Raw genomic sequence first — 144,179 nt, 5'->3', positions numbered from 1 at the left:
CACACTAGACACGAGAGAGAACAAAAGAGAGGATTGAAATAGCCTTTCTTTGACAACAACAACAAGATAAGATAAGCAACGATTTGGATTTTATGCAAAACAAGCTCATTGTTAGCAGGAAGGTAAGTCCACAAAACAGCAATGCAAAAAGGCTGTGGCATTGGAGCTTCCTACTTTCAGCAAATTCCATGGTTTGCTGGTGGTTGGCCAAATCTGTTTTCTCTTTGATTGTTATCGTCCTCTGTCAGTCCCGTTTTACCTCCTCTTCTTCCTTTTGTTGTCTTCCATTCTCCTAATTTCATGGCTGGGCATGTTCCCATGTATAATTCATGAGCAACATACTTGTTTTACACACCACGTACCAACAGCTATGTTGTGCTGCCCTGAAGGGGGTCTCAAATATACGAGCTTTAGACACAGAGCAACCAGCTCTCAGCTCTCCTCGCCAATTACACTCAATTCCTGGAATGGGCCTCTCCCTGACACGAGGTTGGTTGTGATCATAGTGTCCTTCAAAGAGGGGAGACATGAAGTAGCGACAGCACATGCATGTTTTTGTCTGAAAGGGGGGTAATTGGTTGGACTATTCAGTGTTTGGGGCACCGCACCAGACAGATAAAAGCATCTCTGTGAATTCCACGGTGGTGGTCTACTCAGTGAAAGGTTAGAGGTCTCTGCGCAACGCACCGTTACGTAACCATAGAGCTCATTGACCAAGTTAGGTGCTGAATGCAATGCAGCTAACAGCAATTCGCCGAAGAGCGCTTGCACTTCACTGTGCACAAACACAATAAACAACGGCTGCGCCGCACCACAACTCACACACTGTCGCTCACGCACACACTCCACAGCCATCGCAGGTAAATGGGGTAAAATGTAGTGTCGTGCAGTGGGTAATGAGTGCTGATTGTTTGCGACGGGGCTGTAGTAAGGCTGATTTCCCAGCTGAGGAATGGGGGCTTTGTACACATCACAGGACTGTCAGGCAACGCCAGAAAATGGAGCCCACAGCTTCCATGCTCTTCAGAAACAGACAGCGAGAACCACTTTACTGTTTAGCTTTAGACAGCAGAGAGAGTGATGATGTGAGGGTTTTAAATATTTTGTGATGCAATTCAAGCCCATTTGCATGTAATGCGCACTTGGGTGTTATACATTTGAGATGTAGGAGAAAAGCGTGGCTGTTATTAAAGGGCACAGTCAATTACTGACTCGCAGGCAGTATTTATGCTGGAATTTGCATGACACTTGTGTAGACGTACTATATATAGTGTAAAGTCTTCGTTTTTCTAGTATTTTAATGGCACTGTTCTCACCCCAGATGATTAAGTATAGATTTTTCTTCTTCCTAAAGGCTTCAAACCACCTCACACGTGGGTTGCTTCAGACCAATATAGACAACGTCCAGTCTGAAAGGGAAATGGATCAAAGAATTACTGCACTGTAAAGATGATTACTTTGGGTTAAGTTGTATTGTGCCAAACTTCCGTTTACATTTTGTCGGTGTAATAACTCTTTTGATTAGTGACCATATAAAGTTAATGGATTTTGTTTGCAGACACTGCAGTCCACCATGGATTGATATCACTTTTTCATTAGGGGTTTCCTTACTTGATGACACATAGTCAATAATTCATTGATCTTGGTGTCTTTTATTCATAAGTCTTACAGTGTAGAAGGGATCATTAGGTAGACTTTTTGCTAGCTTTGACTACCATTCAATGGAGGCAAATGATTCCCTCTGAATATTTGATGAGTGCAGCAGCATGTTGGAGTTCAGCTATATGTGAACTGATGACCTGCAAGAGGCTGTGGGTTCAACAACACACTTACAGGCTAATCTGTGCAGTAAGTCAACAACAGTAGGACATTATGTCTTTGTTAATTTTATCACTCTCATAAAGAATGGAAACTATGTGGAAACTTTTGACCAACATTTAATGGGACTCAACACCATTGTACTAATGGTTATATGGCACGCCTTTGCAGCAAGAAGACCTGTGTATGGGCTGAGGTTCTCCGGCTTCCTCCCACAGATTAGCTAAATCTGAATCTGATCTGTCCATGTGTACCCCACCTTTTCTCCTATGTCAGCTGGGATTGGCACCCCACACCCCCCGTGACCCTCATGTGGAGGGTAAAGCGGTAGAAGATGGATGGATGGTTATATGGCACATAAACAAATACAAATATACATGTAAGAAGTCATTCTCTATTCTATACAATATAATTTGTTCATGCTGACTCTGAAATAACAACACTATTCAAGTGTGGGTATGCAAACATTGGATTCTAGCCATCTATTGTCAGTCTACTACAAATGAACTGGCACTATGGTAATGTTCAGATTTTGTGGGACACGTTTCTACGTATATTTGTAATCTTTTACATATGAGTAAATATCATTTTTTGGACTTGCAGATTAGTGGAATATACATAGAATATAATACAAAAATGGCACTTTCAAATTGTATTTCACTGCACAATTAATGTTTATAAAGCACATCTCAATCCAAATACATAAGTGGTCCACATGGTCACTGAGCATTAAAAGACATTGTTCCCAGTAATAATAATATTCATTGCAGATAAAAAAATTTTTTTAGCTTTTTTTCCCCGATATAAATTAATCTTTAAGTGACACTGGATCTTGAGTCTAGTATTTTTGTGTAATTCGTTCGAAATACAGCGCTGTACATTTGCTGCTATTGCTGCTGAAACTGTAAACTAATGAACTAATAAAACCGTTATACTTAAATACAGCAATTCAATTCAATTTTATTAGTATAGCATGGATTCATAACATACATTATCTCAAGGCACTTGATAAGGTCAAGGCCTTACAATTCTTATACACAGAAACCCAATAGGAACGCAATAACCTGGCAACAGTGGAGAGAGAGAAAAAACTGTACGATGTGTACAATGTATTTTCCACAGAAACATAACAGGACACCTCCCCATGTTGCTCCTACATATCATATTTCCATCAAAGATCATTGTACTTATATAACATTGTAATTGTATCTATGTGCATTTATGCTCAGCAACAGCAAAAAGAGAAAAGCCTTGAACCAGATAAGGAGAAATAGTTAATATTTTCAGACTGTGTGACAAAAAAGATATTGATGAATGCATGCTATTGTGGAAGAAGAAAAAAAAAAGTCTCAAGAAACATTTGACAAAGGACATACCTATTTAGTTGTGTCACTGTATCTGTGAGGACAAAACATTTCCCTTTGAGGGACAATAAGTATAAAAATGTACTTGAAATTCAGCAGACTGATATGGCTGATGAGCTTATTATTGTGTGTCAGGGGTCTGATAGCTGAACACAAAAATGGGACAGAGTTGATCGAAGGTACACTACAATGACTGCTGGATAGGGTGGAACTATATTATGAGCATATTATGCTCATTATGAAAACAACTAAATTCACAATAATATGTCCGTACAATGGCTGAAGTAATCCTCACCTCAGGTTCCTCCCTTAGCCCGACACAACAACAAACGTACGAGTGGATCTACACATCCGTAAACAAAGTTTTGATGTATCGCTCTTCATTGCATACGATACTTTTCAACATCACATATACACAATTTATCGAGGAAGAGAATGTTCAGGTCAGAGATGAATCGGGGTGGGAACCACAGGGTACCTCAAGGTACAATACACGGTCCACTATAGCAATAATATCACCGTTCATCAATTATTATGATAACTATATTGCAAGACAATCATATAGCGATGCATCACGATATCTGCCGACCTGAAGAAAACACAATGTCAGTGAAAAATTTAAAATGTAGCATTTCTCTGGAGAACAAAGTGCAAAATGTCTATGTAGCCTCTTCTTCAGCCTTCTTCATTGAGCAGCACTGCCACGAGGAGACATCAAGTAGTGACACCTGGCGAGTGAAACTGGTACTGGACTGTTTACTTTAGAGTTCCTTAATTTAATTGATTGATTAAAATATAGACATTTGCCCCGGGAGGACAAGGAAGGACATAGCGATATAGCACAGATCAATATTTTGACCCACCCCAAGAGATAAAGTCGGTATGGTTGCATAATTTCAGGTTATCAAAGGTTTAACTGTTTTTCTCGGAATGCTCAGATTGATCGGCCACAGATAACAGCTGACCGATAATACAGTGATCGGCCAAAGTCTGATCACCTCATCGTGGTAGTTTCTGGCCACAAGATCCCAAAGGAAAACCTCGCTGACTTGCGTGCATCATATGTGATGGTAGCATGCAAGGAGCCTGCTCTCATGTGAAGTAGGATTCTTATAATTTTACAAGAACAAGACAAGTTCTCTGTCCTTGTGACACTTATATGTATAAGCTCTAGTATTCATACACTGTAAGAAACGATTCTGTGGTGATGTAGATTTGAATTAATGTATCAGGTAAAATATATTCAATATAATTGTGTTTTTGGTTTTGAAGCAAATATTTAATTACATTTCAAATAAAAATATTTGGAATAAAATCCACCCATTGTAGTTAAATAAAATATAAGCATTGTGTTTGCTTAATCCCAAAAAAACTGAATATTGAGTGAATTCAAATTAATGTAATCAGGCAAATTTTAATTGAGAAGCACTTCCTGTCAAAGTGTGCATTTTTTGAATGCAGCAGGCTATCATTTAGCCACAAGACATTTGAGGAGCATAGACAGTGAATGTTCATCTACTTCGACATTGCTCAAAGATAAGAACTTATTTTATTATCACCTGGCTTGTAAGAAGAACGCATGAAGGCTATATTACAATATAAAATGAGCTATCACAGAAAAAGAGACTCAGCAGCAACATAAAGTTGGCTTCTGTTGCCAAGGCTTTATGTTAATGTACATCAGTAGGCCTAGTGTGATTTTGTTGCGCTATAATATGAACACTGCATTATACATTTAGGAAGAATTCATGTATTGAAGTCAAACTTATTTTGAAGGATGCGGCTTAGCATTCCGCTATCATGGTTGCTATCTTGCTTCCTACGTCACTTGCGTGTTGATATATCCTCAGTATGTTTTTATAAAATGACGTAAATAAGTACATTGGGTTTAATGTTAAGGTTAGACACATTAACATAAAGAGATATATTGGGAGTTATCGCTGAAAGAGCATCTTATATTTCGGACGGCACTTGACGCACTTCCGTTAGCTTTACTTCCTGTGTGGGGCTCGTTTTCCCGGGCAGCTAACGTAAGTACTCTCTGTTGTTTCGCTGTTGTGTTGCAACTTGCAAATGTGAAGGCAACTTACCTAAACACACGTGAAGTAAGTTTATCAACAGTGTTACGTTTTAGAGCCGCAATTATATTTATTTTCATGCTTAAATCTGTTAATTTTAGTGTGGTAATGTCCGGTCCACAGCACTAAACGTTAGCAGGGGGGAGGAGGGGAGGCCTAACACGGCACAGATTTTTTCAATTTTCAATTTTTCAATTTCAGTCCATGAACGTTTTAGACTGGAAAATATATTATATTAATTATAGATTAAAATCACGTTATGTTGACATTGGTGTTTATATTTGTGTTGGGGAAATTTCATTTCAATAAAATACTTTCAGTTTTCACATGGGTATGATTATCATCTGCAGAAATTTGAAGCTGAAAAGCACTTCTCATATCTAAAACTTTGTGTTTTCCTTAGGTGCAGCCAAATGAGATGGCAGTGTAAAGTCTTTGGATTCAGAGCGACAACAAGGGGTGATCTTCTGCAGCATTACAGACTACAGCACAGCAACTTCTGGCTTGAAAATGAGACTGTTGTTGCAGTTTACATGTTGTGCTATGTTCAGCTTCTACAGAGCTAGAGATTTGCACATTTGAAAGTGCTGCTATGTTTGTAAGTTAGCACTGATTTGGACACTTATCCCACTAATGTCAATGCCATTTCTATTGTGGTTAGTTCTAAATGTGTTTAACTCCATACAAATAGTTTTGGTACATGCACTTCTGGAGAATTTTTCTTTAAGATCATTATTAATCCAATTTAGTAGCTTTGTGAGGTGCGCAAGAATGGAAATACATCATCACTGTGTAAAATGTAATTTATTTTTGTTTTTACAAAAAAGTTTGGAGTCAGTATTCTGTCCTATTCAAATTTCTGGTTTGAAATAGGACAGAATAGGACAGCTGTTAATTGTTAATAAACATGTTATTTGAGTATTTGTTTAGTTCTGTATTTTCTGGGCCATAGACTAGTTATTCCTAAGAAATATTTTTTTTATATTTAATTAATTGGATTGAATACATTCAAATTAATGCACATATAAATGTAGTTGATTATTAATCAATTATATATCATTGATATGTAGAATTAAATACATTTTTATTAGTACAATTTACACATTATCTTTTTTAAATCAACTCAATATGTTTGTTTAGATTTTAATTAATTCTGTACTGTTTTCTATTCAGATCTACTCATATTAAATGGGTAACTATTAAGGGTCTAATTTAATTAAAATTTACTCAATACCAAACATTGTGAAATTTAATTAATAATATTGCTTGTAATCTGTTGCCTCATTTTTATTGAGTAGATATGGTGTATCTTTTCTTACAGTGTACATACACTCACTGTATTCACACGACACCGTTTAGGATATTAATTACTATAGCTGTGTATGAGTGGCTTTATATGCTTAACTCTGTGACCCCAATTTTTTTTTTAACAGCCTATAATTGGAGTCAAAATATACTTGGGGATATTACCGACAAGAATGGCCCTAACCTTTGTCACAAAATGCCTCACAAATATTAGTGATTTGTATTCATTTAGAATAATTCTCCTTTTTTTTGCTGCCTGGCTAAGTACCTTTTTTCTGACCTGAATTGGCTCATTGGTCTCCGACCTTGGCCCATGCCTGTGTCTAATCATCCTTTTGCTATGGATTAGCTACACTCTCCTCATATCTCGCTTTCTCACAATTGATTCTGGTCATTTTATACCTGAACACGGTCATTAATCTGATTATGACTGTGTGTAGGTCCAGTTCATTAGTCTGGCCCAGCTGTAATACAGGCAGATGCCTGCTGGGTCATAAGGATTCATCACAGAGCCACTGAGGCCTGAAGAACACATAACACACAGGACACAGAGATACATGGACAGACAAACACACACACAGACTGCAGGCATATCTTTGAATCATTTTACCAGATTGTGTCAGCGAAAGATAAACAAATAGATATAGTCTGAAAGCGTCTACTTCAAGTTGGATTGGTCTGTGCTCGAGGTAATTCTGTACACACAGGGTAAGGCTGTCACTTTTTCCAAAAATCACGCTCGAACAAATACTCAATGACATGCTACTCCTTCAAAGACATTTGGATATTCACTGACCCTCATCCACATAAACGTGATGACATTATTTATAATTACACTTATTTTTAGTCACGTGAGGTTGTTGTGCTGCCCATCTGTGATGCCTCTTCGGCGGCTTCACTCGGGTGGAGCTAACAGCTGCTAACAGCTGAGTCTGCAGATTGCACATGCCACTTTTCAGACGCTTTGGTGCTGTGACTGTTCGCTCAGGAAGATGGTTTATTTTTGTGTGTCCTCCATTTTCACAGCAAAGCTTCAGGTTAAAAGGTTAACCCTGGATTCAAAATTGATCAAGCACTGAGTCATTACTTCAGACGATGTGATGGGCTTCTAGGCTGCACATTTTTAACACATTTATCCGGGTCAAACTCATCCCCAGCATGTGAATTTCGGATAAAAACGGACTGCCCTTCAGGGCTCTACCATACCCTCTCTAAACTACAGTACGACTTCAATAGTGCTTGTTCTGTTTTGTATTTGCAGTTTTTATAAAGGTTAGATTCAGCTCAATAATCCCCGAATGGGCGTGAAATAGCTGTAAAATATAAAACATTGTGACTTAATGATTTATAGGGTTGATATACTGTCATAGAAGCAGCATGAACAATAAAGTCTGCAGCAGTGGCAGTAACACTAACAACAAATAATGGACAACACAGTTACATACAGAATATTTTCTCATAAAATACATACTGACACAATTTACAAACTAATTTGACCATCTTTAAGGTGGACATTTATGTTTAAAGACAGAATTAATCATGATTGAGAATGTTTTTAGAGGGATCATGCTTACTGTATAGCCTCCCTCCCAGTTCTCAATATTCTGGCATTTTAACTGCTGGAATGAACATCATTCCTTGTTCTCAAAGATTCAATAATTTAAAGATGACAACTAAGAATAACCTACTTAACCTTTTCTCTACATCTGCCAGTACAAAACGACTCGATGCTAGAATATTCCTTCACTGCCTCTTTATCAGCAAATATGTCCATTGAGGTTAAAAGCTCCTTAAACTGGTCGTTCCATCTTCCAACAGTAGCCTGTACAAATATGATTAGTAGTGCAGGACAATGGTGGTAATGTAATTCAGTACATCTGCACATTGCATATTTCATTAAATGAGCTGGACAGTAGAGCTTCACTCTACTCTAATAAATTACATAGGGTTTATGTCACCACTGTCAGATTTTATAATGTCTACAAAGCAAAGTATTTGCCACTGGAAAATATTTTACCATTGATCTCGCTGGCACACATGACAAACATATGACATATATACAATCGCTCTTCTTGATTCCTTTATTAAATAGAGGAATGGGAGGAGGCAGGCAGAATAGCTGTGTAAGTGCAAAAAATAGCAAAATAAGTGTTCACAAATAACGCATAAACCAGATTCCTAAAGACTATTTTATGAATCATAAACCTTTTTTTTCAACGCCAGCGAAATAAATAGTGTGACAAGGGAAAACTAAGTGTGACTGGGCATCAATGTCCATTTCACGCATACAGTACAGCGACCACTAATATATTTATCAAACCATGGTCTTATTTTTCTGTACTGTCATTGTAGTTGACTATATTATACCGGGTTATCTCTATTCAATCTATATACTGTCAACAGAAAGGTTAAGGTTAACAGTTAGCGTGATTTAGATGACAGCCCGTGAGATGGCTGCATGCTGCACCCGTTGACCTCACGAGTGCCATTTCTGATGGAACAGATCAATGATAATGCCCATGAAACTGGCCTAACCTCAATCAAGTAGCAGGCATATATTAAAATAGCATTAGAATCATTTCAATAACAATTGACAATAAAAAAAACAAAAAAACATTGAACCATTAAAGACTAAAAGTCCATAACTACAGTTAGTCATCGATGGTGTTATCATACTGTGCCTAACCCTGGAAGGATGGAAAGGCAAAAGCGGGGATGAAGTGAGATGGGATGGATAGGTCATAGATGTATAGAGAGTGAGAGATGATGAGGAGTGGTGCATGGACGGTTGAATCCAGTGGATATCTAAAGGGTTTTCATTTGTCACAACTGAATCCACACTCAAGATTCTTCAAAGGACATGGGCACTACACTAGTTTTTTTAAGCCTCACATCTCTACATTTTCCACAATTCTCCACAAGTTGTACATTTCGAACACTTGCTATTTTAGTTCCCTGCCTTGTATGCGCCTCAAGAATAACTTCAAAGATTTAACTGTGATTTCTTAGAAAAAGTTCACTTCATCACTTTGTGTCCAAGACGGAGAGAGTCCATAAATTGTGTATACTGGTCAAAGGATGAGCCCATTTTGAATCAATAGAACACTGTATCCTTGCAAGAGCTTTTTCATTTGACATTTTAAAAGGACATGTTTGCTGGGTGGACAATAGAATAGCGGCTATTGTTCCTTTGTGGTGCTCAGATTGTTTATCGACTGGGTCAGCATGCACCCATAGTCTTCTGCGAGTGTCCAGAGTCCTCTGCAGAAAAACGGCAAACTCCTGTTCATCACTGAATCAACATATAAGTTGCATCAGAAAAGGGTCGAGACAAACTCAGACACAGTGCACGCTTAGCCGCTGGCATTAACACAAACATGGCTCACACACACACACATTTATACCTCAAAAAAATAAGGCAATTGGACCTCTGAGGAAGAAAAAACTTTTTTTTAGCCCACATGGTCAACCTGATGCAAGTTTATAGCAAATCACTGTAACAGCCCTGAAAAGAACAATTCATCTCGTTTGTCAACGGTCACAGAAACACAGTTTTCATTCACATTGTTGGTTTAGTTTTTTTATCACAGGCCTGGTTTTAAAGCGGACCTAGACTGGAGGTTCCAATTGACGCTGTTTTTTAGTGTGCATCGCATTACCTTGTTTACGAAGCCCTGAAGTTTAGAAAACAAACAGTTCAGCCACTGCTGAGAACGCTGTGTTTTATAATAATCTCGGGCTCAGCGAGATCTCTGAAAAAAACCGGTCCGGTTACGTAAACAGCGGTTCTCCTGAACAGCAGCATCGTCCTGCTCCGGGCACAAGTCCGGGCACATCCGGTTGCGTACATTGAACCGCAGAAGAAGAATGACGTCCGTTGTGGAGGTGTTTCACGAGCGACAGTGTCTTCCGACTCCGGGTCACAGTCGTAAAAAAGACTGTGGTGGGGAGTCGTGATGAAACTATCTTTAAACATTGTTAAAACAATGTTTTGATAATGAGTAGCAGTGCATCCACCGTTCCAGAGGGGGGAGCTGCGCTTCTGAGAGCGGGTGTGCTGAATATGTCACTTCCGGGTACTGGCCAATCACAAGACAGTTGGGAAGCCTCTTTACGCTGGCTGACCAATCACAACACAGTCTGTCTTCTGGGTGAGAGAGTTAAGTCTGACATATCGTGGCTCAGGAGAGCGTCAGAAAAGAGGATTTCTAATCGGCTCGTTTGCAGCAACTAGGAGGTTTTTGACCATAAAAACAAGTTAATGTATGTAAGTAGACCTCCATAACTAACATATTTGTGCAACAGGACCGCTCTATGTGAGCTTTAAATCTGTGGTGATTTGGCCTGCTAATGATGTACAATAGGACATAGGTCTGAAATATAGCAGAAAACTGCTAGACTTTGACTTCTAGTGAGCTCATTATCACAGGAAGCTATACATGGACGCTGTTAGTTATATGCTGAGGAGATGATTCTAATAGATTCTAAACATGCATGCACTCAGAAATGACATGGTATTTGTAAAACATTGTACATGAATTATTTAAATATACCTCCTACCGTGCCTATTCGTTATGCATCTCTCATGAAATGTTTTCATTTTCCATTTGCATTAGGCAACCTCAAATTAAAAGTTCCCAAGTCTAATCCTAAATATGATTAAAAATCCGCTTGGCTTTGAGTCGCCTTATCACAGTTGCTTCATGTTGAGATACTGCTCGTCGTTACACAAAGTTCCTCTGCCATTTGAAGGTTCTGCTCTGATTTGACGGTTGACATTCAAACGCGGTCCTTTCTAGCTGGTTGCAGCTGATCACCATTATCTTTTTTTTCAGCTAGGTTGAGCAAAAAGGTGCATAGGTTGGGTTCTACAGGCACAGACAGATCTTCGAAACATAATGAGGGTCTGCCAGGGTCTCCATGAGCTTGGTCTCTTTATAGAAAAGTAGAAAAATACCTTTATTCTGCCTGTCATGACTTACATTGTTGTTTGATTATATCAGACAACTTGGTAATTAGAATACCAACGGTTTCGTCTTTTCATCATGTTATCTATTGTTAAATTAAATGAAGCTGCTGTTGCTCCAAGTCAAATTCTTCTGGCTGTTTAATGTAGAAGTAGAAAGAAAAAAAAGGAGACAAAAGGAACTGATACACAGGAAATTAGCATGGGTGTGTTTTAAAGCTTTGATTGTTCTTATATGCACAGGGATTTGAACAGGCAACCTTATTACTTAAAACTACAAGACTTCTTCCACCTTCTAACTCTCTACCTCTGCCCGTATGTCAGTTGTTTTCACACAGTGGAGCAGTTGTAGGTTTCAGTTAAGGTGAAAAATTGTGGATGAGACTTCTACAGCTCTGTTGGAGCCCCGGCACCTCATCACAAACTGGTCTCGCCTGGTTGGGTGAGCGAATCAAATTGTGGACAGCAAAACCAAAATGATTTCAGTTTGCGGCTGCAGACTTGAAAGGTTACCCGTGGTAACATCTTGTTTTTATTCAAAAGTGTCTGCGAATCACTGATTTTTCACACACTGCCTTAACAATAAGCTAATGTACAACTTATTGATCTAAAAACACAACGTTTTATTGCCTCTATTTGTTGTTTTTCATTGTATTGGTCACTGATTTCTGCTTATTTCCCAGTTTATTTGAACATATTAAAGTTGCTCAGTGTGGTGTCAGACTTCTGAACAGCACTGCAAATACAATAAAGTGTGTTTATCATTTTTTCCCACCAATTAGCAGTATGTTTGTGTACTCGACTCCATCCAACAGAACATTGCACATCAAAACAAATGTGTTGCTTTCTTGCACAACACTGTGCTGGAGGACAATAGGTGTGTTCTTAGCTTCCATCAGAGTGTGACTCATGATTTTGTTGTGTTTGGAACTGGGGGTCACACTGACATCGACCAGTTAGCTCTGTAAACTGCAGCTTCCCTCTGTACATGTGACCTTTAGCTAATTGTAAATGAAGTGTTTCAGGTTTTTGGCCTTTGAAGGTCTCTGCGGCTCCGTTTACCACTGAGCCAATAAACAGCAGCTATCCAGTTTAACTAGAATCACGATGGCTTTTCGTTTCTCTGCTTCATGCCCCTCACCTCCTATATCCCTCTATCTTTCTGAAGATGGGATATTATCTCACAAACTCCCTGGGAGATGGAGGGCTGCTAAAAATGAAAAAAAATGAAAAAAAAACAATTAGACAATTAGTAGTGCTGATGGGCCTGTGTGAGGTAATGAAATTGTGTGTCCCATTGTAGCGTGTAATGGAGAGCAGTTTGAAGTTAATTGGGGGGACACAGGACACTGCCGCTGTCTGCAGTTGGGCGCCTGCTTTTATTATTTATTTTAGACAGAAAAAATATTTCTTATCAGACCTAGAAAAGTGACAATTATCTTGCTTTAATGGATAAGATAGCCCGATCAATTGTTATTATAATTAAAGTAATATTCTTTTCATCCATGTCTGGGCCAGATTCATCAGCACAAAATACCTCGCCAATGCCAATACAGACTGTGTGTGTGTGTCAAGCAATCCGTTCTAAATACTATTCCATTACTGGCATTGAATATCAAACTTTATTTTCAATTCAAGATCATACATATCATTGTCAGACACTTTTAGGTGTGGTTCATCTGGTCTGGTAAACCGTCAGAAACTCCACATTCATGGCTCCAACAGTGGTGGTGGTTTGAAGGAGATAGAGTGCCACCTTCTGGTGAAGTTAATGAATGGTGTTCAAGTTCTGCTGCTCTGTGTCTTGAATATGTCTTTGATACAATTTGCATAAAAATACAAATGTGATTTAAGATATTTGTGAAAAACAAACTTGTTTGTGTTGGTGGATAAAAAAAGACAACTTTATGCTTTGATATCATTTAAACCAATAACCAATAAACCGTATTGAGATGATCCTGTGTCAATAACTTCATAAAATATAAACATAGCCTTTAATAAAAGATAAGCTGATAAATATGTGTGTATTGATCTAGACGGAAAGCTCAGAATCAGTTTTATTTGAGAAATGGCTGAACACAGAGACAGACCTGGAGCTTCTGTGGGAATAGTAGAATAATGGTTGCCATGACAGGAAACTATCCAGCTGAAGACAACCTATGTCTGACTGACACATCAGCAAGAGAGTGTGTATCATTTGATCCATTGCCCTCAGTGTTACGAAACCATTTTGGTCTACATGTGTACAAATTAAAAGGTTTTTGCTCTTGAAATTAAATTAAACTATTTATAAAAAAGTCCTAAATCCACTCTCTTGATCAGATCTGGTCCAAGAGATAATGGGCTCCTCACGTTGCATTACTCCTCAAATCTTATCTCCTCAAAGAACTTGTATTTATCATGACGTGTGTTGCTGACCTCTTGGCCAGGCTGCCCTTGTGAAAGAGATCTTGATCTCAATGGGACTTTATCTTGTTAAATAAAGGTTAGATAAATAAATACACTGCATGGAAATGTTTGTAATCTCGCTAAGTGACAGAAAAAACAACGTCCTTGAAGAACATTTTAAAAGCCCCCACATTCAGGAAAACTTTCCTCTCTCCTCGCACGCGGTTGACGAAAGACAATTAATCGCAAGTTGCCTACAGTATTGATCATGTCTCCCTGATAGGCAGAGCAGAACCACGGCACCTGTATTCATTAAACAACCTCTTTAGCAAACATGTGGCGGAAGGAGAAGTCAGGCTCTGTTTGCGAAACAAAGTGTCACAGGCCAAGAAACACCTGCATGATTGCAGAGAAACCCGTCAGCGGACCATGACGGAAAGGAAGGAGGGAGTGACAGCTCACAACCTTGTCTTAGGTAAAAGAAAATTAAAGGAGAAAAAAAACCGAGCGAAGGAAAGCAAAGCCCAAAACGAACAAATATTAAATTGTGTGTGATTGTTGCAATAATAATTGAAATGAGACAGAAGTAATTTATTGCTTCATAAACACTTCTTTCCTGTGGAGGCGTGGGGTAAAATGTTATCAAGCATTTTTTTTGCACTTGCAACTTTACTGTGAAATTAAGAAACGCTTTGGTGAGTTCAAAAGCTTCAATATACATTTTATATGGATGCCGCACAATGAGGCTGGATCTATTGTGGCAGAAATGTGTCATTTTTGGAAGAATCAAAAGTTTGCTCGAACATACTTTTCCTAATTTGTATTCTACGGAGCTTCCGTTGACTGCTTTCTTTCGCCCTTAAGTGGCAAACTCTTTTCTAACTGAAAATAGGTCACTTTATAGCAGACGGACTATAAATGGCAGCTCCCATTAAAAAATGTGCCCATAAATAGTCATGGAATTTAAAATGCAACATTATAGACCCACTTACATAGTTTCATAAGATGTAATGTGTGTTTCAATTAGTTTAATTTACGACTGTTATCGTCAACAAGGTGCATACACACTCACTGCTCTGTGGTACTTTAAAGCCCATACATTATCTACTTTACATTTGCAGGAAGCAGAGGAGAAATCATGCAGAATTTAGAAATGTCCACACACACATTAAAGCTACCAAAAATTTACTATTAATGTCCTTAGACTGCAAAAAAGTGTGCATTAACAGAAAAGATATCAAACCTGAGTCCATTATTTGGCCAACATTCAATGACCTTAACCCTACACTGAATCACCAAACATCAAAAAGAAGAGGGCAGTGTGATCCCAGGGGTCCTCATTTAATTCCCACATCCAAGGAAAGGGAGCAAGCTTACCAATGAGAGCTCGGTAAAAGAAATGCGCACCAATGCTCTGACATGAGGGAGAGCTCATTGTCTGCCGTGTCTTGCTCAGTATTATCTATCAACCATGACCTTGACCTGCTGCTCCAGCTAAGGAAATTGCCAGAGAGCACAAACCAAACAGACACAAACAAACTGGAAAGAAGGTGGATAAGATTTCCGTATGCCATTGGGTGACCTAATCACAGATGAAGGAGCTGCACTGTGGATTGATTTTCTTTTTTAGCAGAGGTGAACTTGTTATTGGACAAAAGGGTCAGCTCAGAGTCGACTTTGAGTCGGGGACCGTTTTTCCAAGACTTGGGGACAATAGGTAAACATTGAGGAGCTCATGAAATGCTTGTTTGTCATTTCATGCCAACTCGCCTGAATATAAGAACTTCCCCCCTGTTTTGTAAGAGAAAATATGTTTTTTTTGTTTGTTTTTTTAAAAACATTAAAATTCAGGGAAAAAAAACCTTTAACTTCAGCTGAAAATACATACAGTTACAAACTCACAGCATATTCAGATATCATAGCAGACTTTTGTATCTGCAGAGCAGGAAAGTGCAGCGTGCACCTTTCCAGATGCAGTTGCCACAGCTGCCTTCAGACGATATAACTTTTGAAAGCAAAGAGCTGAAAAGCTGACGGGGAACTTAAAGATTAACATTTATCGTGAGGAAATTTCCATCATGAAGGCAAAATCACAAATCCACATACAATAACATAGTTCCAGGTTCTGCTTGCTTTCATCTTGATGAAATGTTTTACCTCCTTTTCACTTTGTCTATCCACTTGCACAATCCTGACTTTGAGTCGCACAATGGTAAACCAGATCTCTTCACTCAGAATAAACTGGTGGCCTCTGGTTTTGATGTTCGTGGTAGAAAAAAAAACAGTTGTCATGACATTGCCGAGTTTCGTTGAATGGGCAAAGAGACTCTCTTGATATGTGCCAGTGGAATACAACCAATCATGACTGAAAAGACTCATTTCATTTTCTTTTTTTTTGCCACATCTAGTTGATCTCTTTTACAGGTGAATCTGCCAAAAGGTCACTTAACTTTACAAATGATAATTCACATTTTTCATACTCAAACTCATTTCCTAAAAGCTTCAAAAGACATAAATTCCTTCCTTATATCAACTATGGCAACCTGTGATCCTGTGAAATCTATTTATTGAGCATCCAACTCAAAGATTGTTCATGACAAGGTTTTTTGGGTTTTTTTCTGAGTTACTTGATGATCATTAATATCTGTCATGTGCATCTTGCTTAGGCAATTTCTGTATTAGGTAATGTTCAATGGTACACTGGCTCTATTAAATAGTACACTCTAGGGTACTAAGTCACCCTGTGCTCTTGAGGTTTATGAGGGGGGAAAATACATGGCAACTGCCCCTTTTTTTCCAAAACAAAATTTCTCTGCTTAGCATGGTGTTCTATTTTTACCTTACCGAGAGGAGATCTAAATAGCAAACATAGGCATGTTAACGGTTAGTCATGGATCATGGCATATGCAGTCCCAATGATCCTTGAAAAAGTCAGCAATATATTGCTTTGCACATGGTCTTGGCCATGTGTTGCCTGGGGGGTGAGTTTGATTATTAATGGCCCTTTTATTTGTTGGCCAAAGACATCCAGAATGTATGTGACACGAGGAGCATGATGGATTTATGTGTGTATAATTGAGTAGCACTTTGTAAACTTGCTATGATCTTTGGTTATTTAACTTGATAACTTATCCACTTTATCTCAGAAAAGGTATTACCAAACGATTTACAATTCTTTTGCGGTGATATAATTGCTAAAAATAGAAAGATGTGATAGCAATTCATATTCATCAGCCTATTTGGGTAATGGTACAATTCCCCACTTTACTGGAATGAGGCTGTATTAGGTGTCTGTAGAGAAAAAGGCAATAAGTAACAGGCTATGGAAAACATTAACAAAAAGGAAGCTGAGCATTTTTATTTACATAGTTTAGTATGGCACTGCCTTGAAGCATGAGTGCTTCATTTCATGTTGGAGACTCTCAAAATTCCAGTTTGTACAGATCACAACGACTCACTTTATATGTAACTAACTTCCAGCACCATTTATCACACGACCTAGACCCTGAGATAACACCTCATCTGTTGTGACATCAGGCTTGTTGTCTTCTGAATAAATAGATCATCTTGTAGATGTTACAGTACGTCCCCAAAATCACAAAAATTAAAGCTCAAAACTGGATATATATATACACAGTAGGTACTGGGTAGATTGTGGTCTTTAACAAAGACATTCTTTTAGGTTGGATAGCTTTAAAAAAGCTTAATATTTGCTTTAGGCAAACTGCTCTGTTGACACGTACCAACAGAGCATGGGGAATGTTACAATAGGCAGATTATGCAACACCTCCCCATCGCTCTTATCACTCTTTTTCCACATGCTCTTGCAGCATGCGCAGCTATCTAATGGATGTACGCTGAGACACCTCAACAGACAGTGCACTGTCATTTATGACATTTTACAACAACATTATCAGATCGCGATGAACGTTTCAAGAGTATGGATTACATAAGCCAAAAACTTTACGACTTGCCTTTCCAAAGTGTGATAGATGAAAAGACTCAGCTGTTTGCTAAGGGCTTTCTTACAAATGAAACGATACCGTCGGCCCTTTTATTGCATCTACTCATTGATTTAATATCACAAATACAACAAAGACAATAATACAAGTATTATGAAAGTATGACAAAAGTATAATAAATTAATAAAAGTAAACAAACCGTAGCTAAAGCAGAGGTTAAGCTAAATGCCATTGTATTGTGGCAGTGATAATTAGCACCAAATGTTCACATGCTACATATGTTATACATGTTAATGTAATCTTTGCTTTATTCTAACTTTTTCAATTATATTGAAGTAGGATTTACATCATAGTTGAAAGTCAGGAAAGGATTGTTTTGATCAATGTCCCTCCGTGTACTAATGTAGTAGTACATGGAACTTGACAACACAACTGTTGTCAAGTTAAGAATATTTTTACTTCGCAGAATCACTGAGCCCTTTTTTGCTCTCTTTGTCCTCCAGTTTTCTTGCTCCGCCCACTACTGGAGTTACTTGGTCAGGTGCTGAGGGACTATAAAAGCCTTAAGAGTCCATTATCTTCTTAGAGGGACAACAGAGGACCAACACCTCTGCACTGGGAGATAAAGGGAAATACAGTATACTATGTGCACTGAGAGGCTCCAACAGTCACTGCTCTCCTCTCATTTTTCAGCTCATCAATACCAGAGAATAAGCAACAAGAAATCAGCTGAAAGGCCATCATCATGCTTGGAGGCGTCCACACAGATGTGTTGCTCACAGTGACGTTACTTTTCCTCTCTCACACAGGGATTCAGTGCAGGTGGGTCTTGATATAATTGGATATTTAAATCACATATCTGCTGATAAATCGTATTCATATGAGGCTCATTTTAACTTCATTAAGTGGAAAATTAAAGCAATAATTCAACTAATTCAGGTATAGTACATATTTAGGGCATAATTGTGTTGTAATGTGTTTTTCTTTTCTTCTTTTTAGAGCTGAAAATAATTTGTCATTGGTTCTTTTGCCAGAGTGGAAGCCAAATTCAGGTATTAAGCACATTTACTTGTACACACCATTCAGAATAACATGCAGGAATCTATACTTTGTACTTTTTAACTCATTTGACCCCCTTTGTTGTGCACAGAATATGTTACACAGTGCTTCTACGGTCCACAGAACAATCTGATTTGTGACTGGACACCAAGCCAGCAGAGAAGAGGTACATAGGAAAACATTTATGGCAGTGAATTAACATATATTTAATTAGGTAAATATTGAAAGAATGAAAATAAAAGACAAATTAATTTTGAAGTAATCACAGGTTATTGCTTATTAAATTCAGTAATGATTTCACTGTGACACTGGGATAGATTACTAAACAGTAGTAACCTTCACTGCCCCTGCCCTTTTATTATGGACTGATGATATCAGTTGTGTTTCAGTCAGACTGTGACTATGCCCCAGATAATGTCATTAATTGATCTGAGGCAGGCTAATAATCTTTTATCACCTGATGTTCTCACAAGGCCAATCAATGTAATCCGAACTCAAACAATTGGTTAATCCTCTTCAGTGACTCATTACAATACAACCTCAGGGATAAAACATTCTACATTTGCATCAGATCGGTGACCTTATCCTGCAAGAATTGGTAAATCTACAAGCATCTAGCCAGTTATATTGTCTCATTGTCACTACCATGTTATCTCCAGGTGATGTTACAGTGAACACATTAGAGAGTGGTACACTGGGGCTGGAGGATGAAGCCTGTCTAGAGTTTTGGTACCAGGTCCCATCTGCAGCGGGTGGGTCTGAACTTCGAGTTCTCCTGAAAAGCAGCACTGGTCTGGTAGAAATCTGGACCTCTCCTGCACTACCAACAAATTCATGGACACAAGTGTTTGTCCCCCTGAAGATCACCAAACCAGAGACTCAGGTAGAATTGCACATTGCCAAAATTGTATTGATGACTTCATGATTTAAAATAACCTATATTTAAATGGATAATCTACTTGCATCAGGTTGTGCTCGAAGCCAAGTTTCCAGGGGAACAAATCCCATTTAACCGAATAGGTGTAAGAAGAGGCTTGTGTGGTAAGAATTCTTTAAAACCCTATTTTGCTATAATTAGTGCTCAGTGGATCTATGCCTCCGCTGACCAACGTAAATGCTGATTTTAAAGTAATTTAATTTTCAAGGAGGTCAAAAAACATGTTTTCTGAGAACGCCATGACATTGGCCTTAGGTCACCCAAATCTAAGCAGACAATCCATGAATTCAAAAGAATATTTGTGCTAAATTTTAAAGGATTCGCCAAAGGCCTAACGGCATAATTAATTCACATGTCAACAAAGGGTTGGTGAGGTCACAACCTTGACATTTTAACAACAAACAAAAAAATCAAATGAGACCCTGCAGGAGTCTAAGTCAAATTTAAAGAAAATTTTTAAAGTATTTCCCTTAAGAAAACCAAACAAATCATAGCATATTGAAAACACACAGTACACAATGTTAATGTTTCTGCAACATCGACAACATGCTATCGCAATAACAAATGTTGGACTACATCATTAAAACTGCAAAATGCTATAAGGCACCCTTCTGTAGTTTGATGTAAAACATGGTTTCATTTGAAAGTTTTCACAAGTTCCCAGTTTTTCCTGCAATAATAAAAAATATTATTGGTTTTGGCTTTATGGAAACATGTTCAAATCCATTATTACCTCTGAACACAATTTGTTACAATAACTAATAAATTATTCTGAGCCAGATGGTGCTGTGGTTACAGAGTGACTGTTTACTTGGTGATATGCCTCACAGGAGCCCAGTGTGAATCTAGTACAGAGTTATGGACAGATGAGTCCACCCTCTGCGTCTGTTCAGAGGGCCAACTCTCCTGCTCCCCCTCTCAATGCCCCGAGGGACAAATCTGTGGTCCTCAAAGCAGAGGCTCCACTGGGATGTCCACCACTGGGATGTGCACTATACACAGCCACACAGACTGCAGCACTTTTGATGGCATGCTCTTTCGCTTCATGGCTCCCTGCACCTACACACTGGCCAAGACCTGCTCATCCACTAAGGCCCTGCCGATGTTCACTGTGGAGGTAGTCAATGAGCAGGATGGGAACTCATCTCTGCCAGCTATCCAGCAGGTTAACGTGAACACAGGGAACCTCAGGGTTTCCTTACTGAAAAGGCAGACACAACGGGTGGTGGTGAGTCACTTCTTACCAAACATTTTAAATGGCACAAGGCTGAGCAATTATCGCTTTCAAATTGAAAACCAAACTGCAAGAGTTCTTGGAGCAAGAGCTTAAAACAATGGATGTTATATTCATGTTCTCATCCTTGTATTTGTGTAGTGTTTCCCAAAGACTGTAGGGACATACAGATTTACACATTTTCTCTCTCTATTCTAATTTGGGTGGTCATATACAGGTTTGCCATCTTTTAAAAGTAGGTCCTCGTGTCGAATGTTTAGGAAACATCGCATTAGAGTATAATAGTTAATATTGTCATGCCATCTCAGGTGGTGATGCTCCATCTTGTGTTCCACCTATAACAGAGTAAATACTGAACTAGAGCTCGACTTAAAAGGTTATATCACTAATCTAATCGCAATCGAATCAAAAAATCCATGAAGGCGTACGTGGTCTGAAAGTTCCAAAGATAAAGATTAGTGATATCTCATGTTGAGACTGCAAATTGTACAGACAGAACAGAACATTCAACTGCTCTCGTCCTCCTTCCTCAAGCATGTCAGGTTAACTATGGTGGCCTCCACATACCAGAACAAACAGTATTCTGTTTTTTGTTTGCACAGGAAACTTCAACTTCAACAAAAAAATCCAATATATTTACACACTTATACATTAACACTATAACATTAGTGCAGACACATTTTTTTAATATGAAGCAACTTTTATCTTGTTTGGGAAGCAAATAAATGCAAAGGAAGTAACTTTTATGACTTAGATTTATTTGCTTTTAGTGTTTATTCAGATCAAAAGAAGTGCAATGAGGCTGCGGTAACTTGGTGTCTACATTTAAAACATTAATGGAGCAGCATTTGCACTTTCAGGAGTTCCAGTTTAGTTGGTGTTTCATACAACAAACCGGCCTGCAGCATGCAAAAATTATGAATTCATACAAGCAGAGCAATTCTGTGACACAGAGAACCAGCAGAAAAATCTCTAAGCAGAGCTGCAGCTTCCCTTCATCAGCTGTTTTCAAAACCCCTTCTACTCTCACTAGAAACTACACACAATTAATGCAGTACTTATATAGGCAATCATTTCTGCACATAAGCCCTCTTAAAAGGTACACATCGTACCTCTAATGCAGTCATCTTACTGTCCAAAGCCTCGAGCACTGAATTAACATATGCTAGAAACTGTATGATCGAATTCCTGTATGTTAGAAATCAGTCTTCCCTCTTCAATATATAAAGGACCCCTTTTCATTGTTTTAAATATCTCCTGAGACAGATTCACTGTAATGAGTCAGTAATACACTTTATCAAGCAGGTTATCTATTGACAGCCTGTTCTACTGATAACTGACTTTATCGTAAAGTGCAGAGTTTAATGGCATGGTGTCCTGGAATTTGTAGAGGACTTATCAGTCTGGTCAATCATCAAAGATAGATGTATCTTCAGGCTGATGCTTTTCATGCAAACTCTCAGATATTAGGAGTTTGATTTTGCGTGTGATTTCATAATGGATTCTGAAATATACACTCTTCTTCAGGTTAATGGGTTGTGGAGGAAGCTTCCGCTGAGACTCGGCAATGGCAGGGTCAACATCCAGAGTAACCCCGCTGCTGTTGTACTGGTGACCAGTTTCGGGCTGTCTGTTTCATACGACAATGCTGGAGCCTTACATGTTATCCTACCATCCTCATATTCTGAAGAGGTATGCGGTTTGTGCGGCAACTTTAACCACTTTAAGGAAGATGACCTCCGCAAGCCTGATGGGACAACTGCCCAAAATGCTACAGCTTTGGCTAAGAGCTGGCAGACTGGGCAAAGCACCTCCTCCTGTGAAACTATCCTAGTGCCTCATGAGTGTGACCCGCTGGAGAAGGCCGAGTATACTAGTGAGTTTTCCTGTGGAGGCCTCATCTCGAATACTGGGCCCTTTGCTGCCTGCCAGGCAGTTCTGGAGGCAGAGAGTTACTTCAGGGGCTGTGTGGTCAGTATGTGTTCTGCCCATGGTGACCCAGCAGTGCTATGTGAGATATTACAGGTCTACAGTCATATCTGCAAGGAGGCGGGAGTTACTGTGCCCATATGGAGGAACTCCACATTCTGCCGTAAGTTACCTGATTGCTTTATGATTTAATTTCCCTTCCCCGTGTTATTAAAATAGGTGAAACAGTAGCAAATGACTGCAATAACACGCAGACATTAAGGTCAAGTTCAGTCCTCTTTCCTCTCCTGTGTCCCCTCAGCCCTTCAGTGTGCTGAGAACAGCCATTATAACTCGTGTGCTGATGGCTGTCCTGAGGTGTGCTCCAGTTTGGATTTAACTAGCTCTTGTGGAAACTGTGAGGAAAGATGCGAGTGTGACAATGGCTTCAAACTCAGTGGTGGGAAGTGTGTCCCAGCCAAGGACTGTGGGTGCTGGTATAATGGTAAACAATATGAGGTGAGTGTGATAATGAAAAAAATGTCATACTGTCCTACTGACATAGAGAGTGATATATAGCTTCTTCGTTTTTTTTTTACACTCGTGCTTTTCTCCGCAGAAAGGGTCAACGTTTGTGGAAGGACAGTGCGAGCAGCAGTGCCGCTGTATGGGTAATAATGACCTCACATGCACCTCAATGCAGTGTGCAGACAATGAGGTTTGTAAGGTCAGGGATGGGGTGAAAGACTGCTTCCCCTTCATGCCCACCACCTGCAGTGTGTATGGTGATCCACACTACATCACTTTTGACAAGACGGCTTATGACTTTCAAGGGGGCTGCAGTTACACACTGACTAAAACATGTGGAGGCGAAAGCCCGGTCCAGTTTACTGTAATTGGACACAACATGCATCCTCCCAGTCAGAACTTCACCCTGTCCAAGTTGGAAGCCGCAACTCTGCATATGGAAGACTTTGACTTCACCCTAAACCAAAATGGAGAAGTCTATGTAAGTATGCAAATAATTGTATAAATAATCTCAAGGCTGCAAAGCACAAATGTATTAAATGATGAGCACTTCATGTGAATCATTCTCCAGGTTTTAGTAAACTACATACTAGCCTTCAGTCTATTCAGTATGTGGTCCAGTTACTGGACTGCCGCAGTATTATCTATGGTAATTCATCACTGGCAGTAGCTAATGTCTTATCAGCATGCCCATGTTATTACTGTGCCTCCTGTTTGTCATCTGGGGCTTACAAGAATAGACTGATTTATTGTTCAGCCTGATCAGCAATTTAGAAGTTAACCGTTTGCGCCAACTACCCCAGTAGTTTGCAAAAACAAACACTTATTACTAAAATAACTAATTATGAATAATGAATTTCTCTCTCTAGGTGAATGACCGCCCTGTCCAACTCCCCTATTCCACCAATGAAACATACGGATCAGTATGGATCTTCATGCGTCATTCATATATTATTTTGGAGACATCCTTTGGCCTCAGGATGATGGTTGATAGGCAGAAAAGACTCTTTCTCCAGGTGGATGAAAGCTACAAGTATGAACTGTGTGGACTGTGTGGCACCTTCTCTGGATACCAGGACGATGACTTTGTGACTCCCGAAGGCCAACACGTTACAGAGGCATTTGATTTTGGCGACAGCTGGAGGGTGCAGAACAATGATGAGTGAGTTTAAGACCACATGGTACCTGCACACTTGTGAATATAAATTAAATGAAAGAATCAAGTCCAAAAAAAATTATCAACAGCATTAAAGGAGAGATTCAAAGGTTCAAAACAGACTATGTGGGCGAACCCATTTATTAGCTGAAAACTGCAATGTGCTGTATTGAATTGCATAGCAGGTTGATTCTATCTGCATAACAATAGAGCTGGATCATATCACATAAGTAGTTGTTTCATATATTTTTTTTTAAGATATTGGATCGTTGGCAATGCATTAATTAGTGTATGTCATTGTCACCTACTTTCTGTTATAACTGCAATCATAATTTAAAAAAAAATATACAAATCAACAGATACCCACACAATTCCCAGTCATACTACAAGCAGGTGTCTAATTATTCACACTCTCTCTTCCAGGTGCACAGCCTATCCAAATGACCCAAGGCACTGTGACTATGAGGAAGAGAGTAAGGCTTACAGTGAGTGTAGTACACTACTGGGGGAAGCCTTCCAGCCCTGCCATGAGACCATCCACCCAATCATCTATCTCAGTAGTTGTGTGTATGACTATTGTGCCACAAATGGTGACCAACAAACCTCATGTGAATCCCTGAAGTCCTATGCAGCAGCATGCCAGGTTGCAGGAGTGGAGTTGCCCCCGTGGCAGAAAGACACAGCTTGTGGTGGGTTACTCCAAATGTTAATAACAAAATACTATCTGTGAAAGTGTGTATGGATACTGTGTCTGATTAACTCATTGGTTTGAAAAAAACACACTTCTTGAATAATTATTACCTCTACATGTTTAAGAAATCCTATCAGGCTTTGTTTTTTTTTGCTTTTCAGTGTTGATCACTGCAGCCAAGGTGTGAAGCTTAACATCTTCTTTTCAACAGTTGCTCATGCTAATGCCTTCATTTATTTCTTCAAGTTGAAACTCCACTGATTTCCTCCATCTCGCATGCAGCACACCTTTCTCTTCCCTTTTGTTCCTTCTGCCCATGCTGTCACTGTCTGCAGCAGAACTGTATTTTGCTTTCCGGCACCGGTCTTTAAGGTGTGGTGAGCCACCCAGAAGATCACAGCATCAGTTGTCTCCTGGGTGTTTTTTGAAAGGATTTAAAAGGATAATTTTGTTAATTTGTCAAACATAGTATGTTGATGCCTCCATCCAAGGCCCAAGACAAACTATTGCCTTGAGTGCCAAATATGCAATAACTCAGTCTTCAATTAAGTAAATTTTTTTGTTTGCTGTCTTATTTGTCCTATTTCAGCTTCTCCTCTGACCTCATCAACTGTTCCAATGACTCCAACTTCCACAACACAAGGTCAGACTTGTAAGAGCATTCCGGGTTGAAACTTGTTTGTTACTGGTTTGGAAAATCAAGATTTATTTGTGGATAATATATTTGTATCTAAAATTGTATGTTGTTATTGTAATGTTCACATGGCTAATAAGCACACCCCAATTGTGTTTACATGTTTCGTCATAGTCTGTCCCATTAACTGCCCCATTCAACTGAAATTAGTATGAGACTGATTTGCAAAATATTCTTACAGACCTGACTAAACCAACAACCCCTGCCCCAGGAAACAGCTCAACCACTACAAAACCACCTATAGTCTGTAATTTCGGCTGTACCTTCGACAATGATCTTTGTAGCTGGAATCAGATGGTTACTGATGCATTTGACTGGACATGGCACGGTGGTTCCACACCTACCAAGATGACTGGACCCTCTGCTGACCACACTGGCGGTAATACCCTCTTGACAAGCTAAATGATGAGCGATAGACAACAGTAAAAATGTGTTTTTTGACTACATTACATGTCTTCTCTCCTCTTCACTAGGTGGTCACTACCTGTACATAGAGGCTAGCAGAGTAACACAAGGAGATACAGCACGTCTCATTAGCTCTGAGTGTATAAACACTGGTCCTCAGTGTCTGCAGTTCTGGTACCATATGTATGGCTCAGCAGACACAATGGGCCTCACAGTTTACCAGGTCCAGAACAGAATATCTAATTCCATTTGGTGGAAAAGAAATGATCACGGAAATGATTGGCACCTGGCCCAGGTGGACTTAACTTCAAGTGGAGCTTTCCAGGTGAGGTTTATTAAATGTTGTTTATATATTTATGCTGCTAATATTAAAAACTAATAACGGAAACTCTAGTTAACCATCTGTAACAATAACAATACCGTTTCAGACAGACTTAACTATTGACCTTTGCACTCTTAGATATTTTTTGAAGGAAGGAGAGGTTCCAATGATCAGTCTGATGTGGCCATAGATGATATATCACTTCATTATGGACACTGCAGAGGTGATTGTCTTACTGAGAGTCTACATGTTATAACTGAAAATATCATGAGACTGACTTGCAAAATGTTGTTACAGACCTGACCAAACCAACAACCCATGCCCCAGAGCTTCCTCCATCTGACAGCTCAACCACTACAGCAAGACCAAAACCACCAGCTTCAACGCAGCCCCAACCTCCAACCACTACATCTAGGCCCCAAGCTCCAATCACTACAGTTGGGCCCCAATTTCCAACCCCTACAACTAGGCCACAACCACCAATAGTGTGTAATTTCGGCTGTACCTTCGACAATGATCTTTGTAGCTGGAATCAGATGGTCACTGATGCATTTGACTGGACATGGCACAGTGGTTCCACACCTACCCAGATGACTGGACCCTCTGCTGATCACACTGGCGGTATTACCCTCTTGACAAGCTAAATGATGAGAGATAGACAATGGTTAAAATTTGTTTTTTTACTATATTACATGTCTTCTCTCCTCTTCACTAGGTGGTCACTACCTGTACATAGAGGCCAGCAGAGTAACACATGGAGATACAGCACGTCTCATTAGCTCTGAGTGTATAAACACTGGTCCTCAGTGTCTGCAGTTCTGGTACCATATGTATGGCTCAGCAGACACAATGGGCCTCACTGTTTACCAGGTCCAGAACAGAATATCTAATTCCATTTGGTGGAAAAGAAATGATCAGGGAAATGCTTGGCACCTGGCCCAAGTGGACCTAACTTCAAGTGGAGCTTTCAAGGTAAGGTTTATTGAATTTTGTTTATTTATTAATGCTGAAAATATTAAAAACTTACAACGCAAACTCTAGTTAACCATCTGTAATAATAACAATACTGTTTGAGAGAAACTTAACTATTGACCTTTGTACTCTTAGGTATTTTTTGAAGGAAGGAGAGGTTCCAATGATCAGTCTGATGTGGCCATAGATGATATATCACTTCATCATGGACACTGCAGAGGTGACTGTCTTACTGAGAGTCTACATGTTATAACTGAAAATATTATGAGACTGACTTGCAAAACGTTGTTACAGACCTGACCAAACCAACAACCCATGCCCCAGAGCTTCCTCCATCTGACAGCTCAACCACTACAGCAAGACCAAAACCACCAACTTCAACACATCCCCAACCTCCAACCACTACATCTAGGCCCCAAGCTCCAATCACTACAGTTGGGCCCCAACTTCCAACCCCTACAACTAGGCCACAACCACCAATCGTCTGTAATTTCGGCTGTACCTTCAACAATGATCTTTGTAGCTGGAAGCAGATGGTCACTGATGCATTTGACTGGACATGGCACAGTGGTTCCACACCTACCAAGATGACTGGACCCTCTGCTGACCACACTGGCGGTATTACCCTCTTGACAAGCTAAATGATGAGAGATAGACAATGGTTAAAATTTGTTTTTTACTATATTACATGTCTTCTCTCCTCTTCACTAGGTGGTCACTACCTGTACATAGAGGCCAGCAGAGTAACACATGGAGATACAGCACGTCTCATCAGCTCTGAGTGTATAAACACTGGTCCTCAGTGTCTGCAGTTCTGGTACCATATGTATGGCTCAGCAGACACAATGGGCCTCACTGTTTACCAGGTCCAGAACAGAATATCTAATTCCATTTGGTGGAAAAGAAATGATCAGGGAAATGCTTGGCACCTGGCCCAAGTGGACTTAACTTCAAGTGGAGCTTTCAAGGTGAGGTTTATTGAATTTTGTTTATTTATTAATGCTGAAAATATTAAAAACTTACAACGCAAACTCTAGTAAACCACCTGTAATAATAACAATACTGTTTGAGAGAAACTTAACTATTGACCTTTGTACTCTTAGATATTTTTTGAAGGAAGGAGAGGTTCCAATGATCAGTCTGATGTGGCCATAGATGATATATCACTTCATCATGGACGCTGTGGAGGTGACTTTGTCTTACTGAGAGTCTACATGTTATAACTGAAAATATTATGAGACTGACTTGCAAAATGTTGTTACAGACCTGACCAAACCAACAACCCCGGCCCCAGAGCTTCCTCCAGCAAACAGCTCAACCACTACAGCAAGGCCCCAACCTACAACCACCACACCTAGACCAAACCCACCAACCACAACACCAAGCCTTATTCCATCTGAGTCACAAACAACAAGCATAACACATACTTCAACCACTTCATCTCAGCCCCAACCTCCAACCACAGATAGACCACAACTTCCAATCACTACAGGAAGACCACAACCTCCATCCACTACAGCTAGACCACAACCTCCAATCACCACAGCTAAACCAAACCCACCAACGACAATGCTGCCACAAACATCAACCACAGATCTATCTGAGTCACAAACAACAAGCATCCCACAATCTCCAACTACTACAGCTGGTCCACAACCTCCGACTACTACATTTAGGCCACGACCCACAACCACTACAGCTAAACCAAACCCTCCGACTACAACACCACCACCAACATCACCCACAGTTCCATCTGAGTCACAAACAACAAGCATACCATTACCTTCAACCACTTCATCTAGGCCCCAACCTCCAACCACAGATAGACCACAACCCTCAACTACATCAGCTAGGCCCCAACCTGTAACCACTACAGCTAGACCACAACCTCCAGTCACTACACTTAGACCAAATCCAGCAACCTCAACACAGCCACAAACACCAAGCATGGCTCCATCTGAGTCACAAGCAACAAGCATCACACAATCTCCAACTACTACAGCTGGTCCACAACCTCCAATCACTACTTTTAGACCACGACCCACAACCACTGCAGCTGGAACAAACCCAACAACCACAACACTGCCACCAACATCAACCACAGCTCCATCTGAGACACAAACAACAAGCATTCCACAACCTTCATCCACTATAACTAGGCCCCAACCTGCAACCACAGATAGACCACAACCCACAACCACTACAGTTAGACCACAACCTCCAAGCACGACAGCAAGGCCCCAACCTCCATCCACTACAGCTAGACCACAACCTCCATCCACTACAGCTAGACCACAACCTCCATCCACTACAGCTAGACCACAACCTCCATCCACTACAGTTAGACCACAACCTCCAAGCACGACAGCAAGGCCCCAACCTCCATCCACTACAGCTAGACCACAACCTCCATCCACTACAGCTAGACCACAACCTCCATCCACTACAGCGAGACCACAACCTCCAACCACTACAGCAAGGCCCCTACCCACAACCACTACAGCCAGACCACAACCTCCAACCACGACAGCAAGGCCCCAACCTCCATCCACGACAGCAAGGCCCCAACCTCCATCCACAACAGCAAGGCCCCAACCTCCATCCACTACAGCTAGACCACAACCTCCATCCACTACAGCTAGACCACAACCTCCATCCACTACAGCGAGACCACAACCTCCAACCACTACAGCAAGGCCTCTACCCACAACCACTACAGCTAGACCACAACCTCCAACCACAACAGCAAGACCCCAACCTCCAACCACTACAGTTAGACCACAGCCTCCAACTACTACAGCCAGACCAAGTAAGTTTACATGTCATGACATGGAATATGCCACTTGTAAACTACATAGTATAAATGCCTTGTTTCTATCTCCATCTTTCTAGCACCCTCTTGCCCGGAGAACAGTCATTACACCTTTTGTATCCCGGTCTGCAGTCCATCCTGTTCAAACCTAAATGTGCCCGCACACTGCAATAATAATGATAGCTGTGTATCAGGATGTGTCTGCAATGATGGGTTTGTTCGAAAATTGTGGCGTTGTGTGCCTATTGAGGAGTGTGGCTGTGTGGACAGTGATGGCGACAAACATCAGGTGAATATGTGTTCAGAATAGCTTTTCATTAATACAGTGTTGATTTGGGACTACCAGAGCATTGCATGTGGACAATGAGGTCCAGTCTCAACAATGTCTCTCTCTTTCTTGACAGTTCAATGACATTTGGTACACTGATCACTGCAGACAGAAATGTAAATGTAAAAAAGATGATGGCCAGGGGAAGATCGACTGTGATGATGATGAGGAATGCAATGAAAATGCTGTCTGCCTTCAAAATGACAGGGGCGATTACTACTGCAAGTTTACAGGTGCTGTAAATACCATCATTGTGACATACCTAGACTATATTACACACTCTTCACCAATTAATTTGCTTTACACTTGTTGCTCCACAGACTTCAGCCAGTGTACCATAGAGCCAGACCCTGAGTACAGAACCTTTGATAAAATGAAGCATGACTTCAAGGGCATGCATTCATACGTTCTGGTCCAGACCAACAACTTGCCAAATAACCTTCCAGATGTCTACATTGTAAGCATCAATACACACAGAGAATCTGATGATGACGACAAGGATGATGACAGTAGCAGTGAAGAAGACCACAGACACAGTGACGAAGACCACAGCCACAGTGAAGAAGACCACAGAAACAGTGAAGAAGACCACAGTCGCAGTGAAGAAGACCACAGACACAGTAAAGAAAACCATAGACGCAGTGAAGAAAACCACAGACGCAGTGAAGAAAACCACAGACGCAGTGAAGAAGACCACAGACACAGTGAAGAAGACCACAGACACAGTGAAGAAAATGATGATGATGATAGTGAAGAGAATGAGGGACGTTACAGATTAAAAGAGCTCAAGATTGTCGTTTACAATCACACTGTGGAGTTAAAGAAGGATCGTATGTTGGTTGTAAGTATCAATGTCATTTTAAACAACATAGTGCTGCCACACATCTTTCTCCCGGCAAATTTTAAGCATTATGTCTGGTGGAAATGTGTATATATTGTAGGAATAGTATTGAGCATATTACAGAGGTAGAAAATGTACATGGGCTAAATTATGTTGATATTTTCCTTCATAATTGGACTTTCAATATTATAGTGAAGGAAGATAAACCTAACAGTTCACACAATGAGCAAGTAGCCCTAACCCTACCCTCCCTTTTAACAACCATCTTCCTCGGTCGTTTGGGGTGAGAGGAAAGAGGTGGGGGACAGAAAAAGGGAAGGGAAGAGAAAAGAAGATAGAGAGGTGAGGTAACTAACACATCCTTCTCTCCATCTCCCTTCAGGTGGACGGAAAGAGAACTAAAATGCCCGTATCACCTACAGCTGGTCTAAACATCCGACAGCATTACTCTCAAATCTACCTAGAGACTGACTTTGGCCTCTCAGTGGAGTTTGATGGGCGCAATACAGCAGGTATCAAAAATTCACCTTAATTAATAATTATTTTGGGGGTGGGCTTTTTAATGTGTAAGTGACAATGTATTGTTGATGTTGTTCCAACAGAGATCACTCTACCACACATATATAGACGCAAAGTAGGAGGTCTGTGTGGTAACTTTGATGGTCAGAGGTGGAACGAACAAATGAAGCCAGATGGCACCAAGGCCAAGAACGTCCAAGAGTTTGGAGAGAGTTGGAGAGTGTAAACGGCAGACGGGTGCAATGAAGACATGGCACTTAAACATCCTAAGGTTTATAAACACGTAGAAATATGTATTTTAGATTGTGAAATCTCCATATTGTCTCCATATTGTCATTGTCATTGAATGAGACAGGAAAAGACACAATTCCCTTCCTGCGACAACAAACCTGAGCATCCCAAGATGACTTGACATAAACACCAGTGACACTGATGTCCAATTTTCTTTGCCCCCAGCTTTTTTGGACAAACTATGTCAAAATCAGGTTTTTTTTTTACTGCATTTTTCAAGAAGAATCTGATGTCAAGCCTTCATCTGAATGCTTTTAATTTAAAAAACCCTTATTAGCTTCTTCAAATATCTGCAACCTGTGTCATATCAGATGTTACTGTTTTTGTCACTGTCAAGCATACTATTTATTCAAAAGAGATGGCCTTACACCTATATGCATATACTTTATCTTACAGTTACAACACAGTGTTTAATGAGAATGCATGTGTACACGATGTGGATTGTTTATCATTACCTGAAAGTGTAATAAATGATCATAAAGAAAGATGTTGGTCATCATTTCCTCTCGCATGTCTGTACATTGGTAGGTTATTGTTTAGCCATGTATAAACAATGATAACATTTGTGTCACCTGCTGTCTAGACATTTTACACCTGACGTATCTCCTGACAGTGCAAACCAGTAGAACAGGAGAAACTAAGAAATAAAAATAATAAAACTGAACTTCTGTAACCTGATAATGTCATTTACCACCTTTCTGAAAGACAAAGAGATTATTATTTCAGTCTGTGTGCGTGTGCGTGAGTACGTTCATATATAAATACACCTTGGCTGTACTAAGAAAGTGCAACATCATGGATTACTTTGTATCATGCTTCTTTCTCCTGTTTCAGTTGCTACCAATCAGTGATGGTAAGTCAACTATTTACACAAATGTAGTGATAATACCGTCTAATACTAACATGAAAAATGAAAGACAAACATTTACGGGGATGAGTAATTATGTAGAGTTAAACATATTTTATTATTGTTCGTTGGCATGTTTGTAATTCTTGCTAAATGACGGTGCAACTTAAATAAATGATTCAGATGAGTGGATTCTTCCAGAGAATGACGACGACTACTTTAATGTTCACACAATCCCACTCTCAATTAAAAAATAAACCTCTGCTGAACCTGGTTATTGTCCTTGGGTGCTTAGTTTTATATTGATCTAAATCACTGCTTCGGTTTATTAGAGTTGGTATGTAAACAGCAAACACCTTTCATGTTTTCATATTACATTTTGGTGAGTGTTATTTCTCAGAGTAAATTGTGCCAATGACTGTGTGACTCTCTTGTAAAAAGGCACTAAGAATAATAAAAACTTTGTAAATGAAATGTAACAGCTAACAAACGTTGTTGTTTATAGAAACTGATTGTAAATGGTGTCTCTACATGAGATAATGAAAAAATTAAGTGCATACAAGTTGTGTTGTCTACAAACGGCTGTGTCTTTGTGTCCCTTGTTAACTTTCCGTCACTGTGTAGGGCAATAAGTGTGAATGTTGTTGTTTGAAAATCACCGTCAATGAACCAATGACAGTGCTTCCATTCCAGTTACCTCTTTGGGGCAACAGCTCACAAGAAATGTTGGGGAATTCAGTTAAATTGAATAACGTGTCCACGTTGATATTTCATTCTCCAGCACAAATCGGAGCTCCCACTGCTGCACCAACAGGTAAAATACGCACTTCAAGCTTCCCTGTTCCTACATTGCAACATATTGTAAAAACATTTAACACAAAGACCCCTAAATCTAGAGATTTTTACCAACTTTTACTACCATTTATTTATTTTCTTTAAAAAAAAATCACAATAACAATTTTGTAAAGGATTTATGTGATCTTCAAATAAAGCCTGTATATGCAGCGTCTCTGTCCAACATCTGTGATGTGTGTGTGCTCCAGGTTGTGCAGGTCCACCAGTGCTGTGTTGCCCTAATGAAAACGCAACCTGTTTCAGGGGATGTTTCTGTGATGAGATTTGCATTTCATTCAACGACTGCTGTGAGGACTTCATGTCAACCTGTGTGTGTAAGTATGAGTGGGCTCTAACTTTTTAACGCAAATTTTGGTTATCCATTCAAACTTGGGGGGGAAAGTTCAAACCACCACGTGGTCCAGCTGAAGGCGCTGTGAGTACAGCTTTGCCCTGGATCCACTTTAAATGGCCATCAGAAAAATAAGAACTAATGTGTTGTTTTGCTGTAAAAAAAATGAGGACACAAGCAATCTGAACTGTACTCTGGAGTGGATATAACGACATCAAAGGAACTGAAAATCCGAATGTGATCAGTTGTTCTGGTTGTATAGCATAAATTGCAATACGTCCTACAGCAATTTCCAAATAGCAGGAGGCACAATATGATGCATATCATATTCTACAGACTGAAGAATACACCTTCGTTTCTTATAGATCTGCACAAATATCACAGTCATCATCATTTTTAACGTTATTCAAAAGAATATGAGAACAATTATGTAAAAATAACCATTCCCTCAGATATTGCGAATCATATCGCAATTTCAGTCCAAAAAATCACAATTAGGTTTTTATTAAAAATCATTCAGCCCTAATAGATGGCAAAGTAATGAACCCATTTGTGGAATCACCTGTTAGCTTCAACCAAATGAGGCAGCAGAGGAGGCATCACAGACAGGAAAGCTGCCTGAAAACTGTATCTGGAGAAATAGCTTGTCACGTATGCCGTTTTTTTTTTTAATGAAACTGCGGTGACTTCTATTTTCACACGACACACATACAAACTAGTGACTAGTTACTCGTAAAGCAGTTGTTTTTAGTGTAACTGAATCATTAAAATCAGTTAATCAAAAATAATTGTTCAGTGCTTCCTGCATGACCGGAGCACAGACTCCGATGATGCGGCTCGCAGCCTGTCGCTAAATACACCAGACTCCTGCTAAATGTTGGAGATTAACCCACATTTACGGGATTGTTTGGGTCTTTTTAAAGGTCCAATATTATGCAAAATCAACTTTTTAATCATTTTAATACTTATATTTGGGACTCTGGAGGCCCTACCAGTCGCAAAAGTGTGAAAAAAGATGACTCATGTTTTTGTGGTCCTCCTCCGTCTAAGTACATGAGATAAAACATGCGATGTTGGTGCTAAATTCCTGGAGTTTTTCCTGGAGCTCCGCTTTGTCTGTAAAACACGCGAGAGTGCTGGGGAGGGCAACGGCATACAAAAACCGGAAGTCCGCGAAAAGTTTTATTCTTGGCTCCACAGTGCAGCACAGAGTTCCACACAAACTTCCAGCATCAGAGGATTTATCTGTCCAGTGGATACATGTTATATATGTCTGCAATGTGCCTGCTAGAGCCTGCAAATGATCACTTTTCCAAATGCTAACTGCTGTTAGCTCCCAGTAGCCTCTTGGCTGATGTCATTTCCTGTCCCTTAAATTTAATTTTACAGAGCATTCTGAACAGAGCTGTTTTGTCAGGGTGATTGAACTGCTGTGGTGCTTCATTCTTTTGGTATTTTGACCAAAGCATGTCACAGACATGTTCATTATGACACCAGGGAACTAGGTTAATGGATAAATATGGTATAATATGATACCTGGTAACTGGTAACTTTAATGTCCACAGTGTCATCAACAACAGCACCCACAGCAACAAGCAGCAGCAGAACACCTGCGTTAGTGAATGCGAGCAGCACATCAGCGTCTGGAAAGTCTGCTCCTCCAGAAAACACCCAGATAAGCAACACGACTACACCTACTGCTGCAGATAACAGCTCCACTTTATCAGTCTCTGTAGTGATGGCTTCTGGCACAACAACAAACAGTCATACAGATGGGAACACAACTTCAGCATCAACAGTTTCTGCTGCTTCAGCAACCAGCCACACAATCATTGGTACATCTTTGACCACAGATAACGGCACACTTTCACACTCTGTCCCGACAGCACCCAACATGCAAAGCAGCGATACGACATCTCCATCATGGCGTTTGAGCACGACTTCAGGATCCACAGTCTCTGCTTCTACAGCACATAGGACAACCTCAGTACTGGTGTCCACTAAAGAAACCGATCAAACAAGCAGCAGCACTTCATCAACACCCACTTATGGACTCACGACTTCAGTATCCACAATCTCTACAGCTACCAGTTCGACTCCGGGAGCTAGCAGTGTCACATCTTCACCAGCAGATGGAAGCACATCTGAGGTTTCCCCAACAACCACCATGTCAAATAAAGGTACAGTCAGTCTCAATTTACTAAAGTAATATCTGAATGAAGACACAGTGTTGGATGTCTGTGCTTTATTTCCTTCTTTTTTTTCCAGATTACCAAACATTGACTGTTTATCTAAAGGCTTTTGTTTCCTCATATAATAAGAAAAATAAAAAAATGATTTCAGAGGCTTTGTCTAATGTAAGTAAGCGGAAAAACCATTACATTTCAATCGTACCGTTATAAGTATCATAATCAGCCACAGATGTATTAAACAAACCTTTGTCTCTTTTGGCAGCTCATATCACAGGCTCTTCTCCAGCAGAACTGTACTGACTGCACTGTGGTAATCAAACGCATTAAACGACGCTAACAAAGCATCAACTTTTTGGACAATAAAAGGTTGGACGATGGTCAAAATGTCTCGATTGTTATTGTCCTTGGGTGCTTAGTTTTATTTTTGATCAAAATCACTGGTTTGATTGATTAGAGATGATATGTAAAGAGCAACCACTTTTTATGTTTTCATATTACATTTTGGTAAATGTAAATTGTGCCAATGTCTGTGTCAATGTCAGTGACCATTACTCTCATAAATAGGCACTAAGAATAATAATGAGATGCAACAGTAAAAGGGTTTGACATTGTTGTTTCTGGAAACCGAATGCAAACGGTGTCTCTACATGAGAGAACGACTGCATTGCCCACTTTTTGCTACACCTGAAAATCAACCAATGACAGTTACCTCTTTTGGGCAAAAGCTCACAATAAAATGTTGTTGAATTAATTCAATTTTTCTTAGATTTTTCATTCTTTTGTACAAAAAGCAGCTCCCACTACTCCACTAACAGGTAAAATCGCTTTCCTGTTCCGACAATCCAAGTGCAACAGGTTCTCTAAACATTTCCTTCCTCCATTTACACCTGACGTATCTCCTGACATATCTCCTGACATATCTCCTGACATATCTCCTGACATATCTCCTGACAGTGCAAACCAGTAGAACAGGGGAAAAATAAGAAAGAAAAATAATAAAACTGAACTTCTGTAACCTGATATTTTAATGTCATTTTCCGCCTTTGTGGAAGACAAAGAGATTAGTCTTGTCAAAATAACATTTCTCTCAGTGTGTGTGTCACCTTGGCTGTGCTAAGAAAGTGCAACATCATGGATTACTTTGTATCATGCTTCTTTGTCCTGTTTCAGTTGCTACCAATCAGTGATGGTAAGTCAAATATTTACGCAATTATAACACTGATATAATAATGTCTAATACTATTAAATACAAACATGTACAGGGATGAGTAATTATGTAGAGTTAACTTCAATAAAACTATTTGACATGAACTTATTTCCTCATTGTTCTTTGGCATGTTTGTAATTCTTGCTAAATGACGGTGCAACTTAAATAAATGATTCAGATGAGTGGATTCTTCCAGAGAATGACGACAACTACTTTAATGTTCACACAATCCCACTCACAATTAAAAAATAAACCTCTGCTGAACCTGGTTATTGTCCTTGGGTGCTTAGTTTTATATTGATCTAAATCACTGCTTCGGTTTATTAGAGTTGGTATGTAAACAGCAACCACCTTTCATGTTTTCATATTACATTTTGGTGAGTGTTATTTCTCAGAATAAATTGTGCCAATGACTGTGTGACTATTACTGTCGTAAAAGGCACTAAGAATAATAAAAACTTTGTAAATGAAATGTAACAGCTAACAAACGTTGTTGTTTATAGAAACTGATTGTAAATGGTGTCTCTACATGAGATAATGAAAAATTAAGTGCATACAAGTTGTGTTGTCTGCACAAGGCTGTGTCTTTGTGTCCCTTGTTAATTTTCCATCACTGTGTAGGGCAATAAGTGTGAATGTTGTTCAAACCACCGTTATCACATTTTACAAGAAAGATTAAACAGCATTACCCACTTTTGCTACAGCAGACAATGAACCAATGACAGTGCTTCCATTCCAGTTACCTCTTTAGGGCAAAAGCTCACAAGAAATGTTGGGGAATTCAGTTAAATTGAATAACGTGTCCACGTTGATTTTTCATTCTCCAGCACAAATCGGAGCTCCCACTGCTGCACCAACAGGTAAAATACACACTTCAAGCTTCACTGTTCCTACATTGCAATATATTCTATAAACCTCAACACCACTCACCTCAAATCGCAGTGATAACGACCTGGACCGTAATTATAACTGAAAGTCACAAAACACAAAGACCCCAAAATCTCAAGATTCTTACCAACTTTTACAACTATTTATTTAGTTTATTTTCTTAAAAAAAAAAAAATTTGGTAAAGGACTTATGTGATCTTCAAATAAAGCCTGTATATGCAGTGTTGTGTCTCTGTCCAACATCTGTGATGTGTGTGTGCTCCAGGTTGTGCAGGTCCACCAGTGCTGTGTGGCCCTGATATAAACTCAACCGGTTTCAGGGGATGTTTCTGTGATGAGATTTGCATTTCATTAAACGACTGCTGTGAGGACTACAATTCAACCTGTCTATGTAAGTTTGAGTGGGCTGTACTTTTTAATCCAAATTTTGGTTTTCCATTCAAGTTTGAGGAGGTACTTCAAACTAATTATTACCAGGTGGTCCAGCAGAAGGCCCAGATTCCTCCATTAAATGAGATTTTAGACATTTCCGTGCTAAATGTTGGAGATTAACCCACATTTTCGGGATCGTTAAGTCTTTTTAACTGATCTACAGTTCGGCTTTGTTCGGCTTGATTTTTGTGTCAGACATCTCTTCCTGTGACTGCAATCTGAGGCCGGCGGCTTGAAGACGTCACGTATAGTGTCACTTTATCTCACCAGAGCAAGCACTAAAAAAGGATCAGGTCCTATCACTAATGGTAAAGCAAAAGAACCTTGCTATACCAAGGCGAGTCATGCTAGTGCAAAAGGGGCAATAGTATTCATTTGAACTAAATGTTGGGGACTGAGTTAAGGGTTACGGGGATCACTGCACCCACAACCAGAGCAAGCATGTCAAGTGGCACTACTGCATCAGCAATGGCAACTTTGACGTCCACAGTGTCATCAGGCTAACGGACACACATGCAAACTAGTGACAAAATATTTGTTCAGTGCTTCCTGCATGACCGGAGCACAGACACCGACATAAGAGCTTTTGTCGAGGGAGCATTTGATTTTCTCTACAGAAGGTTTCTGTGGAGTGATGGGCTCGAAACCCAAACTTGGGTATAGTGGATTACAGCCTGTGTTTAAATGTTTAATCATTAGCTTAGCGACCCTTTTTTCTGCTACCTTTGACAGAACTGGCAGGAGGCCGATAATTGGCCATTTCTGATCTTTCCCCTGATCTAAAAATAGGACTGATCATGGCCACCTTCCAAGCTGACAATACAAGTTAAGAATCTGAAGAACAGGTTGAGCACTAGAGAGACTCCTTGTGCCTTTTCATAAAGTTGGTGTCAAGCCCATAGATGTCCTTAGCCTTGGAGTTTTTCAGTGTCCTTATGATGTTTGCCACATCTGTTTCTATTATTTGATCTATTAAAAAAACCTGGTTGTGTATGATTTACACCACACGGGGTGGGTCAATGACGTGACACCTAAATATACTGTCCAACTGCATTTTTTCTTGTTGGAAATATATTCTACAAAATGAAAATATGCCATATATATTTACTTCCTGTCCTCTATGTGTAACCACTTAAATGTTTCAAAAAATCATTGGGCATTTCATTTGTTTTGCTACTGAAAGGGTAAAAATATCATGCGGTGCGACCGTCCGGGCATGCATCCAGTTTTGGATATTTGTTAAAAATTCATCTAAATCTATTCAAATTTATTTTCTGCCCTATCTGGCATAACTTCTAAAGTGTTTTGTAACCTCATGTAGAATTACAATGATCTTGTAGTGATATTTCCCCCTTATATACGCAAGTAAACTTTGTCCGAGTATGTCCATTTTATGAAATATCATGTGGTGCGACCATGAAGAAATCACCATTTTGGAGCTTTAATCTTGAAAGCCACCCAAGACAGGAAGTTATATCACCAACAATTTTGCAGAGGACCCACAGAAGCAGTTAGCAGGTTTGTAACTATCTCTCATCTTTAAAAAAAGCTGCTATTATAATAGCTGGTAGATAGTTTCCTAATCTGGATGTCATGTGGTATGACCTCAAAAAGATGATAAATATTGATTTATTTTAACAAATTCATAATTTGATCATAAATGTCATTGTGACCTATCGCGAGAAAATAGCTGGTTTTGTTTAGGTGTCTAACTCTATGCCTGTAAATTTTGATTGAATATGAAAATATCATGTGGTGCGACCAAATATCATGTGGTGCGACCATTGCAGCTAGCTTTCAATGAGTTGTATACTTATTTTAAAGGAAGTTTTTGTGTTTTAATATCATTTAGATGGTTTATATATAATAAAGGTAGTAAATTGTTATTATTCAAAAGATAAAATTGCACTTTTTCTTAATTTTTTCCTGAATGCTTTATGTTAATCCTTATTGATAATATTGAAAAAAAATAAAGAAAAAGTATTTGGAGCATGTCATTTTTCCATTATGTCCTCATTTCTAAAGTATTTTTTTATTTTTTTTATCTATTTCATCAGATGCTGCTCTCAAGCAAAGAGAACACTTTCAGCAGAGAGAAAGCAAGCAGTTGTCAAGTGTTTTTGAGCTGCAGTTTGTCATCAGTCAGACATCAAAGTCGGACATCAAAGCACAGTTTTGATGACAATGACTCTGTTATAAAAGTTTGTATAACATTGTTTTGATGCTCTTGTATTATCATCAGGACCTGTGTGCTTTATCGGTTTACAACTGTCCAGACTTATACCAAACTGCCTACTACAGCTCGATAAACTTCACGATGGGAAGGGCAACCGGAACTAGTACGGTGAGAACAACTTGAGGGTTTTTATTTCTCACACTTCTTAGCAGGTTGTAAACCGATAAAGCATACATGTTCTCATGAACTCGTACAAGAGTCATTGAAACAAGGTGATACAAACTTCATAACAGATAGTACCATGATGACATCAATAATGTGCTTTGATGTCTGACTGATGACAAACTGTTTCCTGCTGAAAAGTTCTACAGTATGAACAGTTTGATGTCTTCAAGTTTGATGTGTCTGAATTCATCTTGTTCCTTACTGATTAGTGAAATGTTTACATAAATATGCATGAACCCTTTTTAAAAGAATTTCAATGAAAGTTAATGTGTTGTGAATGAAATTTGAAATTAAATAAAATGTTTTAAAAATTTAAATGAATAAAATCTGTTTGTCTGCTTGTCTATTAGATTCCATGCAAATTATTGTCTCGTATTCTATTGATTTTTAAGAGATTTAAGCTGGTTTCATCATTTGGTGCGACCACCCATCATGTGGTGCGACCATGAATAGCAATAACTGTAGCAAAAAAAAAAGCGATGCCTTCTTTTTGTGGCAGAAACTTAATCACTGATTGGGTAAGCTAAAGTTAGTGGCATTTTGTTTACATTTGCATCATTTTTATGCATTTTACAGAAAAAATAAGCATGCAAACTACATACAAAATGGTGAACTTGACTATCGGAATGAGGATTATATCAGTATGTATGACAATTCAACAGAAATCCAAATAATTAGTTTCTAGACACATCATATTACAAAGAACTTATGAAAAAAGGTTAAATATGTTGATTAAATTAATACATTTTTAAGATGATTGACGGTCGCACCACATGACATTTTGGAGGGTAATGACCAATTCATTTACGTAAAAAAACACCAAAATGTTGTAATGTATGATTTTAACATCTATGCATGTACACATGACATTGTAAAGCTTTGACCAATTGCAATAGAAATTAATAATTATCATATTTTTAAATTTACCTATCAAAAAACCTTATACGTCATTGACCCGGGTGTGGTCAGGTGGTGTGAAAAGTTGGGTAATTTCACTGACAGAATTTATAAAGACGACGTTTAATTCTGTAGCTATGGTGTTGGGATCGGTTACCAGTTCAGTTTTAATTCCTGTTTTCTACCAGTCAGTTTATAAATGTTTTGCTAAAAAATGTTCCCGTTCCCTTTAGCCTCCTCAATAGTCTTGATGAAGAAGTTGGCTTTAGCTTGCCTTATTGTCTTTATTACTTTTTTTCTCATTGAAGTAAAATTTTTGTTGGTCTGTCGTGAGGCCTGATTTTAAAGATTGTTTCAGTAGCTTGTCTTTGTCCTTCATGAGTTTTTTGAATTCTTCATTTAGCCAGGGCAGTGTGTCCTCCTTTAGTTTTGATTGGCTCTGCCTTTTAAGAAAAGGCCTCATAGTTTCCTTGATTTTTGAAGTGAATTGGTTACTGTCACTCTCTCGCCAGCAAGTAGTAATGTAATGGTGAGTTGCATGAGCTCAGGACTCTGGTTAGATGGCATTTCAAGTGACCTGGCGGGCGCCTTCGTATATCTATTGAATGGAAGTTTGGATGTACAACAGGTGTCGATTTCTCCAGACGGAGTTGAGAGCATATGTGTTTTCTTTGTGGAATCGATTTTGTACGGACAGCAGAAGCAGTGTCGCACCATATAGTATTACCACTGATGACGATGCGGTGTGAACATAGGCTTAGATTTAGGTTAGACTTAGGTTTAGTTGGCTTAGACAAACAGCACAAACAACACGCAGAATCTGCCAGACTACATGCGTATGAGCCCGTCAATATGTGTGACGACATCATGCATAGTGTCGACTCAGCTCACCAGAGCACTAAAAAAGTATCAGGTCCTATGACTAATGGAAAAGCAAAAGAACCGTGCTGTACCGAGGCGAGTCATGCTAGTGGAAAAGGGGAAATAGTATTAATTTGAACTAAATGTTGGGGACTGAGTTAAGGGTTTAAGCATCTTCCATCTTTACCACAGCTCCGATCACTGCACCCACAACCGGAGCAAGCACATCAAGTGGCACTACTGCATCAGCAATGGCAACTTTGATGTCCACAGTGTCATCAACAACAGCACCCACAGCAACAAGCAGCAGCAGAGCACCTGCGCTGGTGAATGCGAGCAGCACATCAGCGTCTGGAAAGTCTGCTCCTCCAGAAAACACCCAGATAAGCAACACGACTACACCTACTCCTGCAGATAACAGCTCCACTTTATCAGTCTCTGTCGTGATGGCTTCTGGCACAACAACAAACAGTCATACAGATGGGAACACAACTTCAGCATCAACAGTTTCTGCTGCTTCAGCAACCAGCCACACAATCATTGGTACATCTTTGACCACAGATAAAGGCACACTTTCACACTCTGTCCCGACAGCACCCAACATGCAAAGCAGCAAAACGACATCTCCATCAGCGCATTTGAGCACGACTTCAGGATCCACGGTCTCTGCTTCTACAGCACATAGGACAACCTCAGTACTGGTGTCCACTAAAGAAACCAGTCAAACAAGCAGCAGCACTTCATCAACACCCACATATGGACTCACGACTTCAGTATCCACGATCTCTACAGCTACAGGTTGGTCATGAAGTTGTCATGATGAGTCTAAAATTGATACTAGATATTTGTTTAACTGTTTTCATCAGGTTCTGACACAGTAATGATCCTCATTTCATGACTAACCTTCTCTGAGATGCAGAACAGGCTAACAGTCTTTATCTATTACAAAATGTGAAACACTTTTACAAAGCTTGAGACAAATCTACATGAAAACTAATTAACAAAAGTTGAAGAAAAGTTTAACGCAGTAACCCTATAAGACCCAAATATAGAAAAACCTAAAAAAAAAAGATTTTATTACAATTATTACTTGTCCTCTGAAAAGCAAAGGCGAACCTTACACTTGGTGTACCCTTTATTTCAGTGTCTGCAGCGTCCTCTCCCTGTCTTCACTGGGTAATGTGCAACTTGGTCCTTGCGTACATCCAATGGCAGGTGTGCACATCTCTTGGATGGTCTCTTCTGAGCCTTCAGGGGGCTTCCTGATGTCACTGTGTGTGTTGCTGGGCTCTCTTTGGCTGAAGATGAAATCCAGACCAGAAAAATCAGTGTTGGGACTCATGCAATCTTTTTTCGGCCGGCGACACCTGTCACACGGTGCATGATGTGTTTGTTTGTTTTTGGATCGATGTCCACGTAATGATCAGCTGGACAGTCCATGGGTGGTTGGTTTTCTTTGTCCACTTGTTGACAGATATCTTCATCTGAGTCTTCATCACTCTCATCAGTGTCATTGAGTTCCATCTCAACTCTCACTCTCTCCAGTTTGGATGATATCAATCACATCCTGCACACTGTATCACGGCTCTCTCCTTGCTGGTGGCATTCTGAAAATAAAATAGTGATGAATTAACATGTATAAATATGCTTTTTATATTGTAGTACATAAACTGAAGGAAAAGATGGACCAAGTTCTCTGGGTAGAATAGACAATACTGTCAGCTGATTGTAAGTCACTTTGGACAAAAGCATCTGCTAAATGACCTCTTAGCCTATGGTCTCTACTTATCATACTAAAAGAAAAACGTGCAAACCCCCACTTACATCCACACCCCACATTCAGGAACATTTACACCTTTCCTGGAACTGAAATGTCTGTTGATGTCCTCTTTGTGGACAAAGACATGGAATTTTAGCTCAGTCTGATCAAATTAAATACATTTTTTAAGAGATACAAACTTTTAAATCAGTCAAATTTGACCAGAACACAACACAAGGGTATAATGTATGTAATGTATACTGTTCACGTATAAAGAAAATCCTCTGTTTCAGACAGTGATGTTGTGGAGGGAATACAACCTTTCCCCACTGTAACAAGTCTGCTATTTTGACCCAGTGTTTTAATATTGCAACAAATATGTAACAAGCTCTAAACGAAATTTGATGAATCTATTCCACAATAACTAAATATGTACATGCTCTACACATTGTTATAACAACCAAAAAAAATATAAAAGACATTTTACTTACTTGAATCTGATGAATCCAGTCCAGTGAATCAAAGAGATTTTGTTCGGAGGAAACCTTGAGAGGTTGTGTGCGTTCATGGCCATAAAGTGGGACTTATAAACAAATGTAACATCCACTAATATTGTTAGACTGAACAATAGAACCCAATGACTATGTAATTGTGGTTGAAAAAAAAACAGATAAAATATAACCGATTGTTTTTTGGGATGGCTAAAGGTAACGTAACAGTGGGTCTTTCAGGGTTAAACAGACTTGTTCTCACAGTAGGAAGAACACTGTCAGACACCAGTTCGACTCTGAGAGCTAGTAGTGTCACATCTTCACCAGCAGATGGAAGCACATCTGACGTTTCCCCAACAACCAGCATGTCAAATAAAGGTACAGTCAGTCTCAATTTACTAAGGTAATATCTGAAATAAGACACAGTGTTGGATGTCTATGCTTTATTTCCTTCTTTTATTCCAGATTGCCAAACATTGACTGTTTATCTAAAGGCTTTTGTTTCCTCATATAATAAGAAAAATAAAAAAATGATTTCAGAGGCTTTGTCTAATGTAAGTAAGCTGAAAAACCTTTACATTTCAATCGTACTGTTATAAGTATCATAATAAGCCACAGATGCATTAAACCAACCTTTGTCTCTTTTGACAGCTCATATCACAGGCTCTTCTCCAGCAGAACTGTACTGACTGCACTGTGGTAATCAAACGCATTAAACGACGCTAACAAAGCAACTTTTTGGACAATAAAAGGTCGGATGATGGTCAACAGATTTCAAAATGTCTCGAATGTTATTGTCCTTGGGTGCTTAGTTTTATTTTTGATCTGGTTGATTAATGATGATATGTAAAGAGCAACCACCTTCCATGTTTTCATATTACATTTTAGTAAATGTATCAGATGCAACAGTAAAAGGGTTTGACATTTCTAGAAATTGAATGCAAACGGCGTCTCTACATGAGAGAATGACTGCATTACCCACTTTTTGCTACACCAGACAATCAACCAATGACAGTGCATCCATTCAAGTGACCCCTTTTGTGCAAAAGCTCACAATAAAATGTTGGTGAATGGATTCAAACTTAACAACGTGTCGACTTTTCATTCTCTTGCACAAACCGCAGCTCCCACTACTGCACAAACAGGTTTCAAACTTCCCTGTTCCGACATTCCAAGTGCAACAAGTTCTCCAAACATTTCCACCAATGGCTTCAAATCACACAGATAACTACAAACCCTAACCCTGGACTGTGATTATACTAGACAGACACAAAATTCCTTACAGCTAGACCCTTAAATCTAGAGATTCTTAACAACCAACCCTACAAAGACCAACTACATCCAGAACCTTTTCCTAGAGAAAAAGTGGTAAGTGTTTCAACAGCAAAGCACATAATATATCAAATTCATAGGAGACATTTGTTCATGCACAAAAATATAGCACCTGTACATATGTGGTAACATAACAATTATTTATACAACCTTTTAACCTACATAATTAAAGACATTATTAACGTCCATATTGAAAGATTTTCCTTGCATGCATCAAGAACATGACTTGCAGTGTTATCTATGTGATAAGGAGAGACATTAATAATAATCCAGAGTTGATGAGTCATTTTGCACCAAAAATGAGGAAGAATTGATTCTCACGTGCATGCTTCAGCAGACCCTGTGCACAGATTCTGTTCGAGCATTAACAAATGAATGAGCAGCAAACACACATTAAATGATTCAGAGGCCTGTCTCTGTGCAGATAGCAGCGATTAAACAACAGCTTCATCACACTTTGCAAAGTATCTATTGGCTACACTTCAACAACAGCTTCAGGGTCCCCAAAAAAGTGAAAATAAATGAATATAATTATAGAAATGTGACAAAAAAAGTTTGATCCACCTTGTTCAGTAGTTGTTGTTGAGGCCTGTTCCCTTGTGTCTTTCATGGAGGTGAAGTGGTGATTATTCACGTCATTTTGCATTAATGTTCCACTGCCGCTCGACGTCGGACAACTTCATGTAAAACAAACAAACAAACAAACAAACAAACAAACAAACTTTCCCTCCGCATCTGAACTGTTAATTACAAGCTCAAGTGCATCAAACTACAGCTTCACATAACATGTTCACACTGCGCGTGCAGTTAATGTTTCCATTGTTCCGTATTCGACTAAAAGTTTACGTTATATCGCGTTTTTTTTCGTTACTGCACTTTCGTTTGTTTCAGCGCGCTCTTACTCTGACTCCACCACTGCGTGCAATACCGTGTACGGCCATCTTTTCCACGAGGGCGCTGTTTCACCTCAGCATAAATTCTTTATTGGTGTCATTCTTTGGCAACAAAATAATGTAACGTGAATCAGTGAAAACCAAAATCACCAACCAACCCACTGAGTTCTGGATTAAAATGACACAGTAAACCGTTAGAAAAATTGCTTTCCTGCAATTATTTTGAGCAGTACTAACAAATACTCACATTTGTTACTACACAACAACAAAAACGTAAACATACAAAGACGAACGTGTAGTTATTGTTATGTGACAAAACAGAGTAACTATCCAAAAATAACAGTACAACTTTATCAATAAAGTGGCTTTAATTTGCGAGCGTTAGGATCAATTTCAAAACAAAGTCCTGGAGTAACGGCAGGAAGAACACAATGGGGGTCGATGATCCAAGTTCACAAACTTCAATAACGTGTGTGTCCACTATTAGCCTCACGCAGAGCGATACACCGGTGACATCACCAGGTTGTCGATCGTGGAATGATGCACATTCAGTTGTGTTGCCACAGCTGTAACGCTCAACCCTGCACTCAGCATGCCAACGGCACGCTCCCTCATGATTTGTGACATCTGTGGCATATTGACAAGTGACACAAGTCCACATTTTGGTGTTCCCTTTTATTGACCAGACCATAAGGAGTGTCTATGTACTGGTCACGCATGTTGACCACCACTCTGCCATGCTCCATGACTCTCGTGAGTTGAAATACTCAATCTGAGATTGTAGTCAATAGGAGTGGCCAAGTGACACTAGACTACTGAGTTTGAGCAAAACAAATCATTCCATAAACAAATGCATCAAGAATCTGAGCGTCATGACATTCTATTTTTGTTAACCATTTCAAATTTGTGCGTTTATTTTTGTTGAGTATACATAAATATAATCAAAGGTCAGTTGCATTCAAGCTATTGTCACATGCATTCATACTAAGCTGATTAAGCATATCAGCTGCACACTATTTAGGGACATTCCAGCACTGCACACAGGAAGCGATTTGTTTGGATGTTGACGTATGGATGAAAACATGAAAAAGGTTCAGAAGCTGGAATAAATACACCGTTATACAAAACAATTATCTTTCAGTCAGGTCTGAGTTTTCAGATGAAGGAAAAATAATTACAATATTTTTGATCAGGAAGACCAAACAAAGGCGACATCAACAACAAAAATGTCTCGAAATAGCACACTACAGTTTAATAATAATTAGAAATCTGTGATAATGCTCAACAACACTTCTGACAAGTTCCCGGTTCTTGTTGGACTTTTACCCAAATATTTACCAGCAGATGGCAGCATTCTCACAATCTCTGAATAAGGGCCTTATTCTATTATTCACCATCAGCACAGACAGTCAGGGAGGGACACATTCTAATGCAGTCCACAGTTTACATACATGTTCTGTTGCACACATGATCTAATGCATGATTTTTTCTTATTTATTTTTTTTATTTAAAGAAACTACTTTTTAAGGTCAGTAAGTCAGGGCTGGACCACAAACTCTTTTGGAGGCAGTCTCTGTTTAATCTGTCAGAATGTGCACCAGAAATCACCAGTCAGACACATATGGAGCCCATAAATGAATTAAATAATAAAAATAAATGTGCAAATGTCAAGATAACATAATATAAATGGATAAATGAAAACAAAAATCAACCACAGGGGCCCCCACAAAGATGGACAATAGGGAAACATACAACTACAAACAAGTTCCACATGTTTGTCAGGTGAAACAATGCATGTATCCTCTTCAAGTTATTGCATCACTATGAATGAATCCATCGTGTGGTGTGCATGCATCTCTTTCACTTTTGCAGAGCCACAGGTGCTGCACCCATGAAGATCAGACGCATCAAATCCAACCAAGAGACTCTGCCAATGAAAGCATCGTCTAAAGCTGCTTCCAGCTGTGCGGCGAGAACAGACTGTTGTTGTTGTTGTTTTATATAAGAATTCTTGATCTCACAAGCAGAAGATGAATCAAATCAATAGACATGGGTTATGAAAAATGTCTCTAGCACTAGGAAAATAATACCACATGGAAAATCCTTCTGGAACTCTCATTTTACAGACATTACAGCGGGATCAAGGCCTGTGGCTCTTTTCTCTCAGATTCAGCATCACAAACAAACACTGGAGGAATAAACATGAAAATGAAATGTAACATAACAATGCGAGTTGTCCATATTGTATTTCACTGGAAAGATTTACATGCTTGTTTTTATCATCACATTTTCTCCCTTATTGATCAGAGAAGTTAAAACATGTACTGAGAAAGGGCTTTCATTTCTTTTTTTTTTGTGAGTGATTTAGGACATGTTTGTAGATCCAAAACATGAATGGGGTGTTGTTAGGAAGGCTCTACACGTGGTGACCCCGGCACTTCAAGGGAGGAGGATGCGACAAAAATTTAATTAAGAGAGAAGAAGAGGAAACAGGTCCACATGGCCTGAGGGACCGGTATAACCTCCAGGAGCGGATAGTTCAAATTAGACCAGCACTGTCAGTCCAGACCCACCTTTGACCCCGGAAGATTTCATTGCGGAAAAACATTTTGGCGCAAAGAAATGTTAAGGTTTTTGGGTTGGGTTTTTTTAGCACTATAATTATTATAACCTTTTAAATATGTGTGGGTGATAATCTGCGCTTTACCTGTCCTGCTGCCTGTGCGCTGTGATCCCAGAGTCTCTCCGTGCGCGCAAACCTAACTTCTTCAGCGCGGAGCGGAGGTGCAAATCAGAAGCGTGTGTGCTCTGTTTAAACCCCATCTCTACCACGATCCCACTGCGCAATTGAAGTTAATTCTACAGAGTGAGTCCCGGGTTCACGTTTCGCCACAGCTTTGTAAACTTAGATCGTATGGGGTCACCGGGAGGTTGAAGCGTCCCCGCTGCCTGGTGCGCCAAACGTCTCCGAAGATCAGTTACAATGTAATGGCAAAGGAATGTCGCCATTGCATGGACGTTTGGCTCTAATTAGAGCCAATTTTAGAGAGAGGAATATCTTTGTTTTATTCAGAAGCATTGTGGTGTTTTTGTCTTCTTCTCCACGTTTTGTAGAGCCACATCCTCTTGGCTACTGTTCAGAGTGATGCAACATCATGTTAAATTATTGTATCGGCTAAAATTACACTATGACCCAGTGTTTCCAAAACATTTCATATGGGGATCCGCTTTTTAAAGATGACAATCCATCACAACCCATTCCACAACAACAACAAAAATTCTGTGTGTAGTTTCTTTTGGTAAACCATCAAGATTTATGTTTGATAAATGAATCACTACATCATTTTATAATCAAACATATAGACACACAACTTAAGTTAAAGACGTCAAATAATAATGACAATAATCATTTTATATAAAATCCTGCAATCCATCATGACCCAATCTCTTGCTCCCAAACAATTCATTTATTTATAATTCAAAGTCTAATTTAAATACATGCTACATCAATGCAGTACATTGATCTGCATTCATAATCTTAAGTTATTCAGTATGTTAGCAGAATTAATAGAATGGAAAATCCAGTATCAGGTCAATATCTCTCTTTTTCTCTCTCACATACACACTCACACAGTGTGCTTGTGGTCTCCACCATCAGTCTGTTGAGGTATCCCTCCCCTGGTTCCCTGTGGTGTGTGCATGTCGAAGACCTCGGTGTTATTGATCCTGATTGGGCCTCACAGGAGGAGATTCCGGCCTGCCATTGACCCACACTTCTCCATGTTTCCACCCGTCTCTCAGATCATCAGAGGCAGCTGCCTCTTCTGGCCGGCCTGCTCGCGTGAGATTTCTGATTGTCAGATGGAATTGAGGCAGATTGGGGGTGGGGGGGGGGGGAATGAACATGCTACAGGTTTTTTTTTTTGCAAAATCAGTAACAGGTCTTGCCTGAGTAGGCTGCACTGACGTTTTTCTGGCTTAGTGACTGTCAAAACATCATGCTCTCCCCTCTCTCTCCAGAAAGCGTGTGGCTCACATGCAGCTCTCCTCTTCAAAGTAAAACCCCTCTGCCATGTGGCCTGTGTTGAATTGTTGTTTAGATGACTGCCCAGTCATCATGGACTCCTCGTAGGGGTCCTTTTTCTCCTCGTCGCCGCTTATGAAACATTTGAAAAGAGTCATAGCAAGGAAGGAGTAGAAGACCATCACAAACAGGATGTAGAAGTAAGCGTTGTCATAATAAGTCTACCTGGAGCTGGAGGTGGTAGATGCTGGACTGCCGCTGGACACGGTGCTCAGTGTGCCGCTGGAAACAGTCGCGTTGGTCTCGTGCCCATTGATATCAGCGCCTGTGTCCTCCAGAATCTGCTGGCATCTGGAAAGTAGAGAAAGCAGGAGGGTCCTGTTCATGTTTTTCATATTAAAAATGTTGAAGAAGTTAAGAAGCGCTTGGCAGAAGTAGATAGAAAAAGGACCAGGGCTACTGAGAAAGGATCACAGACGGAAAGTGTGAGAGGCAAGCACTCAACCACTTTAGGAAAGGCACGCTGTGAGTCATCCACCCACTCTTGAAGAGACTTGATAAGGTTGTAATTCCACGATAAAGCGCATTGCTTTTAAGCCACGAGGGCTGCAGCCAAACAAATCATAAAAGCACAACTATTTGAAAATAATTTGTACAAAGATGTTTAGAATTTTGATATCACGAGACATTCTGGCTCAAAATATTCTCTAAACCTCCCCTTTTTAGCTGTTTTTCTGATGTGAAACTTCTCTCCCCCCCTTTCCTGTCCTCTTTGTGCTTCTTCCTTCACTTTCAATTCAACGGCTTGAAAGATGCAGAGACGCTTGGATTATTGTCAGCTCCGGTCAAGTAGTCTACTCATTTCAAAGAGTGGTGAGGTCAGAGGTTAAGTTGTCTCCAGTGTGTTGCTGCTTGACTGACACTCCGCTCTTTGGCTTTTCACTGATTGTGCCTTACAAGTTGAGCAGTTGTTAAAAAGAAATGTTTGTTGAGAGCAGAGAAAATAGTGAAATGTGATCTGGCTTTGATATCATTGATATTATCACATTGGACACAGAAACTGAGCATAATGACATGCAAACAAATGCATTCACACCCACTTGTGTGCATTTTCTCTTGTGCATACGTGACAGAATGACATGGACAGCTGTATACCTGATCCCTAAACCTCCAGGAGGAATGATGGAAAAAAAAAATATATCCAGTGTTGATATATGTAACCTTTGGAGGAGTCTGCCCAACTGGGTGAACAGTGTTTTTGTTTCTGCTTGGCAGCGAGAGCCAAAAACCCTTTGAACCCTGTATGATCATGTCAGTGACCGATGTCCCAGTGTGTCTCTAAGCTGCTGTGGTTGTATAATTTACAGCAGCTCTGCTTTAGTCATTATGGGGTGTGAAGGAGCCCCCAGGGAGCAGGAATTTGTCCAAAAGCAGGGTTTGTAAAAGGGGGATATATTTATGATTTAGTGTTTCAGGAGGGAGCACGAGGTGTACAGCTCACGGGGAGTGTAGGTGTATGAGCACTAAGAAAGAAAGAAAGAAAGAAAGAAACAAAGAAAGAAAGAAAGAAAGAAAGAAAAAGAAAGAAAGAAATTAAAGTATGCCTTAAATGTAATTGTTAATTACTGTAGTTGTGTCTTTTTTCTAAGTTATGTTATTGGCCTCAAATGTGCCAAATTTAAAGCTGCAGTACGTAACTCTTGCTGATTGTAGTTGGATGTTATTATTCTGCCTGTGCTCTTTGTGAAGATAAACTATTTAATATCGTTAGCCTAATAGCATAATTGCCCATGTTGTTTTTTTGGTAATTGTGATATCTGCCTAACTTTACCAATGTGATTGCTAAAAAATTAGTTTTTTTTCTCGTTTACCGAAAATGTTCAAATAGGACTTAGGCAACTATGCTATTAGGCTAACGCTATGAATTGTATATAAACTCTGTCAAGCAACAAGACTTAAATCAGACTTGACTGAGGGTATATTTGTGTGTATACAGCAGCAGCACAGGGGTGGACTGGGACAAGAAGCATTTATCCCATTCAGCAACTGACTGTTTGTTTGTTTGTTTGTCTGTTTGTTTGATTGTTTGTTTGTTTTCAAGCAGTAGAATTTCTGACATTTTCAGACATTCATGGGCTCATCTTTGTGTTTTCAGGCCAATCCACTTGACTGTGCCTCTGTCTGTCTCGACATCAAACAAATCACTTCCTGTGTGCAGTGCAGGGTTATAGCCAGGCAACACAAGATATATACACTGAGATATTATACTGGCTTTTAAACACATTGTTTGTATATAAATATTAACCATGTGGAGCATGAAGTGTAGCTGCAGCCCTGTTACCCCATAAATGACGCCTTCTCACGGTCACACACGTCTTCATTTTTATATACTTTATTATAAATAGTAAATAGTGCTGTACTGTACACAAAACGTATTACAACAAACTGATTTTGATGCAGTTGTAAATGAAAATTATACAGAAAAAAAAAAAAACACGAGTAATGAACATTGTGTAAGACTTACCGATGCACTTATACATAACACTGAAACACTAAATAAATAAGAAATGGAACTAATGTTTACAAGTTCCTGATAAAAACTAATTTAACACATGCCAAAAAAAAAAAAAAAAAAAAATACTGTCAAACTGAATAATGTATTCACTGGCAGAGATTTTTTTTTTTTTGGCTCGATGACAACACAACGATGCATTTGCTGTTATTCAGCACTTGATGATTTCCCCTGATTGAGCATGCAACCCAGAATTTTACAACATAAAAAAAGAGCGAGCATGTTACTAAGGATATGATCTGGGACATGTGTTCTGTGTTCATTTATATGAGGTATGAATGTATTGCACTTTCTTTGGGTTGCAGTAATTTCACTGTATGACTCCACGCCGCCTCAATCCAGGCCCTCCTCTTCCCGGTGTGGTCGCACTTCTTTTTTCTTTTTTTTATATATATATCCAATGACATTTACAGGAATCACATTGACGTACAGTTAATATCATTAATCTAAGACATTGTGGTGAAGAAATCCTCAGAAGAACATTGTGGCTGAGCGCAGCACATTTTCACCGTCCATCTTTTTTGATAACATCAGCCATAAGAATCCACTCCGTATCAGGTTTGGCTCCAGAAGCCAGGGGGCGCTTACAAAGTCCGCCTCAACTTGCATCTCTGCCACTTATTACAATAACCAAACGCAGAATCTTGAATGTATTTACTTCCCTCTCCCCACCCCTCTTCTTTTCCTCTTTCAGCACGGACAATGAACCTTGCTTGCTACTTGGAGCATGACGTGACGCATAAGCAAAGCGAGTGCCAGGTAACAGGAGATGTTGCGCCTTTGGTCATAATTATTCCAGTCCACCCCCTCCATCGCCGTCACTTAACGTCCATCTCAATTGATTTCCTTCCTTGCTGAAGGAGAACACTGAGACTTTACCCACCCAACCTCTCTCTCTCTCTCTCTCTCTCTCTCTCTCTCTCTCTCTCTCTCTCTCGCTGTCCTCAGGGCTGGGACTGTTTGGCAAAGGCAGTGAGTGGGGGTGTTCTCTGGAGATGAATGTCAGACTGGCCCGGAGAAGCCTCCTGCTCAGGCCATGTTGGGGGCTTCATATAATGAAAGGCACCTGAGGAGGACAAGGGAAGACAGACAGAGGGTTAAAGAGATTTATTTTTCCTTTTTGTTTAGTTCCAACTGTGCCGTAGACGGAGAGAGGCAGTGAGAGCAAGTGAGGATAAAAAATGTCTCTCCAGGTTAAATTATTAAACTGAAGAAATAAAAACAACAACGTGGAGCTTTAGGAATGGACATGCGTGGACATTCTTTGAACTTTATGTGGTTGGCAAAAACTAGCCTGAGTCTATAGAGCTTTAAAATATGAAATTCTTTAAACTGGCAGAGCATAAACTCAGTCTCCTTGTATGAACTGGTCTGGATTTTTGACATTTCTCACTGTCACGGCTTCTTTTATTATTTCTGTGCAGAGTGTCCAGGCCAATGCATGCATGCAGTAGTAATTGGACCCCCCAGTAACATTATTTGGGTGTGTTAGTCCAACTTTTAACAATTTGATTTAGTACAATTGCAGTCGGAGTAGCGTGTTTACATGTATTTTGAAAGTCCAGTTTTACTCGGACTAACACAATGATTTGTGTGGTTTTTTTTTTCTAACGTCATGTAAATGTACCGAGAATCTCTATTCAGCTCTGCTCCACTGATTAATAACATCACTAAATCTGACCTCCAGTGGGACACATGGTTCTAATCCTGGTCTGCCAAGGGCCATAATCCCCCCCTGTTAAAAAAAAAGCCCCTTACCCTCCCTTTATACATACACCTACATGTCTGCGCTCGCATATACACATACACACATGCACACGTTTCACCAAACCCACAAAAGATCTACACGGGTCTCTCCCAGGACCAGCTAAATTAATGACATCAAGATGTTGCCACTGATGGGCCAGTCAGCATGTGGCGGTGTACCTCACATCAGACCCAACGACACACACCGCTCTGACCAACATGCCCCCTCCCTCCTGTCAAACATGCTTTGGGAAGTGGCTCCTTTCATTAAGGGAGCTATCTTTATTACACGGGGTCATTACATGGCTAAGTGAGGTACACTAAGGATTTGATGGGCAAGCTCATCACACGGGGTCATGAAAGGACAGGGAGTGGAACCGCGTGTGTTGGGAAATGACCTGGATCTGCCTCTGCAGTGGGCCATGTGGACAGTGCAGTGATGGTAATGTAAACTGAGGTAACCTGGCCACTAGCACACTTTCACTTATATGTAATTTCATCACATCGCTGTGTGATTTGAGAAGCTCGCTCATCAGAGGGGGTCTGTGCAATTAACGTGGGTTGAAAATCCAAGTGTCCAACAAGGGCAGAGGTTATAGAAGGACAACCGCACAATCAATTACATATCATTTCCAAACGTACCTTGCTCTGACTGTACTGCCCATACTGGTAGGATGGATGGTGGTCCACAGCGTAGGCGGGGGAGGTATAGGAAGGTGGGCAGTAAGACTGGGTGCTGGGAAGGGTGGGCATACTGGTCAGGCCTGGTAGAGTCTCCAGTCGTTGGGAACCATGACAGCTGGCAGCCATGCCTCCGTTAGGCTCCAGGCCTCCGGTCAGTGGAGAGAGAGTGAAGTCACTCTGGGATTGATGTGGAACTCCACCTGGGTTCAACAGGCCCATGACCTGGGGGGGGGGAGGAATGGAGGATAAAAAGATGATTAGAATGGAACAAAATATGTATCTATATCTATAATGTTCCTGTTTTTTCCATAACATAAAATAAAGTAAAAAAATAAATAAAGTAAGTCAAGCTTTTCCACCACTTTGAGGTGAGCTTAAGTATTCTTGTTCATTGTAATCAATACTTTATCACTGGCTTCCCTCACATGTGGTTTCTCTTCTCTCTGCCTGACTGAGTGGAGAGCTGACATAAGCTAAGAAGATCAAACCTTCAGCCTACCAGTGGTTTTTGTTAGTCATTGTGTCAGAAAATGAACGGAGTCTTGACTTTTGTGAGATTGCGTTTGAAGAAAATAAAAACATTTGTGTGTGTGCCTTGACTGAAAGCACTGATCTCCTCAGACAAAATACACTTCTCGAAAAAATCTCGCTTTCTCTTCATTTCTGTTGTTGCCCCCAAATCACTGTATCCTTTGCGAGGCCCAGGTAAAGAGGGCACGGGGTCACACTTCTCTCATGTATGGATGTGTGTGTGTTTAGCAGTGTGTCTGGGTGTGTAGTAAGCATTTTTCGCTCTGATGTCAAGGTTGTAGGAGTATCAGTGACACACTGTGAACAGCTGCACATAGGTTTTGCGTGACAAGCGAAGTCATGAAAATGTCTAAAAAACTGAAGATGGAGAGAGCGACGGCGTAACACTAAATACCAAATCCAGTCGACCAAAAACAACAGCCAAAAAATTTAACTGAAAATGAATAAACAATGCTAACTGGCAGCATTTGTGCACAACTTCAGGTGTCTTTATTATGTGTGTCACATGGATCTGACCTCACACTAAATCATTATTTCTACTGCAGAGAATGCCTCCTGAACACAGTCACAATTCTAAAACAATAACATAACTATTATCTTTTTATTATTTCGTAGAGCAGATCAATAAATCCACACAAGACATTAAACTGTTAAATCATTGCCGTAAAGCCCTATATTCTATCGAGATCAAATGTTTATATCTATGCACTTTGTGTCTACAACCAAAACAGCAGCAGTTTCCCAATGGTGTGTCTGTTTTGAGGTTGTTCCGGGGATTAGGTCTCAGGGGGGTGCAAATCTCGGCCGCTCGCTTCCTCAGTGAGAAAGGATTGCTTTGGTATGCACCAGATCAGCAGTGAGACGCCCGAGTCACTCGGCACCGCGGGGAAACCGCAGGTCTGACTGCTGTTTAAAAAACAATGCTCACTGCTCAGACGAGAATATCAACTATCTAAAGGTGAATCTTGTCCGTATAAAACCTCAGTGGTGCTCTAACGTGACCATATCTGAAACCCCTGAATGGATAGAGATGAGTAGATTAGGTACAAGGAGCTTGTTTGACAAATTTGGATAACTCGATAATTCTGGGGACTGTTTTCCTACAAAATATACAACACATATATATATAACGTAGCTATTTGACCAAACTGAACCTGTAAAGTTTTCTAGGGGCCAAAAAAAAGGTCTTTATGTTTTAACGATCGACATCACAGCATTTAATCAGTTCTCATTTCTTTCCCCTTAATTAACTGAATATCAGGAAATTAATTCTATCCTTGAGAAAACTGTATTGCAATATACATTCAAACAGCGGCAATGAATATGTGAATTAAAAGAAATTAGCCAACAAAGTGAGTCATTTACATAAATTACACAGTTTGTTATGAGAGCAGAGACTACTTCATTCCAATCAATTAAGACACTGGAACGTTCTGTGATTGCAATTCCAGACGGTGAAAACATTCCAGGCACGCCGACCCTATGCAAGATGAGATGTCCGTTCTGTATGGAGCTGCCCATTAAAGTTAATGCTGAAACCATCCACGAGGCCACAGCACCTCTGGCCTCTTTATTGGAGTTTAAGTCACTCAGTGACCCCGTGGGTATGTGAACCCACGGCAATGTACTCTGTTACAGGACGGCAGCCGCGAGCAGGTTTGTTGTGCTGCTGCAAAGAAAGTGACTGGAGTGTAAATAATGACGAAGCCTAGTTGGCTAAAGTTCTCCTCACTCTCCTCCAGCTCCCTGAATGTATTTGTCCAATGAAATAAAAATAAATCCCAAACAATAATGTCAAAAGAGTAGACATGGTGAGAGGAAATGATTCGTCGGTAACCACAGCACCGATATCAAAAGTAGTCAATTATACCTTTAGCACCACCTTCCTCACTCACAGTGAGCCACAACAAAGCTTTCCTCTTTATTTCAACATACATACATCCTCAGGCATACACATACTAACAAACCTGCCTCAGGCAGGTTTTTATCTGTGCCTAACAGGAGTCTGAGATTCTCTCTCATGGGAATTAGTACCCAGCATGCATTGCATGTGGGCTGGTCACCCTTTGTGGCGGTTAAAAGCTTGTTATACGCCTGTTAGTTCATCTTCTGGGCCGGTAGGGAGCCACTGATGGACACTGATGACTGTGTAATCGACCATAATTGTCTTTTCAGTTTTGATTTGTGTCATCATTCAACATCCACACATCCATCCTCGGGTTCGGTCCCCCCTGCGACGTCGGAGACTGACGTTTGCCACATTTCGAATTCATCAAATAGCCCATCAGAATAAACAAAAATGAAAAGCGACCGTGTTTTTCAGCCTAACAAGATTTCATCAATGTCACCGCAATGTCACCTCCTCGGTCACAAAGAGGAGTCTGTTTGTGTGTTAGGTCCCCATATGGTAAACGGGCATCAATAACTAAACACCTCCTGTTTCCTGGCATGTGCGTTTTGTGTGCATATGTATATGTAGATGTAGACAGCGCAGAATTATAAAAATATGTATCGACATACCTGTGGTGAGAGGCTGTTGCCGATGGCGGGGTTTACAGTGTTGCTGTGTCCTGTCTGGGCCACAAAACTGTCCGAGTATCCTGAGAAACCGTGACGCCCGGAAGACAGGCAATACGCCGAGCTTGCATCCTGAGATCCTGCCGACGAGCTGAGCCCACTCTGGTGCATGGAGGTGGGCGGCAGCGGCTGTGGTCGGTGGACTGTACTGGGTTGCTCAGATGCTGCGGAGATTCAAATATTTGACATTGAATGAAGCACTTGACAAGGAAACAAAAAAAGCACATGGTTTTATACTCAAATAAATACATTTGTGTAAGTGTTGTTGAACCAACCTTGAGCTATAGAAGTAGGAGGGTAGGGGCTGTCGGACAGCTGATAGGGCTGCAGGCCTGACATGGCTGATGGGGGGAAACCACTGGGGATGAGGTGGTTAAAAGCCATGAGCTGATTGGCACCAGCTTGTTTCCTCCATCGGGCTCTTCTGTTGCTAAACCACACCTGTTAAGAGAGTTTATTTGTTTAATGCCACTGCTAAAAGTAGGAGAACAACATGGTCGTCTTTGTTTGTGATTGTGCTTGGGCCATATACATGTTATGGATGTGTGTTTTGGGTGGGTGGGTGGTTGGGTGAGGCCTCACTGTCCTCTTCTAAGGAGGCAAACTGATAGAGATCTTAACATCTGGAGCAGGCAGTTAAACCACAGACATTACATCTTTGTGAGAAACCACGAGTCACTAGGTTCAGATAATGCCAGAGGGCAGTTACAGCTGTTAAAGCCCATATTAGCGCATTATCTAAATGCGACATCTATTTTAAGATCTCTGCACAGCCCTTTTTTGCGGAGTCTGACAAAAATAAGAAGCCGCGGTTCATACACAGTGGATGCAGTGTATGTGCTGCTCTGTCTGTGAGTGCAGGGGCATAGGGGACGGGTGAAGGACACGTCTTATGGTTGTAAGAAATGCATGGTAACGTCCTCAGGCAATTTAACGCCCACATGACTCAAATCTGTGACAGATCGACACATTGCTCTGCTGGGGTTTGAGGTTGCAGACTGCGTATGTGTGTGAGTGTTTCTAACCTGAACTCGAGCCTCTGTCAATTTGGCCCGCTGAGCCAGCTCCTCCCGTGTGTAGATGTCAGGATAGTGTGTTCGTTCAAAGGCCCGCTCCAGCTCTTCCAGCTGCTCTGCAGTGAAGGTGGTCCGGCTACGGCGCTGCTTTCTCTTCAGGGGTAGTCCTGGCTCTGAGTCCACGTCGGAGCCCTCATCTGAGTGACTGGCTGAGATTGCAGAGGAAAGACAGAGTGTTACAATAACATTCAGAAGAGCATAACGGAGAAAGAATGAAACATGGATGTAAAAAGTGCCTCCATAGCCCGACCCGAGATAATAGATTATGCTGAGATCAACACATGGTGCAGAGCCACTTCAGACTGTGTCCTCCTGTTTCCCTAAACTCTTCAGTAGTTCCCGAGGAGAACAAAAGCCAGAAGCTGCTTGAACATGGATTAAAGAGGACCAGGTCCCTTCGGGGCGTCAATTTCCCTGGGACACAGAGTCTCCCTCAGTCTTAGTCATGCTGTGCACTATGCCAGTAGAGTCCCATAGAGAAGAGTAGGCAGCCTTTTGCAGGTGCTTCTTAATCTGTTTGTTCAGTTGAGGGTAGAAGAGAGTGACTGGGTGACTGAGAGACAGCTATTGAGATCTAATTCAGCAGAAGAAGGAAGTCAATGAAGGCGTGAGACTAGAAACAGAGGACCATTGCTGCATTTCAGGATGGAGGTGACCCATCTATTAAATAATGATTAGGGTCCAAAAACTAGCGTGACAGCCTGCTTTTGTCCACCACGGCATGTCTGCAATCCCCCCATCTCGGCATACTCGGTCACAAACAAGCATCTGCTACGTCTGGGCTGCAGGCTTTCACTCAATAAAAGTAGTCTATGACAATGTGTCAAACACAGATGGATACAAGAAACAGAGAGAGAAAGAGTTGCAGAGACTACGCAGCAAACACCTTTGCTGAGGGAGTGGAAATGAGAGTCAAGGTGTAAGCAACACAAAAGGCTTCAGCCAAGGACAGAAGCACGTCTGTCTCCACAGACTGCTCATTCGACTTCTCCCCTGCAGATTTAAAGATTTAATTAAAAAGTGCCAAGTCAGTCATGGAGGGGGGTACAGGGGATCTCCCCTTGCCTCTGGAGCCAAGCAGGAAATGTTTGTGTTGGTTGCCAGTGTGTGTTTGACCAGGCATTACACACAGATTTGGTCTCTGGGAATGTTTCTGCGCTGGAGACTGAAGATTATGACGCTGAGAAGACCTCTTTATTACAGATGGGGTAAGTAAGAGCACAGCTAAAAACTAAACAAAACAAAACAGGTGACAGGCAAAAGCTGCCCCAACCCTGGAAGAATCTAACTCTTTTATCACTTTTATTATTGTACTGTTTGTAATGCAGTGTGCTCCAGAAATTTGATTTACTTATTTCTAACACATTCTGAGCAGAACAAATCACAATTGGGAGAAACAGCCTGGTAAATGGTGGGGTAGTGAAGGACCAGAGACAGGAAGACACAGACAAAGACAACGATGGCACAGAAATAAAAAGATTCCTGATGGAGGGAAGGAGAGCTCATAAAACTCCTCAGAGGAGAAAGCTCCCTACTGGCACTGTAACTCATGTTAACTGCAGGGTGGGGGTGGATCTCTACTTCTTTGCCCCCTTTATTTCTGTCTTTCTCTCTCTCTCTCTCTCTCTGTCTTTCTCTCTATCGCCCTGTTTATTATTAGTAACTACAGAGAAAACACTCTGTCACAGACTTCGCCTTAATGGCAAATGACAGTGTTGCTTTTGTCATCTTCTGGCTTGCGTTTTCTCTTTTGCACTCTCGCTCTCTCTCTCGCTCCCTCTCTCCCTCTCCCTCTCCCTCTCTTTGTTTTTCTTCCTTTTAGAAATGATATGGCCAAGCCTTTGTATCTTAGCAGGGAAAAGCCTGTGGCAGGGCCAGGACTCTATTGGACGAATTACCACGCTCCATCTGTAGGAGCCATCAGTGACGCCCGGGCCCGCATTCACGGGCCTGTCACCTGCCCAGCAGGGGAGAGGGGGGGACTTGTGGGTAGGATGGGGGCTGAGGGCCAGGAGATGAGTGGGGGAATGAAGGGTGGGAGGGAAAACGGGGGCACAAAGGGGTCCGGAGAAGGGCTACTGGGGGCTGTGGAGGGGCACAGCAGGGGAGCACCCCTTCATCCCCTCCCTCCATGGCCTGAGGGGCACCAAGTTGGGGGGATGGGTAGAGTTGACATGAAGAGGAGATGGGAGGCTGAAGGCACCTGAAGAAGATGATGGGGAAGGGGTGTGGAGTGCCAAGCGCAGCAGAATGGGGCGCTGGTCACTCTTAAAAGTGGGACCTGTCGCTTCCAGCTCATCCATTCACTTTTCTTCTCTCGCTCTTTCTTTGCTCATCAGTCGCTGCATCCACGTCTTTGACGTTTCTCAAAATGAGGCCTGTGTGCATGTGGATCAGGTTTTAATGCACGCTGATGCAAAAGCAGACTTGTTCCCACACATTACCCGCAACAAACGACAGAAGAGGATACTTAACAAAGGGAGGCCTTGACCTCCTTACTTAAACACCCAAATCAAATTTTACGCTGCAGCTAAAGCACTAGGGAGCTGAAGCTCCTGCATAGCCACTCACAGTTTGGCTGCAGCTCTGACATAAATCTTACTAAAGAGATAGATTATTATCCTTCAAGTGAAAATTGCAGCTGCTCTGGAATTATCCATACAGCGGAAGTTTGCAAACAAGCAAGATATAGGGTAGTAAATTAAATACAAGGTAGTAAAATAGATAGTATGGAATTTAATAGTAATAGTGTGTTTATATGCCTGTACACAAACAACACAGACATTCAGGAAGGAGCAGAAAGCACCACGGACCCCACACTCAAGGCAAACAGAACAATTCATTGATCAAGAGAGAGGAAACCGACAAGCAGGGAAGATAAACTCCAGAGGGTCACAGATGTGAACCTTGGGAACGTCCAGTTACATTAGCTTCACGTACAAAAAAAAATCAAGTGAGGATTCTAAACTGGGAGAGGTCGACTACTCTTGTTTACCACACTGGCTAGGACTTGCCTTGATAAGCATTCAGCCCCCTCCCACCTATTCCTGAAATGTTAATATGAAGAGACATGCACATGCACACACACATGCATGTATATTAACACACAAATTGTTTTTTAAAAAAAAGAAAGCGGTGGAAAAAGTGACAGTGTTATATTAAAATCGAAATACTGTACAATCAGAGTTGATTTTAACGCAATGGAAGGAGGCAGGAAATGGGTTGATGATTAAAAATAAAAAACAGAAGGGATCAGGACGCCACGGTGAGATGGAGAAAGAGAAGCGGAGCATATGGGGCAGTTTATAGTCTTGTCTTGGTAGGGGCTGGCTGGCCCTTCCTCCAGAGGCTGTTAATAGAGAAGGTAATTGAGCTGGTGACATGTGTTTGCAACACAAAACAAAGGGCAGAAGAGACAAATGAACTAGTTATTTGCCCAGGGAAGTAGATCTGGCCCTTTCAGGCCACAGAGCACAGAGCGAGTGGGCCACTGAATAATATAGTGGCATGCCACATAGAGCCAGAGCGAGCAGATGCACCAGAGGAAAAGAATAGTTAACTGACAGCTTATGGGCTCAGCTGGGGTTAACAGTTGAGGGGAAAAATGGGAGTGAGTGGGCTGCTCACTTGACTTGCTAAAAAGCCCCCAGGAACCTGCAGCTGCCTAGGAAAGGATTGGGGGGGTGCAGATATAGAGTGAACGAACGAGATGATGATGTGATGGACAGAAGAAAATGGCATGAAAGAGCACAGGAGGCTGGTACTTAACGGACAAAGAACGAGCCGCCGATATGACGCTGAAAGATGTATCTCTGTCTAATATTGCTGAAGTGACAAAAAGCCACAAATGGCCCTACGCGGCTATTATGTGTACCCAGTGTGGGGCAGTTATTATTTAGTTCCACTGTGGTGCAGTTAGGTGACAGTTTCACGGTGGCATTTCCACCCTTAGGGCAGGGACAAAGCGACTGCACCGAGCCCACGCAGGGCTGCAGCAACAGGCTGGGCAGCCACACGTTCCAGTCAAATGAAGACTAACCAGCAAAGATCCACCAAGTCCTGTTAGCAACCAAACCACTACTCCCTTATTCAGAATAGTGAAGTCAAAAACGCCGCAAAATGGAAGTTCACGTCGAGTAGACCCCCGTTTCTTTTGTGTGACATCCCATAATTAAAAAGCGTGTCAGTACCCGGTGTGTTTTTTTTCAAACATTATTATAACCTCCTTTTCCTGGGGCCTGATAGTTTTAACAGTGAAGTGACCCTGGGTTAGCCCCTGACCTTTTCACAGCTACTGCACAGCAGCGCTGCAGTGAAAAAAGGCATCACCACTGACCCTGGAACAAAAACTTCACAGACACTCAGCAGAGAGAGAGAAACCACCGTCACATTCCATGCAGTTTTCTTACCCTACAAAAACTCAGAAAATGTTCAATATTATTTTTGGTATTGTGAGCTTTGCATAACTAGTATTACAGTGGGAATACAAATGTTTGCACAGATTTATACAAATCTGTATCACTGAACAAAACATCCTTATTCATCCTGAATTTCTGCTCTTTTTTTGGTGGATTTTTTTTTTTTTTTTTTTGTACCAGAGAGCAAAAAAGACATTAATCAAAACAGCAAAAGAGTTGCACTGGCATGTCCATAATGTGCAATGTGCTGGATGAAACAACTCCACAAAAACTGAGGCTAAACAAAGTTAAGTGATTGACAACGCTGTCTGGCTTTACTCAATTAACTATCCCATTGTGCTTCTCTTTGCAGAGTCCTCTTGCCCCCGACCCTTTTCTCCTCACACCCCTTTATCCTCCCCATCACAGAGTTTTGCTTGGCTAATACTTCCAAGGAAATAGAGAGCTCTTTTTCTGCCGGGGCTCCTCTCCTTGACCTTCCATTGCTCACTGCTTCTCTTTCAGTCACTTCACAGTGTCTTTGGGGTTAGTGGGGAGAATGTGGAGAGTACATCAGCGCCAAAGGGGCCGGCTCAGGGCAAGACCCTAGCCCATTACTTCAAAGTTGGCCTGCATTCATTAATTGTCCTTTGAATTAATATTGGAGGATCACAATGTGGGTGCCAACAGAGAAAGAGGCTTTAATGAAGCATAGAGTCTGTATTCAGTTGCAGATCAGCCAGTGTGGGTTTTTTTTTTCTTTATCTTTTTTTTATATAAACAGTGAGAATCGTGCCAACAGAAAATGTCCTATCTATCTATCTATCTATCTATCTATCTATCTATCTATCTATCTATCTATCTATCTATCTATCTATCTATCTATGAAAAGAGTGCTGGCTGTATACTGGGCTAAACTCATAAACATTATTTACACATGAAAAAAACAAACAGATATAGATAACAATATACAGTAAATATTCCCAATATCCAGTCCTGAGAGGAAAATGGAGATGTAGCTGAAGTAAACATTCCTTTGAGTTCTGTCTCTCCTTTCAATAGTGGAGTAAATCTTTACGTTATTCACCGTGGAAAAGCAGGGATCCCTGACTAGAAAAACAGCGTGTATGTATCTCTGAGTTTACAGCTGTGGTTACACTGCCATGCTGCTAGGTTACTTATTCTCCCTGTGTGTGTGTGTGTGTGTGTGTGAGAGAGAGTGAGTGAGAGATATCCATTTATATAAATATATATATTCATGTGTGTCTCACGAGAGTAGAAGTTATGAAACCTCTAAATTGGATTAAATGGCTCAGATGTGGCAGCTGCGTGTGGAAATCCGCAACCCAACGTTCATCACTTTATCCTATCAAATACACATTTCATTTTTTTTCTCCACCGCTTTACAAAAGTCTACATGCAAATATGATCGCTCTGCCGTCCTTATATACGACGCTAAATACTCTGTACTACTAAATCCGTGCCAAAGTCGCAGGGAGCCACTAACCCAGTTTATTTACACAAACAAAGTCCTACTCAGCTCCTTCGACAAAAGCAGCTAAATCTTTCATGTTTTGTCAGCACTTGATTCCTCCTGTCCTTCTGGCTATTCGCCTGCCTCCGGACAATAGGGGAAGGAGAATGGCAGCAGATTGTTGGAATGCACCTCAATGAAACCAATTATTACATGTTGACTGCGTTCACCATGGCAGATTTGAAAGAACTGGGCTCATTCAATTTGGCACCGCGGGACTCCCTTTAAAGAAAAGTTATCCCTTTGACTGTTTGTATTTCTGAGCTTTCTTTTTCCTCTTCTGCTTCTTTCTCCCCTTCATCACCCCACTGCCATAAATTGATCCTGTGAGAGTGGCTACTCCTCTTTTATGACTTTGGCCACTTTAATTAGTTAAATGAGGCTAAAGTGCTAACAGCAATAAATAGATTTAGGGATGTTGTTTATTAATTCAGTCCCAGTGAGAACTAGGTATTGGCACCACTGGGTTATTCCGAATTTCTGGTTAAAAGAAATGACATTTATGAGGAAAATGTGATAAATGACATGAACAATTCTTTCAAGCATTGCTCAAGCATGTGTGTTGTTGAGAGTCTCTTAACTCAGTCCATACAAGTCGATGTAACAACTTCGAATCAGATCCATCCCAGCAGCAAACATCCTTTTCCCACAATATTCCAGCTACTTGCTAATGCCATGCAGACCTGAGGCTGCCCAGTTTACTTTATCCCACAAACCTTAGCAGTCCCTTTCCCAGACAAATAAATCTAAATGAGTCAGCTTTGATCTTAGCACTTAAGGAAAGCCAACAATAGTGGTAGAGGAGAAAGGGGCAGAGAGCAACAGGCCTCTCTCTGACACAACAATAGCCTCTGCAAACACCTACTTAATCAATATTTGGCCAGAAGACACTCTCCCAGTCCCCAAACCAGCCTTTTCACATTCTAATGAGGTGCTATAAAAGAGAAAAACAACAACAACTTCCACAAAGAGACACAAGAATGAAATAGTGATGTTCTGTATATCATTGAGGGAAAGTGTCCCAGAGCCTTTTATATGCAGGGGGTCACCTATTTTATGTAAAGCAGCTTGTTATTTGTTTTTGTTGCAAATAAATAAATAAATACAGATAAATAAATAAAATGTGTTTGTTTTTAAAAATTGATTTTAGCAACAGGTATAAAATTAAATGAATGAAATTCACAAAAATCATTACTTTCTACATATAAAGGTATAATTAAAAGAATTAACTAGCAAATTATTTATCCAAATGTATTCATCTTGAGTATTGATCAATCAGATTACTTCTAATTTTCTTTGTCCTTTACTTGTTTATGTGTATGGCGCAGAGAAGATGTTTGGGAGTATATTGGGAGTGGGTGAGGAGAGGGAGAGGGAAGTGCCCACAGACTGCATGAATGTGTGCGCCCTAGGCGGAAAGGAAAGGGGCGGACTTTTGACTGAGATGAAAGTGGAGAGAAATAAAAGGTTTGGATTTAATCTAGTGGAGAGAAGGGTTTCCCTGCGCCCACTGGCTGAACGCGTCATGCTCACTGCTCAGAGACTGTGTCTAAAATGCTCCGTGCGCAAAAGCTCTGGCACCGTTCGATTTGCTACACGAGGCCTGATGTGAATGGAACACATTTCAGACAACAACAACAAAACAAAAAAAATCCCCAAACACATTGAGAAATAAATGTGTTAACTTAATGTTTATATGTTTAACGTTATCATCTCTGTAAAGATGGACAGCCTCAAATCCAACCAAAGACAAAACAATGAATACAAATCTGCGCGTTATTACGCGATGGTGCCAAACGAAAAAGAAAATTTTCTAGAAGTATTTTAATTAATAATTACCTATGGACCGTTTTGTGTCTCCAACAGCAACATTTCCCTTTGAGGAAAACACTCCTCTTCGCTCCACAGTAGATCTTAACTCAACAGGTGTTTGCCTGCAGTCGGAGCAGTTCCCCCCATTTTTCTGTCTGAATAATAAACTGTAAACAGTGTGCAAAGCTGATTGGCACTTTTTGAGCTTTCTATAAACCAGGTCGCTTTTGGCCTATTGGTGTCCCTGAATAATTCATCGCTCATTGCGGGTTCATAATGTCTTTTCTCAGCCTTTTGTCAGTGCACTTCTCTCTCCCTTTCTTTTCCTATTTTGAAAGGTCTTGGCGTCTTTTTTATTATAAACACAACTCAGCCGCTCACTGGAGCTTGGCTTTTGTGCGCGTCAAACTGAGGTGCGAGTTTTCAATGGACTCTCCCCGCTTTGTCCAGGGCGAAGTTCATCCCCAAGTGTCCGATTGAGTGTAAAGAGTGCAAAAAAAGTTTATCAAGCTTGAAAGTTAGACAAATGTTTGATTGTCGACTTGTTAAATCTCCAAAAACCTCAATTATGTGCAGTTTAACCAAAACTCCACGACAGATTACATGTTGTACCATTATTTCATGGCTCGTTTTTTTTAGTAACGAAAATTGTCATAATTGTAATAATTATTGCCACAACTACCAAGGACAAGTCTTCACACCTGCAGCCTTTGGCTGATAAAACAAAACCATCTCGGAAATAAAACAAAGCACCAACCCCAAGCAGTTTGAGCATTCTCTGCAAAGACACACAGTAAAATGATAAATGATGGACTTACATCTGTCTCCCAGGATGCCGTCGATGCTGTGTTTAGTCCGTGGTTCGTTTTCCTCCATCTCCCTCTTCACCAGTTCTTCATCCTCATCGTCACCAACTCCGCCGAACTTGGAGCGCATGATGCGACTGATTGCGCTCACTGAAGGAAAACAATAAAAAAAATGTTATATTTTTGCCATTTTTATATGTTCTAATATATTTTATTTATTTCTTTTTTTAGATCTTCCCAGTGACCACTCTTCCCCAAAGCCGTCTCTAACCTGAGGGAATGTTGTTCCTGTCGCAGATGCCATCTTTCAGCAGTTTGTCCCTGATTTCCCAGCTGAACATGCCCGGGTTTTCTGTCTTGTACTCTTCGATTCTCTTGTCCACCTCTGGGGTAGCGGTTTGCTATAATGACAGGGGAATAAAAAAATATGTTTAAAATACTTTTGATTTAACGATTTTGATCATTTTCGAACAAAATAATCCACAAAAACATTTCTTATTTGCCGTTTTCGGGATTTAAAAATGCAGCACCATGACTCAAATGTGTACAAAAGGCCATAAAGTAATACTTGTATTAATTTTGCATTTTACATTTTATAAGGCACAATTTAATAATGACTTCATAGCCAAACATGTTAAATTAAATGAAGGCTTAATGAGGTTGTGTGTTGCCAGATAAACAAAAAATCAGAAGATAAATAACTGTACTATTATTATTATTGTTATTATATTACATATAACTACTGTTTTCTTCGTGTTTTAATATTTAAAAATGCAGGCTGTATTCCTCTCACCTTTGGCTTGCTGCCTCCGATGGCCCCCGGCCTGATGGAGCCTGTCTCCTGGTACCGGCAGAGGATTTTGGACACGCAGCCGTGGGACACTCGCAGCTGACGCGAGATGACGCACGGTCTGATTCCGTGGTGGGCCATCTCCACGATTTTGTGTCGGATGTGGTTGGGTAGAGGTCTGCCGTTTATGAAGACACCACCGAGCTGGTTGACCCGACCCTGTCCTAACGGAGTGGAGACTGCGCACAAGTGCACGGTGTTCAGTTAGTAGAGCATTACATGAGTGTTTATTATTAATATTAATAATCTGTTTAAAACGCATGGACAGGTGACGCACGTGAAAAATTGTGTTTTCTGTGTCATATGTCGATGTGATGTGAAGTTATTTAAACTGCGTTTAAATTTAAATTTAAATACACATTTCAACTTTTGTCATTGTTAATTTTCCCAGTAGAAATTATGCACTTGATAATACTTGCAAAGTAAAAACTAACATAAAAAATAAAAGACTGGTGCATTAAACATTTTAAAAAACAAACACCAATATTTAACTTCATACACATTTAAATTGTCTTAAAAAATAAGAGGGATAATCTGTCAAAATATTAACTTTAAACGTTCTCGTCTTTAGAATTGCATTAAAACACGGGTTTAAATTAGTGGTTGATAGTAATTCTGCGCCTGGGAAAGCTTTGCTCAACTTTTCTTAAAGTTTTATTAACTTTATTTCCTGAAAGTGTGCGCTCGCAGCAACCGGTGGTGACGGCGTCTTCTTACCTTCCAGAGAGTATCCACCCCGCGGGTAATTCTGGTGAGGACTCGGTCTCATCATTCTCGGTAAACCTCCCGCGAGCGCTGTCATGACTCTAGAATTCGAGTCTGTGCGGCTCCGCGTTGCTCTTAATCCCGACTAAATGGCTGTCGTTGGTTGCCGTGTTTCGCCTTCTTTAACCGACTTGGCGATGCAGCCAACAGGTTGCTCCGACGCCTGGAGAAAGCGTGAGGAGTCCGTGTGGAGGAGCAGCTTGGCTGGGGTCCAGAGAAGAGCTGGATGGATGTGAGAGCAGGTGAGAGATGAAATAAGGGGAGGGGGGTTAAAAAAAAAAGAAGCAGGTCGCTGAAAGTCCTGCGAGGATGGGAGAGGATGGTTTGAGAGGATGGATGCCAGTCAAATATTTTATCTGTGGACGCTGTCCCCTCTGATTGGTCAACGACCCGGACGTTGTGAGGCTGGAGGAGCTTTGTGATTGGACGACACGAGCTCCCTTTATGTTTGGATTGACCTCAGGAGGTCAGCCTTTAATAATAACAATTACATGAATACCTGGGGGGATAAAGATTTAATTCTTATTGTATAAGGGTTAGGGTTAGTATGTATGTAAGAGGCCTGTTTATGGGCTTTATGTGTTTGTGAATGATATGTAAACAGAAAAGTGCAGGTTGATTTTAAAGGAATATTATATGTTTATTTGACATTTTGTTAAAGGTTGCATTTAGGCAGGGCACACACACACACACACACACACACACACACACACACAGATAGTCTTCTCAGGACACTTCACTGACTACCATTAATTTGGACAATTACCACTAACCTTAACAGTAATAATTTAATGCTTAACCATAACCTTAACATAACTTGGTCTACACGAGGACTAATTGTCCTGACTGGTCACTGGTGTTTATGCCAGAAAAGGTCTTAAATTAAAGTACACACACACACACACACACACACACACACACACACACACACACACACACAGTTATAAAGTTATATATATATAAAGTTGCAAACACCAAATTGCTTTTACCCTACGTTATTATTATTTTTACCATTATCATCATCATCATCATCATCATTATTATTATTATTGGCACATTTTCGCATCGAAATAATGGGAAAACTGTTGTGTATACAATCGGGTGCTTGCCTCGCGCTCAATTTTGTGCAGTATTCTCCAACATAATCCACATTATTCAGAGAAAAAGACATCAACAGGATTATTCTATAATTATTATTGTAGAATTATTATGACTATTCTTATGATTGATATTATTATTATTACCACTACAGCCGTTAATCAGCATATATCCATTACATGTGTTATTGCACACACTGTTTGTGTGTATTGAAATACACACAAACAATCGAGACAAAAGTCTCGATTGTTGTAAAAAAAAAAAAAAGTTTTTTTTAAGGAAGCGTGGATACAGGAATGACATCTAAAATACGGTATAATGTTTTTTATATTTATTATCAATTATCGAGTGAGAATTCACCATTAATGACTTATATAAGAAATAAACTTCCGAGGGAGTTTTTTCTTTCTTTCTCACAGACAATGGGGGAATTCTCAGCGTTAAGATGAGCATCTATTTTCCTCCGCACGCACACGCACACACACACACACACACACACACACACACACACACACACACGGAGGTTTGTTGCGTGCATGTCGCAGTTGCATGAATGCAGCAATAGGTGCTGCTGAGACGCGTGGTCGAGCCACACGGCAGTGTAACACATCCGTGCAAATGGTCGATTATCGACACAGAACCACATGAGGGATAATCTGACTTTTCTGAAGCTTGTGGAGTTTTGATAATTATGATAATTAGGCGTGTTTAATAGACCGCTACATGTTTTTTGTCCCCTTTTCCCCCCGTGGGGAATAAGACTATACACTGGCTGATTCAGTTTTAGAGGCCTCTTCAACCTGCATTCCACAAACGACTGGTTGGTCGTGACCTCTATAGGAGATGCATCACCAGAAGATGACCTCCTGGCAGATAATTACTATAGATTTGTCAGTGTTTGTTGCTTTGTTGTTGGAAGAATTATGGTCCCAACATTTGCCATGCAGGAAAATCAAAATGTGAATAAGCAAAGCCAGGTGTTTTTTGTGGGGGGGTTACTGATGTGACAGACTGGACATCAAGAAACATGTCATTTTTGTTTTACTGTAACGCATCCTATGACTACAAAGATTTTTTTTTAGTCCATTTTGTTATTGTATCCTTCAGCATCTGAATCAATGGTCACAGGACATGTGGAAACATTATAAGTCAATAAAAAGGAGGGTTTGTGTGTGTTGGGGGGGGGGGGGGTGTTATCACACTGAAGTTTGGCTATCATGACCAGGATATTGTATCTAGCATGTCTAATCAATTAGCACAGAGAGGTAAGCTGAGTCAGAAATGTGGTGTAGCAGTGTTCAAAATACACTAAAAATAAGGAACAAAATGGCTCCTAGAAGAACGAGCATGCTGCAAGCGGCGGGCATTTACACACAAAGAGTAAAGCCGGGGGGGCTTTTGAGGCATACGTCTGAAACCATAACTTAAAAATACACAAAAAGAAAAACAATAATTTGCCCTTGCCAAAACTGAATATAAGGTTATATAACCCAGAAAGACTTTTGTCGGTTGTGGCCTCACAGAAGAAATAAGGTCCTACATGACATCAGACTACAGTAACTAACAGTATTTATTGTTAATGCAGCAACAACATACAGGATCTAATATAGATAGACATTTTGAGGTAATCAAATGTAGTAGTATACCAGCACAGCATGGGTAAACTGTTGAAATAACAAGTTTAAAACTTCAAACATAACTTGCTGTAACAGTAGAGTCCTCTACTGTGACATAATGATTGATACCTTAAGTTTACATTATTCATTAGGTTTATTGTGGGTAAAATAACTGTTGGCTGTAAAACAGCACGTGCTTAGTCTTCTGACAATCATGCCACTGCTGTGAGAGAATTTTTGAATAATGTGCCCTAATAGCAGTTTTTTTAATGCAGTCCCCCTCAGAGGGCTAATCAGAGTCGAGCGTGATTACTGCCAAGCTTTTCTGTGCATTGCTGTAAACACAGATTTGGAAACAATGGACTATTCTCTCTATTTTATAATACCCAGACAGTTTGTAAAGTAACGCTGGGGCCTTCACTGAAATTATTTCTGAAAGTTCCAATGTGTAAAAGTTGGCAGAAGCTTAAGCTAAAATAAATATAAAGTGGTCTACAATCACCTGATTTATTTATTTATTTATTTATGTTTTGCAGGAGCCAGGTCAGCTCTACAGTGATGTTGGACAAAAAATAAACATCTATTGAATTTTGCTGAATCTCAATGGAAGAGAGAAAGGTGGGGATATTCAGCTGCATCATGCAGCATCACTGATAAATGTTGCTAAAGTGTACTCACTGTACCTGTAATGCAACAGGTTTTATATTATTTGGTGAGAATAGTGTAAGGTGCACTGTGTCCTATTGTAACAAAGCTAAATGAAAATCCCTGGAAAGGTAAAATAAAAAAAAGTCACCAGGAACACTCAAATATATATATATATATATAACCTGAATTAACCTACAGCAGCACAGTCTTGACAATTAGGACTTTTGCATTACAAAGACTATAGAGTTGACATTGTTTGGTGTAGAAGTTTACAGATTAGAAGAATGGGCAAGAAGTAAGATAGGCATCTGAGCAGCGTATCTTTAGAAGAAGGAAATCCACTCTGATAAGTAGCCTTGGGATGTTACCGCTACAAGGTGCCTCCAAAAGATGCACTGTTTATCTAATGTGTTTGATCTTATCAGACACATGTGACCCACAACATTTCAGTGGGGAATTCAGACCGATTGCAGTTATCATCACAAAGGCCCATGGGATGCATCCAGGTGTGAGAGAAAAAAGAAAAAGACAAACGAAACATTTGTTATCTACACAGCCTCTGGGCATGCAGGACTAGTGTACCTTTAGCCGCTACTTTTACCTTTTAGCAGTTTAGTAAATGAGGCCTGAAAATGTGAATTAATAGGGTTTATGGTCCCATGATGAACATACCCCGTTACCACCAGTGAGATCCTTATCCATCTTACACTACACTACACCTTTATCTAAGACAAAGACAAGACTGAGCCATTTTACCTGGTGTTGTGACTCCATGAAAAGGATTTCCTTCTTCTCCCAAAAAGTGAATGCCTTTAATAAAAAGATGATGATGCATGTTCAGATAACTCAGACATGGTGCAATAAAAACGATCCATTAGAGACATTAAAAACAAAATGCTTTAAAAATCTGCACATTTGCAGTGTTCGCTAATGGGATCTAAGAAAAAAAAAGACAATTTTGTGTGCAAAAAAGAAAACCATATAAGACAGGGAAAAAAAGCATGAAATATTCATTGAAGATTTATATGAAATTACCTTGGAAATTAAAGCATGTATTGTATGCGTGTTGCTTATTGTATATAAAGTACTGCACCTTTATACACTCACACATCAGCCACTTCATTAGGGCAACCCAAAAAAGTGGCAGAATCCAGTGAGGTCTTCTGGTGCTGTACAACATCTGCTTCAAAGTGAAGTGTTGTGGATTCAGAGATGACCTTCTGCACGCCTTGGCTGTAATTAGAAGTTATTAAAATTACTGTTGGCTTTCTTTATATTGAGCATTTCTAATCGTTCTCCTGAACCCTGGCATCAACAAGGCATTTCACTAGATGACCACTCATGCTAGTTGGTTCATGGTTACATGTTAAAATCCTAGTATTCAATCCTAAACAAGGTCATGTGGCACCAACAATTTAATCACCTTTATTCCCGATTGTGATGCCCAATTTGAATTTAAGCAGTTTGTCTTGACCTTGTCAACATACCTGCCTGCTGCCATGTGATTGCCATTACATAGATAGACAGACATTTGTGTAAAACAAGCTGTTAAGCAGGTGTACCTAATAAAGTGGCCAGTGAGTGTATGCAGGTTTGGTATCACAGATCTCCATGTATCCTCTATGGACAGGAGATAAAAGACAGTAATAATATTAACATTTAATAGTCTGTATTGCAGACATTCAGTCTTATTATGTCATTAGACATATAAATGACATATGTGTTAGCCGTTAACAACTATCTCTGTATATAGCTCTGTTTTGCATTTATGCTAGTGCTTCAGTGGAAAAACAGTAAGAAATATACATTTGATTTTAAATCTAATTTTACAATTGTTTAACTCAATTTGTTTGGCATATTTGTTTTACTTTGCTTTGCTATTTTGAAGGTGCATTAGTGAGTTTCCCCAAAAAAAGTGCATGGAAAATGTTTCCTCAAACTTTTGAATCGAGCATCAGCTTTTACAATGGTCTTATATTCAGTTGCAGACATCCACAAATAATAACTTCCAGTTTTCTACACTTTGCTTCTGAAACTAAACTGTAAATCAAAGTGGAATTATGGGTAGTCATAATTTAGCTGCAGATATCCAGGATGGCATCATGAATATCGAGGATATCTGTCACGACAACTCCCATTTAACGTCTGAAATGCTCTAGGAAGAGTTGCTGATCTTGTAGAGATTATATCTACTATAAATGGCACACATTGCTCTCTGGAGGATGACGTCACATTATCTGAAGGTGTAACGCGGATCGCGCTGGTCGGAGCTGTCCACTGCCTGTGGTGCTGAAACTCTGAAACGCACTAAAACATGTTGCGCGCTCTGTCGCTCTCTGGCGTCGCTGCGGGCGCTAAATCCGAATTATACGGTTAAATGGGCCTATTAAATCGACCGTGTACACATGACTCACACTTGTGACAAATCAACCAGGTGACAGACACCAAATTGGGAAATCAATTTGTACATCGACTGCAGTTTTTTTTTTTTTTTGCGAGAAAATGGGGTTTAGTTCTGGTAACATGATCGTGATGTTCACCACGGGTTCTGCCTCGCGTTGGTTGCAAAGCACAACGGAGACGGGACAGCCACACACTGATGCACCAAGAGGGAATGCAGTGATTTTTTTTCTCACTTTTCATACTTTAAAACCTTTTACTATCACGATCCTGTAAGTGTAGTGTGTTTAGATGGAGGAAGTCGACCGAGGGCATCAGGACCGATTCGTTTCCCAGTGAGGAGGAGGAATAAGAGTGCAAAATGTGTTTCAACTCCTTTGACTTGGACCAGCACATTCCCTAAAATGCTGAGCTGCTCCTTCAACACCTCCTGCGAGCAGTGTCTCGACGCTCTGCGATCACGGGAGGGTCGAGCCTGGAGGATCGGTTTTCCCTCGTGTGTCGCCACCGAGCTCTAGTAACCCAAACCGGGTTTAAAACCTCCTGAGTTCCTGGGCTTCGTCTTTGTTCATAGCATCAATAACATCACCTCAGTTGGTTCTGTCTTATTCTCACTTAACGTGTCTGTTGAGGTATGGATCTGAAACTGAAGTGAACAGACTGTAAAGTTATCTTGATGATGCGCATGAACATAGCTGGGCAGATAATTAAAAAAAGAGACATGTGTTTATTTGTTTACAATGTGTTTGTTATCCTTAAGGATGTATTTTGTCAGGATGAGTCACAGGTGGAAAGAGTAGCCTATACTAAAATATACTACTCAAGTAAAAGTTAATATGACATTTACTTAAGTATATGTATAATTACCAGGAAAAACATCGACCCAAGTAAAAGTAAAAAGTATAGTAATAGGTTTTATTGACCACTTCACACATGCTATTAAACCTGAGTGACACTAAGTTGACACTAATAGACTATGTAGTTCTTACTTGACACCAAGATAAAATATAGGCTGCCTAAAATGAATATACAACACACGGCACTAAATATTATTTCGCACTTTCAGTCAAAGAGGAGGCTATTTCTCCTACACTCTCACTGCAATAGTCAGTCATAGCTGGTCAAATAATTTTCGTTTTTCTCAATGGTTTTCTATGGATGAATTAAACTTAAACAGACAGGGCAGGAAATGCAACTGAAATGAGCTAACTTTGTTTCATATAGCAACTTTTGAGCCTGTCACACATTGAAGTTTGTAAATCCCAGTCTTTGCTTGGAAGATTTTCCACTAATGACATGAAGTTACAAAACGCTACATGGGCTTACTCTTACAATATAAAAGCAATATATAAAAAATAAACTTAAAGGGCCACTTTACCCAACTATACATATTTTTAAAGTAATTTCTAGAGATAAATGAATATGTTATTTGATCATCAGACAGTGGATCTGAGACATGTCTCATTCCCACAACAACAGAGGAAGTTGGGATTGAAAAAAATTAATAAAACAAACAAGAAATTGTTGTCAAAGTGACTGCCTTCAAAGAAATTAAAAGCCACACTGTTCTTCACTCTGTTTCTGTCAATTAGTAAGTTTAAGGAGTAAAATATCTAAAAAAAAACTAAAAAAAACAGGTCAAATTTAAACCAACTCTGTAATAGAATGTGAATTAAACAAACACAGCAGAATTGTAATTGTTTTACATTTTTTGGGGTTAAACAATGACAATTGCTGCTACTGTGTCAGGGTTCTGCTCAGTAACATCTGCTGTCATGATGATTTACAGGGAGTAGAATAAGAGAGCATTATTGCTGCTTCTCACACGATGAAAAGAGAAAAAAAATAGATTTGAAAAAGTATTAGTTAAATTTAGTATAGTTTAAGTTTATTAGTATAGTATTAGTCGTTTTACCCAAGATGATGTCTTGGCCATAGTTGTAGACTAACTAAAATTAATCTCTAAAACATGTTATACATATACAGTACATGTAAACTATACAATATTAATGCCAGTAATGCTAAATCCCATATGTTTGAGTTTCTTAGAGGCTGCACTTGTAACTCTAATGTTCTTTATTTTAACATATTTGACCAAAATGCACTTTATTATTATATGAGTATGTATGCTAAGAAAAATGGCCTAAAAATCATTCAGGGTACTTTAGCATCATGAAAGCAGTCACTATTTGAAATAATAAGAGTATGATTCCTCTACAAACGTCCAAGTTATACTCAAAGTATGAATGATACTGCAGTGGAAGCAGGTGTGTATGTCTGTGTCTGATGTGTCAGGCTCTTGATACAGTACATAAATGATTTATTGGCATCTCTGTGTGCCACCACCAGCTCTAAATCATGGCCTATTGTGCTCGTGACAGAACCTTTTTATCCCATAACCACCTTTGTGCTATTACACTGACTCCCCGCGGTGGAGCAGGTCAGCAGGGGATGCCAGGCTGACGACCCTGAGGGGACGTGAGTCTTCACAAGTGGAGAGAAATAACTTTAGGGTAGGGGGCCAAAATAAGTAGTGTTTTATAGGAGTGAGACAATGGAAGTGCAGATGACCTCCTAGGGGTCTTAAACCATCTGATGGGCTTAAGTTTGTTTTACCAACTCATATAAAATGTAAAAAAGGTACAAAGCCGAGTGGTGTTTGGTTACAGTGGTGTGTGGGATAGAATGCTTATTTTATTCAGTCCTGCAAATACACATTCACACTAACGCTATACTTTAACAAGTGGATGGGCTGCATTTGCGTTGTCTTTTTTCTGTGTTGTGAACAGCATAACTCAAAAAGCAGAAGATGGATTTCAATAAAATGTTCTTGGAATGTAGGTTATTTATTTATTTATTTCATGTTTATGTAAAAGGGGCAGTATACAATACACATAGAAATATTCTTGAGTTACTTTAAATCTGTAGGGGTCTTATTTTCAAGAGAGACCTGTCAATGACAACACAGAATCACAGAATAACGGAACTGTGAAAATGTGCCAAGTGAATAGTGAAATTAAAATACTAGGAGCAGGAGCAAGTTCCCAAAGATGCCCTCTCCAGTCAAAAATATTTTAAAATCAGCTAAGGGAGTCAAACTAGACAGCTTGAGACTCTGCTGAAGCGTGTTCTAGGTTGAGGTGGCAGAGTAGGAAATGCCTTTTTGCCAGGCAAAGGGGACAGTTAAAGTGATGAAGTAAGCTATGACTGCACTGAATATGTAACATGCTAAAGACAACACAATACAAAAGCCTACAAAATACAACAATTCATGCATAGGTCATTAAAGTGCAGAGTCAGCAAATGCAGAGTATTGTGGCCCAGGAAAGAAATGACACTGAACCACCTTGTGAGATGTATTTTTGATGCTGTAGGAAAAACTGAGGGGCCTTGATATAGGTAAGTGCTGTCTGAGTTTTTCCTCAAGTTATTAAGTTTTTTTTTTGATGAACCAAGTATGACTCACGAATATATCTCTATATTTGCTTGAGGCGTTTGTCAAATCCTAAAAAACACAGCAGGCCTTTTCTGCACCTACTGTTGTTTTAAGAGGCGACACTGGTCTTGGGAGTTAAACTCCATCTCTTTCAGGTCTGTCAAAGGGATTCCTTCATTCGTCATCCAGTTGGTGAGTAATGCCACTTAAATGCCACCGTGACAAAAGCTTTGGGAAAAAAGGAGGGGTGGCAGGCTTCTACTGGGAGCCATAGGCAACACTGTGTCTGGGGCAGAGGGCTTCATTTCACACTGACTGCAGGGCTTAAAGTTAGGATTACTTTGAAATCTGCATCCACTACATCAAACTGTCCCCACTATGTCCCACCCGCCCTACTCCCACCTCCCATCGCTCCCCCAAAAAAAGCTGTTGCCACAGAGCAGGAGATGAGTTCAGAGCAGATCCTCTTTGATGACAGAGAAGGATCCTTTTGTTCCCTAATCCCATACATCCCCTTCCCCCTTCTGCCCTGCTAGTCCAATTGGATGTCAAGAGGCTACATAATCAGCTGGAAGCTCAAAAGTTATTAGTTTACCTGTTTTAGTTTAAAAGACAACCACTGTGCCCTGAATAACAGTTCTTGAGAAAACTGTTTTATAAATGTGGCTTCTTGTTAGAGCAGCTAGATCTTACAATCAATGACGTAGGAAGCTTAATATCTCAGATGACACATCAGTGGTCGTCATAGGTGGATCCCAAGGGGAGAGCCATTGGCCATGGTAAACACCCAGAAACAGGGACTTCCAGGATACATTTCGTCTTTTCCTGTGTCTTGCCTTTAAGTGTGTGCAAAGTGTGTCTTTGTGTCATTATCAGATTGGACACACGTATTTCACAGGGGAGATGAAAGTGTTCCTTTTGCTCATAACATCTGCCCTCTGATGGTCCGAGTCCCATCAAGATGACCTCAAAGACATGGCCAGAGGACAGCGATTATCACCACGCCATACGTGCTCTGGCTCATCATGTGATGACATGCTTATGTGTATGTGTGTGCGCCAAAGCGTGGAGGGGAAAAGGCATTGATTTGTGTGTGTGTGTGTGTGTGTGTGTGTGTGTGTGTGTGTGTGTGTGTGTGTGTGTGTGTGTGTGTGTGTGTGTGTGTGTGTGTGTGTGTGTGTGTGTGTGTGTGTGTGTGTGTGTATGTGTGTGTTTTGACATAATGTGGCTGGACGGACATATGGACTAACAAGCATGCACACACTCCAGAGACCAGTGAAGAGAGGGATCAGTGTCCAGGGTCAAAGTGCCAAACACTGCTTACCTATCCATTTCCCTTTCATCGTGTAGCTCACATACACACATTATCAAATAGTGCAGAGCAATAACTTCATGAAAGAAGTGCACACTGACTCCCTCTGGTGTAAGAATTGGAGAATGCATCAAAAGAAAAGGTGAACAACAGAGAAACAAAACATGTTTTGTGACCAGTGTCTTGCACGTTTGTAACCGTTTTCACATCAAAGCCATCTCACAGATGAGAGGCACTAAAAAGAAATAAAGCCAAAATGGTTTCTTATCACAACCCAAATCATCAGTATCAGTAATGTATTGGTGGCATTAGCCACTTCTGTGTTGACAACAAACCAAATGCTAATGGGATCATTAGTCACTTCACATTTCCACCACTTCACATTTCCAGCCACTGCTTACTGTCATGGGACCAGGCTGTATTGATTTTCAACAGTAGCACCATGACTAATCAGCACATTGTTGCAAAAGACTCTGCGAGGCATGGTGCCTGTCAGATGATTGTCATGATATTGAACTGTTTTCTGCAAGTGTTTATATATGATTTTTTTTTATGAATTCCTGTGATGACGTGAAGAGGGTCAACTGGAGGGGGAAAGAAAAGGCCAGAAACAAACATGATAAACGCAGGAAAGACACAGTTCAAAAACCTCATGACCAAGTCTAAAAATAGTAGTGAGACAGTTGTAAATGACACCAGAAAAACAACAAAAAAGGCTGTATCTTCCTTTATCCCGTGAATCATTTAACCCGTTTAAAAATATCTATATAACTGTAAAAAAAAAAAAAAAAACTTAATGTCAATACATCCTACTATCTGAATGAGCAATGTCTTGTATAAAGTCAGGATTATATTGGACTGGATTGTGAGTTACATTATAATAGTTGATTATTATTAAATATCTTCACACCAAGGGTGACAGAGAAACATACACAATGTCATATGCTCCACTCTTAGAAATAAGGGTTTTCCAAAACAGTCCTTGTACAAGGGCTGAGGTTCTACCTGGAACTATTTGCTTCTGAAAAACCCTTTCCCGCAGAGACTTTTTCAAGGGTTCTTGGTAACAATAATGCTTCCAGTAAGAACCATTTTGACCCAGAGAACCCTTTAAAACCCCTTTCCTGAATAAAGGGTTTTAAAGGGGTTCTTGGTGGAACCCTCCAAAAGGGTTTCAGGTGGAACCTTTATAAAAAGGTTCTACCTGGAGCAAAAAAGGGTTCGAAGTCCAGGAACCTTATATTGCTCTCCTTAGCACTTTTATTTCTAAGAGTGTATAAGTGAAGCAGCTAAACAGGAAACAGATTGTATTTATCACATGTGTGTTTCTTCTTGCGATATGTCACAATGTATTTTATCATAAATGCCTATAGAAAGTTCAAAGAGTGTGTTACATTAAGACAAATCTTGTACATAAGAGATTAAATTACAGCCTGATTTCTGTGGTCTATTGTTCTGGGATTTTAAAGCTGCAGGGTGTAACTTTTAAATATAAACAAATACATTCAAATCATTGTCAAATGAGTTCACTCATGCTGATATCACAGCTCGACACAACTCGCTCTCTGTTCCTCAGAAGAAGCACACATGGCCAGTAAAGCTGCACCACTTTACTTTTGGATTATGGCTGGAAAATACACTTCCCAATTGTATTTTAATCAAAGTCAATCATGATTTTGTCTTCTCTATTTTTCTAATACTGAAAATGCATACTTTGCCAACAGAACACAAAGCAAATGAAGAACTCCCTAAACAACTGCCTTATGTCTGGAAAAACCCATAGTCATGAATGCCATAGGCCACATTCAGGAGCCAGGTATTTTGGTATTTTGTTTACATTTCCATCTTCAAATAAAGACCTTTGAATTTCTTTTAAAGACTTTTAAGTCTTTTGTCACACGGGAGATGCTCTTTGTGTTCATGCTTTAACAAACTTTAAGGCTTCACAGAAGTTTAAAGGCCTTGAGGGTTTTTCCAAAGCTTCATAATGTTTTTCTTGAGGTAGTTCATGGTGGATTTGGGGCTGTATTGTATTGGATCATCATATTTATGTTGATGCCAACGTTTTTTTTTGACTGGCTTGTCAACATTGGTATGTAGAATTTGCCAATGGATACCATTAGCTTCATCCGTGAAAAGGCATTGGCTTTCCAAACCCAAAGCAATGTGCATCGTTCAGATGATGGAGGGTGACTAACTTTCCAGAGCAAGGGAAATCTGGCTTTTGAGCTCTATGGCCTGTCATGCAAGAGCATACACAAAGTTTTCCATGACAGCACTCAATTTTCCCTGTGATTGAAAAAATAACATAAATCAGTAGACAAACATGGCCTTCCTTCAGGGTGGTCCTTTCTGGCTGTACATCTGCCAGGTCTGGGTCAGGGTGAATGAAACACATGCAACACAAGACTAATGTGCTTGGATGTGTTAGCTGCTCTTCAGCTAAGTGTCCAACTAGGCCGCCTCCACATGACCACATTCTTGCAAAGACTGATTTGCAGAAAAGTGAGTGAGTTCATACCCTACACAGCTGAAACATCATTCATTAGAAGTGCTATTCCACCCTTGGTGGTACTGCACACACACATTCATGAGCAGCATTGTTACTGAAGACACTCATAAACATAATGCAATTCCCTCGTCCCTTACCCTAACCTTAACCATCACAACCAAATCCCTACCCTAACCATTAAAATAAACCTAACCTAGACCTAACTTTAACCGTAACCCTAAAAATAGAGCTATCCCATAAAACACAATGCATCCATACTTATCCGTTACCTTAACCTAACCACAACTCAAATGTTAGCCCTAAACCTAACCAGTTCCTCAAAAAAATAGGTTCTGCCTCATAGAGACCAGGTTTTGTGGTCTTTATGATGATTGCTAATCCTGATAAGTTAAGAGTTTATGCCAGGAAAGGTGTTACACGGGTAACAAATACAAGTGTGCGCACACCATTACCCCCAGAGTGCTATTCCACTCTCCAGTGTGATCACTCACTTCACCTCCACTTCCACTTGGGGTTGTGAGAGTTCAGGTGCTCGTTCATCCTTCTCTTCCACACACATGTTCAGACATTGTTGTGAGTGACCCTGGAACGCATGGACAAAATCCTCAATAAAGTTCCCTCTCCTTTGAAGAGATGCAAGCGCAAGGGCGGCTTTGTAGTGATGACAATAGACAATAGTGTGTAATTGCAAAACTTTCTCCGGGCAATTGGTGAGATGCTAAGAAAACAAACAGGAGTCAATACATATATCTGCAGCTGATGGGCTTAACAAGCAACACTGGAGACATGCTCTGTTTGACAACCTACGCATACAGCTCATATGAAGGCTCCCTTCTGCACGACTGACTTGACCCATATCTGATAAAGCAGCTGCAGGTAGCAGCATCATCATCATCTCACTGCATCTAGGAGCTGCACCAGCTATCACACTGAAGAGATTGTGTGGTCCATGTCCTTAGAAGACACCAAGAGTGCTCAGATTTCCACGGTTAGTACAGATTATGACAACTACACAGTAACACTGACCTATAGAGGTATCATTATAGGGTCTCTGCAGGTTTCAACTAGTCAAATTTAAGACTTTTTAAGACTTTTTTATGACCATAATGAATACAATTTAAGACCCATTTCAAATCCACACTGGCAAAAAAGTACAAAAGAAAATTGGAGCCACAAATCGTTGAACTTGCAATTCAGCTTAGCTGTGGGCTTTCATTAAGTTTTCTCCGCTGCTATGCTAAGCTGAAACACACAGCGGCGCACGCACAGCACACTAGCTAGTGGTGCACGATAAATTCTCACCGGGCAGCACAGGTGACCTACTTTAGTTCCGTGTTGTAGTTACGTTATCGCATCCTCAAAAATAGAAACATTTGAAAGCGAGACTGAAGTTTATGCATGTTTTAAATAAAAGTCACGTTAATAGATTTTTAAGACCTTTCAAAACTGTATTTAAGACCTTTTATGAGATTCTAAGACATTTTAGGGCCTTAAATTTAAATTATTGGATTTAAGACTTTTTAAGACCCCGCGGATACCCCTGCATTAAACATTTTGTTCTTATTTAAAGCAATACTGAGCAATTAAAAATATATATCTTGCAAGGGTATGGTGGGGGTAATATGATCTCATGGTTGGAATTAGGTTTAAACGGTTTTATATGATGACCCACTTGTACAAAATAACACATTGTCACGCAAATGTAAGCATAATATTATGTTTCTGACCATTTTAAAATGGCGTCTGTAGTTTACATTTTCAGCCATTTCTGTCACAATTACCAGTAATAACCAGGTTATATAGCCGTGTCATGAATCATCAGTCGACTAAAAATGATTAAAACACACATATTGTACAAACCGAGCAGACTAGTTTATCATTGTTTGTTTACTTGACTATTCTGTGACCGTCTAACCTCCTCGGTCGGTGTCTCGCGGATGACTGTGTGGTACCGACGTTTGTGACCGCGAGTAACCCCACTGACGTCCCTCTGCTCTAAGCACGCGCCACCTTCAGAGCTCCAATCCCGAGCTGAGAAACACCATGACGTCACGTAGACTCTTCCGGGCTGGCAGTGCTGGACCGGTGATGCTCCGGTTTGCAGTTTCAATCAATCCCAGATTCGTCTTTCTATAATACATATACAGCGTTAATTATAGCTATATAAAGTCCGTGTAAATATTTTATTGTTAGTACAAAAAAGAGCTGTGGTTAAGAGGAAACAACTTATTTGTCCCAGTCCCGCAACGGCTCAGACGCAGCGGCTGAGAAAAAAAAGAGGTGAGAGAATGTGTTGCTGTGTGAGCGCTCTGCAGATGTTGATGAGGGGAACTAATTGTTAGCTACCGGCTAGCTCCGCAGCGCGTAACGTCGCCATTAACGTGCCACAAATTCACGTCCACTGTGATGGACGTGTCCCGCGGGAAATCACGAGATAGTTAAGACCAAGAAACGTGCTTATTTCTGCGTTAACAGTGGCTCAGTAACAGCTGCAGTGGTTAGCACGAAGGCTACACGCTAGGTCCCCCTTCCCCTCTTCGCTAGCGAGCCGCTAGCTTGTAGTTGTCTTGCTAGCTGCTAATGTTGATGCTGCCTTCGCTGGCACACGCACAGCTTCTGACACCGGAGTGTAACATACCACGTTATAAGCCGTTTATAACTGTTAGTCTATACCCAAGTGTGATGTTTAAGATTATCTGTTGAGTATCTGCACACAAAAATATATATATTATGGTATTATTACTATGTTTTTTTGGCTTCTCCCTCTCTAGTGGTCGTAACTGTTATTACTACTGATAGCTGTATTACAAGAATTACCCACTCTGCTTATTTATGTAATTATCATGTATGTATTGCATTATAGCCATTGGGTATTATTCCATCCATCCATCCAGCTTCTACTGATTACTCCTCCACATGAGAGGGGGTTACTGGAGCCAATCCCAGGGCGAAAGGAGGGGTACACCCTGGACAGATGTCTAGTCCATCACAGGGCCACATAGAGACAAACAATCATTCACACTCACACCTATGGTCAATTAAGGTGTTGGAGTGTGGGAGGAAACTGGAGAACCCACAGCAAACCCACAGACACGGTAGAACATGCAAACTCCACGCAGAATGGCTCTTGTTACGACTGTGGCTCGTATACAGGTCTTTGTGCTGCTAACCTAGGATATTATTAATTTGTTATTGCACTACACTTGACACACTCAGTATTTAATTATGCTATATTGATATACTCACCAGCCACTTCTTATGTGTACCTATTAAAGTGTTCATTGAGGTCTTCTGCTGCTTTAGCACATCTGCTTCAAGGATCGATATGTTGTAAGTTCAGAGATGGTGTTCTGCATACCATGCTTTGTAAAAAAAAGTGATAAGTGTTGCCTCTCTGTCATCTCAAACCAGTCTCCTCTGACCTCTGGCATCAATAAGGCATTTTCTCACAGAGCTGCTTCTCATTGGATATTCTACCTTTAAATAGACCATTCCTTGTATAAACCCAAGAGATGGTTGAAGTGAAAATTCCACTTGATCAGCAGTTTCTGGCACTAATACAGGTTCAAAGTCACTTAAATCTCTTGGTTTAAACATCAGGAAGTCGTCTTGATTATGCCTACATACCTTATCAAGTTGAGTTACTTTGATTTGATTGATTTATTTTTTGTGATTCCCTTATATTTTCCATACCTGTTTTTATTCTGTACTTAAGCTACTGTGACAATCATATCAATCATACTAGTCTACTGCTGGAAACTATTACCTTGAAGTTTTGGTGCTCACCGTGATATGGTCTTGCATCTTGGTGTTTATATTTAGCTGAATCAACCATGTAGCTTAACTGTCCTTGAGTTATATAAATAATTTAATTCAGTTGACGGGAAAATATTTCTAAAAGTACGGTTTTACTGGGTGTGTAAAGCACAGTTTTTCCTGGTGAACAAACACTCTTCACTCTCCTTTTAATATACCTATCACATTAAGAGTTTAAGCTGTATGTTAAAAAATAACAATCGAAGTCAAGTCTGGAGTTACAATTACAGACACATTTCCATTACTGATCTGAATTTCAATCAATCGCGTTCAGACTTTCTTTTTGTCATTTGATGATCCAGTGTATTTTTGCTGAACTAGGCGTGGGTGTATCAGCTTCTGTGAAAAGTATGCTTAACTGGACCTGAATTACAAGTGTCAAACCACGACTGTATGCATGACTTCTGTCTTCGATTGTTTCTGCACAAATACAACCACATTGCGTCGGTTGGTTGTGGCATGTGATCTGTTGCCAAACTGGTTATTCTCTGCCATTGAATCAGTTCATTTAGCATGTGCGAGGGTTAGTTCTTGACAGCAAATGCTGCTGGAGCAGAAATGTGAATTCTCGTGAAACCCTTCACTAAATTGTCAAAGAAAAAAAATGAAAATCATATTGTTTTCATTTACTCTTTGATCATCAGTGTGGTGGACAGAAGTGATATCAAGTCATGTTTTAATTCTAATATAATCTGGTGGTCATTAATTATACTATTGTGCACTCTAAAATGCACATATTTTGGTTTGGCTCCATTCAGAGAACAGTGACCACCTATTGTGAAGAGGAAAATTACCACCACTGTGTAATATTGCTCTGTCATAATTGTTACTGGAACACGGGAGCATGGTGCAGTGTTGGTGACACTTTGAGATTATAATAGAAATGAGTGTGTGCAAATGTGGCTCCATTTACTACAGTATGTTATAGCATGAAATTAAAGTTAAAAAGTAAATAGGCATACATGTTTGTTAATGTGCTGTTAGACTTGTAGAATTAATAAAAACAAATCATTTGTTTTTAATAGCTTGTGTATGCATATGGTCAGGACCTGCCCCCCCCCCTCTTTGTTCCGTGTCAGATTCTTCTCAGGGCTGTTATTTTAGCCGGCCGATGTTTGCTAACCTCCCATGTGACCTCAGGCCCTCTCTGTCTTAGCTGCAGAACGAGTCACTGCTGCTACTTCTGGCATGTTCAAGTTCAGTGGCTACAGGACTTTGCCAAATTTTATGCCTCAGGATACACTAGACATAACTGAGCTCTCCAAAAGACAGTTTGTCCAGTGGCTTTTTTAATTTTAGCCAAACAACTAACGGCTACAGTAACAAGGAGAGGACATTCCAATCCTGCACATGTTATTATGCCTTTTGGCACTGTTGCAAGCTTGTGAGGTAAAGAGAAGGTATTACAGTTTCTCACATATGCTCTTGCCTTAAGGATGTACTGTACATACAATTATAGAAAAGGTTGATGTGTCTGTTACTTAAAGCTAAAGGTATATTACAGTTAACAGTTAAATGTTAGATGTGAAAGTCCCCGTCTGAATGAGCTTTCACTTCCTTAGCCGTCAGCTTGCTTGCCATTGGACTTTATGTGACCTAATGTGATTTTATGGAAACAGCTTTTTGTGTATGTAATCTCCATAAAATAGTGTGAACCTTAACCAAATCCATTTTTCTTCTTGTAACTCACCTAGTTTAGCTTATTTCAACTGTCAAGTTGTAATGATGCTCAAGATTAGGCCCCTTTTTTTGTAAAATAAATGTTAATCAGAATGGTTTGTACATTTCACCAGGAAACTGTGGCACTCTGTGCTGTCTTTTCGTGACACTCATTTTATAAATAGCTTAAAAAACCTGCTATCGGCTATTAATAAACATGCAATTTTACGTTGTGTTTCAGGTCTAGTTGACTGACGACACAAAGAACCCCCACCTGCAACCTTCATCCGCTGCAGCAAGTGAAAATACTTCCAAGTGCATAATTGTTGCACCTGTTGGTTTGATCTACCTCCAGAGCAGACTTCATCTTTAAAGATGAAGTTAAAGGAGGACATGAATCCCCTGCTACTGCAGGTCTTCCGCTCTGTTGTCTGGGTCTACTCTGTCATCACTTTCATTCCCTGGTACTTCTTGTCTGGAGCTGGTAACAGTTTGGAGCAGGCTCGACGGATCAAGGCACGCTCCATTAGCAGGAACCCAGCAGGACCCTACAGAGCTTTCAACAGCCAAGAGAAGCTGGTAGCATGGCTGCAGCCTGGTATAGACACCTTGGACAAAATGTTTGAACATGCCGCTAAGAGGTTTCCACAGAGGGACTGCCTTGGCACCAGGGAGTTGCTCAGTGAGGAGGATGAGCTCCAGCCAAACGGGAAGGTCTTCAAAAAGGTGAGATACATTTTCATTTACCTGTCTGCAGACTTGCACAAATGTGGCTATGATTGGGACAATATGCATGATTATTATGTCAGGTGAGGGGGTTTACTCACTATAAATTGATTGAGGTTTTGAAAGATATTATTTGAAATTCTTAAGTTTCTCTGAACACATTTTCGTTACAAAGGTATCCATGTTTAGTGGCCTTTGTTAGGAATAGGAAAGCAGTGAAGTCACTGAGTTCTCCTGCATATCTTAATTTGAAGTTGTAAAAGCACTGAGGTGAAGTATTATGGGAAGTTTTTGTGTGTTTGTCAGTGAGGCTAAAGGCTTGGCAGGCTGTTACTGTCCACAGTTCTAGGAATGTGGGTGGAGAAGCAACAGTCATTGCGGTGTGACTGTTGCATGTCTCCTGCAAAGCTCCAAAAGCCCTCCAGGTGGTGCAAACTGACCGCATATGAATAAAGACGTATGACGGGAAACAATGGCAGACCTCTTTCAGATTTAATAAACTGCTTGTTACAGATCATTACCAATTGCTTTGCTCACATATTAATTCCATCAGCATATAGACCCATTTAAACACTTTGTTCATATGTGTTTATATGTAAATATGCTCTTCGGAAAATGCTCATTCAAGCTACTTGTGTGCCACTTACTAATGTAATTCACATGTCTTATGATGTATAGATATTCCTGTTGGTTGAACATACATGTGCATGCAGGTAATTCTGGGGAACTACAACTGGCTGTCGTATGAAGAAACCTACCTGGCTGCAAAGTGTTTTGGCAGCGGCCTCGCAGCTCTCGGCCAGAAGCCTCAGTGCAACATCGCCATCTTCTGTGAGACCAGGGCAGAGTGGAATGTTGCAGCACAGGCCTGCTTCATGTACAATTTCCCACGTGAGTCCCAGATCGACGCACCTGTGTGTTTTGACACAAAGGAAAGCACTTCAGCTGACCACTTAACTTTAATTTGACAGTTGTGACACTGTACTCCACTCTGGGACCCAAGGCCATCGCCCATGGCCTGAACGAGACAGAGGTGACTCACATCATCACAAGCAAAGAGCTGCTTATCAGCCGACTTAAGGTACCTACTTCACTGTCTTCATCATGTGTCCACTGTGTTTAATATGTTTGCACTTAAAAGACACTGATATGCCGATGACGCGTTGTTTGTTGGTTACAGTCTGAGTCAATAGCTCAGTTCCGTTTGCATAACTACTTTGCTCTTTTCACTCACCCTCCTCTCTCCCACATACATCCAACTCCCAGGCTATACTGTGTGATGTGCCGAGGCTGCAGTATGTCATTGTAGTTGACAGTAAACCCACAAGCTGGCCAGACATCCCGAGAGGCATCATGGTCTACAGCATGGACGCTGTGAGGGAGATGGGATCCAAGCCTGACAATAGTGAGCATTTATGTAATTTGATTAAAAATGTTTCTAAATTTGTCGTAGGGGAATTGAAGTACTCTGATGGAGGCTTAATAGAATGACAACACCCCGGTGTGTAATTGGAGTGTTGTGCTGTGTACATTAGACTCAGATTGAGGTCAAACACCTTGTGCCGTGATGACCGACTTATTTGGGAAATGAGGAGAGACTGAAATGCTGTGTCTGTGCTCTAGCATCACTTTAGCCATGGTTATGCTCTTCCTTTTATTTGATGAAGAAAACAAATGTGAAATATTCAAAAGTCTACATTAATTCACAATGTTAAGTCACAAAGATAATTGGGGCAAAGCCTCCAGTTTTATCACGTATAAAAAAACAAAAACAAACAAACATTGAAACTGCAGTCATTTAAACAACGTGATGGCTGAAATTGATAGAAAGCTTGTAAATGTAAACTTGACACTAAATGATAAGTTTAAAGAAATGATTGATTGATGACAACAAAAATAAAAATGAGAACTCTACACGATGAACATCCTCCCTAACACCGTCATCCATCTTGTCTCTCTAAAGTCGCAGTTGACCGCAGACAGCCACAGTCCTCGGATATTGCCGTCATCATGTATACCAGTGGATCAACAGGAATTCCCAAGGGTGTCATGATCACCCATGGCAACATAGTTGCTGGCGTCACTGGCATGGCCGAGAGAATCCCTAACCTCAAGTATGCGAATATCAAATTTGCTGCCATATCTATGACACTCACTTCCTTTATTCAGTTATATTTTCCCTGTGTCCTGCAACTCTCTGAATTAACAAAACATCATGCTTGTTCTCTTTGAAACACACACACACTATCAAATCTTTACTTTAAGTTAACCTGCTGTTATTTCTATGTCGACAGTGAGACGGACACCTACATCGGTTACCTGCCACTGGCCCACGTTTTAGAGCTCAGTGCTGAAATGGTGTGCATCTCTCATGGCTGCCGCATCGGTTATTCCTCCCCTCAGACTCTGGCCGACCAGGTCAGTGCACGAACACACACCGCATGCTGAGCGTGTTGTCGCTTTGATGCATTACACTCACAGTCTATAGAGTTAAAGTTAGGTTTAGCTCCTCTGTCAATACCTTTACATCATGTTAGTAACAAAGAAATTATGGTGTTAGTCTGACTGAAACCAGACTTTTAAATACAGGTAAACATGTTCGACTGATATTGTACTAAAATCTCTTGGGAGTGGAATTACGACTGCATGTATACATTCAGCCGGACACAAGCTGGCCATGCGCATTTTTCACAGTTCCTACCCCCTGGCTTTGACCCTGAAAAAGCCAGTTCAGAGAAGACGAAGACACCAATGAGAAAAACATGGTGAAATCTAGACCACTACGTTTATTTGGACTGATGAGGAAACAGAATGAATCCTCCGTCAGCCTAAATAATTGAATATTTCAGAGTTCATGAATGGTAGGAGAACAACATGCTCCACAGAGCCGCCAGCTAAACCAGAAACCACTGACAAACATAGCTCGACATAACTGTGCACGGAAACGGTCTGACTTTTTGAAGCTCAGATAGATTCGACTGACACATCTCCTTCCATCAAACATTGCTGGATTCTGCGTCCTTGACTTTCTGTCCTGTTATTTAACATTGGCGCCTCATTAAAGTCATAATCCAGTCTAGATGCTTATGGCTACTTTGAAAGCTCTGTGTGGTGAGGCAGCGACATGCATTACATTGGCCATTAACTAGCCCACATCAGCCACAGCTGACGAGTCTTGTTTCATTTTTGCAGTCTACCAAGATAAAGAAGGGCAGTAAAGGCGATGCCAGTGTGCTAAAACCCTCTCTCATGGCTGCTGTACCAGTAAGTCTTCTCACGTCTGAGTAACACTTAATATTACAGCACGGTAGCTACATGCTCATTGTGTGGTAATCATTGTTCAATATGGAGGTGATATTATGGTAATGCCATCTTATTTCTAATGGAGTTTCCAGTGTGGTGATAAAAATGGTAATGGTGTAGTAATCATGAGATAAACTGGTCATAATACCATGTTATTTTCCACAGTAACAGCTTGGAGAATTCTGTGTGCTACCATCTATGTAACACCTTCACATAATAACAATATTATGTTGAACCTTTTCCATTGTGACCAAGCTATAACCTGGTCATTAGTGCAGGAAAAAGATGGGATTACCGTAATATTAATTCCCTATTACAAAGTTATTATCACACTATTACCATACAGCTGCTGTACTGTAATGTAAAATGTATTTAAAACATTTATGCATGTTTGCATAAATCCAATAAATCAACAACAATCTTGTACTACTAGTATGCGTTTCTTTCCTGGTGTGTGTAGGAGATCATGGATCGAATCTACAAAAATGTGATGACCAAAGTAGAGGAAATGAGCAAATTCCAGAAAACACTCTTTGTTTTGGCTTACAACTACAAGATGGAGCAGATTTCCAAGGGCTACGGCACACCACTTTGTGACAGGTAACACACAGACTGAGTCTTCAGCAAAGCCTCTTTAGTTATTCACTTCCTCCTGATACCTGAGTAAATATTTGCCTCTACTCCCATAATAGTCCTAATCCACTGCAAATTCATTATCTAATCTTTATTAATAAGTAGCCTCTACAAAGGTGTGGAGGAATTTTTCCCTGGCATATGTTATTCATTGCTGGCTATTGATCAGGATGTCAAATGTTTGTTTTGTTCAGTCTTTGTGTTACTGTTGGAGTCTCACTCACTCATCATATCACAATCTGTATTTGTGTCTCCATTATTCTCCGCCCCCACAAGTCTGGTGTTTAAGCGTGTGCGTGCGCTGTTGGGAGGAAACACGCGGGTGCTGCTTTCTGGCGGAGCGCCTCTCTCAGCTGCCACGCAGCGCTTCATGAACATCTGTCTGTGCTGTCCTGTGGGACAGGGCTATGGCCTGACAGAGACCTGTGGAGCAGGCACCATCAGTGAGGGTAAGGTGGAATGGAGGTTAAGATGTTCAATTTGGAATGGATTTAGTAGATAGGGCTAATAAAAACACAGGAGAGATTTTGATGTGAAGGAATGACGTACATTTATAATGTTAACGCATGAGTCTGTGTTGTGTCTTTTTCAGTGTGGGACTACAGCACAGGTCGAGTCGGTGCTCCACTCATTTGTTCAGAGATCACACTTAAAGACTGGAAGGAGGGTAAGTCACAGTTCACATCCAAACTGAAAAGCAGCAACGGCACTCAGTGTAGTTACATCCATCCATCCGTTATCTACCACTTTAACCTCCACTGGAGGATCGCGGGGTGCGTTGTGCCTATCTCAGCTGACATTGGGCGATAGGTGCGGTACACCCTGGACAGTAAGCCAGTCCATCGCAGGGTCACATATAGAGACAATCAACCATTCATTCACACCTACGGTCAATTTAGAGTGACCAATTCCCCTAATGTTTTTGGACTGTTGGAGGAAGCCGGAAAACCCGGAGAAAACCCACGCGCACACGGGGAGAACATCCAAACTCCATGCAGAAAGGCCTTTGTTCCAACCGAGACCCCGGAACCCGGGTCTTCTTGCTGCAAACGCAAGAGCGCTAAGCACTATGCCAACCATGTGGCCCCAACTAAAACCAGACTTTTACAACACTGTAAACATGTTAGTCCAACTGAGAGTATGCTAAATCGAATTTCTCAGGGAGTCAAATTACTTCTGCATGTATATGTTCAATGTCCTACTGTATATGCACTCTCAACACTTCCCGCCCCCAGGCAGGAATAGAAGAAGAAGCCATTACACAAGAATTAGAATAAATACAAGGAGAAAAGGCAAGAAGAAGGCATGGCAAAATTCAGACTGGTACATTTTTCATGTGACCACCTGAAATTGTTTCGCTCTGTGGCATAAAATGTCAACCAGGACAAGAACAGTAGTCCAATTAAACAATTTAATTGTGCATGGAAACGTTTCTGCTTTCCTGCAGGTGGTTACCACAGCACTGACAAGCCCAACCCACGGGGGGAAATTTTGATCGGTGGGCCCAATGTAGCGATGGGTTACTACAAGAACGAAGCCAAAAACCGTGAGGACTTTTTTGTGGATGAAAAGGGCCAGAGATGGTTCTGCACCGGAGACATCGGAGAGATTGAGGCCGATGGATGCCTCAAGATCATCGGTAAGAAATACAAAAAAATTAGCTTATGCTGTGTGTGTGTAATTGTGAGGATTGTGACATGTTTACAATCTCTTCTCACAGATCGCAAGAAGGACCTGGTGAAATTGCAGGCAGGCGAGTACGTCTCTCTCGGAAAAGTGGAGGCTGCTTTGAAGAACTGTTCTTTGATTGACAACATCTGTGCCTATGCTAACAGGTGAAGTTCTGCACTCACTCCCTTTTAACCTCTTTGATTTAACCTTCATTTCTGTATTCTATTCAACTGTAAATCACCAAGGACAAACACTTAGGCTAATATATGCTTTCTGCTCTCAATGACCTCATATCTGTATTCCTCATGGTGAATAAATTGGTGGACTCTCTTGTACTTGATTTCCAGTGACCAGTCCTACGTGATCAGCTTTGTGGTTCCTAACCACAAGCAGCTGATGACGCTAGCGAAACAGTTGCAGGTGAAGGGCACATGGGAGGAGCTCTGCAACAACCCTCAGATGGAGAGAGAGGTTCTTCACATCATCACTGAAGCTGCTATCACAGGTTAGGGAGAAAAATCTGAGCCACATTCAGTTCAGATTGAATGCAAGAGTGTCAGACTTAATGCTATTATTACACCGTATCCGTCTCTCTGACTTGCTGCTTCTTTGATTTTCACCCCCAACCAGCAAATCTGGAGCGATTTGAGATACCAAAGAAGATCCGGTTGAGTTCTGAGCCCTGGACACCAGAGACTGGCTTGGTCACAGATGCATTCAAACTGAAACGCAAGGAGCTCAAAACACATTACCAGGAAGACATTGAGAGGATGTACGGTGGAAAATAACAGAGACTCACTCCAAACAACACAAACCAACGTATATATACTTAAATATATATATATATATATATTTGTGCACTTACACAAGAAGCTCAGTCACCACTACCAGGACAACTTGGAGAGGAACTATAGCTACAGTTAACACACACATCAATGCAGACACACAAAGCATCTCATGATCACCTCCCCCTCCCCCTCTGTGGCTTCTCTGTGACCAGCTCTGATCAAAGGAGAGTAAATAATTATTGAACCCAACTCGATGTTTTTTGTCATGACCAAAAAGGCAGAAGGAGACATCTGAACCAGCCAGACGTGCGCGACCAGACGCACTCTCTCCGCCGCGCTCCCGCTTTGATGGATTTTTTAGCCCTGTGAGTTGCCATGACAACCGAGGCGGCACATTAAGTCAGATGTCTGCATGACTTGAAGCGAAACAATTGTCAGACTAGACGAGTCTGGATCAAAAACCCCACCCACCATCACCACCACCACGCCGTTTGCTTCTCGTCTTTCTTCCCTGCTCTCTGGAGCCTTCCACCATTTCAGCATGGTCGTGGACTTGTGAGTGCACATACCTGACAAGAAAAATGGGTAGCATGAGCCTGACAGAAGATCCCTCCTGGGCTTTAAATAATATTCAGGTTGGAATCTATGCAGGGATCTCTATTATCTTCAATTTTTATATATATATATATACATATTTATATGTATATATACACGTGTGTGTTGCTATGTTCCCCTCATGCTTTTAAAAGCCATTGGATGAGTATTGTTTTGTGTGTGAGGAATCTGTGTTGTGAAGCCATGAGAGTTTGTGCACTAAGATGTTTCAGGTGTGTTGTTTTGAGGGGATTTCTTTTACTCTTTTTTTATACCATTTTTTAATGCCATTACTGAAATAATTTGTTTACAAGCTTCTTTTTTTTTTGCTTGTTTCTCAACGTTTGTTTGTTTGAGTGCGTGTTTACCGACTATGACTCCAGTCTTCGTTTTAACGTCTGCTCTCAGCCTTTGCTGCAGGGTCGAACAGCAATCTCAAAATGGCAGTTTTCCCTCCTCGTCTGCCTCCCCGACCTTTGTCTTATCGGCTGTTACGTTGTCGTCATTGACACCTGCCACATAATGTCATTCCTCCAGTCATGACCAATGCGCACCATATGGATATCTTGTGGAAAGATAGTTACGCTGTTTAGCCTTTCGTTGGTTTCTCCCAGTCACCAGACACGCTATCCTTTTTGCCATAGGTATAGTTGCGGTTACTTTCATTTTCTTTTATTATTTCCGGTTATGATACAGAATGAATGTGCAATAATATTGATACACGACGTGTAAATTGTGTAGGAAGAATTAAAACACAGACAGCAGCAGCAGCCCCTCCGTAGTGAATGATATCGAGGCCTGTTAGGAACCTTAGCCTAGGAATAAAGACGGTAGAGAGACACTGGTGAGGACGTTTTAGACGTAGCCCATGTCGAAACGATGTCGTGATGTTCTTCAATGAAACTGTAAAGGTGACATTTAAATATTTGGCAATCGTAGAAGCTGCATGAAGAGAAGTGTGCAAATGTAACAAAGCACCCTGATGATGTGTTTGAAAAGAGAAATTAGAGAATCACATTTGGACAACTGAAGGAATTCCTCATGAATACACTCCTTATTTAATTATGAGCATATACGTACTAACTTGACTCCATGGAGTGTAATTAATGTCTCTTTGTCTCCAGACTGGTTTTGTCTATGATGCTGTTTGTGCATTGTGTATATACAAATGAACTCATGTAGAACGTACACATTAATCACTGTAGGTTTTTCAGATTAATGTTAATAATCTCCGAGTGGCGTCATTCTTGCTTCAACATTACTTTCTTGAGGTTTATGAAGAGAAGATTAAACGGTGATTAGGTCGGTCGTCCTTTTGTCACATGCCCTGAATGCAAACGTGTCTTTGCTTTTACTCAGAGCATTTTCTTCACCAGAGGGTAAATATACCTTGTACAGAAGAGTTATTTTAGCATGTAGAAAGCTGACGGTAGTATCATCAAAAGCCTGTTTTGTGTTTTTTTTTTTTTTTATAACTTGTGTCTCCTGACGTTTTTGTGAAACGTCATTTTACTGTGCTGTTTGCTGCTTTTCCTCTGCCTGGCGAGAAGCGACCGGTTGCCTTCTGACACGTGCTATCTAAAGCGGATTTTAAGAATGTGAAGCACTCCCTGTGTTGTGTTGTCGTGTGGATAGCACACATTCTGTGTCCAGCTAAATACATCCATTTGAGCTCACGGCAAAGCAAAGACACTGATTCGTGCAAAGATGATTTTAAGAGTTTAACCCCCCTCCTATTTGCATTGTAAATATGTGGAGAGGGGACGGATTAATGATCAAATCTACATTAAAACTACCAATAATTGTACAGGGGTGAAGCCTCCTGTTAACATATTTAATAATCTTTGTTACTGACTGGAGTTTGGAGTCTCCTACTTGTTTTTTTGTGGTTGAGTGGCCCAGCGAGCCGAGCGATCGGAAGTGTCTCCTCCTTTATTTATTTGTGATTTGGCCTTGAACATTATGTAATGAATTAATAAAACAAAAGTTTGTGTTGTATCTGCTGCTGGTCTTTGTGCGTACATGTAACACCTGAGCACAGCCTGCGAGGCGTAACACGTGACTGTTACGAGGAGCGGCTTGATTAGAATCTGCCTGAAAGCAGAGTTTCTATGGCAACGAAGGCCAGTGCGACTGTGTGTATGCACGTTAGAGCGACTGTGGTTTATGAACAAGTGTGGTGCCAAACGGAACATGCAGTCCTGGGAGTCAACCGTCAATCGCAGTCGGTAAACAAGGGAATCCATTTATTTCTGGAAGTCGTGTTTTAAAGATGTGGATTTTAAGAGAAAAGTGTGAAATCATTTATTTTTATTAAAGCTGCAACTCTTTGAAATGTGCACCTGCTAATCTGCTCCACTGAGGACTTCAACCCTAAACTTGCATCAACAATGCGACTGTAAATTTATCAAAAGTTTTCCAGAAATCTTAATTTCTTATACTGTGAACAACATAAAACTCAAATATGTTCACTTTATTAACACTGATGTTTCAGAACAAATTCAGTGTTCAATTATTTACATTTAAAAAAAAAACTGCAACTGACTTTTTTTTTTAGCATTCCTGTGCTTCTGATGACCTGATGAGAATTGGTGGTCAGAATTAGTGCTATGCTAATGAAGCTAATAAGCGTATTGACTTAAATGAACAAACCATTCAAAGTCATCATCCGTTCTCATTAACAGAGGAATAAATATCCAGTTGAAATTATTTTTTGAATGAAAAATAATTTCCCTGTTGAAGCTGTAATCTGCGGGAGGGACAAGGAAATTATGAAAGATTTGACGCATTAAACCCGTCAAGGCTGTTGGATTAGACAATCAAAATATAAATTATAAATTAAAGAGCATGCACAACTTTGTCCAAGTCGGTTTATATAACTTTTATAAAAAATAATAATAATCTGAGTAGGACTGCACAGAGACTTTGGTGTTATTAGTGAGGGAAAAACAGTTTTCACACTTTGCTTCATTTACATCAACTCAGTCCCTCATGACAGAACGATCTGACAGAATATGGCTGGTTAAAATTCTGCTCCTGCTTTCGATTAAAAAAAAAAAATGATAAAGCTCATAGAGACGTGCGATTCTCTCCTCCTCTCCTCTCCTCCATCATCAAACCCTATGGGACTAGAGAGTGAGTCAGATGCATAATGCTCCCTTCATTGGCTTGACATGTCTTACACACACACACACACACACTCAGAGAGAGAGCGGGCAGAGCAACTGTAACAAAGCAACAAAAACACCGATATGCAGCAGGAAACAATGAGGGAAATGACGTGTGTGTGCGTGTGTGTGTGTGTGTGTGTGTGTGTGTGTGTGTGTGTGTGTGTGTGTGTGTGTGCACTCTCTTTATTTAACCTTTCTCTGTCTAACTCTGTCTCTCTCCCCCTCTCCCTATGACTCAGAAGTGCGCAAAAAAAAAACTTCAAACCATGTTAGTGATTTATGCGCACACTCCGGTTCGAGCCAATAAGCCATATTGGAGTTTACCCAAGGATGATGGGTGGAGATGAACCAGTGTTGTCTTATAACTCTACAGAGGTAGGGGGAAGAAGAGAGGGGTGGTGGGTGGAGAAAAAACTGAGAGGAATTACTTATAAAGGATGAAGGATGGAGGAATGAGGGACGACCTTGACACGATGGTGTGTAAGAATCACCGAGGAGCAGGTAGAGGGTGGAACAGAGATATGAAGTGCAGCAAATGGGGAAGAGCGAGATTACCTTTTATCTCTCTGTGCGTCTATAAAGGCTTCATAAAAATGATTTTTGTTGATGAACCACTTCAGCGTCCTGACCCCTCTGGGGCCCATCTTGTGTTCAAACGCACAGTTTAAACGAAAATCAGTTTTAAAGGTTTTCAATGAGATTAAAATATCTCTTGTATGAGTCACAACTTGATAATTTAGAAAAAAATACTACAGAGAGTAAAACAAAGTAGCAGCAATGTCGCTTAACTCCGAGTAGAGGATGTAAAAAAAACGATTGAGCTGATATAGATTCATAAAGAGAAACTATATATAGATGTATATACTTTTGAGTTAAGCTATGTCTCTGTGGAGTAATTTAGAGTTTTGGGTTTAGATTAGGGAACACATATTCACCATTAACTAGGTGCTTATTAACATGCATATAAGTTGCATACTAGCCCTTTATTAGTAAATATTAAGCATGTATTAACACCTTATGTAGGAAAAATCTTAATTCATGTCGTAATAGAGGTAGAATGAGGTTATGTAGAATAAGGTGTTAATACATGCTTAATGATTACTAATAAAGGGCTAGTATGCTACTTATATACGTTACCTAGTTAATTGTGAATATGTGTTCCCTAATCGAGAGTGTTAGATTGCTGCTATTCCACATATATATATTGCATATACACAAATAAAGGACCATCTTATCATATCTTATATTATAGGAAATAGATCTGTATTATTTAGTCTATTCAGGGGCATTTAAGGAAAGCACTGGTAACATTTGTCCTTTCCATAAACAGAAAGTCAGTGACTTTGCTGCACTTCTTTTTTTTTGTGCTTGTGTGTACTGTATCTTCCACACCGTGCCCACTCCTGCTGAATTTTATTGGTTTTTTTGAGTGATAATGTGTCAGGGCCGACCTCTGGCCTTCTTGCTCGGTGACGGTGGCTGCATCGTGCCGGGACGCTGACCCTGGCTTAACTCAGCCCGGGTCATCACAGTGTGAGGGCCAAAGTGGAAGTGGGAGAAGACGTGTGAGGTCTCGCTAATGAGCTTGAGCAGAGAAGCAAAGGGAGGCAGTGGGAGAGGCAACAGATACGTCTAGGCGATGACTCACCGATGCTGGTATTTATAGCATCAGGAAGGGAGGGAGGGAGGGAGGTGTGGGGGTGGAAGAGCGAGGGGCCAAGTGGTTTGGGAGTCGCCCAGGACAGCATCATCACACTGTCGACAGGGAGTGGTAAAGGAAGAGGCTCAGACCGAAGTGATGTTGCACTGGAGAAGAAAAGGAGGGAGAGACAAGGCTGAGAAGGAAAACAAGTGAATAGGAGGAGAAGGGTGGATGACTGGAACTGTAAATAGAGGAACGATGAGATAGTGGGCAGACATTTTCATGTGAAAGAGCATATTTAAAAAAAAAAAAAAAAAAAAATCTCATTAAAAAAAAAACAATCTGGCTGGGTGTGACACACTGCAGTGACAAGTGTGAACACACACACACACACAGCAGTAGCAGCCACATGAGGCCTCATGGTACAAAGACTGTTGGGGGTGAGGCTGCATCTATAGCAAGTATTTACAAACTCAATTCATTTTTAACTCACTTAACTCAGATTATTTACCAAAATTCAAACTGAGCAATCAGTCATCAAAATAGTCTGCAGTTAATCCAGTCATGGATTAATCATCAGTGAATCACTGCAAACACCTCTCTCTATGTGTTCTGTCACTAATGTACAGACTCGCATGCACTTCCCCGTCGCCTCGCACTCACACACACACACACACACACACACACACACACACACACACACACACACACACACACACACACACACACACACACACACACACACACACACACACACACACACACACACACACACACACACACACACACACACACACACACACACACACACACACACACACACACACCGACCAGATGGAGTCTTGCTGAGGCGGACGAGGAACGTCAGATGATGTTTTAATGAACATGAAAATCCACCGCACTGTCTCAGAAGGATCAAACCCATGTCGTTAAGCATCAGAATTATCAATGTGATTAATTTGAATGTTGTCACACACACACACACACAGATCCATTCTGTTTTCATAGAGTGCCATGTTCCCACTCGTTCATTATTCTGCTCTCTCCATTGACAGGAATTCTTCATCACAAAAAGAAAAAAAAAAAACACATCCTGCCTCCTCCTCCTCCTCCTCTTCCTCCTCTGGTGGCGTCAGCCAATGCGTCACGCCGCATCCCTTACCATAGACACCAGTTAATCTTATGTTCACAGAGTGAAGATGCGCACACACACACTCATACACACGCACGCACACAAAAGCTCTGCCCGTTTCATGAAGAAGAATGAGTCAGAAACATGAAGGTGAACATTTGCAGCCACTAATATGAATAAGGTTGTTTTCGAAGCCAAAGAGGGCGACAGTAGGAGAGGTTGGAGGTTGACAGTTAAGAGGGGGAAGCAGAGAAGACTGTTGAGAGGAGGCAGATAATAGTAGGAATAGAGGAAAAGGCTGAAGTGTAGAACCTCTCCACATTCATGTCATTTCTCACCTCTCTTATCATCTAAATATCTTTCTTTTTTTTTTTTCTTTTTTTTAAAGTGGGTTTGCTTACATCGCCATTGTGGCAGGAAACGCACTAAGAAGTCTTCAATCCACAGAAATCGAGCAATATATGACAGAACTTTACCACGTGACTGTGCAGCAGTCCACTAGAAAATCTCTAGGTCTAGGTAAAAAACAACCAATAAGCTACTTTAGGAAAACGGTGATGTCGTTATCCCACCTCTCACTGTCGCTTATCGTCATCTTCCTATTCTGATGTTTGGCGATTGTTTGGTCTGTTTCACTTTATCAATCAATCAATCAATAAATTAATATAGCCCAGTTTACAAAACACAGTTTGTCTCACAGGACTTCACAGGGTTAGTAACATCCTCTGTCCTTAGACCCTCGACCAGGGTAAGGAAAAACTACCAGGGGAAAGAAAAACCTTATAACAGGGAAAAATAGGTAGAAAAAAATGTGTATTTTATTTCCTAAGTCCCTCTGTCCTCGTACGGCCCTGGGACATGCACTACGAGTCATTTCGGGTGGTTTTATCCGTGTTTAAGTAAACCTTTTTAAAAAACGACAAAGATAATTGACATTTTCTTCTGTTTCTGTACAGATGGGGCCTACATAGACCCTTATGATGCCCCTGTGTTGCAGTGGACAATATTTTAGACCTGCAGTATTCAGATAGCTTCAATCTTAAGAACACTTAGACATTCTGATGAAACAAGTCACATAAACAATATATTAGAAGAAGTATGCACTGGATTCTGTACCTGTGATATGAAGTTGTCATTGCATAAGTGGAATCCATTGCCTGTGGATTCCTATCGCTCCGTCTTCTGTGGTATTTGAAAGGGTTTCATGGGAGTGATCCACTTTGCTTTGTCCCAGACTGTTTTGGTCTTCTCAGCCGGTGAAGAGACGACATAGTGCCTTGTATACGTTTCCTGGTATAGACATAACCTTTTCCTGACTGAAAAGTGAACTTTGTGAACCACTTTTTATGCCGCACCAAAGTCCACAGAGCAGTGTTTCCCAGTCGTGTTCCTCAGTGACCCACAGCCCTGCCTGTGCTAGACGTTGCCCTGCTCCAACACACCTGATTCAAATGTCTGGCTAATGGTCAGGCTTCTGCAGAGCTCGGTGACGAGCTGATCCCTGGAATCAGGTGTGTTGGAGCAGAGCAACATCTAAAGCCATAGGTGTTTTTATCTGAGTCTGCACTCGAATGCCATAGAGCAGGGGTGTCCAACTCATATGACCTGGGGGTCAATGAGTGTCTAGTCTGGTCAAGAGGGGGCGACGTAGAGAAAAAAAAAAAACTGTACAGTAGCTTAAAAACTTAATAACTTCAATTCAATTTCAAAGTAAAAGTGTTTGTTTTGATACGGAATGACATGTACTTCACTCTAAAAGAATAATTGACACCTTCAGACCTGCAATTAAAACATCAAACAAGCTTATATATGTCAATGAATGTTGAATGTAATACATTTAATAATGTTATAGTTAAAAACAAATATGCTATTGTTAGTATTAAAAGATATTTCTAGTAAATGTATGTATTTATGTATGATAATTATTGTGTCATTATTCTGTCACCTGAAACGCTCTGTTTAAAGGGCTGTTACATGACATTAAAGGAGTCGTATTAAACCCTATTTCTCCAAGTTAACCTTGTTCCCTGGTGTCCTAATGAACATGTCTGTGACATGCTTTGGTCAAAATACCATAAGAATGAAGCACCACAGGAGTTCAATCACCCTGCCAAAACAGCCCTGTTAAGAACATTTAGTGTTAGTAGTATCTTTTTAGGTCCACCTTAAAAAAAAGTAAAACGAAACTTAAGGGACAGGAAATGACATCAGCCACAGAGGCTACCGGGAGCTAACAGCAGTTAGCATTTGGAAAAGTGATAATTTGCAGGCTCTAGCAGGCACATTTCCGTTATATATAACATGTATCCACTGGACAGATAAATCCTCTGAGACTGGAAGTTTGTGTAGAACTCTGTGCTGCACTGTGGAGCCAAGAATAGAACTTTTTGCAGACTTCCAGTTTTCTCGGATACCGTTGCCCTCGCCAGCACTCTTGCGTGTTTTACGGACAAAGCGGAGCTCCGTGAGACAACAATTCCAGGAATTTAGCGCATTGTGACGTCTCAATGAGTGCGGAAGTCAACATCGCGTGTTTTATCTCCTGTACTTAGACTGTGGAGGACCACAAAAACATGAGTGAGTCATCTATTTTCACACTTTGCAGACTGATACGACCTCCAGAGTCCCAAATATAAGGATTTAAATGATTAAAAAGTTGATTTTGCATAATATGTCCCCTTTAAGTGGTGGGGCCGCATGTGGCCTACGAGCCGACAGTTTGACACCTCTGCCATAGAGGATTCTTCTGCTGCCTTGTTTGTGTCACTTTGGTAAATCTTAAGAATTTGAGCTCACGGATGGAGACAACAGTCCTTTAATGTGCATCAGAGTTTTTTTTACAATGGATTTACTAACATCTTTAATGATGACCATTAGTAAAGGTGGAATGGAGCTTTGCAGCCGCCGAGCTGGGTCTCATTAATGCAGACATGTTTAGCCCACTCCACTGCATTCCTGTAGCATTACATGGACATCTGCCCTTTTCTTGCAGGCTCTGCCAGCAGAATCTCCACCTTCATTCCTTTCATACTTCACTTCTCCTCCCTTAGACAGGCCATGTTTCCTCTCCTCACGTCTGCTCCTCCGTCCTAATGGCTCAGACAGCACATTGTGGCGCTAATCACCTCATCTCCGTCCTTTCGCTGAAACCACCTGCCTCATGAAGACAGGGACCGTGCTTTCAACCGCAGTAATTGGAGCGAAGGGAGGGATGAGGCGGATGGAGACAACAGAGGAGTAAAGTAATAAATGCAAAGCCTCTAAGAAAATGACCAAAGCTTATGAAATGAAACCAATCAAGGGCAGGGGAGATGCAATCAGTGGGAAGTGCATGAAAGACAGCTGTGTCACCACGGAGACGGTTGAAAAGAACCATGAGCCACGACAACAACAGGCGTGCCATCCTCTCCTCCCCTTCTCATGATGGAGTGATGGGAAGCTGATGGTGTGAAGAGGTGAGGAGGAGGAGGAGGATAAAACAAACAAAGCAGCAGAGAAGAATAGCCACACGTGCCCTCCACACTGTCATCATCATCATCATCATCATCATCATCATCATCCTTTCTTAACAAGTCAATGTCACAGCGTTACATTTAAATAATGCCTTTCGAGAGAGGAAAAAAAAAAGGCTTAAATGGTAGTGACAGTGTTGTGGGTCCTTGAGATGATATTAAAGCATGAAAGAATCCTGAGCACACACAAAAGATCACGACTGGGTGTGTGTGTGTGTCTCTGTGTGTATGTGTGCAACCCAGTATGAATGAGAGCCACTGTTGGGTTGATATAATTCTCTTCTCGCGGCTTTGATCGACGTGTGGGTAAACAGCAGCAGAGTCCCTAGTGATTACTGTTGGTTTATAGACTGAGGAGGAGGAGGAGGAGGAGGAGGAGGCGTGATATACTGTATAATGGCAAATGCAGTCAGCAAGGAGATGACAAACAATTATTATTGTTGGTTTTTTGGTGGCAGACCAAATTATACTAATCTTAATTTAAGTCATCAGTGTAATTAAAAGACAGATAGATAGATAGATAGATAGATAGATAGATAGATAGATAGATAGATAGATAGATAGATAGATAGATAGATAGATAGATAGATAGATAGATAGATAGATAGATAGATAGATAGATAGATAGATAGATAGATAGATAGATAGATAGATAGATAGATAGATAGATAGATAGATAGATAGATAGATAGATAGATAGATAGATAGATACCTTGGCTTCATCATCGTCATCACAAGCCCTGGCGGGGAAACACAGATTCAGTCAGTCTGTGAAAAACCTGCTGGGATTTGATTTGAAAAACCTCTGATCCATCACTCACGATCACGTCATAGAGCTCGAGGGGCAGATATAAACGACACAACAACAACAACAACAACAGACACACGCAGCAAAGACAAAGACGTGTGCACAAATACCCAAGTTATTTTTAAAACAAGTGCTTCTGTTCTGTTGTTGTGGTCATGAACTGTGTACATGCGTCTTCTGGACAATCGCAAAGCAAACTCTCATCTTAAAGCCTCGAGATTTGCTATCCATCATCTACCGATTATATATATATCGGTAACAAAGAAATTATGTTCTAGACCTGAAACAAGCGAGTAGGCTCATTCCATTCATAGACTTTCATTCAGATTTTTGCAACCAGCACAGTCACCCCCCTGGTGACTCACCCTGCAAACCTGAAGACTATGTCCACTCTTTATTTACAGTTGGTGCACACTCACTCACTCACTCACAACCTCTGTGAGTCCTTTAAATGGACTCAACCTAAACGGCTCAACAAAGATTTCTAAAATCATAAAACCACTGTCATGTCCTCACAAGCATCAGTCAGCGCCCCCGATGATTAAATGAGCTAAGAAACGTTTGCATTCGTCCTCACGTCGTCTCCGTGCACCTATGTGTACTTTCATTACAAGTGATAATGAGCAGATTCTATTACCCGCTTCTTAATGCGTGCAAGGGAATGTAACCTTTAAATGATTGATACTACAGTGCGCCAGTGGTCATGATCTCGGGGAGTTGCTGCTGCTGCTGCTTTTCCTCAGGGTGGGGCTGTTTCTGAATGGACTGCTGTGATGTCAGAGGAGGGTTGCTGCGGGATTATACAACACAAACCGCGCCATGTCTCGTTCATCTATCAAGGGGTTTTTTTTGGCTCTCTTTTTTGTTTGTTTTTTTTGCTGTTGTTTCTGTTTAAAGCCTATACACAGCAGCAGCAGCAGCAGCAGCAGCAGTAGCCAGGTGTGTTAAATGGATGTTTCTTTTACTGTCAGGTGCTTTTCTGCAGCTTTGGCGAGCAGGAAGCTGGCAGAGCACACCCACCACTGTCAGCGTCTTCTCTGTGATGATGACATACTCTGTGCTTTGCAAACAGTTTAACGGAAGTGAAGGGATCACAACGTGGACTAAATAAGGATCAGGTTGGATGCAATTTGGCGTGCAATGAAAATGAGAGGGTGCAGAGCAGGGCTGAAATGGAAGAGCACTTAGGTGTGTATATATATGGGATGTCAGAGGGCATTGAGTGGAACACTTAAATCATTTTAGATGGCATGAAAGAGAGTTGAGATGATGCCAGAGCATCGATAAGGGTGACATCATTCTGATCTGGGCACCAACAGATACCTGAGTAGGGAAAGTATGACATGCAAGAAGGCCTGCTGGAATTTATTTAAAACATTTAATTTATTAACAGGTTTGTTATCAGTTTCCTCAAAAATAAATGACGTATAGGCATTGACATGAACATATAGTGAGGTGAGATCGCGTTTGTTGTAAATGTACAGCTCCAGGCTCCAGCTCTGTTATGGGACCTTAAAGCAGACTTTAATATGATAAAACATGTTGTTAGTATTTTTGCTGCTGTTCGGTCTTTGTGAACAGAAGCACGCAACACTATTATATTGTATTGTATCTTGTGTCCTACATCTGAAAATGGGGTCAATGTCAAGCAATACTATCAAACCTGACTGAGGGAGCGATTGTGTGTATACAGCGACAGCACAGAGTGGACGTGACCAAGAAGCGTTTATCCCATCAAACTGCTGCACAACTGGGTTTTTTGAGCTACAGTATTTGCTTCTGAAAGTTTTTTGTTTTTTTATTTATACTGCTCTATGTTCTCAGTCTTTCTCTATCCTTTTTGCGTTTGTCGTGCTTTACTAGCACATTGTTGCTGTTGCCACTGTCAGTTTTGAAAGAAAAACAAACCATTTCCCCAGTGCAGATTAAGAATGTTGCTTGGAGACATGGGATATATGGGAGCTAAAAACTAAGCTTTCCGGGTTGGTGCACACCGCGATGAAGGTGATGGGGAAGACGAAGTATCTGTCCCTTCAGACAATCTACGAGTCTGCAGTCTGTTCTTATGCAGGCTCAGAGTACGAGCTTTTACCATCTGGCGGGAGTTACAGTCACCCTCTGTAAACACCAACTGTTTTTAAAAGCTAATTTGTGCCGAATTCAATCAGACTTTTAAATAACACAGCTTGAGGCTGTAGAGATTGTGCAACAGACTCATGTTGTTTTGTTTTTAATAATCCTTATTTTAGTATTTATCATGGATATACTGTAGGACCACATGGTTGGTGTAGTGGTCAGCACTCTTGTCTTTGCAGCAAGAAGACCCGGGTTCCAGACACACTCGGAATAAGAGCCTTTCTGCATGGAGTTTGCATGTTCTCCCTGTGAGTGTGTGGGTTTTCTCTGGCTACAAAGACATGGAGATTTGGGGATTAGGTCAATTGGACACTCTGAATTGACTGTAGGTATGAGAGTGTGAGTGGATGGTTGTATGTGGCCCATCTATCGCCCATCTATCTATGTTAGCTGAGACCCCCTGTGGATGATAAAGCCATAGAAAATGGATGGATCATGTGTGCAATATGTGTAATTGTATATGCTTTACTCTCACTTTAAGTGTTCTATTTTGTCATGTGTGTATTTTTTTTTATTGTATTTATGAAGGCATTATTATTTTGTGAAATCAAGTCCAAGACAAATTTCCTCACAGGGACAATAAAAGTATATTGTATTGTATCTAAGCACAGTTAGATTCAGAAGTACATAGGGTGGTGTGGAGCTTCTTAAAATAAAATACATTTGTCTAAAGTTACATACTAGAGCTTTAACAAGTTTAAGTGGCCAGTAAGTGTTAAGTTCAAAAACAAGTTCAAGATCAGTTTTTCCTTGAAAAAGACATGAGACAAAAATACTTTTTTTTGCATTTTTGTAATAACCCAAAGTGGAGGGCTTTTGATGTCACCACAAACTTTGCCACCAGCCACCCTGTGACCTTTAAGCTGCATGCTGTGGCCTCTTCATCTTGTGGACCTGCAGAATGTTGGGGCTTTGGCCCCCAGCCGACAGGAGGGTGTCTATCACCGTCACTGTCAGCGCCCATAGCGGGAAGGAGAGAGAGAGAGAAGTGAAATGCGACAGCAACTCCGCGGTGGATTCAGCCTGTGAGTCATCGCTGGAGGGTTTAACTCTTCGTGTGCCATGGCGACGATTGGTGACGACAGAAGTGATGAATTAAACCTTCTGATTTACAATTAGAGGGTGGAAATTGCTTTTTTAATGAACGAGTATTGTTGCATTAATTTTTTTTTTTTATTGAGACTAAACTCTTGATAATGTTTATTTTCCTGTGTACCTGAAATAATAACAATAATAATAATAGAGAGTGTATGGTGAAGAGTTTGAATGAACATTCACATAAACACATTGTGTTCGTATAAGGCAGAGGATCACAAATGTCTGCAGTCAACAGCTTCTTGAAAGCAGCGCTGCAACAGTCGGCACAGAGAGCTATTTTTAATACAGCCAGCTCTTTAGTATGGCATATCATAAACCTGAATCATTTATATGGATTTTTTTTTAGGCCCGGCTCTTGCGTTTGTTGTGTGATGACGCGTTGGTCAGGTGTTCCCTCATATAACGAGGGGAGCTGTCCAAGTGCTGAAAACAGAAGAGCACAGCACCGCTCAGGAGGAGATGCCATACACCCTCACCACTGTCTGACTTTTATTTCCAAAGGTAAGACTCTTATTTTACTGATAGGTTTTTAAATATCTCCCCTTTAAATAAATAATATTTTTCAATCGATTGGTTGTGTTTCCTTTTTTATATATATAAATATATCTCGACACTTTCTGTTGCGGTGTGGGTGTTTAGTGTGAAATGCGACGTCAGCACTTGGTGATTACAATGTGTTGTTGCTGCTGCTTTAGTGAAATAACATAAAAGGGAAGAAGCTATTTTTTATTTTTTAATAAAGATGGATTATGTTGTTGAGAGGAAATCGGATGCTGAGGTTGCCCATAACAACGCGGGGAGTGACTCATCCAGTGATGTGAATGTATCTCCTCACGCACAGCATCATATCATTCAGTTTGCAGTGCGTAAGAACCTGATAGGCAAATAAACCACGTATCAAAACAGATTCACCCACGCGTTTGCTTTCGTGTAAGGTTTCGGTCAAAATAATTCCTTGATTAAAAATTAATCGTGTTTTTTTTTTTACTTGATGTGTTTGTTCATTTGCTTTGCTTATATGTTGTGTTCTTTTTGGATTCGCAGGTAATAAATCGCCTATAATGCTGCATTTCCACCACAAGTTGCCCACCGGCGGAGCCGTGATCTTTCTCTCCTTCCTCCTCCATGGATGCGCCGTGCAGGCTGCATCTCTCCCTCGCCACTACAGGCTCCGAGGCGGGGAAAGTGAGGCTCAGCCGGCAGCTTATCCACCGAGCTCCGACATGATCAGAGCCCTGGAGTACATTGAGAACCTGAAACAGCGGAACGGAGGGCGAGCCGAACCCGTGGATTACGATGAGGTGGATAAATTCAAGGTACTGCTTCAGCTCGCCTCGCAACAGGACGAGGTTCCCGGGGATCGGCAGCCCGCTCCCGGCATGCAGAGGCAGGACATTACCGCCGAGCAGCTCATGAAAGCCCTGCTCAAGTCTCTGCAGGATCAGGCTGGGAGAGACGCGAGAGTCAGCCCCGCGTCAGCGCCCAGGAACGACCGCCGCACGCACAGGCACCGCACCAAAGAGACCGGGACCCCCGAGAGCGCACCGCTGGACTACGATAACTTCCCTAGACCCCACAAGAAGTATCCACTGATGTTTGAAGACGAGGAGAACACAGAAGCGTCAAAGCGCGCCACCGAGGACCTGGACGAGCAGTACACCCCTCAGAGTCTCGCCAACCTGCGCTCCATCTTCGAGGAGCTGGGGAAAATGCCCACATTCGGCGGTCAGAAGAGAGACGTTTTCGGGGACGAAAACGAGGACGACGAGGAAGAGGAGGGCGGGTTAAACCTGAGAAGCCAGGCCTACGAAGATGTGGCCGGAGGGGAGGAATGGGTCCCCGTGGAGGAGAGGGAGGAGACGGAGGAGATGGTCAACGGCAGCCACGAAGAAATGGAAAGGGCGCTCGGTGACCTGGAAGAAGCGGAGAGGGTGGAGATGCAACGCCGTGCCAGTCAGAACCAGGAAGAGGCAGATGATGATACCAAACTCGTAGATTACTACCTGTTAAAGGTCCTGGAGATGAGCGACCAGACACAGAAGAGGGACAATACCGGGGAGCAGAGGAAAAGACTGATCCGCCCCTCCATCGTGGATCCACGGACAGTGAAAGAGTTGCTGGAGCTCTCCTTAAAGCTCCACGTCCCTCCACAGGACCTCATCGACATGCTGCTCACAGAAGAGCTCAGGAAGCTCCACCGTGATCCCCAAACCTCATCGCGCTTCACCACCGGCCAGACCCCAAAGATCAGGTACTTCAGCCGCAGGCTGCCCGTGAAGAGCAAGCCCCCCGCAGAGGACATGGACAGGGAGGACTTTTTAGACATCATCGGAGTGGAGACGATCAGTAACCAGTATCCCGTGGTGCAGAGACCCATGAAGACCTCTCAGTCCTCAGACAGAATCCCAGTCGCGTCCAACCCTGCTGCAAAATCCGGTCCAGTGAAAATCCCTCCTCCCTCCGGACGCAGGGAGAACCTATTTCTGTCCGAGCTCAATAAAATGCCCCTAAAACGCCAGAGTCAGGCCGACGGTGCTGCTGATGAAGGAGACGATGAAGACGGGGACGTGGAAGACGAGGTGACGACCTACCTGGCTGCCAAAATCCTCACAGAATACCCGAACAACATCGCCAAGAGGGACACCCAGGCGCAGCAGTTTCCCTACGAGCTGTACGAGCGCGCCATGAAGGACTACCTGGGCCAGGGGGACACTGCCAAGAGGCCACTGTCCAAGAGAGAAACGGAGGTGGCCATGGAGGAGAAAGAAAAGCCCACGGAGATGCAAGGGAAAGAGGAGATAATGGCCAAGACCTCCGCTCCACAGACCATGAATGAAGACGAGGTGCGCCGTGAAATGACAGTGGCGGGGATGTAGCCTCAACCCCCTGCAACACGCACGAAATTATGAATTTAGTATTTATACTGTCGCAAAAATAAAGTGTGGTGGACGTGATCTAGTTTACAAACTTCTATAACTATAGCTGGTATAATGTCACCCTAAAGAAAATGAACTATCTAGCAACCGTACAGGTTCTTTTTTTTGAAAAAAAAATACTAGTCCCTACTTGCTGCAAGAACATTTTAGAAATATTATATTGATATCACGGGTCCTTAAAGGTGCATTCCGTGCACAAAATCATCCTCCAGAGAGAAAAAAAACACACCATTAATTGGTTGTTATAATGTTGTTATTAACAATTATTACACTAGTATGCGATGCGAAGGACAGAGTTGAAGTTTTGTGATGTTAAAAGTTTGTTATCATTAATGGTGTTTGTAAGCAGGTCTATATTTTCAACTGTAATCAGCTGCGTAATGGTTAAAAATGCTTATTTTTCATGTCAATCTATTCAAATGCATATGTCAATAATATATACATGTAAAATATTAAGTATAATGCTGACTGGGCCTTAAAAACACAAGCATACAGTATATTGACAGGAGTATAGTAATATTTTAAAAGACTTTTTGTTCGGACAGTGTGCTGGGCTGAGAACGAGTGTTGTTGTGACTCGTTGTATATTCAGGGTTAGTGGATTTAATGTTACTATTATGGATAATTATTTCAAAGTCTAAATATCAAAAGACCGTCGCCTGCCTTCCAACCCTTTCATACTGCGAAGCTCTGTATTGTTGGCCTACCAGTGGTTGTGCTATGTATGCTCATTTTTAAACCATTTTGTACATGTTCAATGATGTGTGATGAATCACAGATGAATAAAGCATCAGCGATATTATTTTTCTTCTTGCAGAGTTGTGTTGCCTTCTTACATCAAAGCTGTTTGAGTGGTTTTGAGAAAAAAGGAAGCAGAGGATTATTGTTTTGGTGAACAAAACGATGTAAAATCTTCACAGAATCAACACATGTTCAAATGATTAAGAAATTATGAAATTAAATTACAACTCGTCTGTTTATCAAAACACATATTTAATCATAAACTACAATATCATACATTTCACATTATATAAAACAGAAATATTGACACACACACACACACTCAAGATGAACGCACATTAGCAAAACGGATTGGAAATCTAAATTTATCTCTTTCAGAATTTGGTACGTGCTGTTATAAAATTAAACAGTTTTAACTCCACAGAAACCTGTTCTTTTTTTTTTAGATGAAATCATTATTAATATAAAGTGTAAACAGCAGTGGAGGTACACTTTTTTTTACAACCAAAACCATCTACGTCCAACATATTAACATGTGATCTAAGTAGTAACAAAGAGTAACAAATCTGTCAATCTAAAATCGATTTCCTTTTCCCCCCCCAACCCTGTACTTCATTCATTTTTAAATAATGACAGTTCCTATAAAAACAATTCAACGCCTCCTTCACTTGAATGCATGAGTACAAACAAAATACTCACTCCCAGATAAAGTTTAAGTAGCAACAATATTTAAGGCAGAAGATGAGCAGACATTCAACACAGTCTTTTAAAAAAAATATTCAGTAGAATTGAAGTCAATCCCATTTCTTTGACTCAAACAGTACAGTACATTTTGGTCCCCGTATTTGTCCCGTTTATGTCCCTTTTCCATGGGTTAAAATGCAGGTTTGCTCATATACTCCTCCATAGTCTGGAAGAAGGCACAAACAGACAGAAATTAGTTCCTTAGCATAATTTTTCTACTTAAAAAGCATCATGATACAAAATATATTCACACATCGACCATCACCTGTTATTAAGTGCTGAGCAAACTGACACACTATGGGAAAACTAACACAAGCACAGCGTCTAACCTTTCTGTCCATATTCAAGGTCATCCAAACAGCTCCACCTCATACCACTCACTGTTGTCATCCTGAAGCGATAATAGTCAAAATGAATGGAAGGCTGAACTGCACATAATCCAACTCCAAATTTTGAAGTGTTAGTCATCAGCGCTACTCAGAAGCACAGAGCAACACACCCGGTTAAAACTACCGTACCACACAGAACCACTGATCTACAGAGAGAGAGGGAGGAATCAGTCAAAAACTTAAAAAAAACCTTGCACATTCCAGGAGGATCTGTCTCTCACTCAAAATTACACTGGCTGAGAGAGAGAGAAAGGGAAAGAGAGATTCACACACACACACACAGAGGGTAACAGAAACAGCAGCACAAACACAAATCCATTAAAAAAAGGAGCAACAGCTAAAAAGCCTATTAGCTATGGGAAAGACAAACACACACCAGGGACTCAGCAGCACCACTGTTAATTGAACTCATTATGACACTGACTACTTGCGACACTTGCAAGTTCACTTACACTAGAACAAGTTCCCTTAGACCTGGAGCTTGATACAGAATTTATGATTGGTGTCGTTGAGCATAAAATAAGAACATTAATGCCAGGCTCTCTGAGTACCCCCACAACCAAGGTTTGAAAAACATGTGATCACACCTAAACTATGTTTCCAATAGGACTGGGCGATAAAAAAAAATAATAAAAAAAATAACAAGATATCTCTCAATAGGATTGCATTAAAATTCAGGTTGATAACAATGACAAGCTTTGGACATATTTACGCGATAGCACACGTCAGAAATATGCGCAACAACTGCCAAGTCAAGCTCGCATACGCAGGATACGCCCACTTCCTGTTGTGAACATAGTTTTTCTGAGTTGCCAGTGTAAGAAGATGAAGTTGGAAAAGAGAGGTGGATTTTGGACATGAATGTAAACCATTCATCGAGCTGAAGACAATATTGATTTTTAAAAAATGCACACAGCGTCAATTGTGAGGAAATGGTTCGGATAACACAAAAGTGAGGAGGTGAAGATGAAGCCGCTCTGCAAAATTTGTTGTTGGTTGAAGCCAACCAGGACAGGAAACAACAAATCTTTTCCATCACCTGAAATACTACATCCCGTGACCACAATGAGACTATGAAAATGTCTCACACACACACACACACCCTGCAAGTTTGTTCACGTTTGCAGAACTAGCATTAGTAGGGCTGTAGCATGGCTGCTAGTATTAGTAGCATTAGGTTTTATATGTTAATGTAGTTACCATCAGGTTTTTTTTTCAGGCTTCATGGGATGTTCTCTCAAACTGGCAGTATCAGCAAAAACATTATATCATAATAAATATCAATATGGATCAAGATGAGAAAATAGACTGTATCGTGATCACGTTTGCCATATCGCCCAGCCCTAATTTCCAATTAGTCATTATTTTTTAATCATACTGAGCCATGCAACAGATGTTCCATATTCACACCAAAGATCCAAGCCACTCTTTGTGCCGTGTATCACGTGTTTGTGTGTGTGTGCGTCACAGTAACTCACCTCCTGTAACATGTCTGAGGCTTCAATACAGCGATTGACAATCTGTTTGGAGGTTTCTTGTATCTCACCCCCCATTAGAAACTCATCCAGGATAAAATAGGCCTTCTCAAAGTTAAAGATTATGTCCAGCTCACACACCTGAGAGGAAGTATGATGGTTATTTTTGCGATACATGACAGTGCTAATGCAGAACTTGCTAACGTGTACATTTTCAGAGTTGAAACTGCTGTTAATATAAATGTTTTTGTAACTTTAACAGGGTTTAGTGATAAGTATATTATTTAATTTAAAGCTGCAGTGCATAACTTTTAGGGATTTTGTCGTTGTTTATGTTATAATTCTGTTTATTTGGTCCAAACAAAAATGATGTAAGATCATTTGTATGCTGTGTCTTTCATCTGAAAACGGGCTAAACAATCAGACCTGACTGAGGGAGTGTTTGTATGTAGCAGTACAGGTTACTTGTGTCTTTGTGTAGCTGATAAGCTAAATCAGCATTGTTAAGCACTACAGTTTTAAGTTAACAGTACATTTCAACATAAGACTACCACAGACTACGATTGCATAATCAAAGAAGAAACACAGTAAAAAATACATTGCCAAAGTATTTGTCCAGCAGCTCCACATAGCGATGAATCACCTCCAGGGCGAGCAACTCATTCTCCTGGTTGTCAATAGCCAAGCAGAAATACAGGCTTGCATATCTGAGGGAAGGGTGAGAAGAGGTCACGATGGGGATTAATGATAAACAGTGTATGTACACTGTAACTAAGAGATAGGGGGCCTGGTTTCCGCAGACAGTCATGTAAACAGGTTAAGCAGCACCCACCTCTTGTAAATAATCTTAAGGTCTTTCCAGTCCAGGAAGTTAGAGGAGCGGGGTTGCCGTGCCAACACCATGTTGGTCATGTCCCTAATGATCTTCTTCTTCTCCCGCTCTGAAATGGGTGTGAACCACTTCTGCAGACGCAGCTTTCCCTGGCGACTGAAGAGCAGCAGGAAGCGCATCTAACAAAGCAGACGCACCACAGGATCAGAGGGGCATTCACGACGCACACATGGACAACGGAACCAAAGCATGAATTAATAAATGCGACCACGCTGCACTCGACAACACACATACAAAAACCAAGGGTCAAACAAGTGATTTGCTGCTGTCATGGTTCATTAAATAGTGACATAGCTGAGGTGAAAGGAAGTCTTGACAGGCAGAAATGCAAAGGTCGACTAATGACGGGGGAAGAGGTAGTTTAAAGTTTCCTTTCCGATTTCCAAGAGAGCTAAGGAGTTGGGTTTCGGATGTCTGGACAGACTGTGCTTCCTACCATTGGAAATAGATTTGGCTACACATTGAGACTGACGTGAATTTTGTTTTTACCCCCACTTCCATGAAAAGTACACCATTTCCATTCGGCTTTCCTCTCATTGTTCTTGTAAGAGTGGCTCATAACTGATTTACGGTCAAAAGATGATGATGATGGTTCTCTTATAGGGAAAGTTGTCATTTTGAGTCGTTTACTAAAAATCTGACTTGCCTTGCATTTCTGTGCACAGTAAGTCAGTTGCTCAAACACCTACTTCAGTGCATTGTTGAGTTCTAAAAATCATATATTAAAACAGAATTAAAAAACACAAAATAACCTTACATACAGAAATATGTATAATTATGATATTCAGCATTTGTTTTAATGCTGCTGTAGCTTAAAAAAAAAAAAAAGGTCTCCCTCATTTTTAAACACCATGGGAAAAAGGAGCTTTTAAATAGAGTTGCAAATTTCATTCACCTTCCTAAAAAGGTGGTTGAACTGGTTAATGAACAATAGTTGGTTAATCATCAGTAATAGAAGCAGTGTCTCATTTTTGACTCCCTGCACTTTGACTTCTTCTGCATATTACATTAGTACTTTGGTTGATGTTTGCCCTCTGCTGGTATAAAATTACAGAGCATGTGATGTCTGAAGTAAGGCCATGCAAATGCAAGGAAACAGACACTGTCAGTTAATTAATGAAGACATTTTTAATCAGATGAATTTGTATTGGCAGTGAACCGACTAATGAGTTGGACACATAGGATGCCACAAAACACCGAATAAGAATAAAACAAACCTGCTTTGAGTGGTAACTATGGCTGCAATTATTAAGCTCTTAATCAATTACTAGTCATTAATCGAGTTCAGTGTTGTTATAATACAAATTCTCAGATTCTTCAGCTTCTTAAATGTGAATATGTTTTGGTTTCTTTGCTTCATATAACAAAGAGATCATTAAAAGTGAATCATTTACTTTTGAGAACATCATCAGCCAAACATCTTTTTCTTTTCTTTTTTTTTGTTAAGAAAAACAATTGTTAGCTGCTACCCTAGTGGTATAACCAATGGAGTGTACACAAAATGCAGAAGCAGGAAATAAGAAAAATGTTGGTTTGACATAGGGCCCCTCCAGGTTTGTTTAGCCTGGGGGCCCCAAAGATCCTTGAACCGCCCCTGCTTACAGGAAATACCAACTGATCTCAACAAATATGACAATAAATCTGTTTTCAAATGTGTGGATGTTGGACAGGAAGAAAAAGACAAATGGAAATAAATAAGTGCCGATAAACAATGAAAAAGGAGTAAAGTTACTATAAACAAAGCAAAGGAGGGGACATGAAAAGAGAACAGTGTAAGGTACACACAACACATGAGGACTAATATATTGTTGAATACTATGACCTACAATACTATATATACTTTACTGACTTTCCTGCAGTATAACATTCTTCAACATCATACTTTGAAACACAACACATACTACATAGTGGTGTCTTCGACTTTCACTCATGAGAATAACCCAACCTTTAACTGAGTAGCATTTTCTGCTCGTGCTAATGACAGAAACTGACCATATCTCACAAAGCGTTTACTGTTATTTGTCCTCATTAGATGAACGAGCGTGTCTGACCCACTGCTGAAGTCATAACTCAAATTTGCATTCGCATGACACGAACCATGTCATTCTAGAAAAAAAAACCTTCTCCCTACAGAACATCCTGCGTGCTAGTCAACGTTTTAGGCAAATTATGGAAACAGCCAGCAGGGCTTCACTCGACGGAAAGTGACGAAACCTGTTTAACCAAGGTCGTCGCTTAAGGAAATGTACACGTTAACTCCAGTCAGTTTGTGAAAGTCGCTCATGACAATAGAAACTGCCAAATAGAAACTTAATAGAGCTGTCGTGGCTGATATTACAACAAACACACGGGTGAATTTACAGGAAGCGGCGCAGAGGTGCAGTTTGGTAGCGTTAGCTACCTGTCAGGTGGAACAGGTGAACACAGTGACGCGCTACACACACGAGGACAAACAAACAAAAGTCTCTTACCATTTTCACGACGCACCGACACACAGCTATCAATACTAGCGAATGTTGTTTCACAAAAAAACTATAAAAACTTTGACTTTAACCCCCCAAAATAAGGGTCAACTCTTCCGTTTCAACACATATCGAAGCGTCGTCCACACTAACCAGTCAGTGTGTTGGTTAACTCCGCCTCTCTGGCCGAGAGGAGCGGTGCCTGCAGGACGCGTCACCAAACATCACAACCATCTGGATTGGTTATTGTGTGAGAACACATATGACAGCAGGGGGGGCACCCACCCATCCCAGCATTTAACCATCTACCACGTGCTTTATGCTGAGTGTATTTGAATGAATGAACTGCTAAAGGTTTTAAACTCACATAACCTGACAAACAGGGTGAGTGTGTGGAGTGTTGTTGGCCTGCAGGGGCGCTAAAGAGCAATGTTCAGTGCTGTCCCTCTGTCTCACTGTGTCACTGTCTGCTGCTTCTCGTGCTTCTCATCTGCTACAGTGGTTGGTTGACGAGGATTTTGCAAGTCTGTTTTTGTTTATTTCTTGAAAAAATGTCTGTTTACCGAAATACTATCTGGTTTCTGAACGGAATCCACCAATATACAAGGTGAGTAATGAGAATTACTCCTGTGAATGTGCTGTAAAATAGAAAAGAAACACTGCAGTTGGTTGCATTTTTTGTGTTTTTTTTTTTATTTTTATTTTGCCTTTTTTCAATCTCATATACAGGCAAATAAGAAGGAAATTAATGTTTACATTAATTCATTATAAAAAGAAACAGAACAGTTTCACGAATAATATAACACATAAATTGGTTAAGAGGAGAGACCACACTAGAACACTACTCAGTCATGTGAGCTGGGAGAGTCTCCATGTAGCTGGAGGGTTCTAGAAGAAGACAGTTATTATTCACATCCAAGAGCCACGATCCTTTCAGTTTTTGTTTTATTTTATTGGACTTCTGTGTGTTTGATGGAGTGATTGCATGTGAGGGTGGATATTGAAAGGTTGGAAGGCAGATCAACGGATCTAATGGGGGGGAAATAATCTCCATCAATTTTGGATAAGGCCTCACAGACTCTGTGCTAGAGCCCATGTCATTTGGAATGGAGGATGGAGGAAAGGCCCCGCATACTATAAAGCGAAGCCTCTGATTTCATTCGATTTTTAATTTATTTCAGCTTAAAGTCTGGTGTATGAGGAATAACAGATGTTTGCTCCCTGTATGTGACGCACATCACCACACAAACTGGCCTTTTATGTACAGTTACAATGGTTTCATTGACAGCTGATGACACTCACATTACACTATTCCACTGGTGTTAAAATCAGCCTTTACGTTTAAAGGTGCATTATGTAATAAATCTAAAGCAACTGGCCATAAAATCCTCCTAATATGTCACAGAGACTCAGGAATAATGTTCATATAACAAACTGAACTCACCAACAACAAGAGTACAGACAAAATATTTGCATTAAAAAAATATCTTTGCAGACTGCAAATCATGTTTATGTTTTGAAATCATGTTTTGGCATGTGGCGCCACCTACTGCCGTCTACCAATCATTGCAGTCAGTAGAGTCTCAGCTGCCGAGCAACCACGGGTTGCCAGTTACGTCAGAAAACGAAACCTAAAAGACCTCGGTATTTTGAATTTGAATGTAGTAACCATTTTTGGCCACATTCTTACATATGGCACCTTTAAGGTGCTATTTATCACCTTGCTTAGTATCCAAGTATATTCTTTCCAATACCCAGCCCTAGTTAAACTATGGAGATTGTGATTTATCTCAACTTTGATGCACACATTGATCTGTGAGCTTGTTTTTTTTTTTTTTTATCTGCTCACAGGAAAGGATATGAAGCAGCATCCAAAGACTTCAAGCCTCAGGATCTGGATGTGTCCGTTGTGGGAAGGTCTTTCATGGTCACGGGAGCCAACAGTGGAATTGGCAAGGCAGCAGCCACGGCAATAGCCAAGAAAGGTACATGGACGGAGGAGAGTGGAAGTATATTTTGTTTGATATCTGAGGTATTTGAGCTCTGACGCTTTTTTTTATGCAGGCGGGACGGTTCACATGGTGTGCAGGAACAAGGATAAAGCAGAACGGGCCCGAGCAGACATCGTCAGTGAGACTGGGAATACGGTGAGCGTTGTTTGTCTGACACTAAAAAAAAAAGTGACATAGCACACTGCTCACTCCTCTCCGATAGTCAACTTCAGCATCGCTTTCAAAATACTTCCAGCAACTGTCTCACCTCCTCCACCCATTTGAGTCACATTATCATGAAGTCAAGCTTCAGTTCAGTAGTCACTATGTTATAGATACACCCTGAGATACTGTTTAATATTAACTACTAAAGGAAAATTGTAAGATTTTAGTATAAATAGAGACCCTGGGCCAATTGCAGCCTTTGCAATTTGCTAATTTGCAATTTTGTTTGTTTTAAAATTGAAATTTTGGATTTAAAGCAATTCATTGTTCAGCCCTATATTCATTGTTCAGCCCTATAGCTCCCACCCTCTGAACTTACTTTATCTTGGACCTAAGTCAAATATTCCTACCATTGTTTTCCATCCTTAATTTGTAAAACCACCTTGGGTATCTTGAACGGTTGTATACCTAAATTAAATTATCATTATTGTATTGTGAATGGTTGTTTCTAGGAGGTGTACGTCCATATTGTGGACATGTCGGAGACTGGGAAAGTCTGGGAGTTTGCTGAAACTTTTCAGAAGCAGTATCCATCACTGAATGTGTTGGTAGGTAGTACAGTGAACTAATAATGTTGATTTAGAAACACAACGTCCTTGGTTTGTTTACTTTCATTTGACTTTTTTGATTTTATTTTATTTTTTTAAATGGCAGATAAATAACGCCGGGTGTATGGCGCACAAGAGAGAGGTAAACGCTGAGGGACTGGAGAAGAACTTTGCCACCAACACTATGGGTGAGACCTGAACAAGTACACAAACAAACAGAGGCTTGTGATCCTTTCTTCACTGGCTTCCCTGTTTAGGAAACAGCTTAAGATTGTATTATTAATTTTTTAAATGTTTTAATGGATTAGCACCCGCGTACATGGCTGATCCTTTTTAAACCCTCTGTCCCTTAAAGGTTGCTGAGGCTTTTTTGTGGAATGAGCTCCATTTTATCTGTTTTTAGTGTGTTTGTAGTTTATTTGGTCTACATCTCCCTTTTAGCTTTTCTTTTTCATAATGTCATGTTTTTAGTACTTCATGCCTCATGTTCTGTCTTTTAAAAAGTGCTTCAAGTCTTGAGGTTTTTTTTGTTTTTTTAGGGGCGTACATCCTTACCCAGACACTCATACCACTTTTACAGAAGAGTCGGGATCCAAGAGTGGTACGAAACACACAAACAGTGTTCACAAACACGGCATAATGACACTTTTGTCTGCGCTGAAGTGGCTGTTGTCTAAACACACTGAGCCCCTTTCCCTCCCTGCCTGTTAGATCACTGTGTCCTCAGGAGGCATGCTGGTCCAGAAACTCCGAGCTGATGACTTGCAGTCGGAGAAAGACGACTTCGATGGCGTCATGGTCTACGCCCAGAACAAGGTAGGAGAGGAGGTCAAAATATAAGAAGGCTTGCATTTAAATTACCTAGTACATCCAGAAAAGCATCAAGGAGCGAGAGTATTGGTTGTTGTTTCTTTCCAGAGACAGCAGGTGGTGCTGACGCAACAGTGGGCCAAAGCCAACCCTGTCATTCACTTCTCTGTGATGCATCCAGGCTGGGTGGACACACCAGGTGTGAACTGGATACTGTCGCAGACCTCCATTCACTTACTGCCGCTGACTTTATATCATCAGTATCTTTCCTCACTTCACTTGAATAATTCAGGAAAACAATAATAGTATTAATATTAAAAAAAGAAAAATCCGTTTTGCTTATACTGAGGCCATAGAAAATTAATTCAAGCAACTAAATCAATATAAATGGAAATACAGTTGAAATACTAAGAATGGTTAACCACAATGCCATTATTTTGACATAATGGTCAAATCGCTGAATTGTAACTGGTCTCTACCACATAGAAATGTTATTATTTGTCAAAAATGTCACCAATGCATGAATACAAAGAGCATAACCATAATGTTCTTTATAATGATTTTAAGTACAACTGTGTGAGTCTATCATAAGAATCAATTATGATTCAAAGTAATAGCACTGCACGAAAAAAAGAAAAAGAAACAAGAAACAAAACATATTTTAAAGGTTAGATAGATAAAGGTTTTTGAGTGTGGGCCTGCAGCACATCATATTTTCACCATATATATATATATTTTGTTTATCTTTAATCAAATCATTTCAGACAGTGTCTATTGCAACATTAACAAAGTGATAACCTGAAGTAATTAACACATGCAAAAAGGCAACGTATTGTGCCTTACACAAATAATAAAATAGATTAGATTAATTTTGTATTTTTATTGTAGACACGAACTGTGTTCCCCTGATTAAAATAAATAGGTTGTTATCAGGCTTCTTGACGAGCTGACCATTTGAATCAGGTGTTTGGGCAGGGAAACATCTAAAACATGTAGGCAAGTGGGATAGAGTGAGTAGTACAATATTAGTTTTGATTTTGACTCAATAATCGTCCATTTACTTTGCTTCACTGTGAAAGGTATGATTTTGTGGGTTACACTTACCTCAGCTAGTTTATTTAAACCTTGTTTACAGCCGTTTCCACGTCAATGCCTCAGTTCCACCACATGATGGGGGAGAGACTGCGCAGTGCAGAGCAAGGAGCCGACACCCTCGTGTGGTTGGCTTTATCTAGAGCTGCCGCCAGAACACAGAGTGGGCAGTTCTTTCAAGGTGAGCTGCTCTGACGTCATCACCTTCTCACCATCACTGAGCTCTTGACTGGTCGTTTTTTTCGCTGCAGATCGCAGGTCTGTTCCCGCTCACCTGCCTCTGGCCTGGACTCAGAGTTCTGCCCAGGAGATTGAGAGTTTCATGACTCAGCTGGAGACTCTGTCCAAAGCTGCTCAGTCACCACGCGATCCAGAGCCGATCGGTTCTCTGAGCCCCTCTACAAGTGCCCTTTACCAGCCTGTCTGAATTGGGATGTCAATTTTGCCACATGCCATCAATGTATTACAAACAACATCAAACACAAGACAATGAGACACTTTTCCAACATTTAGTTTCATGTACCTTCTAGATCTGCTCATTCATTTAAGAGACAGGTCTGAGGACAGTTCTGAGTCCAGTGTCACATGATTTGATGCCTCACCGGTCTGTATTTGCACACCAAATGTCAATCTATTGATTTAAGTGATTGAGTTTATCAATAACAGTTAGTGCTTGTATGTAACAATGCATCTGTCGGATTTAATTCTGACTTTTGGCTCACACGTGAAACGATCCAGTGTCCATGGACCCCAACTGCACAATCTCCTGCGAGACACCTGTTCGACGTTACCATAAAATAATAAAATGTAAAAAAAAAAGAAGCAGATTCTAATCAACTTTCTGCAAGAAACTGAACACCGGGCAGCACTAACACTCATTCTTCTTATTAATCCAAATTTGGTGTTTTTAATACTTTTATTATTTTTATACAGTATTGGAACAAAAAAATAATGTGGTGCATTCACATTTTGCCCAAGGGATTCTTTGCAAGTTTTATCTCTATAAGGGTAAAACAGTGAAAAGCTTGATGCTGGATCCATCCACGTTAAAACTCACAGGGATTGTGAAAACTGGGTCTGGGGGGGCGGGGGGCCTCATTTATAACCGATGCACACACACACACACACACACAACAGCCTGTAAAAAGGTGTATCCCACTTCCCACACAAAGGTTGGGATCTATAAAAACACTTGAAGGGGAAATATGCACACCTGTGTGCCAACCGATGTGTGCCAGGGAAGTGGCGATGCAGATGGTGAAATGAAACCAGATTATATATACACACCATTTCATAAATGTTAAAACAAGCAGTTTTATCTGTGGCTGTGGGGCTCAAACTAACAGTTAGGATATAAATCGACTGAAAGCAAATTTGGACATGCATACGTCTGTGAACGCGACTGGACTGTCAGGTGCACAGGAGACACCTTAAATAGACCGTTCACTCGTCCAACTAGGAGTTCCACGCAACATCTAAAAGGAAGGATGCTGCTGATTGTTGCAATTAATTATTTGAGCGTGAAATGCTGAGCCTGATTGCTTATAACAAAAAATACTGCACTGACACTGTTGCATGATGGGTGCACTGGTACTGCTAGAAGACAGCATTAGCCCTGGGGATCATACCAAGTGCGTTGTTTGAGTGCTGGGTCTTGTTCACGTGTTTCATGTCTGCTGCATCACGCGTGTCACCCCAAATCACCAATATGTTTGTTTACTTAAAAACATTGAGTGATTTGTTAATTTTTGTAATAATTTAGTTAAGCTCTACCATAAACCTACATAGGCTTTTCCTGTAGTTGTAGCCTCAACATTTTCCACATACAGTTGCTAAAAGTTGTAAAACATAATATTTTAGTTTTTCATGTATTAAGATTCAACCTAGACACTAAAACTACAGTGAAAGGTGTCAGTTTTATGTCATATTGTTGGTAGAATGTCAATATCAACATTTCTTTTGTCTATTTTTGCTGGGATCTGTAGCCATCACATGAGAAAAATAGGCAAGACGCTAAAACTTTCACGCACACAGTGTGAACATACATCATTAATTCATCGTCTACTGCTATGTCCTCCACACGAGGGTTGCGGTGTACACATATCATGGGTGTTCAAAAATTAAAAACATGACGTATACGCCACGTGTTATGGTGCGAATCGGGTCTTAAAAAAACCTGCAACAAAGAGAATGGAGCCATCAAGGTAAAAACAAATATTCACCACTTTGAGGTTTCTAGCAAACCACTGCTACCAATGAGACTATGCAATGTTTACCTGTTGGTCAGGGCTGTCACAGTCGTTAAGGTAATAACCAGCAGTTATGGAAATATTAATTTAGTCAACACAATGCCACACACACATCCTTGTATCCAGTCTTGGCAGCTCGGTGTGTCCTCTCTCCTCCACTAGCAGCACACACACACTTTTTTGGCCTTTACCTGTTTGCGTCGATTGTGGGCAAAATGAGGGCAGGACACGAGGCTGAACTGTGTAAACATTTCCTGGTTGAAAGTGGTTCATAAAGGGAAATTGCTTGCAGTGGTGAGTATGCAGGTTTTATCAATCCGATTTTGTTTTGTGTGCATGTGCACTTTCAGTAAGGATCCTTCACACTCCCTTTTATAAATGAGGCCCCTGAGGGATTTTTCTGTGCCAACATTTTAGTTCGCATTTGTGTGTGTTTCCAAAAAGGACGGAGACGAAGAATCAGTTTCCCAGCATTTATCTTAAAAAAGTAACTTCCAGTCCATGCGTAACAACAGTCCAAAGAAACACCAATCCCATTCCCCCATCCAGTCTCTTTCTCCTCTCAGCCGGCTTCTCTTCTACGCAACGTAGGTGTAGACTTTACGATCCTCTGGCGTCCTCGCCAAGTATTCTCTTTCTATTAGTCCTTCTATGCGTTTTTTAATTACCACAGGGCTGGGTAGAAAACGTGCCCGGAGCTGCTGAGTCACCTAAACACACAAAGAAAGAACATTATCAGAAAACTGCACTGTTGTAAAATTGAAGTTTGCTCTTCAAATTACATTTATCTGAAATTTCTCTGAAATCATGCTGAATTATATAAAAAAAAAACTACACAGACAAAATTTCACATCCTCCTTACCTCTGCAACCAGGACATTGTGCTGCATCTTCTTCCTCGACTTCATGATTCGGACGATGGCTGCCTCTATTTCGTGCTTCCTGTCATCATCCACTTTCTGCCGTGTCTCTTTTCTTTCGGGGTCTGATTCCCCTTGTTTAGCAGCAACTGGACAAGTAAGATACAAAGTTAAGATGAGCTTTATGAAGTTTAATATTAGCAGACCGACTATCTGGTTAGTGTAATTTAACCTCCATGTATTTCATTTCATCCAACGCCTTCTGAGTGGCAGAAACATTGTACTGAAGTTTTCTGCTCCTGTTATTAACTAAACCTGTATTTAGTCCTTAGTACAAATTATTTAGACTTAATTTATAAAATGATCATAAAATCACAGCCTTTCGACATTTACTTTTACAAACGTGACACATAAATGTAATAATAATAATCCACAGTATCAACTAAAAATACTGTGCTGCTGAGGGGATGTCAGTAATTCAACAGCTGTATGAATTTGCGAACTTTGCCCACCTGTCTGTATTTTGACTCTGTGCAGTTTGGAAGTAAACTGATCATTGACTGTAAACACATGGCCATTTTCAATCTCTTTGGACTTTGGCTCCTTGGTGAGAACTCTCTGTGTTGGCTTCCCACAAGCCAAAGACTGCAATGCTCGCACCAACTCCCGCTCAGGAATATCAGTCTCCTGCTGGAGCTCCTACAGACAGTTATAAAAAAGAACAAGAAATTATTTAAAAACTCTTGGAATTGGAGAACCATATAATGGTGTTAGTAACTATGACCTCCCACCTCATAAGTGCACTTTTCTCTGTTGTTGAAGAGCATGAGGATGGTCATCTGGAAGGTGGAAACCTGCAATATGTGCTTCCGGGTGTTGGAGCCCGTCACTTGGGCACCTCCCACACCCACCTCTGATCCATCCTCCTGCGTATGCAGTGAAAGTGAATTAGATGACAGCCTCAGAAATTATAACGTGCCTTGATGACGAGTCTTTCTCATTTTTAATGATACCTTTTTAACAGATCCATAGAAAGTTGCATTTAGGTCTGCCCCACCCATGTGGTGTTGCAGTGTGAGCTGTCTGCCACTATGTTTAGCAAGGTAAAACCTGTAAAATAAAGATGGTACAGAGTTCTTTAGAAGTCAAATAAAAAGATATGGAGCCTCCAAAACTGTGCGTATCATAAAACACAAACAAACATTGAATGAACTCATGTGTTTTACCGTCTAAAGACCTCAAAGGCGTAACGAGGAGCAGGTGGGATAGTGCATTTGGGAGTTGCAGACTGTGTCGGCCAGTAGCCAGTAGTAAGGACTCTTACTATAAGATCCACGCCACTTAGAGATGTCTGAAAGAGATATATGAAGTTTCACAAAACAACTTTGTCTTGATGTCAAAATCTATCCTCTGAGACATGATCACAAGTGGACAGTCAGGGATGGGGACCAAAAGCCAGTATTAAACGGGCCCTGGAGCTAAATTTTACACCTTATTGATATTATTGATACTAACACCTTAGTATCAATAAGCAGTGACATTAAGGGACAATTTAATGCATTTGTCTATATCTCTTTATGTTTTTACATTATACTATATTCTAATTCATCATTTGTTGTTTTGGCTGAAAAGCTAGGTGCTTTTCAAAAAAAGTAATAAAATATTAATAAACACATATTGTTTATCATCTGGTGATCAGTTTCAACTGTAGCCACTGTTCCAATATAATATCAGATCTGTACTCGACACTGCTCACTTGTAAATGGATCACTTAGGACATACATAGCATATATTTTGTGACAGTGTGTCTCAGTGTGTCTCAGTGACCGTCTTACCGATGTGGTTTGAATGTGCTGCCTAAACTCATCCATGGTTGTGTTGGAGATGCTCATATCTCTGAACATCCCTTCCAGTTTTGAGGTGAACTGACAGCCACATTCTGTCTGCAAAACAGAAAAACAGAACAGTTAGCTGAAATTCTGACAAGGATTTAAACAGGGCAATTCTTTTCCAATTCTGTAAACTGTGCAGACACTCGACACAACAGTACAAAGTAGTGCTGGGCATTTAAATCGAACATTTTAACCACTTTATATCAAAAACATAGTCATCCATTTACCTTGAGCTTAGAAATCATGTTCTTCTCCGAGTCGTCTGACACACTCTTGTTGCTGAGCAGTCTGCGACCAAGGTGCTGCTTGTAGTATCGTTCAAACACATCTTTCTCCTGCATGAACCTGAACAACACCATGGCCTTGTCAAGAATGGACTCCACCTCCTGTTCCGTCAACTGGTCAAATAGGGGGAAAGTGAAGCACATGTGTACAAGACATACGTCACAAATCTATTTCTTACATGCCGTGCAGGTTGAAAAAAATAGTTTTGAAGTCACATACCCCTTTGACTCCTTTCTTGAGCTTATCATCGATAAAGAGCGACAGGTATTCCGGAGAGCGAGAATTAAGGTTGAGGAAATACTCAAAGTCGCCGGCTATAGTTTGTTTGAAGAGTCTGTCATTGTTGAAGGACTCGGTGAGGAAATGGTCAAATCGTGTCTTCAGGTCAAGCAGGCCCTGGTGAGGAGTTGATAACAAAAAGTCTACATTACCCAGAATCAAACAAAAGAATACATTTTTTGGAATTATAGTTGAATCAGCATACCTGGATATAGTCAACAGGGTTCTTGCCTTCTCCTTCTTCTGACACCAAAGCTTTGCCTTGCTCCCTCAAGTAAGAGCTCATACACTCACACATTGTTTTCAAGCCATTTGGCACACGACTGAACAATTTGTACATACAAGCCAAGTCTGAAAGAGGATGTGGTAAAAAAAAATGAGAAAGAAAAAAAAACCCAGCGAATACATTAATGTAGATGGAAACAAAATACTTTTACCTTCTGTCTTGCCATTCTTCAGCATATGGACAAGTCCGGAGTTCTCCATGTCTACAATAGTTTTCATGTGTTTAGAAATTAACTCCCGTTCCACCACCTTAACAATGGGCTCCTCTGTAGACTTGTCCAAGCAGTGCATAACGCGCTCTATCTCTTCATTGATTCTGGCCTCTACCTTCTTTATGTAGACACTGGCACTGTTTTCAGCTAGAAACTTTTGGCTCTCCATCTGAAAAAGCAGATAAGGTGCATCGTTTAATCACAATGACTACTGTTTGTAGTAAAAAAAACCCCACAAAAGTTACCACAATAACACACAAGAAACACACCTGGAAGAATTCAGCTGACATATCCAAGAAAGGGCCTTCAAAGTCCTCCTCATATACAGACCTGCCATCCAAGCCAAGAATCATCAACATCTGGCAGGCATTTCTGATGGCCCCCCTGCAAACAAAGAATGTACAGCCTCTGTATTAGCAAATACTAAAATGACAATTAAACAAACAATCAAAATATGAGACATTTTGGAGAATGTCTACAGCAATAACCCATCTTTAGCTTGAACAGTGAAGTAGTATTTGTGCATACCTATCGACAACCTCTCCCTTCCTCTCACGTGCAATCATGTCAAGTAATGTCTGTTGTAGATGGTCTCGAATGCAGCCATAACGAACCACCTGGTCCCTGAATATGATGAGGCCGAGGTTATACACGTTCTCCACATTATTTTGTTGAACGTAGACCCGGTCCTGGGAGACAAAGGAATGCAAGTAAATACTATAGCATAAACCATCAGACTAAGTTATTCAAGTATGAAAAGCACACATTCAAGTATTGCACATGATTAAGAAAGTATGTGAGAAAAGCATTTGGCACAAGCTACTTACTTGAAGATGGTATACCATATTCAGTGAATGATCAAATATTTATCTCAGCTAATTTATTTTAACCTTATAAGATTTGCCATTACCAATATTAATCCAGGAGAACAAATAACCTAACTAAATGACTAATAAACAACTAATAGAATTCTCAGGGCTGTAATTACAAAGGAGGTTGGATCATTATTTAAAAATAGTGCAAAAGAGGATTTGTTTTTGGCCCGCCAACTTTGAAGAGCTTATATCTGAGCTTGTGGAGATTGGCTTTCTGATTCCTAAGCAAGTGAGACTCCTGCTGGAAATACCTGTATATTCTGCAGCAGGATGTCAGTCAACAGAAGTAAAAAACAAATAAGTCAACTGTCAAGACGAAAGTACCCCAGGGGAGCTGTGTAGTCTTTTTGTACCAACTAAACCATTGTTTAACTTACACTAGTTCCCATATCAATGGCTTACTCATTTGCCCATAAACCCTTTGGGCTGGCAGTAGGCTAAAGTAAATAAACTAGTCCTGCCAGTTTTTCAAAACTACTATTTCAAAAATTAGTACTCACAACAAAAACATAATACATTATTTCTCATTTCTATTTATCAATTCTTCAAAAGTTTTTTATCTTGCAAAGGCCATTAATATAATTTAACTCTAAGCCTTAGTATTCACTTGTGTTGCCTATTATTTGCCATATCCATTTACTATGCTCTTCTTTGCCATAGGTGCCAAGAATGACTTGACCTACAAAAACAATACCTTTAAAACACTAAATCACTTCTTGGTGATAAAACAACATCACTGAATAGTGGGAAAGATGACTGATTACAAATGATACAAGGCAAGGCACAATTGTGTCTACCCACCATGTACATGAGGATATCTCTGATCATAACCATGGCAGTTTGATGGTCATTCCAGGCCTGATTTAGTGTTTGCAAAAAGTTATTATTCAGAGAGTTAAGGACATCTTCTCGTACCTAGAAAAAAAGAACGAGATCACATCAGGACATGAAGTTAATGGTGACATGTACAACTGTTCGTAATCACTTGGTGCTTGTTAAAAGGACATTTAAACTTAAAATAAACATCGGTCAAGTCAGTAAATTGCCATTAACCCTAACCCTTCACATGTATGTAGGGATGAGCCGATAACCAGTATGGGTCCGATATTGGTCAAAATCACTGGATCGAATATCAAATAGATAAAAATGTAAATGTATTCATTGTTACATGTTCTGTAAATTGTAAAATGAGCTAGCTTAGTAGATAATATAATTATTTACTTTGTTGATCAAGTGCTCAGTGACGACTTCCCTCAGGCCTGTGTACAGCTTCTCCCCATGTTTGTGGAGAACCATGGTATAGGCATTTCTGTACAGCTCCTCGAAGCTAAGCCCACTGTTATTCTTCCTCTGGATCTCCTGGATGGCATTCTTAAGGAGGTCCCAGATGTTGTTCACATATTTCTCATCCATTGTCATCTAGGAAAGCGTGAAAAAGGTTCAGAATAATAACAATATTCAGCATTTGCACTAGTGAAACACTTATAAACACAGTCCTATGACCTTCAATGTAAATTTGTGGTTCAAGGGGACAACTGAAAAGTGTATTGTTATAATGGTTTAAATGGGCTTTCTGTCGAGTTGTCCTATGTAGTAAGGTACACAGATTTAAATTCTGAGGAAATGAAAAATATGCTTTCAGGTCAATCAGTAATCAGTTCCATTAGATACTTATATGTTAAATTGTATGGCTGCATACATGAACTAAACAAGGATCAAATCATACGCCTCCTTAAATCATACTTACTGGTTGTGAAATCTAATACCACAGGAAGGGGTTACACTGTAGGTGACATTGCATTTGTTTGTAAGCTCAACATCTCAGACAGGAAACAGTTTTCAGCTCAGTAGCCCATTAATAAACCAGGGCATACAATAGGGATTGTCAAGTGTCAATCATGATATTGCAAGGACAACAGTATCATGATACCATCATGGAACCTGTGGTATCAAACAATAGGTCTTCTGGACAAGAACTCAACTTTTGTTTAAGTCACAGTGGAGCACAGCAAAGGAGTGATAATTACAGATAACTACTACTATGTACATGCCCTTCACCCTCTGAAGTAAAGGACACTGGCATTTGATGCTCCAGCTATTTTTAAATTTGGCATGTGGAAGCATTTTGTATCTGTGTCCAAAAAAATTGAAAAAGTGATGGCTGAAAAGGCAGACTCTGAATGCTCCTATTTCAAATTAACTTGATTTAGCTTTTTTGCACTTTAAAAGAAATATGCATACCTAAAAGGCTGCAACCTGAAAACTAAAACACCAATGTACCTATTTAGTAAGCAAAGGTCTTCATTCATCATTTCAAATTACAATACATATTCTGCTGTTGAGTTGTTACCAGGGACAGTTTATTATTGTGAAATGTTGATATTATTACTTCTGTAAAAACAAACATCTGAAATGTAGATGTTAGTGTGAAATAAGCAACAGTTCTCGAGATGAAAATCATTTTTTTGATGCCAGGGGTCAGAGAAGAACGGCAAGACTGGTTCAAATATGATAGGTACATATGTACCTAATAAAGTGGCCGGTGAATGCAATAACACCACGCAATATCACTACATCCTTGTCTTATTATGTACATTTAATAGCGCTTAAATGATGGTGTGACAGTGGCAGTAGCAAGAAACTGTGTTGACAACGTCAACAACATATACTACTCATGTTACCACAGACATGTTTACTGAGGTGAGGTCTCCAACTAGGTGGAAGTTGCGCTAGCTCTAAAGCTAACACTATGACAGTGAACCATTTGCCTCCCAGAAGGAGAAATACATTCCGCAATACAAAACACAACACCAATAGATTTTTATTTTAACCATACGCAACGATACTTGTTGTCTGACTGCAACTTAGCTAACGGCAGCTCCGCTAACATTCAGGCCTGCTACTTAGCTAGACAGTATTTGGTCGTGTCTCACTCCGATTTTATGGGTGCTAAGCTAACGTTAGCTACTATCAGACGAAGTCACATATTTAGAGTCTCGGTGTTAACACTAATGGTAAGTACTCACAGGGAAAGCTCGTATCCTCATCTTGGTGTCCTTCTTGGTGGTGCCTTTAAGGTTGGACATGACTGGTTAGTTGGATTGTCGTTTCTGAGCTGACAAGACTACATGAAACCCAGCTGCTACTTTGCCCCCTATGCCAGAAAAGCAGCAGGGAAACTCAGTGACCTCCACTTTAAGAACTCGACCTGTGAGGCAGTTATGTTGTTGTCACTCGCTCGGTAGCTTACTCTCTTCCCGGTGGTTTAGCTAATGTTAGCATGAGAGCAGTGATGGCGGACAGCTGAACTGTGAAACTCCACTGCGCAACGCCGAAATCTCGCGAGGAAAAGTTGCTACGCTGACAGGTGCACTCCACAGGTTGATGATAGCAAGATAAAGGATGAAAGTCATTACGTCGTTATTCGGTAAATATTTCAACAAAGACATGTGTAAGTACTGAAGAAGGACATTCAGTGAAACAGTTGTGAGATAAGATGGAGAATGGTCATCTTTATCACTCCCCTCTGCCCTCTCTTCGAAATGAGTAGCTAAAGAAAGGGAACGAGATTATCCTAACGAGACTGAGATTGTGGCACAATGGCTATCTGGAAATGATATGAAAACACCCAGATTTGCTGTGCCAGTGTGGACACCCAGATACAATTAAACATGCTTTATTTTCACGTGTTTATGTCAAAAGATAACAACTGTTGTTTTTAAACTGGCTGACCTGGTGCTTGCTTTCGTGCTCCTTGAAGTTAGTTTTCGTGGAGTTTACGTGGAGAAGAATCAGAATCATCTTTCAATTAAGGCAATTTTCGTCAGGTGATATGTACAGGAACTTTTTAAGAAGGACTTTGATCTGTGGTGTTCTATTGAAGAACTTTGGAATCGAACTGTGGTTATTATTCATTTAGTATTGTGTAGGCCTGCATTACACTTCTCAGTGTACAACTCGTGCAATTATCCTTAATGACTATTATTTTTCACCTGTTGAAATACCTGTCAGGGTTTTTGTAAACAGTAACATTCAGTATTCCAATTACCAGAAAGTAATTTGTGCCTTATATACCTTGTGACCAAAGAGTTAATTTTGCTACTTTAACGACTCACTCTCACACCTGCAGTCAATTTAGAGTGTCCAATTCACCTAATCCCCATATTGCATGTTTTTGGACTGTGGGAGGAAACCAGAGAACCCAAAGAAAATCCATGCACACACAGGGAGAACATGCAAACTCCATGCAGAAAGGCCCGTGCTCGGACCGGGTCACAAACCCGGGTCTTCTTCCTGCAAGAGTGCTAACCACTGCACCAACTGTGTGGCCCTTATCCATTAACACGTTACATTATTTCAGTCAAGCAAGAAGTACATGTAAGTATCTGTATCATATTCAAGTTCAATCACCGAATTAAGCTCAACTTATTTTGACATTGTCCCCATCTGCGTAGATGGACCAGTGGCTGGAAGACGACGTGCCGTGACGACGATGTCTGAATGACAGAGGGAGAATGAGAGGGACAACAAACATAGGTGAGTCATGTGTAGGTTATATATAATTCATAAAGAAGCTCCTAAATTGTCAGACTAATTTCTCTTGGTGTAGATTAGACTCCATAGATAGCTTGTGCTCTATGCACAGACCGAGAGGATGATAGCGATATTGAAAACAGCTATTTTGAGGTTTTAAGTCTTTATGCAGGTACAGTGAGGTCACATATTTTGGTGGCTGTGCAGCTTTCAGAATCTCTGAAACGCCAGCCCCAGGTTCTCCAGCTACAGCTTTCTGATTTCTCACTGCATGGCAGTGATCACCTGTAAAAGCCTTTGTTCACTTTGTTCACTGTCACTCACCACATGGTCCCATTTGGCTTGTAACCACTCGGTCTGTCACCACACATAGGTCCTTTCTCATTCAAAGTTGATTTATAAGCTAAACATGGTCACCAGAAAAGAATAAGACAATCAATCAAAAGAGACAAACCATGTCAGTCATTTGACTATTGATAGTCAGGTCACATCGTGAGAGTCTTATTTTCTTCTTAGCGATCTGCCTCCTATTAAATATTCATCTCTTCTGTCATTGTATAGCAAAAATAGTTGCATGGGAGGGGCCTATTTGTGTGTCTGAATCTTAAACTGAGACATCTCAATGTGGCTGAAATACATAGAGGTGCACAAAGTAATTAATGCATAATTAGATTGATGCTGTGTATGCTTGTTCGTGTTTATGCATAAACAGGGAATGGATGATGTTTACAGACAGAACACCTATGCTTGATTGATGCAGGGTTTAGAATGCGGCATGTGTCTAGTTGCTGAGTTACTACTGGCCCCAGCATCACTGAGAAGAAAGTAAAACATATCGTTTCACTGACCTCTACTGGTTGAAGCTGTCAAGTCTGTAGCACGTCTGCCTTTAGAAAACAATGACGTCAGGCTGCTTTAGACTGCCTTAATAAATGTGGTATATAGTTGGCATTAGAATTGTACATTGCAAGGATGTCAGTCAGTTTTGCTAGAACATCTGGGGCAGATGGATAGTATTCATCACACATGTTGATAGCAACACACTGTGTATGATGCTCTGTGCATGTATTGGAGCATTTCTCCACTCGCTAGATTACTTTTCATGTGACCTTTATACAGCATAATGATTACCAAATGAAGCATGATCACTCATCGTGATGTGTAGCCTCAGCCTGACCGTGGTTCTTGCAACATTATAAAAACTTGTGCATTCATCAGATGAGCAAATTGTGTGCATTTCCTTTCTCAGGTAACATCCTCTCTTTCATCATTGGTGGTGTCACATGAACGGTGGTTTTGAAACAGGAAGTGCTACACTTGCAAATCTAATGTGTGTCCTCAGATAAACTTATGTGTTTTGGGGAGGGGTAGCTCTGTGTTTAGCTGTAGATTCAGTTGGTCAATTTCAGTGCATCCAATTGAAGAAATTACAGATTATAGGATACATTATTAAAAAATAAAATATTAAAATGTATATTTTAATATATTTACAAATAACATATGGTGATGTGGTGGGACTTCTAAACTAATTTGTTGATTTAGATGAAAAGAGACGTGACATGCATGTTCGACCATGCGGCAAAACATCATGCTGCTTGTTTGCCTGTGCCCTATTTTGTGATCACATTACTCTAAGTTCCTCCCATTCCACAGTGTGGTGTGTAAGCTGTTTGTCTGCTGATAACAAGCCCCTCAGCAACAGAGAGATAAACTCCACATGCTGTTGTAGAGACAACGGACATGAGATGTTGACTGTGAATATGACAAAACGGCATTGTGACTGTGGAAGTGAAGACTCAGCTGTCTGTTATAAAGCCGTGTCAAATCAACTGTGATATCACTGGGCTTAGAAAACATCACATTTGTACCAACAACAACAAAAAAGTTCAGCTTTATTTTCCACGTGATACCATAAATGCCCAGCAGGTGGGGTGTGTCGTAGTCTGACTTTAAAAAATTAGGCCTAAAGCTCTCAAGCCTTCACTCTGTGTGCAAGCACATGATATCATCCAGCAGCAGGGGAAGCCAAAAGGACAGCAGTATAAAGTGGTGCATTTGAAAGCGGAGGTAATTGATTTTTTTTTTTTCGAAAGTGATTACAGAGGCAGAATTTAATACACTGCTTTTGATTTCAGCTCTTTTCATTGCTGCTTCTTGCTTTGCAAACATGACACCACAGGGCAGGACAAATGCAGCGCCCCCCAAAATCCCACACTCATCATTTTAGCCAAGTTGCTGTTGACCTGGCGCCAACGCCGCAAAACAGGACAAGTAATTTAATTTGCCACTGCTGTCGACCTTGAAGCAGGGAATGTAGGCTACCAGAATCCCAATAGGGAGGCTTGAAGAAAACGTCCCGGGAGCTGAGAGAGGGGTCAGGCTGTTCCTTCTGTAGTATCACACACTGTCTCCTCATCTACTGAGGAATAGTTTTGTCCTTCAGCTTTGCAGAGGTAGAAGCGATTCGGCTACTCTCCATGATTAAGTCAGAAGATCCTGTGTGTAATCACTGCTTTAAGACTTTATATACATAATAATATAGTACAACCAAAAGCACAATTAACTCTTATATAATCAAATTCAAGGCAAAGCCTGCAGTGCCTGGCCCTTTTTTATAGCATAAAATGTGGGAAGTGACACTTCACTACCTCCTCAAAACCTTCCACAAAGTGAAAAAAAAGACTGTGAGGAAGTAAAAGTTTATGACAGCTGCAGATAAAGCAGTCAGTTAATGTCGACCCCATCTTATTCAAGATTTGCACCTTTATGTGTCACCAACAAGGATAAGATCGTGACTCACTGAAAAGATAGCACTAGTGTCTTGAAAGTGTCACCTCCCTGAATGAGATGAGCTAAATAAAACAAGTAGCAGAGGAGGGTAGGGGGAAATGTGGGGCACATCTGTTTTCATTATGTGATACATGCCAATGATGTCTCATAGTAGTTCTAAGAAACAACCCAGGAAACAGGTGACAGGAAATCATCACCAGTTTAAAAAAAAAAAAAAATTACACATTATCCTTTTGTTGGAAACATTAATTTTGCCATTGTCACAGTAATCGTGGCAATGCTTAAGGGGCTTAATAAATCCACAAAGTAAACCCAAGCGCTCTCTTACTTTGCAGCATAATTTTTTTGTTTTACACGAAGACACATTTCCAATCCCATCTCTCATCACCCAGACGGAACAAATGTGATGAGATGTGATCCGGTCATAATTGCAGCCATAGCTTGATGGCCTGTTGAGGTGACGTCTTAAATCACCCCGGTGAAAATATCTTGTGTTAGAATTTAATATTGGTCATAAAATCTAAAAATAAGGCCCTGCGGACTGAGCTGTTTCACAGAAGCCATGGAGTAGCTGTCTGGAAAAAAACATGCAAAGGGTAACAAGGTTTGAAATGACCTGTTTCTTTCAGCAGAGGTTTTGCTGTTTAGATCAGTATGATATATATATATGAAATAACTTTGAAATGACAATATGAAAGGGTATTTTAAATGCAGTGCTGTGTCCTTCCAGCATGCGAGTGTTTCAAATAGAAACCTGTAGATTTTCCAGCTGCTCTGCATTGTCTTTAATGACATAGCTCATAGCCACAGTCCCATTCAGCAGCCTTCATTATAATTTAGTAATAACAGACTACATTTGTTTTTCTTTCCCTCTCAACTCTCTCTATCGCTCCTGGTCTTACTCTTTGTAGACCTATAGGCCTGTCTCCCCCTCTGTTTGTCTTCCTCCGAGCAAGGCAATCCTAGTAGTGAGCAAAAGCCTAGTGGAGAAAGCGTTTGTTTACTTTTCAGCACAGACTGGTGCTCTGTAGGGGAGCAGTCTGTTATTTATGGCTCAGGGCTTTATGTGATTGGCTGAGAAGAGATATAATTATGTCTGGTGCTCAGCTTAGCTAGTTTTGGAGTTACAATAGGTGCCATGTTGAGTTCACTGGTTTCTAGGTTACTAAAAGGCAGGCCTTGTATGTTTATAGAAAATGTTTTTGAAATGAACTCGACCCGTTTTCTGTACATAGCCTCAGCCCAGTGAGACATATTACTTAATATTCATATTCATACACATTGATTATTACTGATATTGTTATATGACACTGAATACTCTTCTTGAATTGTGTTCATGTTAAAGGGAGTTTCATAATTTTGGAGGAATTGTGTTCCCCGTTATCTACAATGCTGCTATGTAAGGGGCGCACATTATCTCTCATAGGCCATTGTGAACAAGAGAAAGAAAAGCTATTGTTTTTAAGTTTTTGAAAGTGTTCTTTACTTGTTTGAAACCGAGCCGGTATTGTTTACTTACTGCCAAAGGCTGTCGTTCAGCTGCAATATTTCTTTTTCAAGATGTGTCTATAAATGACTTTTGTGATATCTGATATGTAATCAATACTGGTGGTATTTGTTTACATCTCATATCATCCAACCAGACTGTTTCCTATAGAAACTGAAGTTTACTTTAAGAAAAACCAAACATTTGCTCTTATTTAAGAGCAAATAGATCATAAGAAGTCATAAAAACCCAGGTTTGCATTTTAAATGAATACACATAAATATAAAGAAAATATCACACTTTATAGTTATGCCAGCAATTAAAGTTTTAGTATTTAGCGGAAGAATAAAATGATTGTTCCTTGTTTGTTAAATATTAATAATTAACCTTTGTACGGTTGTATGATAGTGCTGTCATCCAACTGCAGCGATCTGATGAGACAGATACTCTTAAAAGCAGCGTTAGTGTCCTGTGATTTTATGTTTTATAGATGAAACCTGTCGCTTGCTAGCCTTAAGGCAAGCCAAATCGTGTTCATTTTTATAGCTTCTAATCATAAACAGTGATAGCTCAAGGTACTTTACACAGAGGAGATAAGCTATGAGGTTCATATCTGCTTTCATGTTGAAATTAACTGATAACTTGTCATTGTTCAAGTATTTTTGATCTTCAAGGACACATGGAGTTGAGTAGGCTGTGGGTAAATACTGTATGTCTGCTTAAATGCTTAGGACTAAATAAAACAAAATAGGTCTCTACAAATTATAATATTCAGTTACTTTAAGGGAAGATTCATTTAATTAATAGTTGTCAGTTACACACAATGCATTAATAAGTCTCTTTATGAAGACAGTTACTAATGGACCGCCTTTATCTCCTCATTATGCAGTGGTGGTTGGATAGGGACCCTGAACAGACTAATGGGATTATGTCATTATGTTTAAATTTGCCCTTTGCCTGGTTTAATTCCTCACAGTTGTACAACAGCAGCCGTGTATTTGTCTGGTCCCTATAGGAAGTGGGATGTGAAGATGAGTACTCCAGCATAGATAATCCTGTTTTATATTCCATACCATGACTTATGTGATCACACTCTTCAATACTACATGTGTAGCCATCACACAAAGAAAAAACATGGGGATAAAGAAGTCGAAGCTCAATGAATAATCCACATCTAATCCTTTTATTTTAAATACATGGGGGCTGCCAGGGTTAATAAATAGTGATATGTTTATTTATTTTTTCCACAGAGTTACTTTGCCTGTCTCTGCCTCTTTGTTATTCAATTTTTTGAATTTTTTTTTTTTTGGCACTTTTGTATTGTATGTTCAAAAATCAGCTCGATCTATTGAGGGAAACAAAAACACTTAAAGGCCAGCAGCATCTACTTTCAGTTCAGTCGGGGTCAAGTTTGCTAACAATGTGTCAAGGCCTCTGTGATTGGAAAGTGTCAGTATAGACGTTCTGATTAGTCCTCTTTTCACACCTAATTACTTGTGTGATTTTATGGCAGGCTGTTGTAATAGTGGGCAGCAGGCAGCTGCAGTGGACATGTCTACTGAAAGTGGTGTAAAGGTGGTTGTTTCAGAAGAACTAACAATGTCAACAATGACAAAAAGTAGATGATTCAACAAAAGAAATATGCATAGTTCTTGGAGTCCAAGGGTATAATGCCATTAAGAATAAGGTGATAGTTAAAACGTTACTTCATAAAGCAAATCTTAACTGTCACCTCTCACCAGCTCCTTCGTGTCGTTGGGAGTGCGTTAGTGCCACTTGTCGACCACAGCATCCAGGGAGCCCTAAAAAGGAAAGGAGTCTCACTCTGATTCCTGGCAGCTCGTGGAGCACTGGAGGCTAAATTAGGCCTGGTTTTACTGACTTCTAATCAGCCGAGTCCCAGCAGCCCTGCAGCTAGAGGAGAGGAGGCCATAACATTCCCATTCAATCTGGCTTTGTAATGGTGACAGTTTAATAAGATGATGTACTGTATATCAATATTAAACTTATAATTGAATTGTGAACATTTTTATTTATTAGCTTAGAAACCCACAAAGAAATAACAAAAGTCACCAAAATGGTTATTGATTATTTGAATCTCTTCATAGTTGGATATTTTGATTCAGAAATGTTCCATATTTTCTCTTTAATATTGATGTATTTATGTTGATCGATTTAATAATGATTTACAGCCGATGTGATGTGTTGCCCACAATGTGCATCCTGCTCGGTATGTTGGTTTTTTTTTTCTGCTGACAAAATCCTTGCTGTCTGCCTCCACCTCTTCACCGCTTTTTTTCCCCTTTGCTCTGCTGTCCAGTGTGATTGAGCGTGTCTCTTTCTCTGTGCTGGCAGTTGGAGACAGGTGCTGAGTGCTGCTGAGTGTTGCTGTGTGTGGGCTCCAGGGGCCTGCTTCAACATCCCACTGATGGTTTGATAGACGCAGTCCTTGGGGGAAGGAAGAGGAGGGGGGCCACGTTACTGTTCGGACCTCGATGAAGAAAAACTGAAGGGGGTAAGTGAAATCCTGTGATGAGGAAGATGCTGTGATAATCAATTGCAACCTTTACAACATCCAACTTCCTGTTTTACAACACTGTTCCCCCTGCTTATTTCTCAGACTTAAAACTAGTCTAATGTCACATGGACTTCCTCTTTTCACACATTCACATGCTGCAAGACTGCGCCTGCCCGTGTACACATAGTGTCAATACGTTGTTTGAAAATGGAGGGCAAAAGAGGAAGTTATGAAAAGGGGATACGGAGAGAAAGGCGGGGATAGTAACAAGGTGACCATATTTGGCATCAGTAGATAATGCAAGCAGAAGATGCAAATGAGATAAAGAGTGGTTGTCATGGAGACTTGATGTTGCGCAGTGATGGTTCACTGCAAACCTGACCACATTTGTGGTATGGCCGTTGCCAGGCAGAAGGTGCTGCTATGAGAGAGTGTGAACATTAGAGGAAGAGAAAAATTAAAATGGTAGTGTGTTCCCACAATGCATTGCATCACCATGACCTGTGTTGAAGTAGCTCTGTCTGTCCCATTGGCAAGTTAGCGAGAGACAGACACACAGGTAA

The 144,179-nt window shown here is 40.4% G+C and overlaps 6 protein-coding genes across 6 annotated transcripts; 3 read left to right on the top strand and 3 right to left on the bottom strand.

Annotated features, from left to right (window-relative positions):
- Positions 1 to 51,996: 51,996 nt before the first annotated feature.
- On the bottom strand, positions 51,997 to 71,375 carry LOC310927259 (paired box protein Pax-3-like; the record flags this gene model as incomplete). The annotated part of the gene is made up of 11 exons (XM_083889553.1): positions 51,997 to 52,120; positions 52,214 to 52,339; positions 53,483 to 53,511; positions 56,949 to 57,212; positions 60,042 to 60,262; positions 60,374 to 60,539; positions 61,124 to 61,323; positions 69,736 to 69,873; positions 69,995 to 70,124; positions 70,517 to 70,752; positions 71,291 to 71,375. 11 exons carry the CDS (start codon positions 71,373 to 71,375, stop codon positions 51,997 to 51,999), a joined length of 1,719 nt encoding a protein of 572 aa, XP_083745679.1.
- Positions 71,376 to 90,210: 18,835 nt separating this feature from the next.
- acsl3b (acyl-CoA synthetase long chain family member 3b) lies at positions 90,211 to 96,956 on the top strand (the record flags this gene model as incomplete). The annotated part of the gene is made up of 14 exons (XM_083889401.1): positions 90,211 to 90,561; positions 91,275 to 91,452; positions 91,533 to 91,642; positions 91,828 to 91,966; positions 92,525 to 92,675; positions 92,856 to 92,979; positions 93,754 to 93,825; positions 94,325 to 94,464; positions 94,774 to 94,946; positions 95,090 to 95,164; positions 95,945 to 96,136; positions 96,218 to 96,332; positions 96,516 to 96,673; positions 96,799 to 96,956. 14 exons carry the CDS (start codon positions 90,211 to 90,213, stop codon positions 96,954 to 96,956), a joined length of 2,136 nt encoding a protein of 711 aa, XP_083745527.1.
- A 14,538-nt stretch (positions 96,957 to 111,494) lies between these two features.
- Positions 111,495 to 113,924, top strand: scg2b (secretogranin II b; the record flags this gene model as incomplete). The annotated part of the gene is made up of 2 exons (XM_083890480.1): positions 111,495 to 111,549; positions 112,093 to 113,924. The coding sequence occupies exon 2, from the start codon at positions 112,110 to 112,112 to the stop codon at positions 113,922 to 113,924; it is 1,815 nt and encodes a 604-aa protein (XP_083746606.1). The 5' UTR covers positions 111,495 to 111,549; positions 112,093 to 112,109.
- Positions 113,925 to 115,041: 1,117 nt separating this feature from the next.
- Positions 115,042 to 118,368, bottom strand: LOC310927797 (AP-1 complex subunit sigma-3-like). Its single transcript, XM_083890193.1, has 4 exons — positions 118,166 to 118,368; positions 117,932 to 118,040; positions 117,337 to 117,474; positions 115,042 to 115,635 (listed from the first exon to the last, which is right to left on the bottom strand). Exons 1-4 carry the CDS (start codon positions 118,342 to 118,344, stop codon positions 115,600 to 115,602), a joined length of 462 nt encoding a protein of 153 aa, XP_083746319.1. The 5' UTR covers positions 118,345 to 118,368; the 3' UTR covers positions 115,042 to 115,599.
- Positions 118,369 to 121,227: 2,859 nt separating this feature from the next.
- LOC310927666 (dehydrogenase/reductase SDR family member 12-like) lies at positions 121,228 to 125,811 on the top strand. The gene is made up of 10 exons (XM_083890030.1): positions 121,228 to 121,294; positions 122,539 to 122,672; positions 122,752 to 122,834; positions 123,356 to 123,451; positions 123,558 to 123,639; positions 123,991 to 124,052; positions 124,163 to 124,267; positions 124,370 to 124,460; positions 125,397 to 125,534; positions 125,605 to 125,811. Exons 1-10 carry the CDS (start codon positions 121,239 to 121,241, stop codon positions 125,778 to 125,780), a joined length of 1,023 nt encoding a protein of 340 aa, XP_083746156.1. The 5' UTR covers positions 121,228 to 121,238; the 3' UTR covers positions 125,781 to 125,811.
- A 482-nt stretch (positions 125,812 to 126,293) lies between these two features.
- Positions 126,294 to 135,589, bottom strand: LOC310927915 (cullin-3-like). The gene is made up of 16 exons (XM_083890339.1): positions 135,316 to 135,589; positions 133,511 to 133,708; positions 133,091 to 133,204; positions 131,943 to 132,103; positions 131,684 to 131,798; positions 131,355 to 131,583; positions 131,123 to 131,268; positions 130,858 to 131,034; positions 130,581 to 130,751; positions 130,297 to 130,404; positions 129,688 to 129,812; positions 129,475 to 129,571; positions 129,253 to 129,387; positions 128,974 to 129,160; positions 128,465 to 128,610; positions 126,294 to 128,312 (listed from the first exon to the last, which is right to left on the bottom strand). The coding sequence occupies exons 1-16, from the start codon at positions 135,373 to 135,375 to the stop codon at positions 128,181 to 128,183; spliced, it is 2,301 nt and encodes a 766-aa protein (XP_083746465.1). The 5' UTR covers positions 135,376 to 135,589; the 3' UTR covers positions 126,294 to 128,180.
- Positions 135,590 to 144,179: the final 8,590 nt, after the last annotated feature.

This window comes from Microchirus variegatus (genome assembly GCF_963457635.1).
Source record: "Microchirus variegatus genome assembly, chromosome: 5".
NCBI lineage: Eukaryota > Metazoa > Chordata > Actinopteri > Pleuronectiformes > Soleidae > Microchirus > Microchirus variegatus.
This window is presented reverse-complemented; position numbering and strand designations above follow the sequence as displayed.

Coding starts and splice junctions, on each gene's coding strand:
- LOC310927666 (XM_083890030.1), top strand. CDS start 121,239: ATGTCTGTTTACCGAAATACTATCTGGTTTCTGAACGGAATCCACCAA. Junction 122,673..122,751: donor CACGGCAATAGCCAAGAAAG/GTACATGGACGG, acceptor TTTTTTATGCAG/GCGGGACGGTTCACATGGTG. Junction 124,461..125,396: donor AGGCTGGGTGGACACACCAG/GTGTGAACTGGA, acceptor CCTTGTTTACAG/CCGTTTCCACGTCAATGCCT.
- LOC310927915 (XM_083890339.1), bottom strand. CDS start 135,375: ATGTCCAACCTTAAAGGCACCACCAAGAAGGACACCAAGATGAGGATA. Junction 133,205..133,510: donor CTGAGCACTTGATCAACAAA/GTAAATAATTAT, acceptor CTTTTTTTCTAG/GTACGAGAAGATGTCCTTAA. Junction 131,584..131,683: donor TGTCAGCTGAATTCTTCCAG/GTGTGTTTCTTG, acceptor CTGCTTTTTCAG/ATGGAGAGCCAAAAGTTTCT.
- LOC310927797 (XM_083890193.1), bottom strand. CDS start 118,344: ATGCGCTTCCTGCTGCTCTTCAGTCGCCAGGGAAAGCTGCGTCTGCAG. Junction 118,041..118,165: donor CTTAAGATTATTTACAAGAG/GTGGGTGCTGCT, acceptor CCCTTCCCTCAG/ATATGCAAGCCTGTATTTCT. Junction 115,636..117,336: donor CCTCAGACATGTTACAGGAG/GTGAGTTACTGT, acceptor GCCTTCTTCCAG/ACTATGGAGGAGTATATGAG.